The following is a 111,792-nucleotide window of genomic DNA, read 5'->3' as shown; positions in this document are numbered from 1 at the left end:
ACATCCTTGCACTGGATGGAAGACAGGATAAAAAGATCACAAAGGTCCCTATTTACAAGTGATTGACATTCCAAGTCAATAGCTGAAGAGCCAGGCACCAGCTCCAGGAAAGGCGGGAGGCCCAACAAGCGAGACTCACTAAGGGGACAGAATATTAGGGGCAACCCCACACAGCCAAATAAACAAGGAGCAACAGTGAGCTAGAGTTCCTAGGCACGTTTTACAGCCTCTTCCCCAGCGCCACTAAGGAACTAAGTTATCAGGCACATGCCTACCTGCATTTCTCAGGATTTTTCTGATCTGGCGTGTGCAGGAAACAGAGAGCTGTGGAGGATGCTTAGCGATCCTCTACCTGAGCGTCACCCCTGAGTGCCTTGAGAGGGTCCAGCTCCCACTCCAAACCTCTGCCCCATCAGTTAAAGACAATGGCTTATTCAATGCTGGGGAGCGTGCTGCTTGGATACATAGGGTGCCTTGTGATGGCTCTGTGACGCAGTCATAGTCCTTCACGGGCTAGCCTCAGACCTCAGTTTCAGACTGAAGACAATGCCCAAGGAGCTCTGCTCCCTAGCAGAAGGGAGCTGGTGGTAGTTATGTTAGTGGGTTGGAGCATACAGAAGGGGCATGGGAGCCAGTCAGAGGGAGTGCTCACTTTGCATGTGTGGAGGACGGGTACAAGGTAGGATAGCCATGGGGAGCGTGGCTGGCTCCTTTGCTTCTGACCAGAGACAGAATTGGAATTCACTGAGTCTAAGGGCTATACCTGGGATCCTCTAGGTCTCCAGATGCCTTAATGCCCAGTACAATGTCCCTACTAGAGCTACCATTCCTGTTCAAAAACAAAGTGCCTTGAAGGATTTGGAGGTCCGGGGAGGAACCCTGGTGCCAAGCCTTTGGACATGTGGCAAATTCCATGATTATTCAGAGGTCCTGGGAGTGGGTAGAAACAGAGGCAGGAAGCCTAGGTTACCCTCTCCCTTTTTTAGCCCCACTGTAAAGGAAAGAAGAATGTGAGCTTCCGTGGGGTTCTGAGAAGTCCCTTGTTCCCAGCTCTCCGCTTCTCCTTCTCCCATCTTTTTAAGATATTGTGTGGTTCTGAGCCATCCTTAGGAGCTGTCATCCTGGCCCAGAGGCTGGCAGAGCATTCAGAAGAACCTTCTGGCTCCATTCCATTTGTACCCCTGTTGACTGACCAGCTTTCGTGCTCATCTGTCATAGACCGAAAGTTTCAATGTCTTCCTCCCATGGAGTTCGAGTTACAGAGACAATGGCCAGGAAGGACTCAGCCCTGTCCCCAGTACTTCATAGGTGCTGGTTCCCAGAGCCTGTTTTCATGGGTAGCACAGAGTCATTGCCCAGCCCACTTTCCAGACCTCTGCCCTGAACGGACACACCAGCTCAACTCACCTGAACATCTCTCTTCCCAGCCCATTGGCTGGGTTCTGGGTCAGAACTAACTTTGCTTTTGACCTTACTGTGGTTTGTTCCCGTGGACTTCTGGGATTCCTGGGTTTCCAGTCAGGGCCTGTATCCCAGCAGTGGCCCTGGCTGACTCCAGGCCCAAGGCTGGGTCTCTCCCTCCCTGTCACTGATTAGGACTGGGGAAGCAGCTGAGACCTGGGGTCAGTCCATGGCCATTTACCTACGAGTGACCTTGGCTCACGCTAGCCCCACAGTGCCCACATCCTTCTCACCCATAGCTGACCCGTGCTTTCTGTCTGCTGCCACCCACAACCTTAGGCTGCCAAGTCAGGAAAGCCAGCGCCAAACTAATGTCCCAAGTGTTTCATTCCTGCTTAGGGGTTGATTCTCTCAGCGTCTTTGGGGTACTTCATGTTACCCTGAGAACATGCGGTTTCTTCCTTCTCACCCTTTGTACTTTCTGTCCTGTTCTTCACCTAATTCTGGACTCCCCACTCTCTCTCCTCAGAAGCCCGCTCTAGCCAGACCTGTGAACTTTGCCAAACAGCCCTACTCTGTGTCTGCCGTGAACAGTGCTCCGAAAGGTCTTCATCTAGTTTCAACTAAGGTGCTAACAAGCGGTGGCCCCAGGGCTGCCACTCTGCTTTAACAGGGAGCTCTAAGCTCCCACAAAGCCAGTACATGCTTTGTGGGAGCCACAGGCCAGGGAACCCTGACTGCTCTTCAGGCTGGAGAGGGAGGGGGAGGGGGTGGGGGAGGGGGAGGGAAATGGGAGGCAGAGGCGGGGAGGAGGCAGAAATTTTTAATAAAAAATAAAAAAAAAAGGAGCTCTAAGAACAGCAGTGCAACAGGTCAAAGGATGAGTCTCTGGTCACAACATTTTAATCCCTGAGAATTTATAGGGATCAAATATTTGAGACCATGCTGCCTTTCCCTCGGCCCCTCTCAGAGATCTATTTGCTTCATGCTAGGTTCAAATATATTCAAGCAATAGCATCTTTAGTACATAGTGGCATTCTCTGTGTTCACTAACAAACTTTTGTCTTAAAAGTCAGGTTTGTGGTCCCTCTTTTATTTTCTGTTTATATGGTATAGTTTTTTACCTTCCAACCTGGGTCTCTTTAGAGAGTCTCTTATAAATGCAAGATAGTTGGCTCATGGTTTTTTTAAAAAAAAAAAATCCATTTCCAGTATCTTTTAATTGGAAATTTTAGTTTGTTTTCATTTAATCTGATTAATAAGAAAGGATATGTCTGCCATTTTGCTATTTCCTTTCTATATATAATATATATATTAGTCCAATGTTTTTCCATCACCATCTTTTTTCTATTAAATAGATATTTGCTGGTTCATTATTTAATTATCTTAACTGTTTTATATTTTTAAACTATATCTTCTTGGTACTTGCAATAAGGGTTACAATGAACATTTCAATTTGTAACTATATATTTGGATGAATAAGAACTTAATTTTTTTAATTTAGGGCTTTACTTTTTATTTCACCCGACTGCTAACTGACTTAAGATAGCAACATAAATGAACAACAAAATATTAATTATCTGTTTTTAATGCTGAATTAATTTTGAATACTAAGTAAATCCTAAAGTGTGATTTTTGCAAAATGTAGCCTTGAGATGCTACAAGTATCAGAAAATTATGAATCCCCATCTTGAGTAGTTAAATAACTTATTTTTAATAAGACACAAAATTCTGATTCTGTCTTGTTCTATTCTCCTCTCCTTTATGTTGATATATTATCAATAATTATCTTTATACCAGTGAGCCTGTCATGTAGATTTACAGTTATTGCTTCATGTATTCATCCTTTAGTTTGTTCTTTAAAAGGAGTTCTGAGTGGTCAAGGTGCAGAGAATAAATGTCAACGGAATGCTCATCTATAAATGGGATGTCTATATCTCAGTAACCCCAAAACTCAGGGACCATCACAGAAGAGAGGACGATATGACTGTAAGAGCCAGATGCTGGGGGAGGACCAGGATAAAACAGCATCTTCTGAGCATGACAGGACCTCTTTACACATGAACTCATTGCACCTGTGGTTGCCTGAACAAGATCAAGCCAGTCAACATCCCAGCATCGGGTGGGGGATGCTCATGAACCTCTGCCCTCAGACAAGGGGCTGCTGATGGCTTCTGGAGAGGGAAAATCAGTTTTCTTTAAGGGTGTGGCCCCTGAGGAATCAACCATGCTCCAGTGGATGGCCTAACACCTAGGAATATATGAACAGTACTATTTAGATTCAGTGGGTTATTAAAAACTCACAAAAAAGGACAAGAAATTGGGAGAGAATATTGAGAGTGAGGAATTGGGTTTGGGAGGAATTGGGGGAGAGATGGGGTGAATATGATCAAAATATATGTATGTATGAAATTAGCAAAGAATAAAAATATTTATTTTAATGGTGTCATAAGTAAAAGATACATTTATGTCATCTTTCATATTTAATTGTATAATTTTACCAGTGTGATTATTCCTTCATGTTTTTCGTATACCTGATTCTCTGTTTGCCTGAAGGATTCCCTTTGTGCTTCTCAGGATCTACCTACCAGAGCAAAACTCCTCCAGTTTCTATTTATCTGGAAATATATTTGTTTAGTCTATTTGGGGGTATAGTTTGGCCATATAGAAAATTTTTAGTTAACTTTCTTTTTCAATACCATGTCTACGCCACCCCACTGTGCCTGGCGCCCATAGTTCCTGGTATGAAATTAGCTCAGCCCCACTGAGGATTCCTTGTATGAGATGTTGCTTTTCTCTCTGTGCTTTCAAAGTTCTTTGTCTTTCATGGATGAATTTTGAGGTCTCTTTCCATACATCCTACTTAGATGCTGTTGAGCTTCTTGGATGGTTGACTAGGATGATAGTTTTCCTAAGTTTGGGAAGGTTTCTGCCGTTATTTCTTCTCATCCCTTCTCCTCTGCTTCCAGAATTCTCGCTATGCATAGCTGGTATTATTGATAGTCCCCTGGGTCTTTACAGTTCCATTTGTTCCTCTCCATCCCATTTCCTCGGTGTTCCTCACCATGGAGAACCTCAATTGGCCTGTCTTCAATGTCACCGATTCTTTCCTTTGCCTGATCGAATTCAGGTTTTATGTAAACTTTTATGATCATTATTGTACTTTGTAGCTCCCGAATGTCCATGCTGTTCATTGTTAGGATTGATTTCCTTTACTTGGTAAAATATGACTCGCCCTTTTTCCTAGTTCCTCAGGGATGGCTTCCCCCAGGTTATTTGGGCACATTTAAAATGGCTTGCATTTAGAGTGGCAAGATGACTTAGTGGGTAAAAGCACCTGCCACAAAAGCCTGATGACCCACAGGGAAGGTTGAGCCCAGGAACCCTTGGTGGAAGGAGAGAACTGGATCTAGAAGCTATCTCTGGCTTCCATATGCATGTGTGGCAATTGTGCACTCTGGTTACACACACACACACACAGTAGTGATGATAATAATAATTCATAAATAACTTTTAAATAGCTTAGATTTCAAGTCTCACATCTGCCCTGTGTGCAAATCAAGTCTCTCCTTCCTTTTTCACAGTGTGTATAATACAGCAGGAATCTTGGCTCCCTGTCCGCTCCACCTCAGGGCTCCTCCTCAGTCTTTCCTCTCTTGCTAATTGAACAAGGGAAGAATGCATTTAGATCAGTAAAACTCTGCCCTCCAACTGAGCTCCTGGAAGTCCTTGGTGAAATGAGCTCCCCCAGGGAGGGTTCAGGCCCTTGGGTAGGTGAGGGGATGCTTGTGTTCTCGGCTAGATCTCCATGTACTTACTCCCTGCATTAGAGACTATGCAAAGCTCTGCTAGCAGAGGACAATGGTGGGAAGGTAGAAAAACCACATCTCAAGTTCGGAAACTAAAAGGCAGTTTTACTGCAGAATAATGAAAGCAGAGCCCATATGCATGGTGAGTCTAATTCCTAAGTGGCTGCTGGTTGGAATCAAAGCCCCTATTTGACTTCCAGGTCTGGCCCTGACCTTGGCCCTGGCCCTGGGAGCATGGCACTTTTCCTCTCTTCATGCTCAGTCAGGATCCGCAGGACATGATTCTATCGATTAACCCTGCCCTCTTTGTGTATGGGTAAGAGGATGCCCACGCCATCTGAATCTCCAGCACCCTCCCTAGGTACCTCTGGTGGGGTTTCTATCAGTGGACATATTCATTACTAGGAGCAGCCATGCTGAAGAACCTTCCACATGATTCAGTGGGGCCAATTTAATCAAAGTGTCCTACTTAGGAGAACATTGCTGGGAATGTTGGAATTTGGGGAAACCATATGGTGCTTGGCAGAGGACCTGAAATCGATGTGGAAGCTGAGGCGCACAGGTGAGGTGGTGCCATTCATCATCCTGGCTGAACCAGGTCCAATAAGTGACCCTTGTTCCTAGCTGGGACTTCATCAAGGCTATGGCTCAGATCCAGAAGGGACTTGTCATAGTACCAGGAAGCTCCTCTCCCTACAAATGAGGACTCTGAGGACCAGTGAGGCCTGTGCCGTCATGATGAATTATAACTGGCTCCATCTGACCTATAAAAAGTACAACCCGTAAAAACCCTGCACTCCTAAGCAAAAATACCCAGAGAACACAGACAAGGGGAATGGGTTGCTACCTTTAATGTGGAGACCAGAACTGAAATACAGGGGTATAAGACACAAAATGCTATGGGCTTCATTGGGGATTTTGGAAATGTGGCGATGGAAGTGAGCACTAGGCCAAGGGCAGTGTTTGGTTGTGGTTCAATGCAGCAAGCATGGGCTCTCCCAGCCCCTCTGAATAATGCTAGTCAAGTAACTAACCAGTGTATATGATGCTCTTTCACACACTGACCACAGACCTCCAGGGAATGGCAGGCATGGGACTGAGATCCCAAGGGAGGACCCTTTATCTTTACATCTCCAGTATGGTCTACATGAGCTCTTGAGAGCAAAGCGTCATTTCTTCAGAGTAAGCCCCATCCGTGGAGGAGCTGCTGTATCGGAGGCCCAGGTCCTACAGGCTGGGCAACTCGGTCTAGGCAGACTCAGCTGGTTCAAATGAGGTACTCCTTCTGGCTTTAAGACAACATGCTGGGGAACATTGCAGCTGCTGCGAGTCGATTGCCTTTCAGATCGTGTGAGGCCCATCAGAGTGTTCCATCTCGTCCCCCGCAGCCACCCCAGCTGCTAGTGGAAATCCATTACCCCTGGGCAGCCCAACAGCTCAATCGACTTGGGCTCAATGCCCTGTACATAGCAGATGCTTCCCTGCCCAGGTCTTCTTCAACCTTGTATAAAACCAGCCCTCCCTACCCCCACTGTGTCCATCTCAGAAAGCTTTCTCTCACATTCAAAGGCCTGCTTGGAATGAGGTCCTACATACATGCTCTGTGGTCTTGAGCAACTGGCATGGCTCTGAGGCCATCTACACATCTGTAATGTGACACCCTGTCACCCATTGTGGGCAAGGAAGAAAGATAAATGAAAACTCATGGGGAAAGTCCAGTCAACTGAATGGCTCCAACAAGACATAGTTATTACATTATCTCCCAGGAAAGGGACCAGCGCATGGTAGGATAGAGGCTGGGGAAAACGTACTTCTGGATAACCAAGAGAAGCAGAGATTACAGGGAAAAATGCCTCCCATTGCCTCATGAAGAACTACTAAATATTGTTTCTTCAAGCTCTGAACTTTTATCTAAGCACACCATGTTGTTTTATGCTGTGCTTTGAAGCTGTACAGGCCTGGCATCACCAATTGCGAGCTGTCCCCGGCAGAATTCTGGCCTCCTTCAGTTCTGTACTTACCAGGGTGTGGTAAAGAATTGATTCAGGGTGTATGGACCAGAAAATACTGGAGACAGCGTGCTCCAAAATGACCCACCTTTATACACATGCCTTATAGAACACTTTAACACTGGGGTAGTGAGAAAGTTCTAGAAATGGAGAATGGGAACAACTCTATGTGAGAACGTAAATGTACTTAAAGATACTAACTTTCATATTTTAAGTAGCTTAAACTAAATTCTGTGCCTATTTTAATTAAGAAAAAAACATTTTTGGGAACAATTGTGTATACATCAAGAAAGGATTGATTTTTTTCCCATCTGAATGTGAAGCTTGATGGCGCTTCTAGTTGGTTTTGGGGTACGTGAGAAGTTGAGGGAGTCTAGAGGAAAACAAGCAGACTTCCTGCCCTCGGAGTTCTAAGACACATGAGAGGAAGAAACCCCTAAAGCCTCACAAGGGACATGCCATTATCATGCCACTATAGCCCCCACAGTCTTCCCACCCTGGGGACCTCTTCCAAGCTTTTGACTCTCTACTCCTCCCTGGAGCCTGCAGAGGAAGAACCTCAGGGTTCTTGGTATGCATGTTATCCATGCCCAAGCTTCTGTTTGTGTATTTGCCTCCACCATTTTAGGGGAGGTCCCCATCAGTGGGACCCCTGTGTGCCAACAGGACTATCTAGAGGCCCCAGAGTGGATACAAGAGAGTGTATTGGGTGACAACAGCAACAGCCAACAACTCTTGTTCCTCCTGGAATTCTACTGCCTTGACCACAGCAGAAATAGATTCAAAAGCACCCAGGAACATCTGAGCTCTAAAGAGATTCGCCCTGAAACCATTACTGACCAAGAAAAGCTGGAGAGGGAAAGGGAAGCTCATATTCCAGGGCCATAGGCAGACGTTGGCATTAAACTTGCTCTGAGCAGCTCCAGAGGTTGGGTTAGAGCCAGGAAACAGAGCATAAGGTTGGAGAATCTCCCAGAGGAGTTGACCTCCTGGAGCTCTGACCGGAAATGGAGTTAGCACTCCTGGTCCTCTGCTCCCAGGAATGGGAGTCGTGGAAAGGATGACTCCCAAGGCCCACACCCCCACTGTACCCTAAGACCCGAGGAAAGGAAAGGATGCACCCACTTCCTCATCACCCAGGTCCTTTCCCTCCATCCTCTGCCCCCTCCTTCCTGTAGGTCCCATGTTGTGGAGAGAAGCACCTGGCATAAGTGTCTCCCAGAGAGTTCTACATCTTCCCTGGTGTGGGCAGAGGTGCTGAGTCCCTGGCAGGGCCCTGCCACCTTCTCTATTGTAGCAAGTGGAATTACCAGCTTCACACCATGGGTCTATTTAAAACAGCCTTTCACATCTGATGGATTTAAAAATATGCTAGAAGCTGGAGTCTTGCATGCAGAAAACACAAGCAAGCAGATGAGGCCTCTCTTCTTCCGCCTTGCCCTTCCACCCACTACCTCTTCCCCTCCCCCACTCTGCCACCTCTCAAAGCTGGTTCCATTCATGAGGTCCACGTTCCTATTTCTGCCCATCCCTCTCAGGCACAGGAGGTCTGCAGCCTGGGGCTGGTCCATGAGAACTCCAGAGCGAAAGCCAGCATCAGAGGCCTCGCCACTACCCCACAGGGGCCCCTGGAGTCTCCTCACTATGATTGTATTCAAATGAAGACCCAGCTGTCCTGCCCCATCAGTTCCTTCAGTGCATGGGAACCGTGACCATATCCAGGGCAGGAAGAGGTACCTACCTAGGCTGCCATGTCAGTGAGCAGCTGCTGGCTCTGGTCCCCTGTCCTTGCTGTCCTCAACACCGAGTAGAGGTGTTCCACCCTCAGACGACATTCACAGAGAGCCTCAGCCCTTGTAAAGCGCCAGCCAGAGTTCCGTAGCTCCCAGAAGAGTCATCGCCACTCTGGTCCCTCATCTCAAAGCACCATATTCACAGGGAAGCCTTTCAGGTCATGACCCACTTTTCTGGGATTAACCCAATTTTCTCTTGCTATGAATTAAGCCACATGCCCCCTGAGACCAAGTATCATCTATCTGAGGTCTGATAAGTGACTCTGTTGCATGTCCTGTCTGTGATGGCCACCATGACCCAGCTAGTGCTGCTGACATAGAAAACGGGGCACTACTGCCCCTAGGCAGCCTGAACTGAGCGGTCCCCATACCACAGCCCTACTGGTAACCTCCAGCCTGTGCTGTGCCCCTTGTCTGCCTAACCTAGGCCATGTTCCTCAGCTCCACTCCTGAACCTTGGGTGCATGCTCAGATCATCTGGGAGTTGAACTAGTTTAGTTTTATGCTACTTTTGATAGCTTTACTCAATTAAAAAAATCAATCCTTGTCACTCCCTGCTCCTAGAGATTCTGATTTGATTAAATGTTGGAAGAAGACCAACATGGTGAGGCATTCCTACTATCTTAACAACCAGGAGGCTGAGGCAGGAGGTTTAAAATTTCAATACTATCTGAGGTTGCTTAGCTGGACTCTGTCTCAAAAGCAAGCAAACCAGCAGGCTGGGGCTGGGCATGGTGCCATAGGCCTGTAATCCCAGTCACTCAGGAGGCTGAGGCAGGAGGATTACCAGTTGAAGATGTACATAGGCTACAAAGTAAGTACAGGGTCAGCCAGGACAACATAGTGATGGTGATATCCTGTCTCAAAATTTAAAATATTTAACACTGAGAGAGTGTCACAGGTACAAAAGACTTGCCTACACATCTAAAATCCTGGGTTCCAAGATGATGCAAAAGTAAAAAATAAAACTTGAAGAGAATATCAAGCAACCTTACTATTAGTACAACAGTAACAGAATGGGCTAGGAGAAAGTGGAATATCTCAAAAGCCTGTGAACACTTCCTCGACCTTGGATCTGCACTTTGATGCTGCTGACCTTGTCAACTCCAGTCTAGACCAATGATGGGTCTGCATTCTTTCAGAGAATGTTGCTGACTTCTCTGTGAAATACAACGGTAGATGCTTGACAGGGTCCTCAGCCTCCCTACACCTGCCATGTCTGCTCCATGACTGGACCTGAGAGCAGTCCACCCAGACTGCCCACATCTGGGACCGAGGGCTCAATGCCTGCCCGAGCCTCTGCTGCTCCACACACACTGATGAAACCACACACTGACTCCCCCTTCTCAGCATGAGGTAACATCAGGCCTCACGTCCCAAGGCTAACTGAATTCTGTGTCAGCTCTTACCTGAAGTGTCAGAGGTCACGGTTTTGGGCATAGAGGTGAATGATCAAAGCTGTCTGTGTTTTGTGCACTGAGTAGGTGACGGAAAGCCCAGGTACACACGGAACTGTCACGATTATAGGACTTTGTCCATTCATGCTGTGGAAAACAAGGCCCTTTTTCAAAGCGGGGCTGATGACCCTCAGTCCAGTCCTCTGTGTTACCATGTGCACACCACATTTAGAGCCATTCTGCATGGACCAAGCGTCCCTCACTGTGCCTCCCCTAATGCTGGGCACCTCCCCAACCCTCTGCCCTCACAAAGCCCTTGAATCCATATCACAAGGGACCATCTCAATGGAAACTCTTGGCAGAGTGACACATGAGTGAGCATCTAATCAGATAGGCAGCAGGAGCAGACACAAATTAACTCCCCACAGGAGAGTCACCCAGCTCTGGCCAGCCAGCAGCCAGCATCCTTAATTCCATTTTCTTTCAGTTATTAAAATGATTTTCCCCCCAGATAGCCTATCTCCATGGAGTCCAGACTAATAAGCGAAAATCAAGGCCAGGAGAAGACTTTTCTGCGTACCCATCTCCATTTCCTGTTGGGATGCATCAAAACGTCTCCAGGATGTCCTCCCGCCTCCCTGGAAGGAACTCCCATTCCCAGAAGAAAACCCCAGCATTCATTATAGCCCCTCAAAGTAGGAGACAGGCCCTTCTAGAAAACGATGGGGCTCATTGTGACGAAAGAAAACAATGGAACCAGAAAGATTCCTCCAGCTGGGTTAACACCTCCATCTTCATAAAAGAAACAGAGACTGAGCTGGTGAGGGAATGAATGACTTGAGGTCACCCCAGTGGGTTCCCGAGAAGAATAAGAGCTATGGGGTCAGTGACATAGGCATCATGGTGACAGTCCATCTTCTGGCTAGTCCACAGTATCTGCATGAACCAGGACCTGTCTTCAGTACAAGCCTGACTTGTGGAGGGAAGACAGACGTAAAAGCATTCTGGTGAGACAGCATGGCGAATGTGGGTACTGGGGTACAGGAACTCAGAGCAGACCGAGATGTGCAAGTCCCGGACTGGAGCCCTGATAGGGCTCAGTGGAGCGGCATTCAGCAAGAGAGTGCCACTGCATGGATTGCTTAGCTTCTCATTCAGTCCTTCCCCACACCACTATGGGGTGGGTGACAGAGTCACACGGGGTGGACAGCAGAGCCACACGGGGTGGACAGCAGAGTCACATGGGGTGGACAGCAGAGCCACACGGGGTGGACAGCAGAGCCACACGGGGTGGACAACAGAGTCACACAGGGTGGACAGCAGAGCCACACGGGGTGGACAGCAGAGTCACACGAGGTGGACAACAGTTACACGGGGTGGACACAGAGTCACACGGGATGGACAGCAGAGTCACACGGGGTGGGCAACAGAGTCACACCAACTTACAAGAAAGAAAACAGAAGCAGAGAAAGGCTTAATGGCTCGCAGGGGTTAAACAAGTCACATGGGAGACTGAGGGTTTTAACTCAGTCTTTTCACTCTTTGCTCCTAACAACCCCTGTGCCCCTGAGCTATCCGAGGTTTGTCAGGTACTTTGGCGGTACCAGGTATCAGGTTCCTCTCATCCCAACCCAGTTCTGAATTGCCCTTGACGATCTCACATTTTCATGAGTCTGGGACTGCTCTGAACCCTTACAGGGTCCCAATCCAGGCATCTTCAAGGCCACCTTCAGAATTGTTTCCAAGTGACAGAGGGTCATGGGCCTCCTGGCTTCGCTTGCAGCAGGCCAGCCTCCTGACCTACTGCAGGAAGAGGCTCTATCTCGGAGCTAGCCACTCCTCTGTACCTGCTCAGCTGAAGCTTTTGACTCCAATAACAGGCAGAGTTCCAGTTTATATGCAACTGTTGTGGGCCACTCGCCACACAGGGGACATCGCTGTTATCTCTCCTCATGTTGTATCATTCTATACTTGTAAGAACCCCAGGAGAAAAGGGTTATTATCATTCCCGCTTCACAGGGCAAGAACCCACACAGGAGCAGACATGAAAAGCCAAGACGCTGTCTGTGGGTCTCACAGCCCTGTGCTGAAAGAGCCAGGCTTCTACCTCAGGATTGTTTATCTCCAAGGCTGGCAGGAGTTCCAGGTGACATCCACAACTGTGAAGCTGAGCTGTGAGTCTGTGAAACCTGAGCGTTGGCTTCAATCACAACGTTCTATCCAATTGAGCTAACCAACCGTGGCCAGAAAGCAATTGTCACCATATCAGAAACCCATTATGACCCACCGAGCCTCTGAAAGGCACCTCAAGATTACACTCGGTGAGTTGGAAGCCATGCCAAGCATTAGGCTTCTTTGGAAGCAGCTGCCCGGGGCTTGAAGACAGCCCAGCAGTCCCCAAATGAAGACCCAGGCTTGTACAGATCCTACTGACTGACCACCTTCTGCAGCCTAGACAATTATGTCCTCTGAGTCGAATGGAAGCCATCCTTGCCGGAGGAACAGGGAGTAACGTGATACTAGAAAGGATAATGCAAGTGAAGTCAGAAATCGGCCTGTCACAGATTCTCTCTCTTTAAACCAGGGAATTCTAAGATGGATCCACCTGTCAGCCACTTGCAACCCCAGCATCCAAAGGCAGCCCGGTTTACCACCCTCCGCTCAAGCCCTGGAGATTTAGCAGCTGTTGAGGCTCCCTTTCTACCGGTTCATTTTCTCAAGTCGGCAACGGGTTAAGCCTATCACCAATTTCCTGGGGAAGCGGCTGCAAATTGAGCTCATCAGATGGAGAGCATGTGTGCCATGCAAATCTTTGGCTGTCACATTCTTGATTAAAATCCTCCAGTGCCTTCCTGTCGCCTGAGGAAGAAGTGTCCTTGACACGGTTTGCAAGGCCCTTGACCTTGGAGCTCAGCCTTCTTCACTTGCCTCTCTTGGCTCTGCTTCTGGCCTTCTGCTTGCACCGATATGAGGTGCTTCTAGCAGGCTACGCCCTTTGGATTCCCTCAGCTGGGCCTCAACACTCGCTGTTTGCCATAGATGTCTCCTCCACCTATCCCCCCACTTTCTGCCCTCCTTTTTGTTCCCCATTGTTTTGGGTCTCAGACCAAAGCTACGTCCTCAGGGATGCTCTCTTGATCTTACACTCGGCCACACAGCCCGGTATTCCCTCTGCCTCTGTATTTTCTCTTTCATGATTTTGATCTGATCACTCATGTTTGTGTCTGTTTCCCAGATGCAGGGAACCCCAGGAAGGCACATTGCTTCCTGATTTATCCTCAGCTACATCCCCTGCATACGAAGACGCAGCCCAAAAGAGTGTTTATGGAGTGGAGGATGCTGGGAGAGATCCCCCATTCCTCTTAGTGCTGAAGGTGGAATGGTGCCACCCATGTGGTTTACATTCCTGGGACAGACGTGAGGGCACCTTCCTCCTACCTACAGTGAGAGCTTGCTTCATGGTGGCACATTCCCCCAGGGCCATCAGCTTTTATGAATAGTACCGCTGTGATTTGGGTATCGAGAGTTCTTTCCAAAGGCCCAGGTGCTGAAGACTTGGTCTCCAGCCCGTGTTGCTGTTATGGGGAGTGGTGGAACTTTAGTGGGTGGGGTGTAAGGGAAGGAAGGCAGATTACTGGGGTTGTGGCTGTAGGAGGATATTGGGGCCCAAGCCTGTCTCTGATATTCTTTCCCAGACACATCAGTGAGCAGCCTGCTCTGCCTTGCACTCACTCCTCCCTGTAGCATGCTGCAGTCTAAAGACAATAGGAGCATGGAACCGTGTCCTAAAACCTTGGAAACTGTGAGCCGAAATAACCTTTGCTCTTAATTAAGTTGATTATCTCGGGTAGTTAGTCACAGCGTCAGCTACGTTTCACAGCACTGTGTCAGGAGCTCCAGGCCATGATCTTTTCTTCCTGTACAATGTTGTCAAGAGGCTCACCCCATCCTCCCTGGCCTCTGTGGCCTTTCCTGATCATAGAGAGGACACCTGTGGTTCTCACCTTCCAGTTCTTCTGACATACGTGGATATGCCGCAGTCATGTTGACAGTCACTTATGACAGCTGAAAATTGACTGGTTATCCCCTATTAAAACTGGCCAGGAGTGTCTTAAGCGCTTACATGGTTGGTATGACCAATCGGCATTCAGTTCTCATCTTGATCTCTGCTCTGCTCCCACAGCTGGCTTCCAGAACGGACTGCTGAGCTAACTCTGAGAATCAAAAAGCACAAGTAACCCGTATATGCAAACTCAATACATTATTAACTAAAACTAAATATGCCTAGGGGAAGAATTCCCCTGGGAAGAACTGCCTCTCTGAATCCCAATGCCAGATGAGTGTTTCAACACCCCTGTTCCTCACTGGATGGCAATTGACCTAGGCACTCCTAAACTACTGGGCCCCACTCCAAGGTCATAGGAAAGTTCTCTGAGACCAAAGGTGGGCAAGGAGCCTGGTGGGCTGCAAGCTCAACCCACAGTGTCTGAAATGGAGAACTAGGGCAGAGATATGACTGGGGCTCTTTCTCTATTAAAGGAGAGGAAGACATAGGGCTGTGGACACCTCAGCCACCATGCGTAGGAGCCTGGGCAGTGGACTTTAACGCCTCTACAAGTCTGTCAAACACTAATGAAGCAAAGTCACAAAGCAAACCACTTCTGCTCAGAGCTCTGGTTCCCTCTATAATACCACCCCCGACCCTAGGCCAGCGTGGCAGGCCTGGGATCTCAGCTGCCACTGACAAAAGTGCTGTCTGCAATGCCTACTGCCCTTTCAGACCTGATGAGCCTAGGCCTCAGGACTGGCATCCAGGGCGTATTTGGTAGCAGAATGTGACTTCGTGTATCATCTCTATCAGGACAGTGGGGACGCCTGGAGTTTCCTTTGCCTTTGAAGCTCAGTGAATGCTTTATATGATTTCTTCCCATCTTTGACCATCTTCTTTGTCAAGCATGAAGCTCTAGAGCAGGCATTCTCAACCTATGGGCCAAACCTTCTAGGGATTAAATGGCCCATTCCCAGTGGTAGCCTAAGACCGTTAAGGAACACAGATGTTTACACTGAGATTCTTAAGAGTAGAAAAATTATAGTTATAAAGTAACAATGAATACTTTTATGGTTGGGGTCTCCACAACAGGAGGAACTATATTAAAGGGCTGCAGTATTAGGAAGACTGAGAACCACTGCTCTAGAGTCATGAGGTGAGTGGTGTCTTTCTAGAAGCTACTTCACCAGTCGGCAGCAGTGCAAAGATTTTGCTGGGTCCTTTGACTCATGTCCTGGGCAGGGTTGTCCACCAACTAATGGGGACAACAGAGCTCTAGGAACCAGTACAGAGAGAGGATTCTCTGTCCTGCTTGCTCGGGCTGTCTTGGGCCTAAGGAGCTGGCAGACATTTGATAAAGGTGCTTTAGCACATGTGTTGTGAGGATTGGCCTGTTGCTGGCCTAAACAATGGGCTGGGGCATAAACTCTATGAACCATGGGGCGATCTGAGCATGTCCCCCCCTTTTTTTTCTGAAGGCCTGCTGAATGAGATGAGGTATGTTTCAGGGGGGATCTTCATTGTTAATTCTCGCAGAATCAGCTGCGAGAACTTATTTCTAGCTGTCTTTAAGGCTATTTCCAGAAAGATCTAACTGAGGCAAAGAACCCAGCCTCAATGTGAGTAGCATCATCTTATGGACTGGAGTCTGGGGTGAGTAAAGATGAAAAAACAAGCTGAGTACCAGTATACATTCCCCATGCTTGATTGAGGATGCAGTGTTGCCAGTCAGCTCATACCCTCACCATGGTGTCTCCCCCTGCCATGATGAACTGTTCCCACCCCTACCACCATGTCCCTTGCCATGTTCACACCCCTGCCACCATGTTCCCCACCATGTTCACACCCCTGCCACCACGTTCCAACTGTGATAAACTGTCCATGAGAAATGTGAGCCAGAAGAAACCCTTCCTTAAGTTGCTTCGGCCCAGTGCTTTACCGCAGCAATGACAAAGGTAAAGAATATATTGAGGTGTGCCTCACACCTGTCCTGCCCAGGGACTGAGAGCTGAGTACACTCAAGGACTGGGGGTGGCAGGGGGTTCGCAGACCTAGGGGACTCGGTTAAGCCAGCATGAAGGAAAGCTGAGTGACCTCATTTCTTAGGATTTGGACAGGAGCTAATCAAATCCATCTGAGGCTAACACGAGGAAGGAGTTCCATCAAGTGTGTGTTGACTCCAGGGTTCAGGCATCCTATTCAGGCCCATTATCCAGTAACTGTTTCTTGGGTCGTCTTTTGATTAGTAGATACGCGGTGTCTGGGTGTAAGCTGACGGCTTCCTTCTGGCCAGAGACCTTGGAAGCCCCTGATTGTGAACAGACCACGATCTTGGAAGTCAGGCTTCCCTTGGAAGTCACAGGATAAGAGACACAGCGTTTAGCAGGGTAGTTGATAGCCCAAGGGTATAAGGCAAGCTATCCCCTCTGCCACCTCACAACCAAGTAGGGCTGTTCTCAGAAATAGGACATCTGAAGAGGAGGTCCCATACAGACAGGTAGCAAGGACCAAGAATCATGTTCCTTTAGAAAGAAGGCTTCGTAAAGCAGGCTGGAACTGTTGAGGATCTTAGAAAAAAGTATTTGATGAACATACTGGAGAGCTCTTAGGCTCTGAGATGTTGAGGGGGCACAGCTGAGACAGGTTATCAAGACAAGAGAGATCGTTACCAGGGATTCAAACTGGCCTCCAGGCTGGGAACAGACTCCAAGCAAGTTGAACATGGCCCAGGGATGGTTTCTCAGTCCCTTTCTGTTGCTATAACAAGATACTTGAGATTGGGCAATGCAGTGAGAGAGAGAGAGAGAGAGAGAGAGAGAGAGAGAGAGAGAGAGAGAGAGAGAGAGAGAGATTTTGACTTGAGGTTCTGTGACCTAGGATGTCCATGGTGTAGGCAGTGACTCCATGTTGTTTTAGTTCATAAAGGATAGCACAAGAACAAGCAGGGGGTGAGGGTGGGATGAGGGGGTGAGTGGCCATCCTCCATCCTGCTTTGAATCAGTCAGATCCATTGTAGCCACCCAGTTCTGTGAGAGTGAGGACTCACTGGCATGCGAAAAGCATCTGTCCACTTCTGGGGGCTGTAGTCCCATAGTGAAACTGTCCCACTGAGACCTACCATGTGGCTCTGTCTCACTAGGCACCAAGCATTCACACAAGTTTTGCTGGAGATGGACCATATTCCAGTCACTGTGGACGGGCTGAGATACCTGCAGACATTCCATACCATTGCTGAGGTCTGGAGGTGGGCCGCCTTTATAGATAGAGTGCCAGGGTTAGCGTGAGAGGAGAGATAGAGAGGAGGTAGGCCTGGGCAAAAGCTTCATATCTGCCCATAGTTTCCAGGGAAGGTGGCCTCCATAGACCACCTTACCTATGAAAGTAAAGAAAATGTCGAGGAACTGGAAGGCCATGGGCCTGGACAAGCCCACAGGAACCTTGCGTGGAATGGGGGTTTGCTGAGCTCTGCTGCTGTCCTGATGTCCCAGCTCTCTACTCTTCATTTGCAGCAATCCAGTCCCCAGAGCCTGTAGTCTAGCTGGGGGGGTGGGGTCCAAGCCTGGACTTCAGAGCATGCCCAGTGGCCCACGTTCAGCCATATCCAACACACACAATGGCAAAAGAGGCACCTCAGATCCATGCTTAGGAGTTCTCTAGAAGAGTGATAGGAAATAAGGCCACTAATAGGCTCTCTGCAGCCTCAGCAATAGCAAAAGCAATGAGTTTGGGTGCGGGGTGGGCTTCTCAGGTGACATCAGCTCGGCAGCTCCTCTGCTGTCACACCTGACCTTAGACCCTGACTTCTGTTTAGAGCACAGGCAAAGCAGATATGGTTTGTTTTCACTGCATCACAAAACAAAACAAACACAACCCAAACAAAACAAGGGCTTGGACAGTTCCCACCTGAACCTCCCCAGTAGCAGGAGGGGAAACAACTGTCATTTTAACCCTTTGTGGATGGAGTCCACGGCCAGAGAGTGATGGCCACGGTACAGGGTCTGGGACAACCTCAGGAAGCTAAAAAATGAGGACTGGGGGTGGGGGTGGGGAGGCTGGGATGGCCTGCTTCTCTCACAGCTGGAGAGGATCAAATAGCGTCATGGATGCTGTAACTCCCACAAGATGGTTATCCTGTTGACTCCTATAGGTTCTGGCAGCATGGATCTTTCCCCTGTTGGCAGGCATCCCCCCTCCTGCCCACTTGAGTGGGATTCAAGGTTAGGCCCCTTGCAGTAGGCAGAACACACGACCTCTCCAAGAGCCTTGGTAATGGAAACTCAATAATAAATTTCCCTCCAATGTCCTCAAAACGCCCTTTTTCAATTAAATTTCTTTTTCTTTTTCTTTTCTTTTTTTTTTTTTTTTTTTGGTTTTTCGAGACAGGGTTTCTCTGTGGTTTTGGAGCCTGTCCTGGAACTAGCTCTTGTAGACCAGGCTGGTCTCGAACTCACAGAGATCCACCTGCCTCTGCCTCTCGAGTGCTGGGATTAAAGGCGTGCGCCACCACCGCCCGGCTAAATTTCTTTTTCTAACTCAAGGTTTTGCCCTCCCCTTAAGTTTCTCTATTTTACTTCTCTGGCATATGCATACTAAATTGTTATATAATTCTCACTTATTTTTTTCTAAACAAATGAGAGTCTCACCCATTAGGTCAAGGCTCTGAAGAATCAGCCTAGGGCCAGGAAGGGCCTGCGGAGGTGGTCCTGAGCCTGCTCCCGCTCTGCACTAACTCTAGGGCTCCTCCCTGGGTCCCAACACGTCAGCTACAGAGTGACTGATGAGGCTTTTGCATCTTCCAAGGCTTTGGGAAGTTGACAAAATTCATAATAGAGAGTTCTAGAAACAAAAGAGAGACTGCTATTGGATTTGTCTGACATTATCTGAGGACTCTTTGTAGACATTACACAGACCTGGTCCTGTCTAGAGAAAAAAATGGAAGTAGAAAAAAAATGTTAAAATCCCTCTAGAAGAAGGCTCAGGGGACGGGGGCCTGAGGTCCTGGAGGAGGCTGTGGGAACCTTTCAGAGAGTCAGGTCACGCTGGCATATGCAGTCCCTGTCACCACCTCCACCTGGAGCAATCTATCGCCAGCTTGCCTCTCCCATGAAGAGCCAAGCCCAAGGACCCTCTGCATCTGACCCTCTGCATCTGGAATGTCTCTCCCATGGGAGATAACACAGGTGATAGTCCAGAGGCCCAAGAATAATCCAGAAACAAAGACCAAATATTCCACCAAGCCTGACAAAGCATACTGTCTTTCTATCCTGTGGAAATTCTGTTTCCATACTCAGACAAGGGCTGGAAAGACTCTGTCAGACCCTCAGACAAGGGCCTTCAGACTACAGGTAGTCTCCTAGCTATGTATATAACACTGTCGGTCAGTTCCTGTCCTCCTCCCCAGCACCCTCACCTCAGTAGCTCCAGGACCTTCTTGTCCCCTCAGGCAGGACCTAGACAATCCACAGCAAGGTGTGCTAGAACTGACTCAATTTCCCAGCTGCTTCTTCCATGGAACGTATTTCCGATGAGCAAACACAAACATGGGTGTCACTCCACAATTTTCTGACCCACTGTGGCTTCCTGCTACCCACTCCGCCCCCTGCACCCACCCTTACACCCCACAGCACCAGGAACACAGGTATCCCGTATTGTTTCGTTCTCATGTGTGTTTATTGAGTGCCCACAGAGCCCGTGGTACTGTGCTCAGGATTCAGAGCCACAGTCTAGCCAAAACGAGACCAGAGCTAGTACACAGAATGCTTCATAGCTGCGTAACATCTGTTAAGGGATCGGGATGGGGAAAACTAATCACGAAACAAATTCCTATTCAAAAGCAACAGAACCTCCTCTGAGAGTAATATAGAGTCTAGGCACATACACCCACACTCACGCATACACACGCGTGCGTGCGTGCACGCACACACCTTAGTGTGAACACCCAAATAGGCCCACTTAGTTGTATATGCATGCATATACAAATGTTTGTGGGCGTGTAAATTAATATAGAATCTGTATGCACACACACTCATGTGTGTGCATGCACAAGTGCACACACATACATACACACTCACACACACATACACACCACTGCACAGACAGAGAATCTGGCTTATGCTATCAAAGACACTACGTCTCCAGGTTCTAGTGGAAGTAATCTGTCCTAGATGTCTGCAGCATGCAAAACTTGGAAGATCCATAGAGTCAGTTTAGGAGGACAATGGGGGCACACGGGTAGGCTTCCATCCTCGGAGCCCCCACCACAGCACAACAGGCAACAGCAAAGCCTTTGTGAAGGGCTCCAGGGGCAGAGCGGAGGAGCTGGAGGCTCCCTGTCATGATGGGGCCCGGGAGAGCTCTGGCAAGTTCACCTATCTTCAAGACAGAGTGCAAAGCTCTGGTTATCGAGTGTGGTCCTCCTAACAGTGTTCCTTGGGGCAGCGTGGCAGACGGAAGTGAGTGCCTCTTCTCGCTTGCTCTCTGCAGCTTCCCACGTGTGCTAACGCATTTTGTAGTCATTAGATACAGATGTTTCACACAGCTGCCCCTTAAAATCCAAGTCTACTGTGAAATCGAGGTCTCGCTGTGAAGAAAGAGCAAAGAGCCACAGTGTGAATCTGGGGAGGAGGTCACAGCCCTTCCCAGGCCTAGGACTTCTCCTGGAGCCCCAGGAAGTCACGGAGTTTCGAGCTAAGGGGTCTCCACAGTTCTCAGAAATCCATTCCGGTGCCCCATTATTCTTACAGGAAGGGCGCTGACAGCTAACCTAAGCCTTCCTGTCCACACACAAAAGCAGTCCTGGGATTTCCTTCCTCTAGGTGATAACTGAGGAAGGTGATTGGTCTGGCTTGACATCACCCTCAACCATCCTGCAGGCTTTCAGTGTCTGTGCGGACACAGGGACATCTCAGGAAGGTTCCACCAGGCCAACTGGAGAAACGCCCAAGCAACATTCCCTCTATACCAGACACTTGAGCATTTACTGGCTCAGCTCATCCTAAATGAGGCAGAGCCCATTTATGCAACATCCGTTCTCCAAAGTTCTTCTGTGAGCTTCTGGGAGCCGTCCTCAAGGTTGAGGTCAGAGTCCAGAAAGCCTCTAGCCACTGGGGTTTGGAAGAGTCTACAATGAGGCCGTCCAATTAGGCCCGGTCACCTGCAGACACAGCTACTGCCCGCCTCCCCCAGAAGCTTCCCTTTTGTACACTAGACATTAGACCAGGCAGGTGACTTCTGGGAGCTCCCTGGGAGTCAGACCCACGTGTCCCTTCTCCTCAGTGGCCCTGGCATGCAAGGCTCCCTCAGACTCACCACATTTTTGGCATTTGGCTTCATGGATATGGTCCCATAGATTTCCTCCCCCCTCCGGACAGTGAGGTAGTCTTCCAAGTAGAAGACGGTCTGCTTCCAGTGGGTGTAGGGGGCATCGGGGGCTGGTGGGGCACACAAGAGAGGGAAGAAGAAAGAGGCAGAGATGAGCAAGAGTCAGCTGAGGCCCAGGATCCATACAGAAGACCGGAGCTTTCCATGGACAAGGGCTCTAGCAGGCCCAAGAATGGCAAACATGGGCCAGAGCACGGCAAATATGGCTCTGCCAGGTCATGTCTTTCCCCCATTCCTTCTGCCTTGCTAGACCATTAGATTACATTCTTAAAGCCGGGCACCCAGGTCGCTTATTTGGTCACTTCTTCCTCCCAAGGCTGTCAAAGTCCAGCTAACAAAGAATTGAAGTCCAGCAATCAAAAGCCTCCTTTGGCTCACCTAATTAACACGCCCAATCAAAATTAACCAACTCACCCTGGCATTGGCCTTCTCCATTCCCTTCATAAACTACCATTTGCCTATGGGCCACATCTGCCTCCCCTCTATCCAGAGGCAGTCTGTTTGCTCTATGGGACAAATACCCCCTTTCGCTTGTTCCCTTCTCCTTTTCCCTGTCCTCTACCTCCTGTCTTTGTCTTTTATTCCCTGTCCTTTGTCCCTCTGGTACAAAAACCCCTCCTTTGTGCTGAGAACTTGGTCTCAGGGTTTCTTGTGTTGGCGCTTGTCCTTTTACGGAGGCCTCGTGACTTCTGCCCATACCCCACTCAAGGGCTCAGGCGTCTAGACCAAGCCCCAGAACTCCTGACTCAGCCCCAGCTCCACTGAACTGGTGACCTTAGTGAGGGTTCGGAGGAAAGGCAGCCTTGTGCCAGGGGGCAGCTGGCATGCTGAAAGCCCCCTCAGCAGCTAATCCCGTGCGCACACACGAGCCTCCTCCCTACACTCCTATGTTAGCACAGCGAGACATATAGAGCAGCCCATCCTCTCTCCATTGTTTGTAGATGTATGACATCATTTATGCAAACTCTACAGCTCAACCAGTCTCCCAGCCTTACCAGTACCCCTCCTTTTTATTCCTCCATCCTTCCAATAGCTTCTCTTGCCCAGGTGTTTGCCCTGCTGCTGTACCCAGCACCCTGGCCCAGTCCTGCTGTAAATGCCAGCTGTGCCTTTCCAACCGGACCAGGAAGAATGGGATTCATCTTCCCCAGATCACCCCTCCTGCATAGTTCAAGGCCATAACGATGCTTGCGCATCCCTGGTACATCCACTGGACCCATGTAGTCTCCAGATAACATGAAGGGGCCCTATATCTTGGGATGAAGTCCTTTTCTTTGGTAGTGACTGCCTTTGGAGCACTCTCCCCGCTCACTGCATCCTCATTCTTCAAGGCCAGCCTTCCTGGACCACTCCAGCCTGGATCCACGGGCATCCAGAATTAATGTCATGACACTGTCTAGCATGCCTCAGAGTGAATCCCTGCTCCTCGCTTGCTTAGATCCTCTGCAGGTTCTCGGAGAGTGGAGCCAGGCCAGCCTTGCCTACCACTGCTTAGCTCTCACCAAATTCAATCTCAAAGCCTCGAGTCGAGTGGACACTGTTAAGTGGACAGTGTCTAGAGCCCAAAGCCAGCATCTTCAGCATCTTGTGATGTGTGGTGTGCCCAAAGATGGTCACCTGATACCTGTGGGCTACAGTAGGCTCACTTTAGGGTGAGCTCCTCTTGGCTTAGACCCTCGTCTTCCCCCGATGGACTTTCCTTCTCGCCTAAAACCAATGCTAATAGCAGCAAGACTTGAGAAGGGTATAAGGGTCTTCAAACACATCGAAGACTTTTTGCAGGGGAAACTCTGCCTTATATACAGCTTGGGGAATTACTAGGAGTGAGTTGTGCACCTGCGGGAGGAATTGAAATTGTCTCACAACCATGGGAACTGAGTGGCTTGTTCCTCCGCGGAGGAGGGTTGAGGACACCAACTGATGTCCTCAATTGTCATGTGCCAAGTCAGACCTAAAATATCTTTCAAAACCCCAAGATCTATTTTAATGATGGCAAAGGACCCCCACCCCCAACCCTTTGTTCCTTGCTGTGAGCTGGCTTGATCAAATGTCAGTGGTCAGATAGAGACAGGACAGCCTTCAGTGTGTGCATTTGGAAATCAATGAAAACTCAAGGTTACAAGAGAAGACATAACCTGAGCCTCTGGAGGGGAAGGAAGACCGAGATACCATAGCCTGTGCCTTGCAGACCCTGGGACCTCAAGACCGCCTAGCGCTAACCCAGGCATGCTGCTGTCTACAAACCACCTGCTCTCAGCACGCTTCCTGCCAATTACCTCTAAATAAACTGTCAAAAGACAAGCTCTGGCTGTGTGTGCAGAAAGCCAGAGTGTGACTGACAGCACCCTCGCCCCCATCTCCACCTCCACCCACTCAGGCAGGTGTCTCTCCCATTCCTAAAGACCTTCAGCTAAGGGGATCTGAGCTGCCTCCTCTGTCACCCAATCAGAGATGCCAACGGTCTGATCATCACTGGCTTAGGTCTGCTGCTCAGTGAGGCCAGTCGGCCTCTACTGGATGACCCCAAAGCCTGAGTGCCATCCCTGGGTAGAAGAAATATTGTTTCAAAAGGTTTCCCAAGCATCATTTTCATAGTGGAACCAGCAACCATGGCCTAATGGTCGCAACATGCTTCCTCATCTGAGTTTTCTGTCATGTCCAGTAGGAAAAACACAATTCAGAAGCTTGACTCTGCTTCATTTTGCATTTCTAGATCAATAATTCTGGGGAGCAAGGGGATAGACATGTCACGACATAATATCTGTCCCCATGGCTGAAGTGTCCATCTTCTTTTGCATTATCCGGAGTAGATGTGGTAGGAAGAACAATGGGCCCTAGTTCTGTAATATTGTTGCCATAGGTTTGTACTGTGACCCTGGAAATCCTGTGCCACCACGTGGAATATAGGCCATGTTGCTTATCCCCTGAGGTATGGTGAGAGTGAGATGGATTGTAAGGAATGACCACACATTCCTCTCTGCCTAGGGACCCAGTCCATGTCTGTTCACCCAGCACAATCAGGACCAGCTCACCTTTTCGCTTTCCAAGGCCTCCTGAGTCATATGGATACCCCACTTACAACCTATTAGCTATAACAAAACCACATCAGGGGATTCACTAAGCTGTGGCAGCTGATAGTGAGTCATTGCAGAAACTGGTATGTAAGTATCCATCCGTAAACCGCAGGAGGAATCCCTGCAAAGATACACTGCCTCACTCCGGTGCTCTAGAATGCCCGAGCTGTATATCTGGAACGCAGCAATGCACTGGGTGGCTCTCACACTATACCATGCATTCAGGACTCTGGATGTTGTCTACAGCTCTCTTTGTCAGTGACTAAGTGTCCCTTCCTCCCCAGTCCCAATCCACGACCCAGGATAGCACAGATTTCAGTCATTATGAGGATGGGTTCTTCTTGGGAATATTCTGGACCCACATGTCTGGACCCACACGTCAGCACAGCCTCCCCGGTTCTAGGTTACTGATGACTTCCACTCTCCATTTGGGGTGAGTATGACCAATGCTGTCTGCAATGCTGCAAGGATAAGAACATGCATTTAAACGTCTTCAGCTTAGGGTGCCTGTCATGCACCAGGTGTGGCTCTGCATTTGTCCAGCAATGCCCAAGATGAACATGGCATTTCCACCTTCCTTCCTCCTTAGACCCAAAGCCCTTAGAAGACCATCGGGCAAGCAGTGGGTAGTGCGAGCAGCCCTGTGGGAACTATGGGCTTTGGTGAGGAGTGGAAACACGGGGAGCCAGGAGCGCCATTGGGAGTGGTCTCTCATAAAATTATCCTCCTGTGCTCTGAGGAAGAGAATTCAGCTTCCTGTTTCATTTCCTAGCAGTTAAGTAGTTAGATTTCTTTGTAGGCTGTGAATTTTCTAGCTGTATATTTAGAGTTGCATTGTCTAGCGAGCTTCTTGGAAATTAAAGACGGTGTACAGAGAGGTTTTCTCGACCTGGAAAATGACTCAGTGCCACAGGATGGCAAATCAGAAAAGAGGCTGCTTGAAACCCACAAAGTCACCCGCTCAAGGGCATCTCTGGTGATTAACATCCTACCTTGGAAAACCTGATATTTGAAGCCAGCTCCCCTTAGGGCCACTGCCTTCCGCCCACCTTGAAGTTTCCCTGGATTGTACGGCAGCATCAGATCTCCCCCCACCCTCGCAGAGGATGAGTTCAAGAGGACGGGGACAGCTGTGCTCATGGCTGGCAGAGCTTTGGGTGCTTCTGCCCGATGCTGTAAAGCAGCCAGAACCATTAGCAGAAGCATTTTCGAGCTACACAGTATGTGATTTGCTTTTGTGAGTGCATCCCCCAGAGCTGGCTACACTGAGTCTGAGATGTAAAACTCAGTGGGGAACCAGCAGGGAGGGGCACCTGCCGGGGAGGGGAGGAAAGCATCCACAGATACTTACAACCAATATTTTGTTTTCGCATATGCATGATTGTATGAAAACTCTTTTTACCATAGCCAGGATGTAAGAAAACATAACTTAGGATAATGCCTTCGGGACTGGATGGCTAGAAATGAGACATTTAGAGAAAAAATTAAGAGATACCAAGAGCATCTAAGCCACTAAGTTCTGAGGTGAGCTCGCAGGGAGTTCTTCTGTGAATACAAATTAGTTTATTTACATTTATTAATTATAAATATAACCCTATATCATTTATTCATCATCCATTTTAGCTGATATTTATATTTTAATTAAGTATTGCTCAACAACTCCTGCACTTACATTCCAACAGAAATAATAATAAATTTGTTTCCAGCTACTCTTTGCATTGTAGTTAATAATTTAGCTCCATTCTAGTTAATAATTCATCTCCATCCTAGTTATTGAGTTAGGTGGTAAGTTCATGAGTACTCATTATATTAATAAACAAATAAGCCAAAAGTGAATCATGCATAGGTTGTCCAATTGTGATAGTATGTCTTGAACCAAACACTGGGGTTAATCAAATTATATACATCTATGAGCCTAAAACACAAAAGAAATTACTCTGCCAGTGACCAGAGTGAAGACTCGGAGTAGAGTTCACTGCCAAGCCCATGTGGTCTAGCAAAATCTTTGACACACTAAACTGATGCTAACCTCCCAAGAGGGCGAAGAGACTAACCAACCGCACTGTTTCCTCTGACTTTCAGCAAGCAGGATAAGAGGACACGAGAGGCATGAAGACGTGGTGAGTGCAGAGGGCACGCCCCGGTGAGGAGGCAGGCTTGCCCTCACAGAGGGAGTCTGGCTCAGTGGAATCCTCAGCTGTCTAGTTCAACATGGTCTTGCTGGAGGGCAGTGTTTCTCAAACTCAAGTAGGAAGCATGGATACCTGGAGGCTTTGCCAAGGCACAGAAGGCTGGACCACCCTCAGGGTTTCTGAGCTAGTAGTTCTAGGGAGAGGCCATCCTAGATCCGAGGGTTGCTGAGGCTATTGTCCACAGAAAGTTCTTTGAGTGTCACTGCACCGAGACACGGGAATCAAAGATTTTAGGCCCTACACACAACCTTCTCGAGTCCAGCTTTGTGGAGTTCTGGGCAAACAAGAGGGAATCTGTCTTGCTAATGACTCAAAAGCAGAGTTCAGGCTTGCACCTGGATTCACCATTGGCTTTCATCTTGAGCAGGGCAATGGTAGGGGGATGGTCCACAGACAGAGGGGACTGAGCCTGGTGCACATACTTCAAGTCCTCACCTTCTTTCAGGAAGCCCAGAAGCAACAGCTTTGAGTCTGGACTGAGCTTTCCCAAGCCTACCCCTCATGTGGCCATCAGAATGTCAACCCAGCCACCACAGAGCCAGGGAATCAACTCTAGACAGAAGTCTAGTAGGGTGCTGGGACCAGAAGTAAATCACTTGAAGGAAAGATACGCTTTAGTGGGACTCATGGGCCAGGACCTATGCTTTAGACACCCACAGCTTCTTCTAGAGTGCCCCTGCCAAAGGCTCTCTCGTCACCCACAGGGCAGGCTCTGCGCTATCATCTTTGGGAGATGGGAGAGACAGAGCTGGATGGCATGACTCCCTCATTACCACCCTCCCCTCTCCATTGCTAGACTGTGTCTCCTTTATCCTTCAAGTTCAAATATCATCTGACTTCCCCCTCTTCAGGCTGCTACTACCCACTGGGAAAAGGAGCTCAGCTCACCTACTGACCCTTGAAGGAGGGCAGCCTTCAGCAATGGCCCAGATCATGGTATTTCCCAGGGCCAAAAGAGCACCTGTTTGGCCTTGATGATAGAGCCCAGGAGACACTAGTCTTTGTAGTCAGAGGTTGTGCACTGGATGTAGGAGAAGACTTTCTGGGATTTGGACAAGACTGTTTGTTTGTTTTGAGACAAGGTCTCCCTCTTTATCCCTGACTAGTCTGGAACTTGCTGTGTAGACCAGGCTGGCCTCAGACTCACAGAGGTCCACCTGCCTCTGCCTCCCAAGTGTTGGGACTGTGTGTATCACCACACCTGGCGTTATACTGAATTTGCTTGAAAGGGTTCCTGCCTCCTGTCCACAGGTAAAAAGGCATATCTGTCCCCATGTAGCTAAGAAATAAGGGGTTATACCTGCTAGAACATTCCCCTTGCCACTAGTACACCTACCTACTCAACCCCTGAGGGCACACGCCCAGTTTCCAGGGACTCATATGGAGGGCATTCAGCCTCTAGACCTTTATCCTGGCAGCTCAAGCAGACTATTGCAGAAAGAGAAGGGCAATAAAAGCCCTCTGATAAAGGACCCTTCTGTTCCTGGGTCACAGCCCAAATGAGCAGGCAGAAACAGTGGCCCAGTGATAAAGAAGTCCCCTGAGCCTAGGGCATGGGAGGGAGCTCAGAATGGCTGTTTTGTAGGTGGGAAAGATGGGGAAAAAGTTGGACATGCCCAGCAAGGAGAAGTCTGAGGACCTACTAGAGGGCCAGGGCCAAGCCACAGAACTCTCTCTAGTCAGGCCCAAAGGCAGTGAGACGCCTCTTAAGACAGACTAGACAAAGAGAATGATTTGAATGTGTCTGCCAAAGTTCATATGTTGGAAATGTGGTCTTTAGAGAGTATATCAATGTTGAAAGCTGAAATCTTTTAGGGTGGTGAGTATCTGGGTCTTGGGGTTCTATCCTCACGAATATACTAATCTGTTCATGGATAGATGTACCTGTGGGTTATCATATGTCTTAGTTATAGTTCTATTACTGTAAAGAGACACCATGACCACAGCAGCTCTTATGAAAGAAAGCATTTAGTTGGGGGCTTGCTTACAGTTTCAGAGGGTGAGTCTGTGATAATCCTGGAGGAAGTCATTCAGGCACGGGGCTAAAACAATAGCATGGCTTTGCAACCTGACCCACAGGTAGCAGAGAGAGACTGGTTCTGGTGTGGGCTTTTGAAAGCTCAAGGCTCAGTCTCAATGACACACCTCCTCCAGTGAGGCCATATACCCTAACTCTTCCCCAAAAGTTCCACTCTATGGTGACACCGCATTCAGATATATGAGCCTATGGGAGCCGCTCTTATTCAACTACCCCTTTATAGGAGTGGGCTACTATACAGGAAAACTCTCTCTTGGACTTTCTTTGTCTCACCTTCGGTACCATTTGCCATATTATGATGCAGCACAGAATCCCCATCAGATGCCAAGCTAATGCCAGCACCATGTTTTCAGACTTGCTAACCTCCAGAACTGTGAGTCAAATAAGTTATAAAGACTCAAATGTTTTGTTACAGCAACAGAAAGCAGACAGAAATAGTGGAAGTCATCTTCTGGGAACGCAACCACAGACTTAGTGATGAATGCATGCAGGGGGGAAAAAGCAGGAAGGAAAGAGAGAGACCACCAGTTCATAGCCCAGAGGGAGACATGTGTAGTCTTACACAGAGGCCGTCACCTCTGCACACACCTCCCACATGTCATATAGGCTGTCCTGGGGCCAGAAGGGGCTTCTGCCAGAAACCCTGTGCTGTTCTTACCCCTCATACAGAATCTTTTCACAAATGCCAATCAGACAAACAGATATTAAAATCTCCAGAGGTCAGGCCCAGTGAGATGGATCAGCGGCCAGAGACTCTTGTCACATAAATCCAGTGACCTTAGTTTGATCACTGGAACCCGCATAAAGGTAGCAGAAAGAATCAACTCCGAAATGTCTTCTGGCCTCCACAGGCACAAGCATGCTGCAACACACCCACCCCTTTCACACATCATAACACACATTATAGTAATAATAAATTACCCAGGCCATGTCTCCTACCTTGCCCTCCCCCATCATTAAGCAAGGCATCATAAATGAGCATAGTGAGGTGGCTGGGGATGAGCCCACCCTCGTTATCAGTCACTTGTAAACCCAGGATCAGAGACAGCAAGACTTGGATTACTACTCAAAACAATGAGATCTAAGTCTATCTCTGGCCCCAGGTGGAGACATGACATTCTGGACTGCCGGGAATTGTCTCCATCAGATTGGCCAGTGGGTGTGTCTATGAGGTATTTACCAGACCATTAATTCATGTTGGAAGACTCAGTCACTGTGGATGGCACCATCACTAGGCAAGTGTATGTGGGATGTATAAAAAAGGGCGTGAATGTGAACCCAAGAGCCAGCCAGTGTGCAGCGTTCCTTCAGTTCCTGCCTCTGTGTTCTTGCCTACGCTTCCCTCAGTGATAAACAAGCTGTAGGAGTAAACAAACCCTTTCTGCCCCAAGTTGTTTTGTCCATGGCGTTTATCACAGTAACAGAACACAAGCTCAGACAGCCTCCATTTTCATGTGCTCACACGTGTGAGCACACATGAACACTCAAACTCCCTTGGTTTAAGGTAGACCTAAGTATGTAAGTCAGTGTGATGATCTCCATGAGCACTGGCCATACTTGTCCCTCCAGAGTGTCTTCCTGCACAGTGGCCCCTTTGGTCACCCTCTGCTCTCACCCTCAAAAGTACCTCATAATCCAGCCGGGCGGTGGTGGCACACGCCTTTAATCCCAGCACTTGGGAGGCAGAGGCAGGCGGATCTCTGTGAGTTCGAGACCAGCCTGGTCTACAAGAGCTAGTTCCAGGACAGGCTCCAAAACCACAGAGAAACCCTGTCTCGAAAAACCAAAAAAAAAAAAAAAAAACCAATCAAAAGTACCTCATATTGCTTTGCGGTGAGTTCAGCCTCTATTCTATAACTATACCATGTCTTACCATGTCTCATAGGAATTCTTTCCTTAAGGACAACAAGGACAGAAGAGCAGAAGGGAGGCCAGAGTGAGTTCCTGGTGGCACCCATGCCAGCTCTCAACTCTAGAAACTCTACCCCTACCATGTTTGCCTTTCTTTTGGGAAGTCAAGAGAGCAGGGGCTGCATCCTCTCCTCAGATGGAGGAAGCGCGTGAGATGCCAACTAATGTCTGGCCAAGTCAAGACCAGTCCTGGTTTCTACCCATGAGCCTCAAGGAAGCACAGAGGGAAAGCTGCACAAAACTCACCTGTAGAAAAACCCATTTTCTTGTGGCACTTGGTAAATTCAATATTAAAATAGGTGACAAGGGCATGGACGTAGTCATTGCGCTGTATCTGCAGGCAGAAGGCAGAAGTGAAGGACAGCTCTTCCGTCTTCACAGTGTAAATGTCCACTTCCTGCAGCCCAGAGGAGAGAGAAAGCAGAGGCTGACAACCTCTGTCTTGCCAGGGGGCCCAGTAACCTCAGCCCTAGAGAAACTGGATTAGCCAGTACTTTGGAGTGACTTCCAGACCCACCCACCACCCTTGCAGCTACCTCCTCCATCTTTTCTAAGGGGACGGATGCTTGGAGAGTAGCATGAATGGAGTTGCAGCTAAAGCTGAGCAGAACTGAACCAGGAAGGTACGTCTGCTGGGGGAGGAGGCCAGAGGGGCTGAAGGTTGAGATAGGAGTGATCTAGGAGACCACACATCACCAATGCAAGTTAGAGCGTCTTCCAGTGGCCAGCAAAGCGTTGCTACCAGCCTCCAGTCATTCACAAAATGTGCCCCCCCCCAAGCCACCCCACTTAGCATCTTTATTACCTGGGAGAAAATTCTGAGAGGGACAAGGAGAGTCACTGCAGACTTACTCAATCAAAACATTAAAATGCAGGGCCCTCCAGGTCTCCCGTGAATCAGATGTTTCGACTGAGTAAGTCTGCAGTGACTCTCCTTGCCCCTCTCAGAATTTTCTTGGTCCCCACCATTTTTTTTTTATTCAAGTTCTCCAAGTGTCATCTCGGGACTGAAGCATAAACGGACTGGAGGACGTTCCGCTGACCATTTATAACAAGGCTGGACAGGTTTAAAAATTAAATAAGAGGGAGAAATAGGAGGCGAGAAGTCTCAGTCTGGACTGGGGAGAGGCAGAACACAAAGAACTAATAATTCTCGCAAGTTCAGCTGGAGAGTGACTGAAAATCGATGTTGCATGGGGAGCAAGTGCAGGGGAGAGCCGGCTCTTCTGCATGTGAAGGATGCTGAATGACCTGTTGTTCATTGGCTGAGGCAAGAAACCCTACTGGGGACTTAAGAGGCAAATGCCAATGAGACTTAAAGAACTTCCCTAGTGTTGGGGTGTATAGCAAGAACCACTCTTTGGGAAACTCTGGAAGAGACAGACAGGTACCTGTGTGCCTGCTGGCTCCAGGTAGTGCTCCAGATCCCCAACAATAAGACCCATGAAGAGACAGAATGGCACTGGGCAAAGGGTTCCTATCTCTCTGTGTGTTCAGGATCATTCAAAGGAAAGGGGTTGCAAAGGTCATAGGACTTGCAAAGAGGAAATGGAGTCACAGGAGCCAAGCAGGTCTCCTGATATGATGGGGTTTGAGTGAGCCACCATGACCCATGGGGAAGAGGAAACGCTCTCAGACTGGCCAGTAAAAGGGCAGATGCAGGGTTAGAAAGTGAAGTCCTCCGGGAGTTGGCAGCAAGTGGCTGGACTGCAGGGTCGGGTGGAACCTTCCATGAGATGGACACTATATGGTTTCTAGAACCCAAAGACAGAGAATGAGAGTTAATAAAAGGGTGAACCTTGGGTCAGAGGGGCCACCATCAATGATCCAAAGCATCTCATGCATCCTTAGTGACACCTTGACCTTTGTGGACAGTCCAAGGATGCTGATCCTCTGTGCACAAAATAGTGCTTTCCAGGTCCAGACATCTTCAGCAGCAATGGAGAGATCACAGCTGTCTGCCCTGCCTTCCATCTCCAGGGCCAGCTGAATGTCTGCTCCTACTGATATGGATGCCCTTTACCCTCCTGCTGGGAATCACAAGCTGTTGGGTTCAGTCTGCATTCAAGGCTGCTCTCTTCCCCATCCCTTTGACAGAGACCCTGCCTAGGAGTGGGGGGGCATTGTTCCAGGGCAGGAAACTACTTCAGAGGAGATGTCAGATGTTCACGGTCCCTCCAAGTCACAATTCATCCGCAAGTTCCCTGTAGCTCCAGAATTCAAGAGAATGCCTTAGGAAACTGAGCAGTGACTAACAGTGTACATAAATGCTTGGTGACTTTGCTGCCCCCTCTCATGCGGGTCCTCTCACAGTCCCTGACTTTCTCTCTTTTGGTCTTCAGCCATCAGCCCAGCTTGACTTTTGACTCTTATGTAGGGGTCTTGTCACCTCCATCCTCAGCCCCTGTCATTAGAATGGATCCTTTTGGGGGCAGGAGCCATACCTCATTGTCATGTGTGTCCTTGGTATATAATTGAGCACTAACACGTGCGTGGGCTCACCATTCTCTCAGAACAGGTCTACTTGGCTGGAGTCGTTCCTTCCTTCCTGGGCTTTCTTTCACAATCACTCACCCACTCAAGCTGTGTCACTCTTGGTCCTCAGCCTTCAGTGACTCCTGTGACTTATGCCAGCTCATGTAAATCTCCCCATCTATTACTTCCTTTTCTGTCACTTTAAAAGCACATATGCACACATGCGCACACACATATATGTTCATAAATGTACACATACACATAGATACACATACAGACACATATAACCACAATGCACACATTACTCAGTGAGAACTTAAATAAACGTCTACCTCCCCACCCTTTAGTTCGTTCCAAAGTTGTTAATTTGGGAGACTATGCAGCCATCAACGTGTTGATGGCTTCACACTGGCTTTGCTCCAAGTGACACTCTGAATGAAGCCATCCTGTTGTGTGAAAGCTGTATTTCACTAGCCTGACTACAGTTGCATGTCTCTGGCCCTTCAGGAGAAGAGGATTTTCTCTATCCCCCAGGATCTTCCAGCAAAGTCGTCCTTTGCCATCTTCCCCATTCTTCGGAGGAAACAATGCTTTCTATTTTATAACAATTAGCTGCAGAATTGATTTCTCCTGGGGAAAGGAATTACAAAAACAAACCAGGAGGCACAGATTCATCCGGTTTGTTGAGACAGGGTCTCATAGAGAGCGGGCTGGTCTCCAGCTCCTTAAGTAGATGATGCTGACCTTGAATCCTGAAATCTTGCCTCTCCCTCCCTCGTGCTGGGAGTACAGGTATATCCCACCATGCCTGGCAGAGACTTTCTTATCAGTAACTTAACTTCAGATTTGCAGAATCCAACACAGTCAGTTACCACAGTGGACAGCAGTCTGCACATCAGAGAGGACCACTAGTCGTTTAGATCCTGAAGTTCACTTGTCTCATGTGCCCTCATATTTCCCCATAACAGCCTGCAAACCCAAGTCAAGATGAGCTGGCTGCTGTTCAGGGTTTTTTTTCTTTGACCCAACAACCTGATCTGGAGTCATTAGTCTTTACCAGTGATGAACAACAGACGTGTACTCATGGTTACACACATGCATATACCACATACACACACACACACACACCCCACACACATAAACATAAACACACCACACACATACACACACACCACACATACACACACCACATATATAACACACACCACACATACACACACCACACACATGCCACACATACATACACACATATACGACACACACCACACACATACACACCCACCACATGCCACACATACACACATCAAATGCACACACACCACACACATACACACACCACACACACATATACACATACCACACACATGTCACACACACACCATGCACACATACACACAAACTCTCTCACACACACACATATCACAAACAAACCATCTAGCAGGAATCCCATCTCCTTACAGTCAGTCTCTCAGATCATCCATCAACCAAATGTCATCTGTCATGTCTTGTGTTAGCTGACAGTGTTCCAAGGGTCTTGGAGACATTTGCATCTTAATAGGGGTCTCTGAGGAAACAAAAGACTTCCAGGCAAAGGGCAATGAAGCTGTGCACTGAAGCGACAACCGCAGAGGCAGATGGGTCCCATCTGTGGGAACAGGAGCAGACCTGGCTAGGCTTGGGGAACACAAAGGCCCAGGGCTCAGGTGCATGCCCCAGTCCCAGCTCAACCAGTCATCCACACTGATGCCCCGGAGCCCAAGCACTATGGCTGGAAGGGCTGTTTGTCTCTCATTTGCACCCTTGAGACCTCAAGGAAATTCACAGCCTTGGCCTCAGGCAACCCCAGATAACACAGGGATCCTCCGGGAATGAGATTCAGAAGAGCTCCTGGCCTCTGCTACCCCACTCTCAATAATGTCACAAATAGATGTCTCCAGGCAGAAGTCTGGTCAAAACAGAGTCTTAATTATAATAAAGTGTCACACTCGGCAGTGTTAATAGCTATGAAAACAGCAATTAAGTGTGTGAAGAAGGGCAAGTGTTTTCCCAGAAGGCTCAGTGAGATGCTGCAGAGAGAGAGAGAGGTGTGTGGGAGCGAGCACTGCAAGGGCAAATAGTCCCCTCCTAGTTCGGAAAATGCGGATAGGAAGAGGGTCACAGTGCAGCCGTGAGAGTGGGCAAAGGGACAGCATCACAGAGTGGAGTCCCTGGTCCCCAGACATCTTCCAAGCACTTCTGAGTTTGCAGCAGGAGATCGACACCCATCCTTCCCCAGCCTTCTACCTTGTCTAGTCTGGCTGCTTGCCACACAGATGCACCCAGGTGCAGCCATGGCCAAGGATCTTGCTGCTGATCTGGGAAGAGGGGAAAGGAGGAAAAGGAAAAGAGGTGCATGGGGACTGAGGGTTGGGGAGAATCTAGCAGATCTGTGAGACCACCGGCAGGTGACACATAGTACCACAGTGGCCACATAGCAATGAAATCTGTCAGGGGCCAAAGGCGAACTAGTGCCGCAGGGCAGGACAGATTTTTGTTTTTAATCTCCAAGCTAAGCTGCTTTATGCAGATGTCTGGTGGTAGCCGTGACTGCTCTGTGTTGTTTTGGAAAATTCAATAGCACTACTACCTCTTCTGAAATTAATCAATTTTTTTTTTTTGTTACTCCATGCCTGGTACACGCTAGGCAAGGATTCTACCATTGAAAATCTAAACTGAATTTTCCCCTTCTTGCTTTGGTTTTTGAGACAGTTCCTCAAGAGGGTCCCGAACTCTCTATCTTCTCTATCCTCATTAGCCTCCTGGAACACAGAGACTAAAGCTCTTATTCTGAATTTTGAGGGGTGTGTCATGCCCCAAAAGTGAGCGTCTTCGATTTTTCTTGCTTTTGTTGAAAGTTTCAAGAGTAAAAGCCTCAGGGATATGGGTTTACAGGAAAAGGTGGGCATATTTCCTCACAATGGCACCTGCCAGTACCAGGGAGCCCATGAGCTAGGAGTACTGGGTTGAGAAGCCAAGACTCAGATCTGAAGCCAAACCTCTTAGGCAGGATGCTACAAAGCAGGGGTCATCAGGAGACACCTTTTTCAGGTAGCTCTTTCTAATGCAGCTGGGATGATCAGGACCAAGGGCTGCAGTTGATCCTCTGTCCAGAAAAGGGGGAGTTCCTGGTGTGAGTGAGCAGCGGCCCTCAACTTTGGAGACCGTGAATTGGTCCTCACTTCTGCTAGAAAGGTTTCAATCCACCAGCCTCAGACTTCCAGAAAACAAGGGAGGCATGGGGACCCAGAGAAGACAAGAATGCCCCAGTCGAAAGGGAGAGACAGGTGGGCTGATGAGGCTTACATAGGTGCCACGGGTTTAGTCCAGAAAATGAACTTGCATCCTATGAAGTGAATATCTTTCCACCTAAAAGATTAAAGACTGTCACATGTCACTTGTATCTATTTCAATATCATATGCCAGCCCATAGGGGTGCTAAAACATAGAAGAGGGACTGAAAAGATTGAACTGGCCTCTGACAGTGGTGGCTCCTGGGAGGAGTTGGGGTGGGAAAGTGGTGGGGGTGGGTTCAATGTTTATTGTTACTCTTTGTGAGTAGGCGTGTTCGGGTATTTAACAATAAGAATGGATTCAAGATGCTGACCAGCTAGCCATGGGCACTGAAGAAACCCTTACAAGGAATGATTTCAGAGCACAGACAAAGGAGGAGGCTCCAGGATGGGGCCGAAGATTCCGTCCATACAAACCTACTGCGTACATAGAGTGGCGCTATCATGAGGTCTTGGAAGTCTTCCCCAAGATGGACACTCAGCCCTGAACTGCTCTGCTCTCTCAAGTCTCCATATTCCTCCTGCCTCCCAGCTGTTTGGTCCCTGATGCTCGCTCTTCCTTTCACTCATACACCAGGGCCACCACTTTGGGTCCCACTCCCAGCAGTGCCACTCTGGAGTCGTCTCAGCAGTTCTGCTTAGTAAGAACTTTTTTTTTGACTTGTCACCAGGCTTTGACCAAAATGGCCTCGCTGCCCTCACTGGGGAGCCATGCAGGAACTGACATTGCTCGGCTTTCCAGAGTGGCACAGCTGGGTCCTTAGCATACTCAGGCCCAACCCAGACAAATCTCCAGACCTTTATTAAACAGGCATTGGTCACCACTTGCTTTGGGTCCACGATGTCCACCAGGGGCTCCTTCATGGCGACATCCCGGATACAGGTCATGTCAAAGCCATAGACGTTCTCCCACCCTGAGGAAAGAGAGCGAGACATGAAGGCAAGCAACAGGACCCACAAGCTCACCCAAGCTCCTGGGTGCTATAGCACAACCCGCCTAAGACCAGGGAGCAGGAAGAAGCCTCTGCTTCCTTCAATCAGAATGGAATACTGTAAGCATTCCGCGCCTGCAAGTGGAGCCTTCTGGGGGAACCAACTGTTCATTCACACCTCTAGAAAAGACAAGGCCCATTCTGTTAGCTCAGCCAGAGGTCAGAGAGGCTGTGAAACTTCTGGAAGTTCACACATCTAGAAGGCAACAAGGCGAAGGCCCTTACACACAGGACCTATGACTTCTGGCACGTGCCTGCTGTCTCTTCTCCAGGTCATTCACTTCCCCATTTCTGGGTCTTTGCTCAACCTTTCTGTCCCCTACAAGTCCATCTGAACCTTAATTGCAGTGGAGAGAAACAAGGGCTCATAAACGAAACAGACTTAGGTTTGAATCCTGGCACCATAACTTTTCTTCAGACACTGGGCAGACTCCCGCCCTGATCTCTCAGAACCCCAGCTTGCTCAGTTGGCGGGTCCGGGAGAGTGCTCACCTTACCCCCATGCCATTTGTCTGAAAAGCACTCGCTAAGGGTTCACCCCACAAGAAATCACCTTATGTGGGGGGTAACCATTCTAATGGGACTCTGGGCCACTTGGACTACTCATGGAATGCTTTGGGAAGGAGAAAGAATTAGGGTGTAGGAGCTGGTAAGTGAGTTTGAGTCTGACGGCCTAAGACCACCCTTCACTGATGGTGCTAATTTCTATTACTGAATAGTCACCTTGGTCTGATATACCCAACAACCCCTTGAGGGTGCCTCGACATTACAGATGAGAAAACTGGCCCAGTTAAGTTAGCATCTGGCTCAAACACAAATACTGAGCCAAAGTCACACACCAGAGCTGTGACACCAACGTGGAGCTCGGAAAAGAGCCAAGCTGACCCCCTAACCCTCCAGCTGTGTCTCAGTGCAACAACAGCCAGACATACAAAGTTCTCCCCCTCCCAAGTGGAGGGCCTGGGCTGGGGCTCTGGTCCCTGGGAAGCTGGATCTCATCTGTTAATTCTGAAGTGGTTAGAAATGCTTTGAAGTAAAGATGCTTTTGTCTAAAATCTTATTAAATGTAAATTTTCTCTTTGTGTTCATCGCAGAAATGGTGCCTTGAGGAGCTCAGGTCCCTGTGTGTGTTGCAGAGAGTGGGTGTGGAAGAGGGAGGTGTGAATGGTCAGTGAAAGAATTGCTGTTCTTTCCTAAGGTACACAAAGATCTCTGGGGTGGGGGAAAGCAGCGGCGAGAACAAACATTTCCCAGAGGGTGAGTGTCCGTGAGCTCCTGCTTGTGGAGAACATGCCAGTCATGGCCATCCAATCACAGGAGACCGCTGCCAAACTCCTGGTTGAGACCAACATTGTGGGGGCTGGGAAGTAGCCCATCTGGGAGAGGACTTGCCTGGCATGATGAAGCCCTGAAGTGTTTTATGCATAGAACTCAGAGGTGGAGGTGGGAAAACCAAGAGTTCAAAGTCAGCCTTGGCTACATAGTGAGTTCTAAGCCAGCCTGACTACAGGAGACTCTGTCTCCACGATAGATAGATAGATAGATAGATAGATAGATAGATAGATAGATAGATAGATAGATAGATAGATAGATAGATGATAGACAGAATCCACATTGTGGGAAAGGAGCCATTCAGTGGGCAACAGGTTAGGCCTCAGAGAAGACCCCCCTGTAGGATCTGGAGGTAGCTACCCATTCCGTTCCCAGATGATACATATACTGAGACACACCGCCTTAGGTTTAACCCCCTCCATGAAGATATCTGCAGCTGTGCACACATTCTTCAGCCCCTGTGCCCCCCCTCCAGGAAAAGCTCTTTGTAAGTGTTCAACAAAATCCTCAGAGATGGTGTGTGTGATGGTGGATGGTCTGGGGGTCTGGGATTCAAATCTGAGCTCATCCATCTGTCCGTTTGCTGTATAACTTAACAAAAGCGTGAGTTTCTCTAAGGCTTGGTGTTTTTTTTCTTTTAAATGGAGCTGGTGGTGATAACAATGGCTATTCCCCAGGGCGCTTTTGAGCATTCATGAGACACTATATGCCAAGTGCCGGAGAGAATGCCAGGTACAAAGAAAGACCTTGGCGTGTGGCTGTCATCACTATGTGATTCGAGCGCCAGGCTGAGCTGCCCTGTGCAGACCAAGCCTCTTCTCCAGACTTATCTGCAAAAGGAAGGGTTTGTCTCAGTGTTCATATGTTCTGGGATCATCTGGAATGCTTTTTAAAGTGCAGCTCCTGGGCGCTGGTCAAACCTACTGAACTAGAATCTTTAGATGGGAGACTCAGGAAGTTGAACTTTCACAAACATGGTCCTTCCACCCAGAGTTAGAAAGCCTTCATGTTGCTTGATCTTCTGAGATTTTTCTCAGGTCCTGAATTAACATTTGCAAATCCCTTTCTAGCTGCTGGGGGCCCTTCCATGTCCTTCACACCCACAGCATCTGGCACAGCCCGGGCCTGCGGCTGGCTCTTCTCAAGTTGAAGGTCTTCACAAACGGAATGTTTTCTTTCTCTGCACATGCCTCGTCCTCTAGGTACCGTTACTGGGGCTAATTGATGTCCTATGTCCCCTGCTAGACTGTCCCACTGCAGCTATTTGTGGACAGGAGCATCCAGCACCTTCACAAATGTGTTTTCTTGGTTCTGCCAACTAGCTGTTTTCCACTAGATTGTCTTGGTGGTGGTGAGGCAGAAACGGGAGGATGTGAATCAGGTCTGTTAATTTTCTATTGCAAGAATATATTGTCTGTGGAAGTACTGCCATTACTTATTTAAAGTAATATCAGAGGGTTCTGAAAATCTTTTGTTGATGCATGGACATTAATTCGGAAACAGAGCATGATACATCACACTAAATGTTATTAAGGTGACCTCAGAGCCAATGACTGCAGGCCTATTTGACTGAAGCCCCTATTCCAAAAGTCTGTCAGAGGAAAAAGCCTCTTCTGGGTGTAAATATCCTTCACCTCTCTGTGTTGCTATGTAACACACAATGCCCAGCACCAGTGAAGAATCACAAGACACTGAAAAGGGCACACACATGACCCATCTTCCAAAGAGAAGGAGTGGGGCAGACTCGGCTATAGCTCAGATGTTGAAATTGCTTAACAGAGACAATAGAGACACTATAACGAACACATTAAGGAATCCAGGGGGAAATGTAAGGATGTGTAACAGATGGGAAGAAGACTTCATCAGTGAGAGAGAAGCAGCATCTTAAAGGCCAATGAGATTCTCCAAACCAGAATCACGCTATCAGAGAAAGAGAATACCCGTGATCAGCTCGTTAGTGGAATATGGATGGACACATCGAGGAAATGATCGATAAACCTAAAACCGGTTCAATAAAAATAACCCCAAATTAAACACAGTGAGGAAAACCACCTAAAGTAGAATATCAAACACATTTTTAATGAAGATGAGGAAGATCAGACAGAGAAACATGCACATTTGTATGGATGACGGCTAATTTTTTCCCAGATTAATGAGTTAATCAACATAGAGATCTAAGCGTTATATATAATACCATCAGGATGCATACAAGGAAACACACCCAGATAAATCAAAGTGAAACTTGATAGAGGGAGAGATAGAGACAGAGTGCAATACACACACCCAGAGAGACACAGACAAGAAAGACATATGCACAAGAAGATAATGTCTCAAAACCAGCCAAAGAGACAGAAATCCAAATTCCTGGGAGACAAACAGAATGCATATTGGAAGTGCAGCATCTGCCCCTTCCTTCCTCTGGCCAAAAGATCTGAGTTTCTCTGTGAGGGCTGAAGGCCAGGGCTACTGGCTCAGAATGCCTCCAGAGGTAAACAGAGGTACCCCAACACACCATGTACAGCCTCTCTGAGCAGAACAGAAGGTGTTTGTAACATCTTCGAGCATTTTAGGCTGCAGTAGCAACGTAATGGGGGAAAGTCCTTATATAAAAATGTATAGGTTCAAGATATAAGGGGTAGAGAGTAGAAAAACCAGACGGACCCCAGCCCTCCAGGAAACAGAGCCGCAACCCCCAGCAGTAGCACAGCTGCCTCTATACCACGCCTTCTTCTGGCTCCCACCCTCTTTACCCTCAGCTGACTGGAGATTCTAGTACTGGGTGATTTGTGCCAGGGATGAACTGGGATAGACGAGCCACCTTTGAGACTTCTTAAGTCTCCTCTGCAGTAGGGGACAGTTTCTTACTGATCGCTCCTCTTTCGGATTCAAACTCGCCTTGCACATCCCTCTGACATGTTTGCTATTCCTTGCTTTGCTCAACAAAGCATGCACACCCTTAGCCAGTGCAGGTCAGGCACCTGGTCCTTTCTGCCCGGTGCCCTGTTAGCTGGTCGGCAGAGTAAGGGCAGGGCCTGTATTCTGTTGTGTGCTCATGGCTGAGAAGGGGGAGGAGAGGAGCGAGAGGAAGAGAGGGGAAGGGGGGAGCAGGAGAGGGGACGGGAAAGGAAGCTTTCAATCTCAATGGTTTACTTTCTGAAGGGCTGTGCAAACTCCACATTTACAGTGTTCCTGTGGTTCCTGGGCTGATTGAGATTTCCTGTTACTGTTCCCTTGGCAACCAGCAACCCAAAGCTGTTGTTTGAAACACATTTCTCTAAATGGGCCTGTTTCCTTTAGCTAAAAATGTGTCTTTAAAAGAAAAACATTTAAGTAGAAAACTTAACTGTATCCTAAATAAAATATAAACATTAGAATCTTGTTCTTTGGGAATTTGGGGGTTTTGATGTTGTTTGATGTTGCTTTTGTTTTTTTAACTGTGGTGCTGGAAGTTGGAGCTAAGTAAGTACTCTATCATAGAACTATAGTGTTGGCCTTTTAAAAAGATACTCTAAGGTAAACTCTTTTAAGAAAAAAAATGGGGCCTGACTTTTGGTTTTCTTCAGTTTTCGTTTGTTTGATCGTTAGTTTGGTTTCATCCTTTCCTGAGCTGTAAAGGCAGCTATAGGAACTGTGAGAGAGAATCACATGTTCTCCAGTTCTGGGCTGTCCCCTAAGCAGCAGCCACTGTCCCTTCTTCTGCTGGGTTCAGAATGGCTCATTCCAATGTGCTTGCTCCAAGGACTCCCAGCAGGTTCCAGGGAGGGAGATGGGGAGGAAGTGAGCTTGTTCTGGAAGTTGCAAGGCAGTTCCATAAAGAGCCTTCCTCAGAGATCACTAAATATTTAAGTAGATGTGAGTGAGGAATGGTCTCGAATGTTCTCCCACACGCTACTCAGTACAATTCTCACAAGCTCCAAACTGTCATTCCAGGATGATCTCTTTACACACACGCTTGGCTATGTTCACTGTTCAGTGGCTTCTTCGATGAGGAGATGTGTGGCCCGTATTCCAAGACACCAGAGGCCAGCAGGCTTGGCAGAGCCTGGAGCAGAACAAGATGCTGGTTTACTCCTTCAGAGGCTGGACCTGGCCTCTCTCTATGCACACACAAACTGTGGTGTTCTCTGGTATCTATCATCTGATTTAGTCCTTTTGAGTCACTGGGATTGAGGGCATCGCCTCTCCGTGGGGCTCAAAGTCAGGTAGCCCACTCAAGTCAGGTAGCCCACTCAAGTCAGGTAGCCCACTCAAGTCAGGTAGCCCACTCAAGTCAGGTAGTCCACTCAAGGTTATTTTGCCAGTAAATGGCAAAGCCCTCATTTAAAACCCTGGGGTTGGCAGGTGTCAAAGCCTTCACCTACATCACCCCACATCTCCTGACTTTTATCCAGAGTCCTGTGTCCTCTTTTCTAATTTGGGGTCAAATATTAGTAATGATAGTGACCTAGATTTCCAGGGCATGAGCTTCAAGCTTCATCGATACTTCTGGACTTTGACTCTGAACCTCACTCTTTGGCCTTCAGCTTCCAGAAGGGTGTATGCAGCCTCTGCAGCTGTCTCCCCAAGCAGGTGAAGTGGCCCAAGGATGTGAACCTGGACTTGCAGACAGCTGTGTGACCTAGAACTGCTTCCTCCCTCTTGCTTTTGGTTTGGACGCTGGTGTGTCAATTGTTTAAAGGGTTCTTCGCTCCGTTGCTATGTGCGGTTCCAGGTGACATGGCCGTGTCTCACCTGACAGAAATACACTGGGTACCATTCCATCAAACGCCAGACCCAGGTCACTAAGAAATATAGCTTTTAAAATGAAATAGAATAAAATGGTACTATAGAATCATATAAAATGCTGGCAAAATTTGTTTTTGTTTGTTTGTTTTGTTTTGTTTTATTTTGAGACTGGGCCTTTTTCTGTATGCCAGGCTGATATTGAACTTGAGATAATCCTCCTGTCTCAGCCCTCCACCCCCTCCCGAATGCTGGGATTAGCAGAGCTACCATATCTGCTTCTTTTGTTTGAAGTAGTGTAGAGAGAAATATGGGGTCTTGACATGTAGCCCAGGCTAGCTTCAAACTTATGATCTTCCTAAGTGTCTTCCAGATCTTCAGTCTGAGTGCTAGACTATAGGAATATAGCATCACATAGAGCCATTTGCCTGAAAGAAGACAGTGTTCTAACTTGTAAGACACTATGGATACATATTTACATCTGAGCCCCTGCCCCCCAAACGCACACCACACTATCTAATTTGTTGAGAGTCTCTACTCCTCCCCACCTCATCACATGTATCCCTTAAAGGAACCTTGGAGAAGAATCCGTATTTTACCTAATGCGATGCAGAGTCACAGTGATTTAGATGAATTTTTAGGCATGGAGGGAGATTTCAAAATGGTTGGCTTGATGGAAACCCTGCTTCAATTAACCCCACATTCCAAGCCACCTGCCCTGCTATTTTTGGCACAAACACAACCCCGACTGCCCGGGTTCCACGCCCCGCCCCGTTCTCACTCCCTCTACCAGCTACTTTATTTATACTCTGTAGACCTCCCCCCCTTGGGAATAGACAGAAAGACTCCATAGAAGAATCCCAAAGGGTCACAGAGAAACTCTCCCAGGACACCAGCCGCCCACCCTGAAGTTTCTCTCACCCCCAGCACCCAACATAAGTTCAACAGAGAACCGTAAAGTGACTTACAGTGGATTTTGAAGTCCTTGTACTGTCTGTCTTCAATTGCTACCACGTATAAAGCTGCCCGGTCTGGAAACATAAGCCCTCCAGGTTTCTGTTGATGAATTGTGGGGAAATGGGTCTCGTAATCTAGTCACCTGACAAAGACATCACATTTTGAACTGCACATAGAGTCACCAGACAAGCATCACCCCTTGCCAGCATTTCTCACTCAGCCCACTGACGGCATGGCAGTAACCCTCTGTGTTTATCTGGAGCGGGGGAATCTGAGGAGCCCAGGTGGAGCTGACAGGACATGCGGAGGCAGAAGGCGAATCAAGGAGTGACAGAGAACCAGCCTGTGGCTCGGTGAAGCCATAGCCAGTGCCCCTGACTCTGGCAGTCTTAACAAGAGGAGATGGCTTTCTGCTCTAGCCACAGGGGATGAAGTTAGACCTCCCGTGATGAAGCATGCCGACAGCGGGGCATGTGGACCAGGGTTGATCACTTGCTGCCCTGAAGCAGTTATGCCTTGAAGGGGACGCCGCCAGACAGTGCTCTTCTAGCCCATTCCTCTCTGAAGTCCTCCTATTCCTCCCAGGCGGGAAGCTATGGGAGGGAAATATGGCAAGACCGCCATCAGAGCCACGCGGGGAGAGCATGCGGACCACTTACCAACCACTTGTCCCTGGCAAAGATCACCGTGTTGAGCATGGACTCATAGAACAGACAGTAACCCATCCACTCGCTGATAATGATGTCCACTTTCTCCACGGGCAGCTCCACCTCCTCCACTTTACCCTTAAATATGGTAATAACTAGAAAACAAGAACCCAGAGCCATGCTGTGCGAGGACCCCCTAGGCACCACGGGCTCCTTGCTGCAGGGCTGTGGAGTTTAGAGCCCTCCATACTCATCCTGCTTTTAGAGTGTGACTTACCTTATCCTTCATCAGAGGAATTTACACAATCTCTGAAAATGCTAAGGTCTTTGAAAGCTACTTGAGTGTGTCCCTCATCAAAGGGACTGGACAATTACTCTGCACCTGACTCCGCTAGGCCTGCAGAAGGCACCGTGTCATGTAATCCACCTTAAGAATCAGCGCGTTATCATTATCCCCATCTTCTCTTTCAGCTAAGGAAACGGAAGTCTCCGGGTGAGATGATGGTCCAGGTCTGATGGAATGGAACTGTGACGGTCCTACTGTGCACTCCCAGCTCCGTGTAAGGTTATCATGGCAACTCGCCCAAACTGAACAAAGGACACCCCACGTGTTGCTCTTGCATCTGCACACAGCTACGATCCTGTACTCAGTGGTTGCTCTCCTAGTGTCTGTGAAGGAGGTAAATTGGTGTTTTGACAAGACCATGGACTCAGCAGACAGAGAAACCCAGGGTTAAGTGCTGGGGCTTCTAATTAGCTGTCTGGTTTTACACACATCACTTGGCCATGCAGTTCTCATCCAATTCCCCAAAGAATAGCAGAGAGTATGAGGTCTCTGTCGGGCCTGGTTGTGGGGGGGAAATGAAGCAACACCTAGGAAGTGCCAGGCCTCTAGCTGAGGCTCAACAGAAGGTAGCCAGAGCAGACACATTCCTTATTTAACAATATATGGAGGAGAGAAAAAGGATAAAGTCCCCCGTGAGAAGTGACTTTCCATCGTACTGCAGCAAGAGAATGATGTTAGTTGAGGTTTTGGCCAGTTGACCCGAGGGGACACACATTTTTTGTATTCTTTGATGCACAGATGGAGAGGAAAGGTCACCTTTAGGTCTGCTGAGACAGTGGAGGAGTGTTGGGTGGTTGCCTGGTCCCTTCTTAACATCTCTGCCGAAAGGTCACACGTGTTCATGCTCTGAACCCCTCCTTCTGTGAGAGCCCCTGGGAAAATCACGCTAACAAAACTGAACAGAAGGCCAGACCTCAGAGTCACAAACCAAACAAACTATGTCTGCCTTGAATCCAAGGCAATTAATTTGGACTGGAGGCTCGTCTCTAGCAAAGGGTACACAGGTCAGGGCCTCTGTTTAGCGTCTTCACAGTTAAGGGCACCATCAGCAGCCTGGTGGCAGCTCCCTCTCCACTGCCTGGTTAATCAAGGCTTAATAATAATTTCTAAGGTGTCAGAATCACATTCACCCACCCTCACCACCCACCACGGAGGCCTGTGTGCCCTTGCTGGTCAGTATTTGTGACCCCTACCCCCAAGAAGGAAGAGCACAGCAAGGCCAGACTTCTCCAAAACCTTTGGAACAAGTGGGAGAGGCAAGTGTTAAGCTGAAGAATTCAATAAGAGAAAGACCCGATGGCACACCTTGGGAATTCACAAGTGGACAAAACCAAGGGCTTTGGAAAGTGCCCAAAATTAGAATAGTCTAAATTTCTCATTCTGCAGGGGAGCCAGCAAGCACAGTCATGCCCTTCGGCCCAACTAACAGCTTGCAAAGCCTGGCTTGTTTTGTTTTTGTCCACAGTTTTACACCGTCTAATGGCCTTCCTTTTTCTACTTCCTTTTCACATCTCCTAACGTTTATATGCAGCTGTACTGCTTTGGATTACTTTGTCATCTTGTAATATGGCTTCTATATGGTCCGAGATGAGACTCCCTTCCACCTCTGGGTCCTTGTAACCCCACCCTGGGGGGCCTAATGCAAGGCTCCAGCCAGGAAGACCTCAGAGATACTTCAAGAGGGAAACTACTGAAGGAAGGATGGTTTAGTTTTGGCTTGCAGTTTGAGGGCATAGTCCATTTACAGGAAGCCGGGATTGCAGGCCTGTGGGGCAGCTGGTTCTACTCCATCTGCAGTAGGAACCAGAGAGATGAACATGGGTTTGTAGTTGATTTTCACTTTTTATTCATTCCTGGATCCTGGACCATGGGATGGTGCTGCCCACAGTTAGGATGGGTCTTCCCACATCAGTTAATATAATATAGTAACTCCCTCATAGACATGCCCAGAGATTATCTCCTATGTCAAGTTGACAGTCAGTATTAACCATTACCCATGTATGCATGTATGTAATATATATATATATAAAACCTCTATTTGTATGTAATATATACATATTACATCTATCTATCTCTATCTATCTACCTAGGTTCTAGGTTCTATCTGAGTTGCCTATCTGCATACTTACTTATCTATTATAGCCCATACTGATCAGAATATAGTAGCAAATGAATAAGAAGTCTAGCACAGGGAACAGGGAGGTCACCCAAGGAATATTCCATACATGTGTGTTTATCAGACGAGACTAGAAGCACACATTATCTATTATCTCCCATAGCTTCATCATCAACTTGACTGGATTCAGAATCAGCATGGAACTATGTACCTCTGGGTGTGTCTAGGAGGATGTTTCTGGAAAGATTTAATTGAAGAGGAAAATCCCACCTGAATGTGGGCTGTCCTATCCCATGTACTGGGTTCCCTAATGAATGGAAGGGAGAAAGAACACCAGCATTCATCTCCCCTAGCTTCCCGACTGCGGGTGCAAAGTGCAAAGGGCCTCATTCTGCTTCCATGCCTTCCCTGCCCTAATGGAGGTCATCAACTGTGAGCCGTAAACTCATCTTAAGTTGCCTGTGTCAGGGATTTTTTTTTTTTACAGCTGTGAGGAAAGTAGCCAGACCCATAGCCAATTCACCAGAGACACTGCCTTGATGTCTCTAGCCAACACCCGGAACATTACAACATCTATGTTCTGTTGCACAAGCTACAAGATGCTCAACAGGGCATGTGTTGGCTGCTTGGGGGCTACAGACTCTCAGAGAGCAGGAGGCCGGCTCACAGGACCGTGTAAGTATACACAGCTCTATTTCCCTTCCCCACAGGAAGCCCACTGAGGGGTAGAAGCTAGCATCCCCAAGGCTCAGAACAGTTAGGCTGCAGATCCTCTTGCCCAGTCTGGACCCCCACAGCACCAGGGCAGCATTGGCTCAAGGTGGCTTTGAGGTCGAATCTGGAGCTGTGTTTCCAGGCCATAAGTATGATGGAAAGTTTGTCCGACTAGCTGTGACAGGACCCTGGCTCATAAATTTTACAGTGATTAATCACAGCTAAATGTACCACAGGGAGCCATAGGCTCTAACTTGGGAGTTTTACCCTCTGGCTTCAGTTGGAAAATTAGACAACTAGAATTCAGTTGTTGTTGCTTGTAATGGGATTCTCTTTCTTTTTTTATTTGAGTCGTTATTGCAAAATAAATTAGTCGAGCCTAACCTGATTTGGGATTTCAATGTATCCATCAAAATCAGATGGCCCCATAAGGCCTGCAGCTCATGGGATGTCATTTAATTTTTATTTTAATTATCCATTTGTTTTTATTTACTTCCTGTTTTGTTTTTTAGCTAGGACCTCATCCTGTAGCCCAGGCTGACCTAGAACGTACTATGTATCCTGGACTAGCTTCAAACTTAGAGGGAACCTCCTGCCTCAGCCTCTTAAGTGCTAGATTATAGGCAGGAGCCATCCTGCTCATCTAAGCACTAATTCTGTCCCACAGAAAAGTGAGCAGTAAGGTCACATTCCCCCAGGTCAGGAAATGCATTATGAATCCTGAAGCTCCCAGTTCTATCACTGCAACCCCACCAGAACCCCTCTCTCTACATGTGCTTTGCTTAGTCTCCTGTTTGGGTGACACCCACAATCATCACTTTGCTTCTTAGGCATTGGCCTGTGACTCAAGTTGCCGACTTTAGCTTCCCATTTCCAATACCTGGCAGAGCACAAGATTCTCCACAGACTTTCTAAACTTCTTCTCACATGGATGGATAGATGAATAAGTAATTAAAAACAAACAAAACAAGGACATTGGTTTAAAAGACCAAAGAGCTGCAAACCAGTCCTGATTATACTAATAAAAAATCGCATTTGAAAAGCAGCTTGAAGAGCAATTTCACATGAATTATCTTAACTATCATCCCAGAGAGAATGGTGCTGCTATCATTGGCTTATAAAGAGAATGGGCATCTAGAAGAGTCTAAAATGGGCATCTAGAAGAGTCTAAACCAGGCCCACGGAGTCACTTGAACAACTCACACAGCCCACTGAGGCTCCTGGCCTACTCTGTGAATGTATAATCACCGCTGACCTTGCAGCACCTGGGACAGTGTGGGCAGTGGGCAATACTTGTGAGGGGGAAAGGGAAGAAGTTGAAGGATGGAAGGATTGTCCTGTCCTTCTCAACGCTGCTCACATGAGCGAATGAGGGAAGAGCAGAATAAATGTGGGCAGTGAGGCTTAGTCAGAGCTACCGAGATTCCTGGGCATCAACCCATACCCTACCTCTGTACCCCATGTTCTCTAGAGCCCAGGCTCTTCATAAATCTTCCACTCACAGAATCAGAGCCTGCGCACCACAGTGCACCGGGGTCTTTCTCTGCATATCTCATGGCCCTGCACTCCCAGATTCCATTAGCATAGCTGGGCCCTGGGTGTCATGCAGCCTCAGTGTACTGCACACAACAAAATGGTACCCTCTCCTGGTCCAAATCCCTATTCACTCGAGATCCGGGAGCTTGAGAGTCCACCGCCTCCCAGGGCATGCTTCCTATCGGAGCCAGCTCCAGATTTCTGAAGGACGTGGGGACCAATCTGCTAAACTGGGGCTCCGAAGACCCATTGGCTTTCGTCAGCAGACTTTCTAACTGGGGACAGCACCCACCATAATGCTCTCCAAATCCATCTGAGGATTTCTACCCAACCCAAGCCATCCCTGAACACTGAGAGGTACTGGCAGGGTCTGGTATGCTTAACTCCCAACACACTGGCCACTTGCAGGCCTGGCCCACATGGTTACTAAGAACGAAATTGTACCCAGCAGAATGGCTTCCTCTGGGCTCGATTGTTCAGAGTATCACCCCCAGCTCTCATTCTTACCCTACAACCAGAACAGAAGCCAGCAAGGGACCGAGGACAAAATATCCCACACCCCAGGAGATTTGCACAGATAACCCTCTACCACTGTAGGATTTGCATCCACGGATTGAACCACCAGGGAATGGAGAAGACTTGAAAAACAAGTGGTGTCTGTACTGAGCACAGATGCGTGTTGTCTTTATTCCCCAGGCTGCATCGCATAACAACTATTTACATAGTGTTTCCATGGCGTTAGATGTTCTAAGGGATGTGGAGAGGGTTTTGAGTATGTAGAGGATATGCACAGGTAACATTCAAAGTCTACACACAAATACGATCGCATTTTATTAAAGGGACTTGAGTGTGCTTGGTTCTTGGTATCTTCAGGGGGTCCCGAAATCAAGCCTCCATTAACATTAAGTGACAACTGTGTCCTGTCCCTGCTGGTCCTGTCCCCTCAGCATGGCTGGCCTTTGCCCTCACTCTCTCAAGTCTCTGTCCCAAACCTCTCTCTGAAGAAAGTGCTCCTTTACAGCCAGTGCTTATGGATGATTAATTATCAGATCCAGGAAGGGAACCAGGAGCAGAGGGAAAGAGTGGGAGAGCAAGAGAAAGGAGAGAAGGAAGGAGTCCTGATCTATAGCATCAGCTGATGACAAGGGTGTAACACTCCCTCAAGCCCCCCAATACCACGCTTGCCCATCTCATAGCCAATTGGGAGCAGGAGACCACTCCAAGCAGGGTAAAGACACGTGCAAAACCGCCTTTCTAAAGTAGGCATGTGAGCTGCTTGCACACACCTCCATGACTGCCCCTGCTAATGTACAGCCCCCAGCCTCCTCACCTGTTCTCCCTAAGCACAGTCACGACTTCTAATTACACAGCAGTCTTTGTTCTCCGCTTTTGTGGCCATTAGACTCTGAGGCTAGGAGCTTCGTGACAGCAATGATTTTTGTTTTCCTAGCCACACAGTTAACTCCTTTAATACCTAGCACAGGCCTGGCATATGGGACAATAACACTTGAAGAGCTCAATCAATGAAATTACTAATGGAGCATTTCACTGCAGTTACGAAAAGGAGAGGCAATTGCCAGGAGCTAGTGGTACAGGTTCATTCAAAACAGTCTTACGTGATTAATCTCATTTCTTCTTCTGACAGCATTTATTTGTCAACTTAATAAATGAAATAATAATAACAATGGCTAACAGGTATTGGTTGCTGCCTGCCCGCCAGTGCCGTGCTGTTTCATACAGTGATGCGCTAGAGACAGATGCTTGACTGCATCTCCAAGGGATGAAAATGTGGTCTGTGGGATTTGGCTGTATTGGGGAGGGGAGCGTGAAAGGGCATGAAGACCAACTTCAAGCCACCGAAGTGACGATATCCTTTCCTTGGATCGCTTGAATATGTCACACGGGTTTGCAGGGTTCCATACAGAGCTGCTACAACTTTGTGGCAGTCATCATTCGGTCCCCACAGAGGCACCATGAGATCTGACTCGCCATGGTTCTCATTTCACAGAAGAAGAAACTGAGGCACACTATCTAAGATGACCAGCTGCATTTACCCAGATGGATGTGAATTAGGAGCAGCCCTTGCAGTGTCCCAAGAAGGAGAAAGGCAAGTGTCAGTCCTATGACACCCTAATGGAGTCAACGACAAGTTATCATTCAGGTCCATGACCGTGTCCCAGAGCTGATCGTTATGTATGTGAGTATAGGTCTCCTGCGGAGACTTCCGCATTCACCGTGGGATGCTGCCAGACATGCAGTTAGCAGCTGCTGGGAGCCAGGACCTCAGGCAAGAGATGGATGAGAGAATCTTGGTAGCTTGTTGTGAAAATCAAATTGAGCAACATTGATGGTTAAATTAAAAAAAAAAGTATGTCTCTCAGACTTCAAAGCATTTACAGGTAGATTTAGATTAGGAGACAACACCTGCCAGCAGCCGGTGGGGAGACCACCTCCTCACACACAGCCATTGATCTCTAACTAGTAACCACATGATGTGATATCTGCCAAGGTGCCAGTAGGAACTGCAGTGATCAATGTATCTGGCCCAAAAGAAAGGGACTCAGGCAAGGCCCTCTGAAGCACCACGGTCAGGGAGAGACTAGGAGAAATAGCCTAGGGTGTGTGAGCAGGGACCACTCCTTGGCTTGTAGGGTCCGAGAGAAAAGAAACAGAACTTGAGGAGAGCATCAGGGAGGAAGAATCAGCCGCAGTGAAAAGAAGGGTTTTCTGATGAGCACAGAAGCCCAGGTGTTTGTTTGGCAGTGCAGTCTTGTCCATGAGTCCTAATGTGCCCCATAAGGAACTGGCTTACAACAGCAGCATCTTCTCTGGACACTGTCGTATTTGTTGAGCACCTAATCTATATAAGGTCATGGGCTTGACATTTGACCTGCCTCGTTGCTCATCTCCCACAATCCTTCAAGCCATACCTTGATACTCCTCCTTGGGAGAGCAGTTTGCTCTTCAGTGTGAAATGATGCAACAGAGTCCTCATGAGTTTGATTGTGGACCCTTGTGCCCCCTGCCCCTGTGTTCCATCGGCTGTCTTGTGACCTCTTCTTAGGGACAGACACAGGTGAAGGAAACAGAGAGGTTCATATTCTCCCTTCAGGTTTCTGGAGAGTCAATGGACTATACATTTTTTTAAAGTTGGTTTGTTTACGGAATTACAGAACTTCAATCTCTGCACTGATGCCAATCTTCACAAACCAGGGGACTTCCTGAAGCATTTCTTCAGGGTCCCCCCCCCCCCTCCGCCCCATGGCCATGTCCTGTCATGGAGGAAATAATTGCTGGTGTTTAAGTCAGAGAAAAAGTAACTGAAGCATGTGTGGATGGAGGCACGTGAAGGTGGCCCATCTGTGCAGGTGGCTTCCTGTAAGTGTGTGTCTCCATGGGAATAAGCCCACCCCAGGAGCCACACGGAGGTGGAGAGGGAACCGCACGCTGATGCTGGATGCCAGGTATTTTGAGTGCGTGTTGTTATTTATGGCCCACCGCCCACACTCCCGACACTCATACAACTGGTGGTGGCAGCATTTCTAACTCATCACCATGGAAGCACTCATGCAAGTCAAGCTGTCCTCTGTCGAGGACACATGCCAAGGCTGAGTAAGCTGGTGCAGGGGACTTTGGTCTGCTGCATCTCACCAGCCCCGCCTACCTAGTCTACCTTCTAGGGAGGAAGAAATGAAGGCCACTGGGCCTGGGGGTCCCTTGGTGATCCTGTGTATATGGGGGGGCATGCCTGAGGCATAAGGATAGCTGTTTTGGGGGGATGGTGAGAGCAGTCTAGTCTTCATAGGCCTTTGCTTCAGTTAATCATGAGACAAACAGAACCAAGCATAAGCCATAAAAATCCAGAGCATGAAATGGAGGAGCTGGGGCTGAACAATCTAGATGTCCGTGCTGCCAGGGAAAGGTGACGTAGATGTCACAGGGCAACGTGGGATGGGGAAGCCTGAGTCAGGGGACAGTGGCCCAGCCTGGCCATCTGACACCAAGTTGGAAATGAAGGGCATTTCTCAGAGGACTGTTCTGGGTGGGATAGTGGTGCCCCAGGATGGAAGAGGGCCCTTTAAGATGGACAAGGTGGGATGCCACTTGGGGAAGCTGTCCAGCACAGGGTGACAGAGAGAAAACACGTATATGGTGCAGGAGGTGGGGACGCTGAGAGACGGGCTATGTGTAAGAGGATTGATCCAGTCAGCCGATATGTAATATCAGAGGTCTAGCTTTCCTAGGAAGGAGGTCTGGATAGAGATAGGGAGAAAAGGAGAGGAGACTCCTGGGGCTGAGTTAGAAGTGGAGGAGCCACATGAGCTCAGCCTCAACAGCATGAGGAGAGAGACAAGAATGAGTGCTGTGTGTAAGTGTGGGCACACACACACATTCATCACACACATGCATACACACACATATATTCACACACATACACACACAACACATGCATATACACAATACATACGCATATGTAAGCACGTAACATACACCACGCATGCATATATCATACACCTGCTTGCGTGCACACACATACACATATGTACACACATATATCACAAACATAGTCCCCAGCTCTCTGCAGAGATACCCTAAAGCTAAGGAGTATGTTCAGTTCCTTCTTTATTTCTAGTTACTGCCGTCCATTCAAGGATACTGGGGAAGGAACTGATTGAAAATCGAGGCAGATGAAGTGCAACGTGCGCCTGAAATGGCTGGAACTGGGAGATCAGGATTCTAGAAAAAAGGAGAAAGTACCCAGGAGCCAGAGTCAAGATGCTCTCAGAGACCCTATCAGGGATGATTAGAGTATCAGGGTGAGTAGTGACAGCCTGGGGGCATCTACTACGTAGAGTGTGGATGCACAGTAAAGTGTTAAACTAATAAGTAAAAGGAAGAATAATTATAAAGAGAAATGATAAGAAGATGATAGATGAGGGACAGACAAACAGATAGATGATAGCCCGTAGACAGAATAGAAAATACATATAGAAATAATAGGAGATAGATATAGATGGCAGATGAAAGATGCATGATAGAGATAGACATACAGAGATGATACACATGTGATAGCTAGAGATGATAGATAGATAGATAGATAGATAGATAGATAGATAGATAGATAGATAGATAGATGGATAGATAGATAGATAGACAGACAGACTGATAGAAACAAATGGGGAATGGGATGTTTACAGGAACTCAAAGTACCTCCCCCAGAACTAACTTACTCCAAATATGTTGCAACAATAGCAAAATGGGAAATTAAATTCAGTCATCAGCAAAAGAAATGGGCAAGTACAGGGGGAAAGGCAGACCCCAGAGGTTGGGAGCTACTGTCAAGGAAGCCCACACCAGTGGAAGGCCCCTGGGGTCGAGGAATCTGATTCCGCATCGTCTGCACTCACTCAAGTTCCCACTTCCAGGACTGTGGGTGCTGCGGAGCTCCGCATCCACTCACAAACAGGTTAGGGCTCTGGCTCCTCTCAGCCCCCACCTCTCTTTGCCTTAGTTTGCACATCTGTTAACTAGGAAGACTCACTTGCCTGTTTCAGAGGGATGGTGAAGGGAAGGGGGAAACCTGGTACCAGGCTGTATCACCATTATACAGAGAGGGTGGGCTGGTTTCCCTTCTCCACTGAAAAGATGCTTGTCCTCTTCTGTCCTGGTCAAGCACGTTTGAGAAGAGACTGGTCCCCATGCCTTCTGAGGGAGCTAAAAGATGCTAGAGACCAAGCCAGAGGTCAGAGGCCAGAGGCTGGGATGTCTGAGAAACATTTGCCCTGCTCAGTCTGAAGGCATTGCTCAGGGTCATGACAGCTACCGCTCATACCCTGGCCTTGCCTCTGCTGCCAGCACCTTCCCCTCCCTTCTCTCTGTTTCACTCTTTACCCATCTTGAGAGTAACCAATGTCTCCTCAGATGCCCATGTATCAAAGGCTTGGTCTCCAGGGTGGCACTAATGTAAAGTGGTGGGCCCTTTAAGGGGCGCCAAGCTGGACATCCTTAGGTCATTGGAGGCATGGGCTACCTCTCTTGGAGGCCTAATTTTTGCAAAACAGGTGTCGTAAAAAGAGCAAGCCTGGCCCCATGTATCCTTCCCCTCTGTTTCCTTGTTCTTAATTTTATCCTCTAAAACAGAACTGGTCTCCGGCACTTCAGTATGGGAACAAAAGCTGACAAAAATAGATTGCATCATCAATTTGTTGTCTTTGTTTTCTGGACCCCCCTTCCTCTGCCTGTCTTCTCATCAAAGCCAGGCAGCCTCCAGCTCCACACACGTATAAACCAGTGAGCATGGAAAGAGAAAACCCACAAAACAATGAGAGTTGGGCCCTCTGCACAGCAGGGTCCACAGCTCTCTAAGAGAGAAGCACATTTCCCAGCAATCCTTGCTACCCTAGCAAGCCCTGCAAAGAGCACCCAGCCTTTCTCCTCTCCTTTCCCCTCCCTATCTACCTTCTCTGCCTAAGACTGCATTCGCATCATAAAGCAAATGGGAACAAGCAACTAGAGACCTCAGGCACCAACCACCTCCTTCTAGATGCCCCCATTGCTTCCTATGTCTAAACTGTCCCTATTCCATGACATGATAAAGGTCACTCGCTCCTCTATGATCTATACCTAGCACTTCAAGATCCATGCCACACATACCTCTTCCTATATTTCTCTTGAATCACATACATTTCCCCAGCTTTTCCCTTCCTTGACCTCTATAGCCTCTGTAGCGACTGCTCCGTTTTCCCAGGTCCCTATTACTGAAAGAAAAGGTATTTGGGATCCCCACATCGCAGCCTCCCCTAATCCTACTCTAACAGGCCTCTGGCCCCTGCTGCACTGAGTCTCATTGGTAACACCAACCCCTACCAAGTGGCCACATCCCACTGCTGCTACCCTGGTATTATCCTGCCTCACCTCAGCATTCCCTGGGCTACGCTTGAATATTCACCAACCTCAGAGGTAGCATCTGCTCCACTACTGTGCTGGACCCTCCTCCCCTGCATAAAGTCCTAATGATGAACAGTCCTACCTTCAGCCCCATCTCTGTCTTGTTTCTCCTAAGTAGCTCTGAGTGACATCACCATGTCGATGATCCCAAAGGGAAGTCTCCTGTGACTCCCCTGAAGCCTAGACACGTAAATCCAAGTCTCCCTCACCACATCCACCTGGGTACCCAAAGCAGGGCACGTCGAGCCCTTCACAGGCAGAGGCAGCTCTGGTTCCTCCTGCCGTCCCTGTGAGCCCTGCAGACGGACACCTGCAGTCAGTCACTCCCCACCCGTCCTCCCCAGGCCATGAGCAGCATCAGGTCCTCTGGCTCTGAGGCTTCAACACAGCTCATTTCTCTTCACCTCCGTGGCCACACATCTCTCTTGGGAGCCTCTGGACCATGTGCTTGTGTTAAACGTGTCTGCAATCCATCCACCCTCAAGGCTCCCCATCCAAATGATCTCCTGGCCTGCAGAAAGAAACCCAGCCTTGTCTGAGGGTGAGCTGTGTGCTGTCACCCTGCCCCTGCCCCCATCTCCGACTTCCCCTCTTTGTGCTGTGGCCCATGGGCCTTTTTGTGCCCAAGTGAGCATGCCTAGTTCAATCCTAACCAAAGCTCTCCTCCTCTGGACTTTAGGTACTTTGGTTGAGTGTAGCCTCAAAAGTTCATGTGCAGGATCTTTGAACCCTGAGTGTGGTGATGTTGGGAGATGGGACCCAGCAGAATGTCAGGTGATGGGAACAGAGTACCAGCAAATGGATTAGTGTTACTCTTAGGGGAAGGATCGGTCATGCTGAGTGGGTTTTTTGTTTGTTGGTTTGTTTTTGTTTTGCTTCGTTTTTGGCCTCCTTGCCTTCCCACACTTCCACTGTGAGTAGAGGTGGTACAAGGCTCTTTCCAGATACGTCCAGCCAGTCTGGGGCTTCCAAGCATTCAGAATGATGAGGCAAAAATCTTTCCTTTATAAATTTTCCAATCTCAGGTATTTTATTACAGCCACAGAAAACAGACACTCGGTCAGCCTGCTTGCTTCACGTTTTTCAGACTTGACCTTGGATGTGCTGCCTGAGAGGGGTCTAATCTCACGTGAGGGGAAGGTCCCCAGCTACCCTGCCACCCAATGATCAGAAGAGCAGTGTCACCAGGTGCTCTACTCCGACTGATTGCTGCTTTCTTTAGTATCTGTAATCCCGGCTCTGTCCCCAGAGTCAGGCTCATGGCCACACACACAGAAGTCTGTGGAATGATTTATGCTCCTGTCTCTCATGGAGTCTGTAGCAAGTGGGTCAAGCCGCAGACAGCACAGGTGGCAGTCTGAGCCACACTGAAATAGGTCTTTGGCCTAATTGGAAGTAGGGCATAGTAGGAAGTGGAAGGGCTCCATGACGTCTACTCTCTCGAGTCAGACCCATGGGGACACTGGGCTCCCTTTGAAAGAGCAGAAGAATTCAGGGGTATAGCAAGAGGTGCATCCAGGACTCTATTCTTTGTCTTGCAGATGGAAAGTTTAGGCCAGCCAACTCTTCACTGCCCAGGGTCCCAGCCTCCTGGTCCCCTGATCCCAGGCCTGCCAGTAAACCCAGCCTACTTCTCTCAGGGATGCCCATCCCTCCAGGTGCCATACTTCCCACCCTTTGGAACTGTGCATGGGAATTCTGCTTTTGAGACTTGACCTTGTCCTGTACCTTGCCACTGTACCCAACTACTTTAGCTTCATGGCTCCTGCCAGCCCTGCCTCCATTCCAAGCCATTCCTTACAAAGTGACTTCTGGTCTACCTGTCACTCTCCCACCACCACCTCCACCCAGGACCAGATACGCTTCTGGAATGCCAAGTATTCAGTAACCCAATGCTGAGCATCGGGTTTGCAGCTATATAGTTGATCCTGCTGATGGAGAAAAATTATGAGGAGGTGGCCTGGTCAAGGACCCTTGCAGGTCTGAGCATACTGACGATGGGCCACTGAGAGGGGGCTAGGAATGTCACAGATCATAGGAAGAGAAGGGAACACATCACTCCCTACAATCAGAGCCCAGCCTGATCAAGGCCTCATTCCCCAGAGCAGCCCGATGAGCACACACTCCATCAACACCAGGGCTTGTGGCAGACATTCTGGCCGATACCCCTGGACAGGAGACCAAAGAGGTCGCAGCGGGTATGGAGAACGCAGGGAAGAAGAACTTTAGCTGCCACCTCACAGACTTGACAGCCTCCAGCTGGGCCCAGCAGAGGGCATGATGATCAGGACTCACCAGAGACAGGGCTGATTGACAGCTAGGATGGGGCAGATGTCCCCTGACTAGCAAGAAAGGGGAACCCCCCACTACAGGGCCACAGTTCTGTGATTGGCTGTTCTAGCAAGATCTGTACCTCTTCCAAACTACACGTCCTGTGCTCTCCCCTCTTGTGCCCACTTGCATTACCAGAACCAGAAAATGCAAGCCCCCATCCCACCATCACCACGGGGAAAGACTCTGAAGTAGGCCTTACCATTGTCCAGGTGGTTGGCCTTAATGATCTTCTCTGAGTAGTCAGAAATACTGGAACATTCGATCTAGAAAGTACACAGAACAAAAGAGACAGGGATTTAAAGAGCACAGCCACCTGCTAAATTCTGGATCTTCAAAATCCCCAGAGGCCCATGTGTTGTAGGCTGGGAATAGTCCCTCTCCATCTCATCACTAAGTCCTGCAAGGTAAAGTTGGCATGTTCTTGAACAGGAAGTTCAGGACAGCTCTCAGGACTGGTCTTAAGAGTCCCTTCTACTGAGGTACACACACAGCCAACTCTGAACCCTTGAGCTGATTTGGATAAATGTTTTCTGAAGGCCCTCGTGTTGACGGCTCAGTCATCAGCCTGCTGGCGTTAGTAGCCTGATGAAACCTTTAAGAGGGGGATCTTGGTGGGAAGAAGTTAGGTCATTGGATGCATGTCCGTGAATGTGATATTAGGCTTGTAAGCCCTTCACTTCCTTCCTTCCCTCCTACCAGGAAGTGAGGCCTTCATTTACCAGTGCTCTCACGGCAATGTGATGGCTCATCACAGGCCCAAGCCAAGGAGCCCAGTGACCGTGAAGTGGAACCTTTAAAGTTGTGAGCCAAACAGAACCTTTCATCCTTTGAAATTGATTGCCTCAGGCATTTTCTTACAGTAACTAAAGCTGGCTCACAATGGCCTTCTGTGGACTCTTCCTTTGATGGAATCTGTTTGCTTATGTGTAGAAGCCTTTTCAGGATCCCCAACTCTCTAAGAAAGGGAAAATTCTTTGAGAAATAAATTGACCGTCAGCTGAGAGCAAGGGTTCATGGGGAAGGTTGGAGGCCCAGACCCATCTCAGGGTGTAGTAGTTTAGGATGTGCTGTGGGTGCTGGGAGTGGAGGGGCATTTCTGGAAACCTCTCTGCCACTTTGCCTGGCTCTCTGACATGGAGGACTTTAGAAGTCATTGCAGGGGGTCCCTGAGGGGTTTCTGGTGGCCTTGTCCACTGTCCATCTTTGGGGGCTAAAAAGGTAATAATAACTAAGGGGAGAGACGCCACTGCCTGCGCTCTGCTCCAGGGGGACCCACCCTTCCTTGGCTTTCGGGTTCCATCTCCTGTGGACGGTGCCCCTGTCCTCTCTTCCTTCTTGTCCCTGTGTCACGCCCCATACATGTGGCTCCTGAGGTCAGCATTAAAGAACACGGCAGCTCCCAACAGGCAGCTGGCTGTGTCCTGGCTGCCTCCCCAACAGGTTGCAGTCCCTTTCAAGGGTGGCCTGAGTCCAAGTACGTCAAACACAGAGGTCACCTATTGTGGGGAGCCCGCTGGCCAGGCAGTACACCTTGGCTCCTCGTCTCCCTTTCCTTCTCTTCCCTGTGCTTCTATCTCATCACTTGCTTCTTTCTTCTTCGCCTTCCACTCCATTTTCTTTCTTCTAGCTTTCCTCCAAGTCTCGCTAGCCTCTGTTTCTCACCTCCTATCACCCCCTGTTGCGCTCCTGTCTCACTTCCTATCTTTAACCTCCATAAATCTCCCTCTCTCCCAGTGGAGTGGACAGGGATAGAAGGGGAAGCCTGAAACAGGAACAACTGAAATGAGCTCATAGGAAAGAAGCTGGCTAAACCTGGCAGGGGCAGAGACACTTACAATAGGCAGACAATGCCAAGTTACCACTGAGAGGCACCAAGCAGGAGCCCTGGCAGCAACTTAGCTGTATCCCCCTGACTCAGGAGCCAGAGACTGCTGTGCCCTGCTCGGCCCGAGCATGGCTGGCACTAATCTGGGCCTCTGCCCTTGAAGGAACAGTGTAGTATCACCAGACGGCCTCCAGACTACTGAGATCGGTGGCATCAGGGGTCCGTGCTGTTGAGGTTTGAGAGAAGGAAGCCTGAAGCAAGGAAGGCTTGTCACAGCGATGGTAGTGGTGCTGATGGTAGTGGTGCTGATGGTAATGGCAGTGAGGATATTAGAACTGAACTGTGATTCATCTCCTCTGATCCTCTAGCAAGAGAGATGGACTGGGGCTTGGGAGGTAGCTTGGTGGGACAGTAGTTGCCTAACATGCTCAAGGCTCTGGGTTCCATCCCCAGCACAGCACAAAAATCGAAAAAGAGATAGTGGACCAGGGTGGGTCTTTGTAGGAAGGTCCAGAGGAAGTCAGAGGCAAAGACCACTCTGCGGAAGCCAACACAAGGGAGGGTAGCATGCTTACCCCAAACACCTTCTTGGCCCCTGCTTTGGCAGCAAACATGGAGAGGATCCCTGTGCCACTCCCAACATCCAGCACCACTTTGTCCTTGAACACATGCTTATTATGGTACATGGAGTTCCGGTACGTGAGTGTCCTCACCTCATCCTTCAGCATTTCCTGCAGTGGAAGGAAAAGAAAGCTGTCGTCAGGGGACTCGGGCATCAGGGAGCACACCTGAGTCATGGGAGCACATCTGGATCACAGGCAACTGAATGATCCCAGTAACACCTGTGGAGTTAATGAGGATTCTGTGGGATGTGCAGGTCACGTGCCTCATTCCAAACTAAGCCCGCTTTAAAGGTCCACTTGAAAGATAGTGGAGAGGCATAAGACAAGAAGGTTGTGTCCAAGCCTGCTCCAGTTGCCTAAAACCAAAAGGAAAGATCAGAATAGCACCCACAGCACAAGAGACCCAACATGGACTCATCAGACTGTTATCCTCCCAAAACCTGCATCAGCTCCGCCAGGTCACCTCCTCTCATCTTAGAAACTTAGTATCTTTTGTGTTTTCACTTGCTGCAATTTTAGTTCTAGGAATCCACTACATTGGTTTTAATTGTGTGTCCTATATGACTCCAGATAGAGATCACCTTTTCAGGGTGCCCCCCCCTCTCTCTTTATATATATATATATATATATATATATATATATATATATATGTGTGTGTGTGTGTGTGTGTGTGTGTGTGTGTGTGTGTGTGTCAGTCTAGATTAGTGTTATTAATTTAACTGGTCTGAAACCTAACTTTTGATCTACGCACAGCAAACTTACAGGCACATTATGCTGAATGGGGAAACTAAAAACTTGTTCTCTAAAACTTGAGAATGAGACAAGAGTGATCACTTCCTTCACACCTACTCAGAATGATGCTTAAATTCTTAACTAGAGTGGAAAGAAGAGAGAAGAAATTGAAAAGACAGAGATGAGAAAGCAAGCTGACTTCCATTTGCAGAAGTCACGGTCCTGCTATTGAAAGACACAAAAGGCTCTGAAAAACTTACCTATGACAAACACTTTCAGAGTATAAAATCATCATGCAAAAATCTGTAGCTTTTCTAGACACCAATAATAAACATGAAATGCAGAATACAATCTCATTCACAATAGTCTTACAGAATTCTGTGTGTAGGTAGGAACATGACACCAGGAGAAAAGACATCTGCAATGAGAACTACCAAACCCCGAGAAGAAACCCAGGAAAACACCAGAAAATGAGAATATCCTTACAGGAGAACTACTATGGAAATGGCCACATAAAGTAACCAGCAAATTTAACACAAGCCCCATTAAAAATTCCAATGACATTTCAAGAACCAGGAAAACCAAAACTAATATCCTGATGGTGGCACAGAAGATCAGATCACAGGGTAATCTTGAGTGGAAAGGGCTTTGCTGAAAGGATCTTGTGCCAATCTCAAGTTACTACAGAAGAGCCTCCGCAAAAGCAGCATGGGCTGGTACAAAAGCCAACACCTAGACCAAAGGAATAGAATAGAGAACCCAGAAATCCATGAAGAGCAACAAAGTGAGGAAAGGCATCTATCTGTTGGAGAGAAGATAGCTTCTCAGTAGATAGTGCTAGGAAAACTGGCTATCCGCATGCAGATGAGGGTAACTGATCCCTATCTCTCACCCTATACAAAATTAAACTAAAACAGGTCATTGACCTTCATGGGCAAGACCTGAGCTTGGAAAAGGACGCTTGATGAATAGACGTGGGCAAGGACTTTCTGAACAGGGGCTCAGTAACTCAGGAACAGTAATAAAAAGTTGACAAATGGAATTGCGTGAAATGAGAAGGCTTCTCCCAGCCAAGGAGGCAGCAGAGTGGAAGGGAACTTTTGCCAGCTATACATCTGGCAGGGAATTAATATTCAGAATCTATAAATAGCTACAGAAACCAAGAGAACAAATAATCCAATTAATAAATGGGCAAATGAGCTGAACAGATACTTCTCAGAGAAGAAAGACATAATGTCCAATGAACTCAAGGCCAAAAAAAAAAAATGAACGTTCTTAGTCATCAGGGAAATGCAAAATTATGTTCAGATTCTCTCACCCCAGTCACCATGGCTATTGTTAAGAAAACAAACAACAACAGCAACACGCTGGCGAAGCTGAAGAGAACCCATTGGTGGGGTGGAAGGCAGTGTTGTCACCAGTCATTGGTACGGAGAATCCTCCAAACCCTGCAAGTAAAACTGCCAGGCGATCCTGCCACCCACTCCTGACCGTGCACCTACACAATGGGGCTGTACTCACGCACAAACAAGAAGAAAGCGCACCATGGCATGAGCAAAACGGGAAGGACCCCGATATCATCACACTAAGCGCAATAAGCAGATTCAGAAAGCGGTATGTTCTTTCATGTGTAGAATCCTGTTGTTTATAAAAGTGTAGAAGAAAAAAAGGGGTGGTTTGGGATCGAGGGGGCACTAAAAGATCATCAGGGTAAATGAGATTAAAATGAGCAGTATTCAGTATGAAACTGTCACAGTGAAATCAGTTACTTTATATAGTTAATGCGTGCCACTAACTTCAAAACTTTCAGCTCTGATGGTTTTCTTTACCATTTGATTTCTCTTTAGTTGACCTGCTCCCATCTGTATAATTTCCTTTCTTTGACTTGAGCTTTATGTGTTCTTAACTCTCAAGTTTTGTAAGGTAAAAGATTTGCTTTTCGGTTTTGGTGTTTGTGTTTTTACTTTTGTCCCTAATAGAAGCATTTGAAGTTATAAATCTCCTTCTAAATCAGTGCTTCTCAACCTTCCTGACTCTGTGACCCTTTAATACAGTTCCTGCTGTTGTGGTGACCCTTGCTACTTCATAACTATAATTTCAGTACTGTTAAAATTGTAATGTAATGATATGCAGGACAGCTGATATGTGACCCTCAAAGGGGCCGCGACCCACAGGTTGAGAACCACTGTAAATACGCCTTACCCTGCATCCTACAAATTTTGATGTGTTGGGCTCTTAGAGCTGCATAGTCTGGAATGCTTTCTAATTCCACTCATGTTTTCTTCTCAGGCATGGGCTATAAGGAAGAGTAATTTGATTTCCAACCATTTGAGACTTTTCTGGATAAACTACTTTAGGTTTTTAATTTTGATTGTTCCAGCTGGCATTAAATCTAGGGTCTCACACAGGTTAGACCACTACTCTAACACTGGCTTTTTCTAGTCCCTTTCCTCCACACCGTTATCCTGAGGCAAAATCTCACCAGCTTGTGTAGGTTGCCCTGGGACTCACTGTAGCCCCAGGCTGGTCTTGAACTTTTGATCCTCCTGCCTGAGCCTCCTGAGTAGCCACGATGTTAGGTGGAAGCCTCCAGGCCTGTCTCTCATTCACTTTAACGAGCACACTATGTGATCTCAGTCTTCTGCTGTCCAATGAGGTTTGTTGAGTGATGGTGCTGTTTGGACCTTGCTGGTCTCCAAACCCTCCAGTGTTGGTCCCAGGCCTGTGGTACTAGGGGAGGCAGTGGAACCTTTAATAGGTGGAGCCTAGTATAAGGAATGTGGATCATCAAAGGTGTCCCTGAAAGGAACAACTTGAGACTTCTATCCCTTCCTAGTTCTTCACTTCCCTCTGAGGCCACCATGATTACTGCCTCCTAGGGAGGTCCAAATTCTTAGACCACAAATCTGTGATCAGAACCTCTAAATCTGAGCCCAAACCAAGCTGTCCTCTTGTAAAGTGATTATCTCGGGCATTTTGTCATAGTAATGGAAAGCTAATGAACCCAGCTCAGGATCCACCTCAATAACTGTTTTCACGTGCGCTTGAAAAGCTTGCATGGCTGCAGATTGGGCATGCAGTACTCTGTAAGTGATACATTAGGCCAGATTGTTTACGGAACGCCAGCTTCCTCCATCCTCACTGGTTTTTAAATATATTGGTGTTCTCCATTACCAAGAGAAGTCTATGATGATCCATTTGTCCTTGTGTCTGTTTACTCCTGCTGGTCTCCATCCATACTTTCAAGCTCTGTGCACAGGTACCATGGTAAAATGTACCCCCTTAACCAGGCTGCATGGCAGCGCCTAGAATCCTTTCTCTTGTGCCTCTAGCTACAGTGGATCAAAGAGAAGATCCTCTAGAGACCTGGAAGGTGAAAAGGAATGGTGAACTACTCTGAAGGCCAGCTTCCACTTCCCCTGCTGCCCCAGGGCTGGTGGCTTCAATCTTAAAAAGGCGTGAGTGTGGAGGGGGCGCTTGGATTGAGTTCCTGTCTGGCTTTACTTTGAGGATGAACAAATCCTTTCTCTTCAAGATATCCCTAGATCCCAGGGCCACAAGCATGCAAGGCCCTGTCCCCAGAATAGGCAAAGGCATGCTGCACATGCTCGATAAATCAGAAAACAGAAATACAGAGCGTATGACCATTGCACGCAGATGCTGCCTCAACCACTGCACCTGCCCCACACCTCCACGGTGGCTAAGCTCTCTGACACAGCCCGTCATCGAGTGTCTGGTGCCTCTGCATCCTCATCTGTGGAATAATGCCACAGTAGCACCTACTTCTAGGGCTGGTGTGATGGTTAAGCAAATGAAGAAAATTGTACAAGTGTCAGCGCTAAGCTAATGGGAAAAGTTGGCTTCCCCAGCAAGGTACCTAGCAGACCTTGTAGAAGGTGATCAGCTCATGTGTGCTGGCCAGCTGACAGGCCACACAGGCAGGCACCCTCTGACAAGCAGAAAGGTGTAGAGATTCAAACTGCCTCTTGGGGACCTGGAAGCTGCCCTCTCTTTTGAAGGTCCCAGGAAGCCCATAGCAGTCACTCTGGGTTCTGCCAGAAGGTCATGGTCACCTATCCCCTACCCAACTTGTCTATATTTATAGAATAACCTCACTCTGTCCATCCACCCATACTGTGATTCAGCCAAGCTCTCAGACCGCCATTGTCTCAGTAGCCTATTGATGGCCAGGGGACCACCGCACGGCCAGCTTACCCACTCTGGATATCTGAGGTCCTGCCTTTCTAGGCAGAGCATCCTTGTGAAAGTTTTAGTGATGAGCATGTCCCTGCTGCTAAATCACAAGAGGTAAGGAAGTCTCTCTCTGCACAGAGCGCCTCATTCCACCCATCCATGCCCCTATCTCCTTTCATATTCAGTGATCCTGAAGACCAGTCACAAGGGTGAAGGCCACCCATCTAGTCACACCTGTATTAAAAGACCTGTATGTTACCCTAGGTGGGTCTAGAGGTGGCCTGCAGCAGCAACAGGAGGGACTGAAGATAGGTATGCAGAAGCACTTCCCCATTAGAAGGTTGCTAAGACAGTGGGGTAGAGATGTTACCTGTGACTTTTAGACTCTTTAGTCTGCATTATGGCACAAATAAATTTAGGGTTTTGTTGTTGTTGTTAAAACACCTGACTGAGGGTGTCTGGTCTGGTATTTAGTTGCTGGCTTTCTCCCAAGCAAAGTCAGGCCAATCTTTCACCCTCACATGTCAGTCACGAGGCTGCTCTCCATCAACAAACTAAGCAGAACCAGGCTAACAGCACTTGGGAAGTTGAGGCAAGAGGGCTGCCACAAGTTCAAGGCCAACCTGGCTACATAGTAAAACCCTATCTCAAAATGCGTACACACACACACACACACACACACACACACGCACGCACACACGCACGTGCGCGCAGACACACACTCAAAGTCTTGACAACTGCAAGCCCCAGGTCACAGTGTGTGTGTTGGTTGAGGGAGGGCAGGGGTGTCAAGTCCTGAAAAAATTACAGAGACCAAAAATAGCCCAGGAAAGCTGCTCTGTAGGCAGCTGTGGGCCTGGGGTTGGCCCAGGAACTCAGAGGGGGGCTTCCTGGGGTCAATGTGGAGATGCAGGGAAGACTGTCCCCAGTGTGCTTGGTTTCCAGTGGGTGAGCTACAGGCAGGCCTAGCCATTTGGGGTTCCAGATATAGTTCCCAAGTGTGCTGGTTTGAATGAGGATGGACCCAATGGTTCATGTATTTAAAAGTTTGATTCCCAGTTGTGAAATGTTTAGAAAGGTTTAGGAAATGGGGCCTTGTAGGAGAAAATTTGTCATGGGGGTGGACTTTGAGGCTTCAAAAGCTCATGCCAGGTTCAGTCTCTCTTTCTTTCTCTCTCTCTCTCCCTCTCTCTCTCTCTCTCTCTCTCTCTCTCTCTCTCTCTCTCTCTCTCTCTCTCTCCAGCACCATGCCTGCCCGCTATGCTTCCAACCATGATGATCATCGACTAACCCTCTGAAACCATAAGCATTTAATCCCCAATTAAATGCTTTCTCTTGTAAGCTACCTTGATCATGGTGTCTCTCCACAGCCATAGTATAGTCACTAAAACATACAAGTGTAAGCCCAGAAGGGAAACCAGAACTACAGGCCCTTAGATCCCACCACATGGGTGTACCCTTTCTCTAGGATGGATACTGTCACGTTCCCTTCTGCTGCATAGAGTCTGCACAGTGTTAGCATGGATTAATGTTGGACAGGAAGCAGGGACAAGGATGGTGCAAGGGAGCACCTACATTCCTGAGCAGGCATCTGGCCCCTCCAGGACCAGGGCCCTTGGTAAAGAATCCTGGTTCTCAACCCTCCCCACAGGCCCAGGCTCACCATTTATGCAGAGGGCAACACAGAGATCCTCCAACCTCCCTAGACTACGCAAGACAGAGGCCTTGATCTAAAAAAGGGAACGAGAAGCCTCTTCACCTTTACCTTCTACCTGCACAGAGGCTGCCAAGGATGCAACAGAAGCAGGTGAGTCCGCTCAACCCTTAAGATTTCTGTGAGGGTCAGGGAGTACAGAGGAAGGAAACATTTTAAAAGGTATGTGACCGGACAGTTAGGAATGAAGTCTGTGCGCCAAAATGGGGAAGGTTGAATTCCTAGCTGTCTTCGCTAGTCTCATGCAGAACAAGGCTAGGATGAGGGCTGGGCTGGTTGCTATGGCCCTGGATCACCTGTGACCTTAATAGCAGTAGCAGCATAAGGCTAATCCGAGAAGCAAATGAGCCAATAATCCAAACTGCTTGGAACAACACCCAGTACACAATAAGCATTTCACAACTCAAAACCGCTGACTGCCGATATTAAAAACCTCCCTGGCAGCAGCTTGGCAATTTGGATGGAAGCAGACCTTCTGGCATCGTCTCATCACCAGGGAGCCACAGGAGCTGGTTTGCAAAGACATCCTCACGGCCGGGAGCCTCAGTCAGTAAACTTCACCTCCTTCCCCAGGACTTTCTTCCCTGTGTTTAGGGATGGTGGGGATATCCTTCTCATGGGTTCTTACTAGGATCAAATGAACATGGCATGTCGGTCACAACTAGAACCATGCCCAGCACTCTGCAAGCAGAAGTCAACGCTAATTTCTTTGGGGGCAGTTTGGGACAATGCTAGGGAATTATATAATGAAATGTGGCATGGAGTTCCATCCTGTACCCACAATAGCCACGAGGTTTGCTTCTGTATGGGGGCTGACACAAGGCTTCTCTGTTGGGAAGGGGGCTGAGTATTCACCTGAGAACTGCAAAGACAGAATCAGAGTGTCAGAGGTGGGGGATCCTGTCTATAAGATCTCACCCTGGTTCTTCCCCTGGAGATGCCCCTTGGATAAATTAATAGACATCACGGCCTCCAGGAGTCCAGGATAGCCTCAGTGCATCGGCTGCAAGTACTTCAACTCCTTGTCAGCATCAGTGATGTGCAGGCCACCCAGGATGTCTGGGACTGGTGGTTAGAGACGCACTCAGGGCCAGAAGGTAAAATATAAGCTCAAAGCACCCCAGGGTAGCGGTAGCCCCATCTCCAACTTGCTGCCATTCATTTTGCATAGCAGTTCACTTTGTAACTCAGTCTGACCAGGAGCCGCTATGTAATCCAAGCTGGTCTCAAACCCTCAACAGTCCTCTGAGCTCCCCCTCAGGCTCCCAAGTGCTGGGATTATAGGTGGAATGCACAAACACCCACTTCTACCTACTCACGTGCTCCAGGCCCTGCCTTGGCCATGGCTGTCTGTCCCAAAGGGAACCACACAAGGGAGAGAGGTCAGGGGTCAGGGGCACCAGAGGGATTCACTTTGAGGTGGGAGAGAGCTGGACATACATGCTTTGTCATCTCTGAGAACAAGAATGAAATGACAGGGCCACACCTGTCCTGCTGGTCCCCAACCTGAGTGTGTTACCTCGTGGATCCCAAAGTGAGCATATGAGTCAAAATAGTAATCCCTTGACGTCATCTCCTCGGGGTTCAGCAGCTTGGACATCTTGCCCCGCCCTGGGCAGCTGGGCTGTGTGGACACATGGTGGACGCATTGCACAGGCTTGGCTGGGATGACAGGCTGTGGGGGCTGAGGGGGCGCACTGCTCACCTAAAGGGAGAGAAGGGACCCAAGTTAGTTCTGCCTCAGAGATTTCTTTTTTTCTTTATTGTTTCTATTGAGCTATAGCTGTATTTTTTCTCCACTCTCCCCCTTCCTCTCTGCTCCCCTTCTACCCTCTCCCAAGGTCCCCACACCCCCAATTTACTCAGGAGATCTTGTCTTTTTCTACTTCCCATGTACATTAGATCCGTGTATGTCTCTCTTAGGGTCAAAGAGTGTTGTCTAGGTTCTCTGGGATTGTGAATTGTAGGCTTGTTTTTCTTTGCTTTATGTCTAAAAGCCACTTCTGAATGAGCACATATATTTTCTTTCTGGGTCTGGGTTACCTCACTCGATATGATGTTTTCTAGATCCATCCATTTGCCTATAAATTTCAAGATTCCAGGATTCCATCCCAATTCCTGGCTGTGTGACCTTGGGATTGTGTATACCACCACCACGTCTCTGTTCTCTCCTAGATAACTACAGGGCCTAATGAACCCCCTCCCCCCCCCCAAGGAGCCATTGAGATAGCTCAGTGCATAAACGCCTGTCAGGGAAGCATGAACCCAATCCCCAGTGTAGTGTCATTTCATCTGTATTTTAATAAATAAAACTTGCCTGAAGATCAGAAAAGTAAAACAGCCACACTGGCCAGCCTTATAGACCAGACAGCAATGACGCACACCTTTAATCCCAGTAGCCACACTAGCTTGCCATAGAAACCAGGAGGTAGTGGTGTATACCTTAATCCCAGAACTACAGAGAATTATTAAACGGGAAGAGACAACTCTCAGTCTCACTCTGAGGTTTCCTAGAGTCAGGATTGCCATTTTTGGACTGAGGTTGAGGTAAGAGTCAGTGGCTGGCTGCTTTGCTTTGTCTGGTCTTCAAGTTAACCCCAATATCTGTCTGTGAGTTTTTATTAATCATGCTTCATCCCAGCACCCATGTAAAAATCCAGGTATAATCCTAGCACTGGGGAGGTGGAGACAGGGGGATCCCTGAATTGCTGGCCAGACGGTGTAGCCTAATGGGTGAACACTGGCACCCAGTAAGAGACCCTGCCTCAAAATAACAAGGTAGATGACTCCTGAGGAATAACACAAGGTTGACCTCTGGGATCCAAATATATGTGCACATATATGTACACACACACACACACACTCACACATACATACAGAAAGAGAGAGAGATCTCTCTGCAAGAATCAAGGCATTAACGCCAGTTTCTCTTGGCACTAGATAACCACGTGGTGTACATATAATAAAGGCTTCTTTATTGTTGCTAGTATCATTACTACCATCTGGAACATATAGATTATATACACATATAATATCCTTGTCCTGCCTCAATTTGCCTCTCCATGAACTAGGTCAACTCAGTCAACTAAGTCAAGGGAAAAGCCCCTGGGACAGAGCAGATGGGGAAATACAAGTGATGCCTTTCCTCCCTCCTACCTCAGGCACAGTCTCAAAACCACCCTGTGTCTGAGACTAGACAGGAATGAGCTGCATGGGGCAAGAGGTGGCACTCTGCTCTTAAGGTGCATCCCGGCTGCGGCCCCTAGGAAACAGCAGACTTCCCAGTTTAGCAACACAGGCCTTCGGGTCGAGGAGAGGCCAGGCTGGCTGGCGAGTGGGGCTGCCTCATCAAAATGCTGCAGGTGCACCCACCCTCTGCTTGGGATGTTGGTCACGGTGTCTGGGAGGCTAAAAATAGACCGTGTCAATCGCACACTCCCGTGCCGGCTGCAGAGTCACCTCCAGAGCTGAAGACGCCTGTGCACACAGTTGACCCCAGTGTTGACTCCATTTAAATACATTAAGGAGAGAAAAACTCTTAGCTGGTGCAGGAACTTGTGTGACAAGGTCAGGGGGCTTCCAGCGCCTTCCAGCTATCATTCAACTCTCAGTCCAAGGACTGGTCTTCCTTGGAACTCCCTGGTTTTCTGTCCTCAACAGTCAACTTGTGAGGTAACTTCCATATGTCACACATTGCACGAGGCAAAGGGATGGACGACCTGACCAAGGACAAGAGAAGGACATTGAATAAACAGCCCGTAAGTCACGAGGAAAAGGGGGGTGATCATGGCTGGTACTTTGTCCCAGAGGCCACTCCTTGGTCCAGCTCAGTCTTCTGCAAAGTGGACTTGAACTCTGACCCTGGACTGGCAGGCCTGCTCTTCTCACAGTGGCCTTGAACTCACAAACACTAAGCTACAGAGAGTTGCTTTGAATTCTAGTGACAGCCGCTGAAGGCCTGCTGCTGAGATGCCCTGTGTAGAAGAAATAGTCCTGCGGGGAGGAGTCCCCCAGAGACTCCGCTTCCTAGACCTCTAGCAACCTCACCAGAAGCTACAATAAAACACAGGCTACAAAAGAGAGTCAGACATCAAGAGGTGAATTCCCTTCAACTGCGAGTCAAGGAATCCTAGCAGAGTTGCCATGCCATGAGCAGGGAGCTTTGTCGATGGATTTTGAAAGGTAGAGGCGACAGGAGGGAATTCTAAGAGGAAGGGGTGCTTTGAGCAGAGAGGACAGGGGGTGGGAAGGTTGTGAACTTGATGGCGGAGAACATGCTGAGACAGCAGAGGGTTCAGCTGAGAGAAGGTTATGATCAGGCTAAGAGGGCGGAATTAACTACCGCAGACAATAGACAGGTGAGCCCTGTGTACTCAGGGCCCCGAGTTTGAACACTGATTTTGGAAATTGAATGCGAGCACAGGGTACGGGAGGGGGCGAAGAAGAAAGGGGTGTCCATGGTGGAATTTAAGAGACTATGTTCAAAGTCTAGTCAAGAAATAATGAGCCCCCGAGCCCCCGGGGTGCTGGAGGGGCTGCCTGCCAGCACAGCACAGAAATAGAACCTATGGGGTTGGCAGCTGGCAGAACATGGGGGGCGAGGGAGAAGCTGGAATCTGAGACGCTGTCCACATCTCAAGCCTGGGTGAGTAGGAAAATAGTGGTGATGTTAACAGAAGTCAGCACATCAGCGGGAAGGGCAAGCTGGGGTGGGGGATATGTGGAGTTTGAAATGCCATCGAGCCCTGTAAGAAAAGATGTCAAGCAAGCAGATACGGAGGCAGTTCCAATCAATAAACACCTTTACGCGGCTGAAAGGCACACCCCAACACATGTGGCGAGGAGAGGTTAATGTGTGCTCAGGAAGCCAGGGCTGACAAACCAGAAACTTCACACCCCAGCTTAATGGGGATGAGGCGGTTTCTCATCTGTTAAATGGAAAAAAAGACCAATGGCGAATTAACACTCAGTGTAAATGTTTGGCTCACTGGAGATCAGATAAACTTAAAATAGAGCAAAACCTTATTTTATCCCTCAAAATGATCAGTTTCTTCATTTTCAAGATTAGGAGGGGCAGGGGAAGGGAGTGGGGGAAGGGAGAGGAGGTACTTTCGCCCAAGTCTTGTGGAAATGTAATTAAGTCAAGACTTTTTTAGAAAGCAGTTTGGTAAAAATTTATTAAGAGCATTAAAAAGCACAAATCCTTTAACCCACAATTGCTTTCTTTAAATTTAACACCAGGAGAGGGCCATTTATCGTCCTAAGTACATAGCTCTGCGAATTTCATGATGACCAAAAAACAAGAGTCAATTTCGATGGCTCACAAGACAAAATTGCTTACAGCCTATGGTGAGCACCTTGTCAGAGAATGCTATGCAGGCCTTAAAAATGTAGGAAAAGTCTTTAAGAACACAAGCATGTGACCACAATAAACCGTTGGTCAAGCAGGACACACAGGACTATAGACTGTGCGCTTGTGTCTTAATTAAAATCTCTTCTTGCTGGTGCATGAAGAGAGGAGATTCAGGGAAGGCACCAGAATTGGCAGCGATTATCCCTGGGTATTGGGTCGTGAATAATTAATTCTTTCTGGCGCCACTTCTGTGAAGAGCAAAAGCTAATATTGCAAAAGAGTATGAAATGCAACTCCAGACCCCCGGAGAGAAACTGAGGCCGGGGCTCTGTCTTGAGAGCCATCGGAAGGATGGGGTGAAGAAAGGGCTTGCGTAGGAGAGACCACAGTAGAAGAATGGTGGATATGCCTGGGAGAAAGGTCACATTAACCACCTTTTGAGGACCTGAGTGGGCTTGGGGGACCCAGGGGGTTGACATGGAAACAGGGAAGATGTGTCTTTAGACTGCCCTTCTTCTGGGGACATGTGACCCAAACATTGACTTCAAGGAGGGAACTTTAAGGCAAAGTCTTCCTTCCTGCAGCCTGGCCAAGGCCTTTATCTACCAGGTAATGACAACGAGCTCAGAAAGCAGCCTAGAGTCATCCCCCGCAAAAAAACAAAAACCTCAAGGATCCCCTATACATCCAGTTGCCACCGATATTGACTCTATTTAATACAGTTAAAAGAGAGACCATTCCTAGGTTTTTCAAGCATCATGCCCAGTCAAGGTCCTCTGTTTTATGAGGCTCCCTGGGTCTCTTCCCAACAGTCAAGTATATGTCAGATGCCACCAGGGCACTCATGAGACACAGGGATGCATGAGTCAGGGGAGGCAAATAAGACCAAGAGGTGACATTAGCCCTGGTTCTGAAGACTGCCAGCCTCCTGCCCAGGAGAGCTGCTTTCTGCCTATGACCCAAGAGGTGTGCCCTCTCCCGGGGACTGAGGGTGAGCAGGCAGTATGGGGTGATGCTTCGCCTTCCACAGTTACCTGACGAGCTATGGGGCACTGTGTAGGTGCTAGGAAGGAAACATGAAACAGAGGGGTCCGTGCAGGAATGCAGAAACCACTCTAGGAAGATGGGTCAGCCACAGATGACGGCTCTCTCTCTGGGAATCTGGCCAGGGAGCTGGCTCAGTTGCCTGCCCACGTGCCTCTGGAAACACTTGAGGGATATAGGCCTCCAGTCCTGGTGGTCACTTCTGTAAGGTCAGAAGGTCTGACTCCTCCCTAGGAAGGAGGATCAAAGAGGTGACAGGGAAGTCTTCCAACGTTTTAGTAGCAAACATGTCTGAGAAGTCAGGAAGAGGGTTAGCGGGTATACTGGGTGTGGAGCCCAACTAACCCCAACTTCAGCACCTCCAGAGCTGTGCCCACTAAGCTCCAGGGAGCCTCTCTACCCAGAATCCCCCCCACCATGGATAGCTTTCCAACACAGTACTCCAGTAGGAATGGAACCCAATCCACCCTCTATTTCTGACCTCGCCTGTTTGGAATGGCTGCCCTGCTTGAGGAAAGTATCTGTGCACAGTGGCCCCCATCTGACCCTGCCCAGGCCTGGGGCACCAGGGCATGGAAAGGGCCCTGAAATATTTATCTCTGCCTCCTCCAAGATGCTCAATTTCCTGCAAGTCTCTCCACACGGTTTATGATCCCAATGTGCTGAAAGTCATGCCCACTGCCTGCCAAGGTCATGAAGAAGAAGGCTTCTGGAGAAAAGATTCTGAACTGGTCCTTCAAGGAAGGGTAGGTCCTCCCCAGGTGGAATGGGATAGGAACATTTCAACCTAACCCTATCTCCACTTAGGTGTTTTGGGGAAGGTGGTTAGCTCTGACTGAAGGCCCACTCTGCAGAGCGCTTTGCAAACATTGCTCGGTGAAGGCGTAACAACAGGACAAGGTGCTGAAACACACAGGCAAAACAAAACAAAACAAAGGTCTAAAGTTCTTGAGTGCTCGGGTTATTTATTGGCCAGAGTCCAGAGCTAGCAAGTCCCAGAGCCTGGCAATAAACCAGTATCAGCCACAAGGCATATTCCTTGTTGACAACAGGCAATAAGAGCATCTGCCATCAGCGTTGACACTATAGCCAGCTTGGTTCAGCCCAGCCATGCCTAACACAGCTGCTGTCTCAGCCAAGCAGGCTAACTCAGAAGGGAGGCCCAGCACTCAGGGCAGAAACGAGGTCAAAAGCAGTGATCCAGGTAGTCACTTCTCTGAGATTTCTAGGTTTAAAGAAAATCCACAGCAAAATTTCAGGTTATAGATGGAGAAACTGAGGCCCACACAAGAACAGAGATCTTTCTAGGGTGAGCTGGAACTCGGACTGCGAGAAGCAGGAAAAGCCTGGAGACAGGTCAGAGAACACAGAAGACGAGCTGCAGGACAGAGAGCTGCCAGTCTTTTCTGTGGCCGACAGTCAAAGCCGACCTGAGCCCTTGGGCTATAAATGACTCCTTTGGCACCAGGTCAAGCTTTAAGACTCTCCCTGAAGACAGAGGCCCACTACGGGAGCTGGCTCCTGCTCTGGTTTCCAAATGCCAAGAGAGCTTCTGACATCACATTCCTATACGGCCTGGGGTTGCCTCCGAAGGAAAGAAGTGTACTGTGGAAGGTAAGACCCCACCGGAGCAGGGTGGGGGGGTTAGGAGGGTGGAGGAAGGTGGGGGGAGGGGAAGACTGGCCTCATTCCTGTCTTCCCTCCCCGTTGTCTTTGTCTCATTCTCCTTGCCCATCCTCTCACTTGGCCCTGCCACCAGACTTACTCACGGACACCCTCTGCACCCTGCTGCCATTCCATACACACTTCCAAGGCTGCGATCTGAGCTGTAGCTGTGTTATTGACAAAGGCATAAACAAGTATTTACGTTTATGTTATGTTTATGACTGTGTTAACAACATCTGTCTCCATTATATGGGTACCAGAGTTCTAAGGGAGAACATTCTCACATTGGGTTTTTGGGCCACTCCAACTTCCTAAGATGGTACCGAAAATAGGGAGCTTCCAAGCCTGTGTTCATCCCCAGGTGGCCAGAGAGCATCCTCCCATCTGCTATCCTGCACCCATGTTTCCTGACAGCTGGGCTGCAGGGTGACTCCCTGGATCCTGGTGGAGAAGCCTTGTGGTCCATGAGCCTGGATGGAAGCAGTGTTCTGGTAGGTGGGTCTCACTTCGTGCCAGAACCATGGGCGGTGACTGGGGCAGTGACCAGGCCAGTGTCTGGGCACTACGAGCACTGCATGTTTATGTTGTCTCCTCGCACTTGGTTACTGGCTCCCTGAGCTGCTCCAGATTGTTCACCATCAACCGCATCCCCACCCTGTGCTCCCACTATAGGGGCGGCCTAGTCACAGCCACCCCAGATACCCTTCCTCAGCCTTGTCACCTTCTTCCTACTGCCTGTCACCCCTCTGCGCATGTGTCCTGCGACTGTGGAGTCAAACACACTCTAGGCTCCCTTCTTTCCCATCCACTCCCGCTGCTCGCCTTCTCAGTTTAATGCACTAAACAAGGTGGTATCATGGAGAAATGGGGCAAAGGGCAGTGGTCCTCGGAATCTGGGTCCTGGACGACCAGCATCAGCCTCTACAACACCAGAGACCACTGCCCCAGGACCCACAGTGGGACCCAGTGGCCTGTGCTCAGAATGTTCGGAGGAAATTCCCATGGTCTGTCCAGTTTGAGAGCTGCCGGGCCCTCCAGGTACTTCCTACCCAGCACAGCATGGAACCACAGCTCTTAGGAAAAAAATAAAAACAATAAAAAGTAAAACAACCATGGTCAAGTATAACTAGGCACACAGTCTAAGAAGAGTTCTTGGTGATGTTTTTAAGGTTTTATTTTGCTAAAAATGAACTATGCATCTCTGAGAAAGTGGTAGGATGTCCATTGGCCCTGAATTCCTGTCTGGGTTGCTTTTTCCCAAGACTCAAGTGAGCATGGTTCTGAAGGAGCAAACCTGCGCTGTGATTTAGATTAGTTTCTAGTTACCAGCCCTGTGGACCTTCACGGGCAGGTCTGAGGCCCTGAACCCCAGAAGCAGAAGTCATTGTCAAACTCCCAGAGGGTGATGCTCATGAATGCTGGCACTGACCATGTAGAGTATGGTTACCTGTCTCCCTCAGCCCCTCTGAACCCCTAAGCTCTTACATGGCCTTCAACACGGAAACTGGACAGTACCTAGTTGCTACTGACATTGACCAAAGGCCAGAGCAGTCGCAGATCCTGGGTGAGAGACAGCTGAAGGTTCCAGAGCGCACTTCAGCTCTGCAGTAGGTGACTGGAGATTGGGCAGGTTCCACCACACTGGGGCTGCGTGGCCTGGGCTGATTCCTGACTGACTCACAGCCACTACTAGAAGCCCTTGCGGTGTAACTGGAAGGCAGCCTTGGTGCTGCGCACTGTGTCCCAGCGCTTCCTGTCAGCCCCTGGCTGTCTCTTTGTGGTGCAACAGCAATGCCTGCCTCAAATCAAAACCACACTGCACCCACACAGTCCTCCCTCTGTCTCCTGGATCAGTAACTCCTGGGAAAGCATCGCCTGGATTTGTTGGGCCTGACCTATTTTTTAAATAAACTGGGGCTGTTTTCCATTCTTAGTCACTTTTTCTCCCCAGCCCCCACATATTAAATTCTCTTCTTATATCCTCAGATATTTGGGCTGCAAATGATGTCAGGTTAATTGGATGCTTGGCTCCTGGCTCTTCCTCTTCAATGGGCTTATAAAGCAGACTTCCCCAGGCACTCCTCCTCCTCCCTCTCCCCTCCCTAAGGCAACAGGACTCCCCTCCCCTCTCTCCCTCCTGTGGCTGGAAGGGCCTTACTGATCACCTGTCTTCCCCTCTGCCACTATGGGCAGATGCCCTCTTACAGTCTCCTCTCCCCTGCTGGAATTAGGGGGCCCCTTCACCTCCAGACTTCAGTCACATCATCCCTGTGGCATTTGTGCTACACTCCTGAGTCCCTTCAGGCTGGGGCATCAACAAAAGGTTCTATCCTGTCTCTGATTTCTGCTTGAGCGCAGACACACACACACACACACACACACACACACACACACCTGTGAATTCTGTTCTTGAGGATCTCCTCCCCATCACGCCACTACACCCAAGCCGTTACTCATTCCCCCTTCCCCTCTCCTTTGTTTTTTTTGTTTTGTTTTGTTTTGTTTTTGTTTTTTGATTTGTTTTGTTTTTGTTTTTTGAGACAGGGTTTCTCTGTGGTTTTGGAGCCTGTCCTGGAACTAGCTCTTGTAGACCAGGCTGGTCTCGAACTCACAGAGATCCGCCTGCCTCTGCCTCCCAAGTGCTGGGATTAAAGGTGTGCGCCACCACCACCCAGCTCCCTCCCCTTCTTTGTAATAATAATGTATTCTGTCCCTTCCCTGGGGCCACTAGGGTGACTAAAGACTCTGGATGTGCCAGCAGGTAGAGGAAATTGTCAAGTGTGACATGGGTACCATGAGATAACCAGTTCTGGCCACGTGATTCCACGCCAAGGTGCTATTGTTGGATGTACCCTGGGCCCTTCAGCAGCACTGGGCACAATGTCCCTGGCTGCCTTTTGTATGCTGTTTTGACAACTGTTTGACACACACATACACACACCCTATGGTGTCTGCTCTCCAGGCATTGACTCCGCTCATCATCCCACTTCCCCCCAGTCTCTGAACTTCCTGAGTTCTGGGGAACTGCTATTTCCAGGAAGAGGCCACCACTAGAATCAGACATTTCCCCTACTCCTGGGCCACTTGAATTTCAACTGCTTCATCCTGAAAGCCCAAGGCACCTGCTGGTCGAAAACTAGTCACGACTGTGCCAAGTCTGTAGGTGTCACTTCTGCAAGAAGGAAACCACTCAGACAGTCCAGAAGGATTATTTCATAGTGCAAACAGATTCCATGTGTCTCTGGTTCCCTCACCACACTGGACACAATGACGCGTTGATGGCACAACCCTTACACTTCAGTGGGGCAGCATGGCCCTTCATCAATGAAATATCAACCCCAGCCCTTTGGTTAACTGAGATCCGTGATCTCTGCCTGGTCCAAGGAAAGTGGAGGAGGCTCCCTCTCCGCCCTGAAACCAGACAGCAGACACTCTTGAGAAGGTAGCAAGGTGGCTGGAAGAAAGAGGAAACTGGGCATTATCTAAAAGGAGGCTGGTGATGTTCTCAGTCCCTTTGGAGGGCCCACAGCACCCAAGGCTTCCTACCAGAAGTACCTCATCTCAGGGAAGTTCCAGGGGAAGAAAATATCTCGGAACTACAGCTGGCGTTGGCTGAGACTCACAACTGCAGCCTTGTAGACTACTAGTGGCTTCAAGTGCAGACTCGAGTGCATCTGTTAGGCATTTCCCGAACCCTCCAGGAGCGCAGGCACCAGCTTACCGCAGACTCATCGAGGAGCTGGCTCCTCACACCCCTCAGGCCCTCTCATTCGGGCATGACACTGATAGCTTGAATCTCATTTTCTTTGGGTTTGGAGCTTTTGTTTTGATATTTGGTTTATATAGGAGACAAGATCTAACTATGCTGTGCTGGCTGGCTTGGAACTCCTTATGTAGATCAAGCTACCCTTAAATTCACAGAGATCTGCCTCCTGAATGCTGGGATTAAAGGTGCATAGTGATACCTAACCAATTAATTTTTACCATATTTTAGTGTGTGTGTCTGTGGGTTTTTTTTGTTTTTTGTGTTTTTTTTTTTTTTTTTTTTTTTTTTTTGAGAGGGGAGTATGCTTGCTATGGTGTACCTGCAGAGATCTCAGAGGACAACTGGTAGGAGCTGGTTTTCTCCTTCCACTATGTGGGTCCTGGTGACCGAAGTCAGGTCATAAAACTTGGTAGCAACTATGCAATTACCTTGGGGTCCCTCAGTGATTTGTGATAAGACAGACAGAAGTCTCAAGTGGCTGGCCCAGACCACAGCCACACAAACTTAGGCTGTCACCGTTTTCATGGATTTCTTCAGAAAATTTCCCCCTCGTCATAAGAAGCTTAATTTACTCCAAGTAAATATATTCCCACCTGGAGTCTCAGCAGGAGCAATTGAGTTCTTTCATCAAAGAATCTGATATGAATAGTTCTTGACATTACTGACACAAACTGGAAAGGAATAAAGTCTGTCATCGGGTAATAGCCAACACAAACTAGAATGTTTTGGGGAAAAAAAAAAGCATTCTCAGGCAATTCCGATTCCAATCACTATTTTAAAAGCCAAATGAAATATAAGAAATGAAAGGTTTAGACAGAGTGTGGTGGAGCACACCTTTAATGCCAGCACTCAGGAGGCGTGCGCATGTATGTGCCTTCTTATCTATATAAAGTTCTATATGATCTAATAAAATTCCAGGCTGTCCAGGGATACAGAGAGAGACTCTGTCTCAAACAGAAAAACAACAGTCTCATGGTACTGGACAGCAGACGGTGGTAAAGGTGACACCTAAGAGATGGATTGTCTCAGCACGTGGCCTGGAGGAACTGTCCGGGCACAACAGGGGGAGTCCATACCAGGCAGAGTGGATGGATCTCTGTTGCTGAGAGAGATGGAGGCGAGGACCTGATGCCAAAAAGGCTGGAGCTCCTCCAAGAAAGTCCTCGGGTGAACAGTCTTCGGCAGGCACCGTTCTGCTGAGTTTTTCTAACTTTCTGCCAAGGCTGACCACAAGAAGCATGTGAATAAATCAGGAGAAGAACCCCTGAAGGGACAGAGTGACTAATCTGCTGTAATCCCGGGGCCTAGAAAGCCTCTTGTCCCTCCTAGCCAATTCAGAAAGCTCCTAATTCGTGCTCAGAATGGTTCATCGCTAAATTCCCCAACGCAAAATACCTAAGAATATCCAGTACCCAACAACAACAGCAAAAGACCGTACTGTTTGACATCCAGTCAAAAATAATCAGACTTTCAAAGAAGCAGAAAACACTACCCAAAACTGTTTGCACTGAAGAGCAAAGCCTGCCACGCGCTACAGTACTGCCTGAAGGCACACTAGATAAGTTTACAGTTCACACATTGTCCTGTTTGGCCTTTTTGATCAACTTGATACAAACTAGAGTCATCTGGGAAGAGGGGACCACAACTGAGAAAATTCCACTACAAAATCCAGCTGTAGGTAAGACAAAGGGACATTTTTTTAATTAGTGATGATATGAGAAGGCCCAGTCCATTGTGAATGGTGCCACTGCTGGGCATATATACGGTCTTGCACTGTATAAGAAAGCAGGCTGAACAAACCATAAGGAACAAGCAAGCAGGCAGCACCCCATTATAGCCTCTGATTCCGATTTCAGCCTTGGATTCCTGCCCTGACATTCTTCAATAACTGTGGTGTGGAAGTGTTAAGCTAAAATCAGTTCTTTTCTCTTCAAGTTGTTTTTGGTCATGATGTTTTATCATAACCATAGAAAACAAAGACAAAAATTGGTACCAGGTCATTATAGACTTAACCATATGTTTGTTGGGAAGACTGACTTTGAAAGCCATTGATTCCTCAGAGCTCAACAGGCTGTTCTGTGAGAATTTGAAGATAATGTTGAGAACATTGCAGACAACAGAGGCAAGACTTGAAGAGTTTTGGAGGGAAGTTTGAGAGTTCTTCAGACAGTTCTCTCCTGGAACTGTTTACTTGATTTTTTTTTTGAAATATTTACTTTGTAGATTCACTTATTTTTTGCATATATTTTACCTGCATGTATGTCTATGTGTTACATGCATGCCTGGTGCCCTTGGAGATCAGACCACCACATCTGATCCACACTAACTGATGCTGCGGATAATCCTGAATGACCACGCAGGTGTTAGGAATTGAACCCAGGTCCTCTGCAAGAGCAACAAGTGCTCTTAACCACTGAGCCAACTCTACATCCCTCATTCATGTAATTTTTTTTGAATTAAGAGTCTGTGGCTCTGGTTAGCTGGGACTGAAGATTCAGCAGTGGTTAACAAGAGGCCAGAACCACTGAGTTAAAACTTTTGCTTTTCTGGTAACAGTTGATGCTGTTCATTCAGAGAGAGCTGAGAAGCTGGCAATGATTAAGAAGAAACCAGCATCATTGAGGTGAAACCTGAGATTATTTCCTCAGGTTGGGCACACAGAAGTCATGGCCTATAGTGGACCAGGGCTGTATTTCACGGAGGTAGTTGAACTTGGTCATATGTAAGAGTCTCTCAAGTAGTAATGATTTTGAAGGCATGAAAGGGTCATGGAGAACAGCTGAGACTTGGCACTGTAAGAGGTCATCAGTTGACAGGCAGCCTCAATATCAACAAAAGGCTCAGGATTGAAGGGGTCATAGAGAGAGACCATAGCCGGGTTAGAATCCCTGAAGAGAGCCAGTAGAGGCTACTGGGAAAGGAGCAGCCCGGTTGCAATGGAGACCCCAACATGTTGAAGATGTCAGTACCATGGGACAACCACAAAGGACAGCAGCAAGTATGGCGTGGAGCTGTCTTGAGCCCATGAGACAAGCTGTGTGTGCTGCGGATGGCAGAGCTGGAGAAGAGGAACTGCCTAAGCCCTATGGAGCCTGAAAGACTGTGAGGGGACTCCAGGAATTATGTACTGATAGACTTTGGCTTTGCTTTGATTGGATTGTGACTGCGTCCTGTTATACCGTCTTGGAGTGAGAAAGTATGTAACTTACTTGATTTTCATAGGAATCAAGAGACTTGGAATTGTAGAGTCTTTGTAGTGTTAGGGAAACTTTGGATGTTTGAGAGACTGGATACTTAGGAGACTTTGGATATTTTAGACAGGCTTTGAACTTTTTGACTTGGAAGGTTTTAAAACAACTTCAGAATTTTAAGACTTTTAAGGGTTAAAACTTTAAAGGCTGTGGGACTTTTAAAGATCAGAATATTTTATATTGTGATAGTGTTATTAATATGAGATCTTGGAAATGAACAAGAAAGAAAAGGCTATAGCTGCATAGTGATATGTTTGTGGGTCAAGTTGACAAGGGTCAATTTTCCTTGTTAGTTTTGGTTTGTTTCTCAATTGAAGAAACCACTACTGAGAAAATGCCTCCACAAATTTGGCCTGTGGAGGACAAATGGGGGACACCTTCTTGATTAGTAATTGAAAGCCCAACCCATTGTAGCTGGTGTTACCCCTGGGAAAATGGTCTTAGGGAATACACACACACACACACACACACACACACACACAGTCTGTGGAAGTCGATAAAAATATTTCCTCTGATTCAGTTACTGCTTTCAGATTCCTGCCTTGAGTTCCTACCATGGCTCCCCTCAGTGAAGGAGAGTGACCTGAGAGTTATAAAATAAACTTTCTTCCCCAAGCTGCTTTTGGTCATGGTGTTTTATCACAATAGAAGCCCAAAGATAACTGTGAACCCTAAAATTACTGCTTTATGAAAATAAATGCATAGATTAAATAGATAGGTAAATAGTCTCCCCCAAGGGGCAGGAAAAAAAGAATAAAGGTGACAAAGGAACAAACAGCAAGATAATAGGCTTAAACCTAATCGCATCAACAATTACATTAAACATAAATGGTTAAAACAGCTCTATTAAAAGGCACAGGCTGTCATACTGAACTTTTGAAAACAAGCAGATGCTTCGTTTCTGAGAGGCATTTTAATGTTATAATAGGGTAAAAGTGGAGAGATGAAGAAACTATATGTGTTGATGTCAAAGAGCTGAAAGCTCAGCAGCCATGCTAATAGCAACACCCGCTTCCAGGTAGATAATGTTAGGGGACACTTTCCAATGTCCACTTTATCAAGAGGATATACAATTCTATAAACTTTTATCCATCTTTTAAAATGTTACAAAAGTTATCAAGAAAGCCTGACATAATTATTTAGGACATAAATCAAAACATGAATCAAAATATGCAGGGGCTGGGAGTACAGCTCAGTGATTGAAGCTCAAACAGCATGAGCAAGGTCTTGGGTTTCATCCCCAGCACTAGCAAAAATAGACTGCAATGAGTTGCCCTGTCATACAGAAGACAGTAATGAGACTGGAGAGGGAACCACGTGTGCTGCTGGTGAGGCTGGTATTGCTCTCATGGGGAACAGTATAGAGGGTCCTCAAAAAAGTTAAAAATAAAACTACATATAATGAAGTGATTCATTTTTAGGCACACACTCAAAATAACTGAAAGTAGGTTCTGAATGAGACAGTGATGCTTCCATATTCATTCCAGAATCGTTTATGACGGCTAAAATATGAACACCAACCAAGGGCCTGCTGATGCACGCACACAAGGAATATTATTCAGCTTTAAAAAGGAAGGGAATCCTGTCTGGGGGTGTAGCTCAATTGCATGGAGAATGCCCGGAGTTCAATCTCCAGCACCATCAAATGCAAAAAGAAAGTACAATACATGCCACAACCCAGAGGAATTCTGAGCACGTGGCAGCCTGTAGACTAAGACAGTCATAAACGCCAAATGCTGGGCCAGTCCACCAGTCTGGGTAATTGGAGCAATCAATATTATAATGACAGACGTTAGGACCATAGCTGCTGGAGGCTGGGTAGAAGTCAGAGCTGTGTGGTGTCAGGGGGATAATGTTTCTGTCTTCAAGAGGAAGAAGGTTCCATGGAAAGATGTCAGGGACAACGTCAGAGTGATGTGAGCGAGTTTGGTGCTGTAGTGCCCGACATGTGGTTAAGATCTACATGCTGTGGCTATGTAGATGTCGCCAAGTTATAAACATATGGAGAAAAGTTCTGATGGACTAATAAGGCAAGGTAGAGCAATCCCATTAAGTGGTTTAAAGGCACTCAAAGGAGCCAGGCTTGGACTAAGAGCCCAGGAGGTAGCGCCACCCTTCCTAGTGCTTCCAAACTCCCCAGCTAAGGTGTCTACTTAGATAGCACCTTAGCGTGAACTTGCTCATCAGGCCTTTTCTCCTCTGAAAGGAGTGGGGAGAAGAAAGGCCAATTTCAAAGACCATCTTCCCAGGGACTGCTGGCTCAGATCCTGAAGGGTAGAGACAGTAGCCATAGGAAGTGAAGTAAAGCTGGGGCTGAAAAGACATAGGAAGGTCGGAGGCACATGTAACAAGCCTTGGGTTGCTGAGGCCCTAAACACATACACAAACTCCTGCATCCTCTACAAAACCTGAATCGTTGCATCCTCTGCAGCCTCCTGGGGCTGTTCAGCCCCTGGCCTGCCTGCTGTTCCTCACACCCTACAGCCTCCTTCTTACCCCAGGACTGAGCACCAGCTACTGTCCTCCCACCGAACCACTCAACAGTTCACATCTCTTCCTACATGGGTGTCTACACCTCTCCGAACACTGTCTCCACGCCGCCCTGTCTGCAAACACGGCCACCTCTGTTGCAGGCACTCTCATGTCTGTGTTTTCCTCAGAGCTCCTTTCAGCTCCTGACTCTATTTCAGGTCCTTGTTTGTTGTCTGTCTCCCCCGTAAGATGAAAGTTCTCTGTTGGCAGTGCCAGGCTCCTCTACCTTCACACCAGTTCTGAGCGCCGTGCCTTGTACTGAGTGGGTGTTGGATAAATCCCTGGATGGATGAGGAGAACCCTAAACCAGTTGCCAAAGGGGCTGGGACAGAGAGGAGCAGGAAGGGAATCCAAGAGACACATTCTCAGCCAACAATCAGGACAGAGGAGCCTCTTCCGTGCCCAAGCTAGACTAAGCCCCACTCCAGCAAAGCCAGATCCTTGAGGACAGAGATGAAGCTGAAGTCATAGGAAATACACTGACAGAGTTTAAGTTCATTAGCAAAGATGTTAAGTTGACTCCCACCTACTCCTTGAGCTCTTTCTTGGACTTAACCCCTTCTCAAATGCTGTCCCCGTGTCACTGGCCTCCACTATGTCCCCCTAAGACCATGACAGGCCTTGTAGCCTTTGCACTCCCCTCTGCCTGAAACCACTACCTTCTTCCTCTCTGCTGTCCACTTACTTGCTCAACTCATACCTGGACATCCCTGCTGAGTTTTCAAGGCGGTCAAGATGGCGATTGTTAAATATGATGGGGTCACTTTTGTGTATGTCACTGTCCCCTCCCCACCAGAGAGACATCATGAAATTCCCTCTCCGAACTGAACACAGACAGTCTTCTGAGGAAGGTTTCATCTCTGGCTCTGTGTAAAAGAGAGCCGTGGCTTTGACGTGTTTCAAAATGGCTGGGGTGGGGGGCCAAGCTCACAGCCTTCTGGGACAGGCCTTTGGCTCGTTTCTTCCCACACTGCAGGTCTCAGTATGGGAAGTCTGACTTTAAAGTTCTGAGTCTTTTTCCCCCCTGGTTTTTGTGGGAACCCAAGCTGGTTTTGAACATACTATGTAGCCAGAGATGGCCTTGCACACCTGATTCTCCCGCCTCTACCCACTGATGACTGGGATCACAGGCATACATCACCACACCAGGCTCGGTTCTGAGTCTTACGTTTTCCCCTAGCAGCCCCTCTCGAAGTCCTCTCTTGACTCTCTCCTGTGCTTTTCCTAATTTCCCTTAGACTGATGCTCTCCTTACCAAGCCCCCAAATCTCTACTAAATGTGTATGCTTCTCAAAGACAAGGACCACCAGACATGGTAGCACACACCTAAAATTCCAGCGCTTGGGTGACTGAGACAGGAGAATTGCACTGAGTTTGAAGCCAGCCTGGGTTACAGAGTAAGTTCAGGTTAGACAGGACTACAGAAATGAGATCATATCAGCTATACAAGGATGTATGTGCACTACACCACACACACACACACACACACACACACACACGAGAGGCCGATAGAGCCAGGTCTTAGTTTTAACTGCATCCTCTCATCATAAATGACATGGGACTAGCAGTAGAAAATTCCATCTGTTGAATACACAAAGGAATGAGTGGACAAATAACCCTGGGAAGGAGACTGAGACCCTGAGAGTCTAAGTGACTTTACCTTGAGTCCCTCTTCCTTGGAATCTAGCACAGCCTCTCTTCCTCACTGGGCGTCATCCCAGACAGTTAGGGTTGATATACTGCTCTTTGCTCTCTTTGAGCTCAATTTTAGCTTGCGGACTGGATCTGCCTTTTGGGTTTCATAAGGGGCAAGCATTTAGCAACCCGGAACAGCTATCACCATCACTACCAGAACAGCAGCCACCCTTCACTGAGCAGCCCCTGTGCTAAAGGCTTTGTTAACGTGTCTTCATCTGACCCTCACACGAATCTTTTGAACAGGGTAGAAAATGCGATCCATAGAAAATTACTCACTAACTCAAGGCCCTAGAGTTAGAAGCTAGGAGGAGCCAGACTCCAGCCTTAAGAAAGCACCTCTCGTGGTTTGCCTGAGATATGAGAGCCAGTGCTGTTCCGTGGTCATGGGGACAAATGGCCAATGATGACAGCTCCTGTCTGGAACACTTCCCATCCAAGGTTCCTGTTGGACCCCACAAGGAAGTGTTCTGAGCTCTCCATTAAGTACCTCCCTAATCTCCTAACTGGGGAGACTTGACCCTGTACATGAATCATAGAACCCAGAGTTCATCTCCATGACCACAGAGAACCTGTCTTTAGTTGGACTCATAAAAAGATCTTGAAGAAAGCTTGGGCTGTTCTAGGGGGTTCAGTGGCCTCAAAGACCATATTGGGCCAGGATCTCATTTCTAGTCCCAGCTTGACCCCTGACTCTGCCTGTGTCCTTGAACCTACTTTTCTTCTCTCTGGTCTTTGAGTCCTCTCTACTGAAATCAGATTCAAGTTTAGATACTTTCAGCCAAAGACTCAAATAAGCATTTCCAATGGTGACAGGAGCGCAGTGAGAAGGCAGAGGTGATGCCACCCACATTTGGTAGCAGGGTGACTGCACTTCCTCTTTGCTCTAATCTTCTGAACACACACCTGTTGGTCTTTAAATGGCAGCTTCCAGAGGCCATGTGAGTCATGTGTGGGCCGGCTTAGTCCATGCCTCCCCATTAGCACCACTGCATTTGTAATTAAGGAAAACGCCAATGAAAGACAAAGCCAGAGAAATTATGTACATAGTTCTTAGAAGTCAACTGCAGGGACAGCCAGGACTCCAGCATGAATAGAAGTTTCAAGAAACTGCCAAGGCCAAGGGCAATGCATAGACCCTGAGAACAGCCTGTTCCCCTGAGTGGGCTAGAGAATCGTTTAGGCTCTGATCAGTGGATAATGGAGCCATTGGATTCCCATGAAGGGTGATGACCGGTGATGTAGATGGCAGTCCAGTGTCATAGGCTGATCATCCTGTGGCCATGATATCCACCTACAGAGATGATTACTGACCCCACCTCTAGAGCTTTTAAACCCAGTGGGTCCACTCTGGGGAACTTACAAGTCTAATGGCTCCAGGAAGTGTTGCTGTGACTGGTACAGGGGACACCAGGGCAACCAGGGACCACGTAGGTTCTAGAAGGATAACTGGTTCTCTTGAAACCAGTTTTGTGGGCACCACAACTGGGAAATTGCTGAGCCTGTCTAGATCACAACCTCATTCTCATCTGTAAACTGAAGTTAGGATGCATATCCACTCACAGGATTATTTAAGGTTTAGACTGGATGACCTGGTGTGTTGAAAGGTGCCCACTTCCTGCACAGAGTGCGCTAAATGAATGAGGCTGACCATTTCTGTTTGTGAACATGGCTTAGTGGACATCACAGCTGTGGGGGGGGGCTCCACAACGATCCCTGGATCTCAGGTGAGAGGAGAGAAGTTACCGGAATTCAGAGTCCATGTACCTTAAGGAGAGAAGTAGGTAATAACTCCAGTTTGTACAAGAAATCTTGGTTTATACGGACCACACAGAGAAGGAACAGGGGGATACACAGTTGACTGTACTCTCCTCCTTTCCTGCTGCTGCTGCTGCTGCTGCTGCTACCCCAGGACAGACCTAGCCAATCAGGGGATAATAACGGGGCTGTTGAAGACCTGGGAGAGGGGTAGTATAAAGGTAGAGTACTCAGCTCTGCACAGGAAGCCCCACAGATGTCCTGGGGACAGACGGCAGGGGAACGGGAGGAGCAGCCTTAAGATGGCCAGCATGCTTCATTGCCTTCAGTGAAACAGATGTGGTCAGAAAGTTTCCACTGCCTGGGCCAGCAACTGCCCCCCCCCCCATTCTGCAGCAGCAGTGGGCAGCACCAGGCTGTTCCCTGGCATTCCCAATCCTGGCATTCCTGGCAACTCTGGCAAGATGAGTCAGAAGGTCCTGGGGCCACGGCCAGCTCCAACACTAAGCCAGTCAGGTGCTAACATCTTTGGTCCCCGGGAGGGGACAAGGCAGCACCTTGCAGGGAGCAGTACGGTAGGGTGAGTTCAGGAGAGCCTGGAAAATGACCACAGCACCTGATCTCCAGCCCCCAAACCAACTCTCTGACTCGAACAGGGCAACTTGTCATCAGGGGGCAGTCACTGCCACCCTGCCCCCTCCTCTGTCCAGATCCTCCTTGTCCTTCTGGACTGAGGCTGGAGAAAGATTCCGAGATCTGTAAAGTTGCTTTAGGATCCTCGGAGGAAAGCATCAGGGCAACATGCTACAATGTAGTATTCATTATCTGAAGCTAGATGAAATAAAAGCCTCTTGAAAGGTATACGCTAGCGCATGGGTCTGCCTCAGACAGGTACGCGACTAAATTCACAGCCATTATTAAAGATAGTCCCAAAGCTCCTGACATGTGACGCTCTCTTTCTTCAGATTCTGGCTCCCTTTGTCAGAATGCTTGAAAGAAACTGGTACTGGGGGAAAGACATGCAAGAAGCCCAGAGCTGGGTTTCCAAAGATATCTGGGAACAACAAAGTACAGGCGATCTGATAGACGGCACCATAAAGAAATGGATGCTCTCCTGGGGCTCAGTGGGATTCACTGAAACTGTACTGGGAAGAACAGATTAATACACAGAAACTCCAAAAAAGACCTCCAAAAGCCCCTGCTGTCGGGTAAGGTGTTGGGCGGGTCTAAAGGTCCTTTCGCCTGCCAAAATGTAAGGGAACTTAACCAGGCATAACCAGTAGAGAGGACATCCGCTCTGCCGGGTTAGCATCAGAACTATGATGGCGAGATAGCTGAAAACCTCAGATACCCTGACTCTTGGCTTCACAGAGCTCTGGAGAACACATACAGTCTCAGCAATGGCCGGCCACACAATAAACGGTTGTCTAGTGGGACTCTAACTCCAGTGTGTTGAATCCCATGACCCTCAGCCTAAAATTATTTAATTCCCACTAAGGCTTAAAGATCTTGGAGGACACTAACCTTCCCTAACAGCACACTTTCAAAATATTTCTGATGCCATTATCCCTGGTTATTAAGGGGCCACTCCATAGAGCAAGACAGACAGGAATCACCTCGCCTGCTTTTCAGAGACATCACCAAGCTCCCTGCCTGCTAGCCTCCAACCACAGACACCAGACCACGGCTTCTGCCTCTTGGTTCTCTCCTTTGACCGTGGTGTCTGGTATCAGATGGGGACCAGAGAAACTAGAATGAATGAAAAAGGAAAGCAGAGGCCGTTCATCCTTGGGGCTCAGGACAGGTCCCCACTGGCCCCACAAGATCACGAGGCCTCCACTGGTGAGTCAGAGGATGGACCTGAAGTGCTCAAGGATCTCGGATCACTGAGAGAGTGGAGCAGGGTGCAGGCTCAACAGAGCCTACGAGAGAAGCTACTAGAGTGCCCTGCGGCAAAAATCACAGTGCTCCTCCGTACAGGCTGCCCACGCAGTTTGGGTTGCTTTACATCGGAGAGTAGCAAGGATCTATTTTTAACCATGCAGATGAAAGAGTAAAAAGCAGTGCTGAACCAAGAGCAGGTGTGCAGCAAAGAAGCCCGGGCCAAAGTAGAAGCAGAAGTCTGATGGCTTCTGAACAGCATCTCCCCTGTAGACTCGTGTGCTTAACTCTTGATCCCCCGGCTGGTGGTGCTGTGTGAGAGGCCACAGACCCTTGTGGCCACGGGCCCTGTTCAGTAGAAGCAGGTTGCTGGGGATATACTCTGAAGGTTAAATTTGACGCTTACTTCCAGGTTAGTTTTCTTTGCCTCCTGACCCAGACATGCCATGATGTGAATATCTCTCCCACAAACTTCCACAAGTACTGAATTATTCCACCATGTCTTTCTTCCCATTGTGGGCAGCACCCTCTGAAGTTATGAGCCAGAGCATGCCTTTCTGACTGTATGTCTGATGTTTCTGTCAGAAAGACAAGGAAATTGACTGACGTGGGTGTCCTGTCCACTTTGCCTGTGCAAAGTCACTGTGAGACTGTAGCTAGAGACACTCTCAGTTCTCATCCCTTGACTGACGACATTTAATCTAAGAGCAGCCAGAGTTAACAGACCAACAAGGGGGAGCAAGCTGCTAGATCCAAACTCTTAGCCACCTGTTTCCAGATAGATTTTTCCAGGCCTCTCTGGCTATCTCTACCATCTCTTGTTGTGGCCAAAGGGCAAGGCAGTCCCAGTCACCAGCGACAAAATTCTGGCTCCTAGTCCTTGCTGAACCTTGTGTTCTCCTTATCACAGGGGGCCTGGAACATGGAGGACAGACTTGGGATTGGGAGGTAACAAGTACCTAACAAGCTTCAAGGGTGCTGGGGAGATGACCAAACGGGTAAAAGCACTTCTTATGCAAGCATGAAGACCTGGGTTCAAATCCCCAGCACCTAGACATGTAAAAGTCAGGCATGTCTGCACGTCTCTAACTCCAACACTGGGAGGGGGTGGAAAATGGATTCTGAGAACTTGCTGGCTAGTTGCCTTAGCCAGCGAGCCTCCTGTGCAGTAAGAGACCTTGTCTGAAGGCAATAAGGCAGAAAGGGATAGTGAAAGATATCCCATGACCTGTCTTCCTCTGGCCTCTGCACACGTATACACCATACATACCAATGAAACACACACACACACACACACACACACACCAGGCCTTGTTGAAAAGAGAGGAGTCTAGGTCTGTAGCTTTGGTGACTTAATATTCAGCAAGATGAAGATACACAGAGCAGAAGAAAGCGGGAGTTGTAGGAAAGAGAGGAAGACTAGAGGTGAACACCCAAGAGATCTGGGGTTCCAATGAGACGTCTAAGTGGAGAGATCCTATAGGCATGTGGGGTGACCTTGAAGGGGAGAGCTTGGCCGCAACTCTGAGGTTGGGAAGCAGCGGCAGATGAACCAGAAAGGAAGCTGCCGTCCTCAGTGTCACACTGTCGCAGAACACCTGAGGCAGGCTACCTAGGAAAAGGGACTGAGACAGCTCAGAGTTTCAAGGTTTAGAGTTTGAGGTTGGGCTGCCGCACTGGCTGGGCCTCTGCTGACGGAAGGCAGGTGAAAACATCTTATGGCAGTAGGAAAGAACCATTTCATCTCACATCGGGAGACAGAACGAGACTGTAGTCCCATAGCCTGTGCTGAGCCAAAGTCATGAGACTCAAGTACCTCCCCGCCGGCCCCATCTCTTTGTTTCTATTCCTGCTACACAGCAATGGGTTTCGCGAAGATAATTTCATTCACCTCTGTCCCGTGATTTGACCATCTGCACTCCAGCCCCACCTCTCAAAGGGCCATCTTCCATTCCCACCATTCCAAGGGCAAAGCTTCCAAATGCATTCAACCTCTGTACGCAGACCACATACAAACCAAGGAGAAGTCAGGGCAAGGATGAGGTCACCTAGAGGAAGCAAGAGAAGGCAGCCCAAACCCCAGCCCTGGGGGAGATCCCTGCACCCACATAACACGTGACGGAAATTTGAGGCCGCAAAGCCACCTTCTTAATCCTGAACCCAGCCCTCTCTCCACTTGGCTGTTCTCAGAGCTGACTATCATCTTGACAGAATCGAGAGCCGCCTAGGAAGACACCACTGGGAGAGTCTTAAGGAAGTTTCTAGGTTGTTTTAAACATGGGTGACACCATCCCAAGGGCTGGGTGCGTGGGCTGAATAAAAAGGAGAAAACAAACAGAACACCAGCATTCAGCTGGGACACTGCGTGACCAGCAGCCTCACAATCATCCCTTCCCCGCCCTTTCTCACCCCTTCCCTGCCTTTCCCCGCCCCTTCTAGCCTTCCCATCCCCCTTCTCCCCCCCCACCTTTCCCTACCATGATGGACTGTAGGCTCAAACTGTGAGCCAAAATAAACCCTCCCCTTCCATAAATTGCTCCTGCCAGGCATCTTTATCGCGGAGGCAGGAAAAGTAACTGAAGTCACTCTAACCATGTCCCACACTTGTGACATGCTCTCGGGGCTGAGACTTCAGACACCGCCTCTATCTCCAAAGCTCCAGCCAGCAAGTAAAACTGCCCCCTGTATTTGGTGAGCACGTGGAAGGATGAGTGTGGAAGGATGTGAGCATGGTTGTCTGTACACAGTACCTGCCCCCTCAGACAGGGGTGCACAGACCCCTGCAGAAGCACACCCATCCCCCACTCCCATAGCCTGCCAGGAGTCTCTCATTCACATCAGTTCTCCCAGAATATCAGAAGCAACTGTTCCCACTCCGAACTCTAAATTTTCCACTAACAACAAAACAAAAGCTGGGCAAGTTCCAAGAGGAAGAAAAAAAAAAAAAGAAAGAAAGAAAGAAAGAAAGAAAGAAAGAAAGAAAGAAAGAAAGAAAACATTTGCCAGGCTACTTTGTGTCCAACGTCATTATTAAATGTAACGCTCCTAGCCACCCATACAATGTGCTTTGTAAGCCCACAGGGATGGAAACTCAAAACTGATGCCCCCAGCCTTCCTCTTCCACACTAAAACCCTCAGCTCTAATTTGAGCAGAGGGACATGGAAAGAGATTCTATTACAAGGAGATTGGTGCTGGGGCGTGGGACACAGGTGTAACATCACTCAGCTGTTAACTAGTCTGTCTGTACCTAATTCACACGTGCACCTGGAGTCAAAAGTTGGCCGATCGCGTGTTAATATTAACAAGGCTAGTCCTCAGTTAAAATCCTATCTACACTTTTGTCTTGGCTGTAATCATTTGTGGACTCTCTGAGCCTCTTCAGAGATTTGCTGTCATAACTGCTTGTCTGGGAGAGATGGAGTCCTTGAATTGAACGCATCTGCGGGAATCCCAGCCTTTCATTTTCTGGGAGCCCCAGTGTTGAAAGGCCACCACTTTACTTCGTCTAGTGGGAAATTATCTCCCACAATGCAGTGGCAAATAGGGCCCTAATTGATGAATTTGCTAATCGCCACTCCCTTTGTAGTGCCATTAGCCTAATTTGGCCCTACTCAACTAGACTAGCTTGGGCCAGTCCAAGCACACACAATCTTCTCCTAAGGGATTTACAGGCAAGAGGGGAGAAAGTCCAACTCATTAACTAACCATCCAATCTCTCCTGTGAGCCTGGGCATCTCTCTCCTGTTTGTCTTCTCCTCTCTTGCCTCAGTTTCTCTCCATTAAGAACATTAAGGAGAGGGCTACACTCATACAGTAATTAACAGGTGAAGGTTGGTTTGGTTTCGTTTGTTTTAAGGAGACAGGCTGGGCAGGGGCACAGCGACACCTGAGCCATGTGTGCTTCCTCGGGCACACTGTAGTCTGCCCGACTGATGCTCCCTTCTCTATTTCCCTCAGATTATCGGGGATGTTCTGGGATTGCACTTTTGTTAAAGATGTTATCAGGTACCAGAGTGCTTACCCTCCAGGGATGAATGAGCCCCCAGTGCAGAAGGTCAACCTGTGACCACCCTCCAGTGACAAACCTGTTGCCACGGGACCAGGGCACCCAAAGGCAACATATATGCTGGATTCCTGTTCCCAGCTGTCTTGGACCACCTAAACTTGAGCCTTTCCATACCTGCTCAGCTCCTGCCTCTGCTGCACCAATCACATGATGTCACCAGCTAAGGCTCTCTGTTTGTCTGCTCCCATTTTAAGACTCCACCTGGTAAGGCCAGGTGATTAACGATGGCTCATAGGCTCATTGGTTAGCGCAAACCTCATGCTAACCACTGTACTTGTGTGATCAAACCCACTCACCACTCAGAATGGCCTTCAGGGATGAAGTTCTGTTACAGATCATGGATAAATGCCAGGTGCAGATACACGGAGTAACCTGCGAGAGCTGGCAAGCCGCAGATAGCTAAGGTCACAGTTTGGCCAGAGAGGCCAAGAGCCTGCCTTCAGCCTTCATTCAAGGCCAAGCAATCAGTAGCCTGTTCTTTAACTGTTAGTAAATGCCAAGAGACTGGCTGTCCCCTTGCCGTCCAGAGTGCCTTGCCAGTACACTGCTGATGGGTTCACAGCTCTGCCTCTTAAATAACTCCACTGGCAACTCCCAAACAAATCCCCTGGGGAGCTCACCCACTGCAGTACAGTTACAGGTCTGCAGATGTCAAAAAGGTGTGTGCCTTTTCCCATGCCTACAAGTTCATCTAGTGGGGAGGAGCTGGTGTAAGGCAAAAGGGAAGACAAGCTTGAGGTAAGGAGTGTCCATAAAGAGAGGACAGAGTCAGGAGGGGGCAACATGGTAAAGTACTTGTCATGGACACGTGAGGACCTGAGTTTGGATCCCCAGCCCCTGAGTTTAAAAGGGGAGGTGGGCTTGCTGGTCAGTTGATCTTGCTGGATTGGGAAGCTCCAGGTTTAGGAGGAAGATGAGAGATAAAGTCAGACACTTGATACAAACCTCGGGTCTCTGCGTGTACACATGTGCAACATACATTTGAGCGAAGCAGACACCACACATGCACCAATAATATATTAAAGAGGGAGAGGCAGAAATGGAGAAAAAGAAAGGGGAGAGAGAGAGATGTGTCAATAACGGAGCACATTCCAACTCAGAGCATTACCTACCAGCCCCCTACCAACTGTCTACTCCTGGTCAAGACAGTTAACCACTGCAAGTTGCAATTTCCTCACTTCCAAAATGCAATTGACAAGACCTGCTTTTTACTGCTGCTATTAAGGCACACAGTGCACCCCCCCCCCGCCCCGCAGCATTTACTATAGCCAATGGAAATGAGAATATAAACATTAACCATGATAGTTCTTGTGATAATTGCCACAGCTCTATGGAAAAGCCTTAATCAGAGAGCCTGGGTTAGGCGGGCAGCTAAGTGAAGGGGAAGAGGGCAGTGTGGGGAGAGGAAAGGGAAGGGGTGATGGAATAGTCTGGACTGGATAATCAACCTTCCACTCTTTCATCAGCCGGGTTCTGACTCAACTTACTATATTGTGGGCCTGGTATTGGGTGACCCTACCTGTGGGACTGTGTTCCTTTCAAAAGATGTATACATGAAAGTGACTGACTGTCTTGGATGTTTTTGTTGTTGGTTTGGGGGTTTGAGGTTCGAGTTGTTGCTGCTGCTGCTGTTGCTGCTAGTTTTGTTTTTATTTTTGGTTTTGGTTTGGTTTGGTTTTGGGTTTTGCCAACTCAACACAAGCTAGAGCCATCTGGGAAGACTTAATCTCCATCATATCACCCGTAGGCAAGTCTATGGGGGCATTTTCATGATTAATGATTGATATGAGAAGTTCTGGCCCCCTATGGGCCATGTTAGTAAATGGTCCTGGGTTGTGTACGAAAGCAGGTTTAGCAAACTATGGGGAACAAACCAGTAAATATAGCAAGCTTTTTCGCCAGCTACCAGCTCATAACAACACGGGAAATTATTATTAATTATGAAAGTTCAGCCTTAGCTTAGACTTGTTCTCAAATAACTCTTATAACTTAAGTTGACCCATTTATATTCATCTATGTTCTGCCTTTCCCCATACTGCCCATCCTGCTTCCTCTGTGTGTGGCTGGCAGCTCTGCCTTTCTTCTTCCCAGAGTCCTCTCTGTCCCCAGAAGTCCCGCCTAACTTCCTGCCGAGCTATTGGCCATTCAGCTTTTTATTACACCAGTCACGGCAATACATCCTCACACAGAGTATGAACATTGGGCACCAGATGAAACATTTATCTCATTATACTTTATTAGTAAAAAATCCAAGCCAGGTAGTGGTGGTGCACGCCTTTAATCCCAGAACTCAGGATGCAGAGAGAGGTGGATCTCTGTGGGTTTGAGGCCAGTCTGGTATACAGAGTGAGTTCCAGGACAAGCTCCAAAGACAGAGAAACCCTGTCTCAAAATAAATAAATAAATAAATAAACAAACAAACAACAACAACAACAAAAACCTCGGAAATCAGATATTGAGGTAAGAACCTGACTGATAAGAACAGCAGCAGAGAAGCAACCAGCTAGCTCCTCTTTCTCTCTCCTTCCTCCATCTAAAAGGGCCAAGAATCTCCTAAGCCCCTCCCTAGTACTTCCTGTGTCTCTCTATATGGCCTCAGTCCTCCAAAACCTCTATGTAATTTTGGTCAGCTAGTACCTAGCTACACCCTCTGATTCAATGTAAACTTTATTGTCAGTCTTGGGAGTGTCAAAGTGCAACCAAAATATCCTACAACAAATAAGCAATACTCCTCCATGGCCTCTACTTCAGTTCCTGCCTCCAAGTTCCTTCCTTGAGTTTCTGCCCTGTTTTCCCTCAGTGATTAAAGTATGGCCTGAGATTTTTACGCTGAAATAAACCCTTTCTTCCCCAAGTTGCTTTTGAACTTGGTGTTATATCACAGCAGTAGAAATCCTAAGACAGTGGCTTTCCTTCATGATGACTTCCTTCATTTGGGATTACAATCTTTTTGTTTTGTTTTGTTTTGTTTTTTGTTTTTTTGAGACAGGGTTTCTCTGTGTTGCTTTGGAGCCTGTCCTGGAGCTAGCTCTTGTAGACCAGACTGGCCTTGAACTCACTGAGATCTGCTTGCCTCTGATCCCTGAGTGCTAGGATTAAAGGCGTGCACCACCACCGCCCAGCCGGGATTGCAATCTTAACAGAAGTGATCAAGTAAAGATGAAGTCGTGAAGTCCCACTGCAGTGGGGGAGAGCAGATAAGCCAATGTGGCAAATGACCTTCTAACACACACACACACCACGGCAGAGCACCCTGTGAAGATGGAGACAGAGACCAGTGTGCTATGGCTACAAGCCAGGAAATGCCCAGCACACTTGGCAACCACAGGAAGCTGAGAAGGGGAAGGAACAGGAGAGGATGCTCACCAGAGCCTCCAGACTGAACCAATTCTGTTGGCATCTGGATTGCAGACTTCTGGCTTCAGAACTGTGAAAGAACTAATTTATTCCATTTGAAGCCACCCAGTTTGTGGTACTCCACTACAATAACACTAGGGAATGCAAGTAAGTGATGAAAGCAGAAAGATCTTTGAAAACCAACCAATCAACAAATAGTTTTAGCGTTCACTTCTTCCCACAAAGCAGTTAGCTCGGAGTCTAGGTGTGATTCTGATGGCCTTGAACTTAACCTTCAAGGTGGTGCACTCTATTAGACAGGAGTGTTTTTTCCTGGCCCACCAACACAATCTCCAGGAGGAGTTGCATGGATGTGGGGGGAGGGGCGAGATAGTGGTCTCCACCGCAAGTTCTGCTATACCCTTGCTCCCCACACGGCATTTCTGAGAACTTTGGAGGTGAAGGTGGCAAGATGGTAGTGGAGACAACAGGAGGATACCCAGAAAAGGGAAAGTGGGACCTTTTCTAGATGGCTGCCAAGCCTACAGGTCCTCATTTTCCTATTGATTTTTCCTTCCTTTGTTTTCATTTTTCGGTTCTTGACTTTGGTTTTCCTCATGTCTTTCCAGATCATGAAGTGGACAAAATGTGGGTTTTGGTGACCTAGAGTCAAAGTTTAGGGGCTTGGAACATACTCATTTCAGGGCCTTGGAAAGTCACACTAGTTATCCTTGCCTTGACTTCTTAACCTACACAATGGGAATAGCATGTATCTCCCAGTGTCCCATGGGATGGAATGTGTAACAGGGCATCTAAAGGTCATGTGAAGAGGAAGGAGATCTCATTGTGCACAATTTCCAATGTCTGCATGGAGAAGAATAGCGCTTTGGATGATGCTATGGGTCAAGATATACCAGAAACCATGAGCAAAAAGTCAGAACCAGGGGGAAATGGAGCAGAGTTTGTTCTTTTAAATGTGAAAAGAAATATTTTGGATAGGTCTTCATACTAGTAACCATAATTGTGTGTACTCATTTGTGTGTACAAATAACTCATAATTGTGTGTAACTATGTGTAGTTTGGGTTTATTGGCATTATTCAGAGCAGAGTCTCTGATTTCCACTGTATTTTCCAAAATTTTATTTAAAACAAAATCATGCTAACAAGGATCTAGAAACTATTTGAAGAGTTAGAGTGAGAATGCACAGTGTGCTCCTAGTCTGATAAGGATTTTATATGCAGTATCCTACCACGATTTCTTAGTTTGTTCATTTTTATTTTCTGTTACAGCCGAAGAATTAAAGCTCAAAATGGGCACGTGTCATGCTCAAATCGCAGAACTGTCAGACTATTAAAATACTCTCCTATTGCAAAATAGATTCACTTTCAGTTAACCAGTGTGTGTGTGTTGTATGTTTGTTTTGTGTGTGTTTGTGTGTTTTCACATTTTTAAAGGAATAAAGGCTTTGAAATAACAAAAAAAAAAGTCAGAACCAGAAATTTGATGCTCTCTTTAAAGGGGGCAGAAACATCATTGCTCTGAGATGCGAGGGTGTTGTTCTCTGTCTAGATTTGAGTTTCAGCTCCACGATGGTGACATTATGAAAATGTGCAGGTCAAACTGTTTGCATTTATCAAAATGGATGGATCTTTACCTATGGGTAGCCCATTAAAAATCTGAAGAAAGCTATGATCTTTAAGAGAATTCTAATAACAAGTGAAATATAAAAAGATATTTGTGTGAAAGAACTGACAGCCTGAATGATACCAGACAGAAGAGTCTTCTCAAATGCTCCCCTCTGCATGACCCCTGTGAGAAGCCTGATCTCAGAGTAGTAGAGAGAGGGGGTGGGATTTGAACACAAACTATAAAAGAAGTTAACAGGCTTGGCATGGTGGTGCACACTTTTAATCCCAACACTCAGGAGGCAAAGGCAGGTGGAGCTCTGTGAGTTTGAGGCTAGTCTGATCTACATAATGAGTTCCAGGCTAGCCAAAGGTACATAATAAGACTCTTTTAAAAGAAGAAAAAAATGGAGTCGGTAACTAAACCCTTAGCTAGAAACTTAACCACCTAGTTTTACAAAAGTAACTGTAATTACAATCTGAAAGAGCAGGCTCAGAAGCCAGGAAGAACTTCTCAACTACAGAGATACGGGAAGCTAGGGGAACCATTTTCTCTGAAGCCTTTTGACAAAAGACCACCAGGTAGGCAGCTAGGCATCTTGGGTAAGGGCATTCAGAGGCAAAAGTAATGGACAAAGCAACTTTTTGGAGGTCCCCATCCATCCTTTGACTGCTTCAGTTCGCAAAGATGAAGCCCCCTGTGTCTCATACACACAATAGCCTCTTGGCGGCTCACACATTGTCAGGCTGCCCATTTCTTCCCTGCTGGCACAGTACAGTCCAAGGTGTAAGTAGTGTTTTTACAGATTTCTGCATGTTCCACACTGGTATGTGAGAATCACTTCGCATCGCAGTTAGCAAAGAGGAGGAAATGAAGCTCACTCCCAAATTGGAGACAGGAGTGTTGTGTTTCACCCTCTTTGACAGCCAAAAGCCAATTTAGGACTTTCTACAAAGCCAGATTTGCCAGGGGGAAAGACATGTGGATATCTTCTTTAATCTCCTAAGCTCAATCAGTGTTTGCTCAAGAAAGAAATATGAATGTGGATTGTGCATTAGGGGCCATTTAGACAAGAGAGGTAAAGAAGGGAGAGCCCACCCAGACTGAACTTCTTCTAGCAAGATTTGTATAAGCTGGCAGGATAACAGCCAGACACCAAGTACTGGCCAGGAATGAGCCAGACTCCTAACCCCAGCACAAGACTAAATGTATTTAATCATAACAGCAATCTTCTCTTGTTACTGGTTCAACACAGCAACACGTCTAGGGAGCCTAGAACTAGACTTAAAACTGAGTCACCTGACTCCAGGGCCTGAGGAGGTATTTGGTGGGCACGCTCCTCAGAAAGAGACCTAGAAGCAGCTCATCCTCAGAGAAGCATCTGCCTCCTGCCTCCTCTTACTTCTGTCTCTAATTTCTCTGACATTGGGATAATGGGGCCATGCACTTTGGCTGAAAGTGAAGCTGAAGCTAATGTAGACTTGTAAGTCTACACAGCACTTGGAAAGTCGGCTTAGTTACCCCCATAACTCCAGCTGTGCTCATGGGTACCCAGACTCTGTCATCACTGTAGGATCTTCCTCAGTCTGTGACGATTCTCTTTGTGGGTCAGCAAGTCGACAGAACATCCAAGAAGCATTCTTGGAAAGGGTTATTGCAAAACTGTTTTTTCTAGCCCTGCTTTAGGGTGATGGATCCCCAATCGAAGAGTTACTAACCATAAACAATGCATCAGGTTTTCACCAAGAATCAGTTCAGCAAGAAAAACAGAGAAGGGCCCTTTGACTCCCTGGCTTGTAAGAGGCCCTTGTGATTAATACATTTATCTTCTTTTAGATGAATACCCCATAGCAAGAGGCAATGATTACCAAATATTGGATAGATCTGCGAATATCCAGAATGTACCAAAGTGCTCTGAGTGGTTGTAACTTCTGGATTCCAGAATCTTCATCCACTGTGAGTTTTAAAGGACTGCATTGGCTCTAGCACAGCAGAAGAATATGAGATGGGGACCCCAATTTTTAGAAACTCAGAAGGCTTGAAAAAGTCTTTTAATTACACAAATCAATTCAATATAGCACGTTATTTACTATGAGGCAGATACCACGCCAAAAACAAAACATATAAAAAAGTTGCATATCCAATTGGAGAAAGAGATATGTATAAAAGACAATTATCTTGCAATAGGAAAGGCAAGAGGCAAGCGGCACAAACGCCTAAGAAGAAGTGATAGATTGCTATCCCTAAGGAGAGAGGTTAAATAAGAGGTCTGGGAAGGCTGCCCAGAGGAAGCAACATTTGATTTGAGTCTTGCAGGTCGAGGGCGACTCCCCCCGAGAAAAGAAGAATTGGGAGAGGCTTCCTAGATGGAGGGAATGGTGGGAAGAACACAAGGCATTCAGTCCTAAATTCAGCCATCTTGGAGACTCCCATGGGGTAGATGTTAAAGGGCCTTGCCCACTGTGTTAAGAACCCTGGTACGCTGTAGGAATTGGGGCAGCTCCTAAATTTTGAGAGAGCTGCCCTATCAAAGCAGATGTATCCTTTCCAAAGCCAGCCATGCAAGGATGGGAAGACTGGACCAGCATGGCCAGCTGCCAAAGGCTAGGGCCCTGGCACAGGATAAAGGGCCTTCCCTGGGCACTGAGGGTAGGCTGCAAAGGGTGGGAGTGGAGGCTCTGCAGATGTCACAGGAGGTAGAGTTTGCCTATTCTATTCACAAAGCCCTTAGTTTATCCCCAGCACTGGGTAAGTCCCAACGCAGTGTGTCAAATGCTTATAATCCTAGCGCTCGGAAAGTAGAGGCAGAAGGATAAGGAGTTCAAGGTCACCCTCAAGAGTTTGAGGCTTGACTGGGGTTCAGAGACTAATGAGAAGAGGCCTGGAAGTGAGGGCACGGGAGGAAGCAGGAAGTGAGGTAGGGTAATGCCCCGGTGTTCCCTGACACCACACACAGAAACAGCTCAGATGAACAAATTAAGAAGACGAAATCGGAGTGATTGAAGGTGCACTCAGGACCAACTGTAGCCACAGAGACTCGCACTGAAGGTTCCATGCCCTACGGTCTCTCCTAGCTTCGGGCCTGGAGACTATGGTCACAGTACAAGTAGCTACATCCCTCACCCCTTACCTCTGCCTGATGACTGTCTCCTCATTCCAAATCTTTACCTTATGAAAAAAACCTCCTCTCATCCTGCCATCCTCTCAGCCTCCCTCCCCATTGCCTTTTTTCCTTCCAAAGTAATCCTCTCCTCCCACTCCCCATCCACTCCCATTCACACGGCATCTTGCTAGAAATAGCAAGAGTAGGGCAAAGAGCAACGAATCCAAAGTGAAGGCAATCCACGTTCCAAGCCTGATTTAGCCCACCAGCTGGCTGTAGACACTACCTGACCTCAGGCTACTTTGTGCCCTCAAATATAGTGAAAACCAAATATTCGCCTTTGCTTCTTTAACAGCCTTAGTCCGAGGACAGAACACAAGGAGGGTGCTAAGACCAGCCAGAGGCCAGGCAGGATGCAACAGGGCTCTCCAGCAGGAGTGTCCACTAACCTGTAAGTTCTTTGAGGACAAGAGCCAGACCATTGGGGTCTTAGGGGAGGTGTCTACTTTTTCCTGGTACAGAGTGAGTGCCTGTTAGGGACTGGGCAGAAACCATTGTCACCCTGACCTCCACATTTTCACAAGGTGGCTCTTGCCAACCCTACAACGTGCAAGCAATGCACCCCCACAATACCCCACTTTGGAAGCACTGCTTTTCTCCTAGCTTATTCCAAAAACAGCCCGTTCCTGGAGGAACACCAAGCGGTAGTCACGAGGCCTGGATGCCTCGCTGGGCACGTTTGTTTGACCAAGTCTGTGTTCCATCCTTTCTCCAAGGAAGTTGCTGAGAGCTGAACCTCCTCTGTCCTCCTTTGATTCATTGTCCCTCCACGGGGCCCCAGCTGGGTATTTTCCTACCAAGCTGCCTTTATGCCTCCTCCCCTTCCCCCACCTCTCTCTGTCTTTCTTTCTCTCTGTTTCTCTCTCTCAATCTCTGTCTCTGTCTCTCTCTCTCTCCCCGCCCCCCGCCCCCCCCCCCGCCAAGCCCCCCGCCCCCGCCTCTACTGCTGTTTTCATTGATGCCTTGAGCAGAGCTGGCATGTGCGACTGCTGAGAAGGGGGAGCGTGGAGCAGCGGGGGAAGCAAGTAAAAATAGCCTGTCGCGCGTCGCTCTGCCTGCTCCGGACGCCTTTAACCCTCACGGAGAGGGAGAGAGCCGCAGCCGCCACTGCACACTGCGGAATGTGACCCGGGTCTGCACCAGACTCCACGCGCCAGTCCGGGTGATGGCAGATCAGGACCCATGAAAACTTTTTTATTTTTATTTATTTATTTTTAAGACAAGCAGAACTGAGGTGGGGTAGGGAAACCGAGGGGAAGAGCCACAGATACCGAGCTTCAGGGACTGCTACGTGCCTGGTTCAACACTTTATCAGAGCGCGGCCTTGAGACTCCAAGCTATTTTTAGAAACCTGTTCCTTGGGTGGGCGATCAAAGGGCGGAGGGGGAGGGGAATGAAGAGAGTCACTCAGCTGCGATGTTGAGCGCTGGGTACTGTACTCGGTTTCAAAGGTCTGCTCTCGGGCTGGGGGTGGGGAAGAGGATGGGCTAGGGAACGATACACGGGCTGGCTTTGCCCTAACTCAAGGAGAACAAAACATTAGCTGCTGAATACCCCTTGTCTTTCAAGCCCTAGAGCACGTTTATTTAAAAAATAGACAGCTGCTAGAAGCATGCTGCCTCTAGTGCCCAGGAAATGGGGATTCTTAAGCTTTGTTGCCTACACTGTCCGGTGGGAATGAGTTGTGACCTCTAGGAAAGAAGGCCAGGAAGGGTCTTCACATTGTTTTTGCATTCCCGCTAGGCCGGGACTGTTGCCGCGCCACACCCCCATCTCCGCCCCACGCTGCATATGGGTTACCGTATGTGAAATGTACGGCAGCCCCACCAGACACTGGGCTATTAATAGAGCCCCGGAGTTTGCTCTGTGTCTTTTTCCTGCCACCGAATAAGGGATGATCACACACACCCCACTCCGCCCCCACCTCGGCGCTCAATTCCTCCGTGAAGGTAAGGGGGCTGCCCACGCCGATTCCCTCCGTGACTACAGGTGCCCAGATCCGAGGAACCATCCCGCTTTAATGACAGCGGGGTCAGAGTGAGACGAAAGAACAGACTTGCTGGGTACCCAAAGCCCCGCTGGGCTCTCTGAAGATCAGGGCCAACTCCGGAGTAGAGAAAGGGCAACTAAGGGGCTGCCGTGAGGGCTGCCGAAGACGGAGGGCAAGAGTATCGTGGAGCTAGAGCGGCCTCCTTAAAAGCTGCTGCGGGACAAGGGGCCTCAGACCCGTTTCGCGCCGCAGCCTAGGGCGGGCAGCCCCCACCGCCCGTGCAGGCTCGGCTGCGGCAGGCGCTGTCCCTGGTGCTGAACGGGGCCGTGGCCGGAGAGCCCTCCCCGGGTTCTGCGCTCCCGCGTCTCCTCTAGCATTTCTGAACTGCCGACCTTCAGTCCAACCCCCGGTGTGGGCTGGAGGGACCTGGTTGCAGGTGCTTGAGTATTGCCACCAGGTCGGCCCCCTGAGGCCGAGAGCTCTCCGCGGTGCTGCAGGAACCCGGAGGTTGGGGACCGCCTCGAGCTTGAAGGGTAAAGCCCAAAGCAGCGGTGGGAGATGGTCGAGGTACTGCAGGGAGCAGACCTGGCCCTAATATAACCCACCCCAGCTCTGCGTAAAGCCAGGATCCGGGATTACTATCGGAATTCAGTGCACAGGGGCAAGGGAACGGGGCTGCCCAGGGTCTAGGACTTGGGGGAGCAGAAAGGGAGCAGCGGGTGGCAGGAGAGGGCGATGGGGGTGAAAAAAGACTTCTACATTTTCAAGCGGGGGCAACTGAGTCATGCACCGTCGCCCCCCACCCCTACACTCCTCTCTCTCTCTCTCTCTCTCTCTCTCTCTCTCTCTCTCTCTCTCTCTCTCTCTCTCTCTCTCTCTCTGCCGGCAGAGACACAGCGGAATGGGGAAAGTTTGGCACCGCGGCAGCGGTAGTAGCAGTTACCAGCGGCGGCACACGGGGGTCCTGGTGGGCGGCAGGGTCGCCTAAAGCCCCGGCCCGGTCGCCTCCTTACCTCCGTGCTTTCGACTGTGTTCTCCGCCATTTTCCTCCGGAGGAGCAGGCAGCGGGAGGAGTGTTTCATGCCCATAAGAGCCAACAAGGGTTTGGGGATTCGAGATAGTAAAGAAAGAGAGAGGGCTGGTATGGCTTTAAAAGAGAGCCAAAGAATGCGAGAGGAAGGGGGGAAAAATCCCCAGCCAGCCCCTCTGCCTGAGCGTCCTCGGCGACAATCGAGCTCCGTGGAGTCCCTCCTGCGGTCGCCACTTTGTTCACGTTTCCTCGCTCTTCATCTGCCTTGCATCCCTTCGCACACTTCCAAGTTCTCTCTGGTCGAGCTCGCGACCCCCTCCGCGCCCCTCTCCTCTGCGCGGCGGGCTGGGCGGTAGGGAGGCGGCCCCGAGGGCTAGCGGGCTGTAGCCGCGGTTCCGAAGTCCGGCAGGCGGGAGGCGGACGCCAACTCTCCCAACTTCTGCCGATCGCTGGGCGAAGCAACACGCGTCCTGCTCGGCGCTCCCGGGGGCTGAGCGGGTGAGTGGGGGCGGGGTGGGAGGTGCGCGGGAGCGGGCGGTGGCGGGGCGCTGACGGCGGGGACCCCCAGCCCGCCCCCGTGCCCGGGACCGCGGGGTCTGGGGGCCGCCTGCGCTCCGCTCCGCTCCTGTCGCGGCGCACACCTGGCGCGGGGGCTAGGGTTGAGCGCACGCTGCAGGGCCGTGCGCCAGGCTCCCGGAAGCCTGCGTCCGCGAGGCTGTCGGAGGTTCTCAGCCCGGGTGCGAAACCTCCTAGCTAAGGCAAACCCGGGGTAAGACTCGGCCACCGTCACCTCGTCTTCGTCGTCGTTCTCCCTGCCACCACCACCCCCCCTCCGGCGATTCCTGGATCCTTCGCGGATTACGGTTTGGGGAGTGAAAGGATGGGTGTCTGGAAGGGGGAGGAGGGTTCCTTAACTCCTTCAACTCTAGGACTGAGTAGGCCGTCTCTATCTAGCCTTTCCTTCACTCTCTGAGCCCAAGACTAGAGGGGCTTCAAACCTCTCTCAGGAGAATCGGGTTGGGTTGAAGGTGGCCGCTCTAGGTGGCTTGGGAAAATGATCAGAAACAAGTCAATGAAACGACTTGCCGTCTACCTTCCCTATCTCTGTCTTGCCTGACAGCCCCCCACCCTGGCCCCACATTTCTCCTCCCCCCCTCCTTCCCCCTCCCCCACCAGCAGATTTTGAAGTCCCTTTTATGGGAGAGAGCTGTGAGGATGTCACGTACCCATTAGGATTCTCTAGATCCTTTTTTAAGGGAGTTTGGGCGGCAGCGGGGGGTGTGAATTTTTATACAATGCATTCCTGTCTTCACTTTGAGAGCTTTTTTTCTCCCTTTCGGCCATCTGTCAGGCACTGGGGGACAGAACAATGGGGGAAGGAGGCCGCACTCAGGACACTTTAGCTGGCTATCTCAAAGACAGCTGAACTTCAAGTTTCCCGGCCCCACAGGCCAATGACAGGGACCTCACAGGTGCCCCCATTACATCCTGCTCAATTTATTTCCGTCTCCATTTGACTCATGTGGTCCAAATGCCCTGCTTACTCTGATCGTAACCTTTGATAGTCAGGAAGTGTAAGAGTGATTGTCCTCAACTAACCCGGATCCATTGAGGAAAAGGGCCAAACCAGACTCAGTATGATGAATTCCTCTATCAGACCAGATCCTCCAGCAAAGAGAAGAGATACTGCCGTAAGTGGGGGGTGAGAAGTGAAAAACGGGAAGAGGAGACGGTGAAGAATGGGAAGGATTAAAGAAAACGCAGCAAGAAGCTTGGGTTAACTGAACCACATTTATTATATGCTCTGAACAAGAGTAAATTCAAATGAATGACCTCAACCTTCTCAGTCCACAGACCTAAATTGGAGTTGGGCACAAATGAGTGATCTTTGGCAATACCTGGTCTTCTTCACTACCATCCTGCCATTCTTCCAAAAGTTTTATAGGGGAGCGGGGGTATAAGTGCATTTAAAGAGTGACTCTTACCCTCTGGTACCTTCTGTTTTCTAAGCATCTTCTCCCAGATCAAAAGACTCTGCGATGTTGGATCAAAAGAGGCTCAGTACTTGCACAATCAAATAAGACTAGAAAAAGCAAGATCCCCACCCACACACTGAGCCAGTCCTCTTGCAGACTAAGGACCCTAGATCACAGAGAAGGAGACATTTTTCTATGGTCCCTTGACAAGCTGTGGAAGCGTCTGAAGCCAGCTCTTCAGCCTCCTGACTTTCAACCCAACACTGTCCCCACCCCACACTCCTTCTGCTTGTTCATCCATTCTGTGACTAACAGGGGAGGAGGGGCGCTGAAGCAGGCTCCCACCGAAATAGGCTGCTGCTGTACGTGATTATGTTGCTATGAGAACCTCAGTGGGGGTGTTTCCTCAGTTCTCTGTTGAAATCGGTTGCTGTGCTTGGCTTCTCCCCAAGTACAGACACCGCTCCTGTTGGAATGGGAAAGGGACACGGAGAGCTGTGTTTTTACAGCAAGAGTTTTCTATTCCAACTCAAAGCCAGACTGGGTCACCGAGTGAGGGATCTAGGCCACTAGGGTTGCTCTGCAATGGCCAGAGGAAAGCATGAGTGTGACCTATCACGGGTGATGCCCCCGCCCCTCCCTGGACCCTCCTGGAGCTGAGCTACTGTCCCTGCTTTGCGCCTGTCTAATTACAGATTCACACACTGAAAGGTGGAGCTTGGAGTGATTTATTAGTCTTCAATACTACGTGCACCCGTACACACATACAAACATGTATACACACAACAAGAATTGCCTGAACACCCACCTCCTAGGGTTATAAAAATCCATGCTGTCTGAAAAACACATAGTAGGCCCTTTCAAGGACTATTTTCTCGCCATCCCCTCAGAAGCCAACCCTTTTTTGTATCAGAACACTCTCTTTTCAAGTTAGTTGATACTGATTGAGCATCTCTTGGGTGCCTCGCTCATAACAGGAACTTGGCTTAACAAGGCAACAGAACCCACCAGACTTCTGCTAAGTTCTCAATTTTTAGTCACCTTGACGCTTGGATCAGAATGTTTGTAAAGCTTTTGGAGAGTTTTGTGGCAAGTGAGCAAACATGGGCTGACGGAGGCGTTCAGCACTTGTCACATTGTGTGTTTTATGTGTCCTGTGGCCAAGTGCTCCCGAAGACCCGCTAGCTCATTTTCCTTGCACTAGACTTTGAATGTGCTGAATGGAACAATTATGTGTTCAGGACAATGTTGACCTGATGGTGAGAATGCAAATAGGTGAACATTTGCTGCAGTTTGTCTTGGACTGAGTTAAATGTAATAGAGAGTGTCCATGTGTTGTAGTCTCTATATCTAAACAGGTTTTCATATAGACCTATTGGCTACTCCTTGGGATACTGTCTCTGTCAAACAAAACACAGGGGAGATACACACAGAGAGACAAAACCCAAAGAATTGCCTTCAGAATGCAATCAAGATGGGGGTCCAGGATGCCTCATTCCATACACAGCTCTGGAGAAGCTAACTGAGCTTGAAGAACAGGGCAGTGGCTCCCAACCTTAGCTGCCTGATGGAACCATCTAGGGAGCTTTAAACACACCAATGCTGTGGTTCCTCCTCCGATGAGAAGTTGATCAGGGCAGCAAGAATTTTAAGAGTTTAATTCTAATAGAGAGCTATGTTGAGGACAAACAGATACAGATATTTGGAGACAAGAACTGTAAGGTCCCTGAGGTATAGAAAAAACCCTCAGAACCACAGGAGCTGCCCTGATGTGATAAGGTCTTCCTCTAACACACAAACCTATTACGTGTTTTCCTCCAGGGCTGGGTTCCAGTCCCAGCAGGCACCATGTCAGCACCCTACCACTGAGCCACATTCACAGCCCTTGGTTTGGAGATAGGGTCTTGCTATGTCTCCAGGATGAGCTGGAACTAGGAAAACTCCCGCCTCTGCTTCCATGGTGCTGGACCCGCAGGTGTGTGCTCTGACACTGCGACCAGTACTGGATCCTGAGATCTGTGAACTTGTGTTGATGCCTGGTTGGCATGTAGGATTGGAATGAGACCCTTGAGGAAGAGCATCATGAGGGAAAGTTCTCTGGTACTGTGAGATGCCACTGAAGATCTGGGGTTGCTGTCGCCAGGTTTAGTTAGAATCTTTATGTGACAAAGACATTGAAGAAGTTAAAGCACCAGAGGAAGTGATTAAATTGTTCTATTAAATAAAACTTGGGAGTCAGATATTGGGATTAAAAGCTTACAGATCTAAAGAGTAATGGAGGAAGGATCAGCTAACTCTGACTTTCCACACTTCCAGATTGAAAAGGCCCGAGAATCTTTCTAAACTCCTCACTGTTCCTTCTTTGTCTCTCTATCATAATCTTGGTCCACCAAAAACTCTATGGTTAATTCTGACCAGCTGAATGTTGACTCCACCCTCTGATTCAAGGTTTAGCTTTGTTAGTCTTGGGAGTGTCAAAATGTGATCAGAATATCCCACAACAGGAGGTGACTTGTAAACATGGGAGGCCTGGATGTTCCCACCCATCATCCTATTCTGGAACTCTATAATTTTACCTGAAAGCCCATATTGGGATTCCAGAACCAAACATTTCCTTGACGGCCTTGCCACTACCATCAATCCAATGACCCAGAATAAGGATGCAGCTTCCCTAACCTGTAGACCACGCTGCTTGGGAAGATGTAGGCACAAACTCCTGTTATAAGTCTGACCAATCTGTGTTATCCTTCTTGCCCCCTCATTGGAACTAGGGCTCACACGGGACCACAGCACACTGCAGTGGGTCCATGCCACCTCGAGAATCAGGCCACAGCCATTATCCATCACCGCACCTGGCAGCTAACCCAGCAGCGTTCTGAGTGTTGTCTGGGTCAGATGGAGTTCAGCCAAGGCTGCAGCAGCCGCTACCTGGTCCAAGCTTGCAAGCAACTCCACACCTGGGTGGTTCTCCTGCACAAAAGCTTCTGCAGCTCTCTCTCCTTGACCTGAGGCCCACTGCTTTATGTGTTTGAATTTTTGTTTATTCTTTGGGAATTTCACAACATACGCT

The 111,792-nt window shown here is 48.4% G+C and overlaps 1 protein-coding gene across 2 annotated transcripts; it reads right to left on the bottom strand.

The window, feature by feature from the left end:
- Positions 1 to 20,115: 20,115 nt before the first annotated feature.
- Positions 20,116 to 108,319, bottom strand: Prmt8 (protein arginine methyltransferase 8). Of its 2 annotated transcripts, XM_057766250.1 has the most exons (10): positions 106,730 to 108,314; positions 70,108 to 70,293; positions 61,901 to 62,056; positions 59,700 to 59,763; positions 45,519 to 45,661; positions 44,871 to 44,958; positions 37,655 to 37,770; positions 31,299 to 31,449; positions 21,766 to 21,887; positions 20,116 to 21,037 (listed from the first exon to the last, which is right to left on the bottom strand). In XM_057766250.1, exons 1-10 carry the CDS (start codon positions 106,802 to 106,804, stop codon positions 20,954 to 20,956), a joined length of 1,185 nt encoding a protein of 394 aa, XP_057622233.1. In that variant the 5' UTR covers positions 106,805 to 108,314; the 3' UTR covers positions 20,116 to 20,953. The 2 variants fall into 2 exon arrangements, with proteins under 2 accessions (XP_057622233.1, XP_057622241.1); XM_057766258.1 differs by lacking the exons at positions 44,871 to 44,958; positions 45,519 to 45,661 and having other exon boundaries at positions 106,730 to 108,319.
- Positions 108,320 to 111,792: the final 3,473 nt, after the last annotated feature.

Source organism: Chionomys nivalis, chromosome 1, assembly GCF_950005125.1.
Source record: "Chionomys nivalis chromosome 1, mChiNiv1.1, whole genome shotgun sequence".
NCBI lineage: Eukaryota > Metazoa > Chordata > Mammalia > Rodentia > Cricetidae > Chionomys > Chionomys nivalis.
This window is presented reverse-complemented; position numbering and strand designations above follow the sequence as displayed.

Coding starts and splice junctions, on each gene's coding strand:
- Prmt8 (XM_057766250.1), bottom strand. CDS start 106,804: ATGGGCATGAAACACTCCTCCCGCTGCCTGCTCCTCCGGAGGAAAATG. Junction 45,662..59,699: donor GGCCAACCACCTGGACAATG/GTAAGGCCTACT, acceptor CTTGTTTTCTAG/TTATTACCATATTTAAGGGT. Junction 44,959..45,518: donor TTGCCAGGGACAAGTGGTTG/GTAAGTGGTCCG, acceptor ATTCATCAACAG/AAACCTGGAGGGCTTATGTT.